Consider the following 119,777-nt stretch of genomic DNA (forward strand, 5'->3'; position numbering starts at 1 on the left):
GTTGAAATGTCTCATGTAACACCCTATTATACTACAAATATTGGCGTTGGGAATATTCATGTAATACCCAAATAATACCCCGGATATTGGTGTTGAAACGTGTCATGTAACTCCCTATAATATCCCAAATATTGGCTTTGGTAATATTCATATAATACCCAGTAATACCCCGGATATTGGCTTTGAAACGTGTCATGTAACTCCCTATAATACTCCAAACATTGGCGTTGGTGATATTCATGTAATACCCCATAAGACCCCAAATGTTGGTGTTGGGAATATTCATATAATACCAAATAATACCCAAAATATTGGCGTTGAAACGTGTCATGTAACTCCCTATAATGCCCCAGATATTGGCGTTGGTTATATTCATGTAATAATCAATAATACCCAAAATATTGGCGTTGGTTATATTCATGTAATACTCAATAATACCCAAAATATTGGCGTTGAAACGTGTCATATAATACCATATAATACCCCAAATATTGGCGTTGAAACGTGTCATGTAACTCCCTATAATACCCCAGATATTGGCGTTGGAAATATTCATGTAATACTCAATAATACCCAAAATATTGGCGTTGAAATGTGCCATGTAACTCCCTATAATACTCCAAATATTGGCGTTGGTTATATTCATGTAATACTCAATAATACCCAAAATATTGGCGTTGAAACGTGTCATGTAACTCCCTATAATACCCCAGATATTGGCGTTGGTGATATTCATGTAATACTCAATAATACCCAAAATATTGGCGTTGAAACGTGTCATGTAACTCCCTACCATACTCCAAATATTGGCGTTAGTAATATTCATGTAATACCCAATAATACCCCAGATATTGGCGTTGGAATTATTCATATAATACCAAATAATACCCCAAATAATGTTGTTGGAATTATTCATGTTATACCCAATAATATCCCAAATATTGGCGTTGGAATTATTCCTGTAATACCCAGTTATACCCCAGATATTGGCGTTGGAACGTTTCATGTAACTCCCTATGATACCTCAAATATTGGCGTTGGAAATAATCATGTAATACCCCAAAATACCCCAAATATTGGCGTTGAAACGTTTTACGTAACTCCCTATAATACCCCAAATATTGGCGTTGGAACATTTCATGTAATACCCTATAATATCCTCAAATATATTGATGAAACTTGTCATGTAATACCTCATATGGTGGTGTTGACACGCTTCGTGTAATACCCAAAGAAATCATTTTGTGGTTGCTTTATTAACTAGTTTTTGTGTTTATTACAAATTTAAAAAAAGAACTATACGATTTCAATTACTCTTAATAATTGCTTCTCAGCTAAACTGTTCTTAAACAACGTGATCAATACTCCGAAAACTGATTAGTGCTTGTGTGCGACGAGAGTGAAGTCTTGCTTCCTCCACAAGATAATCAATACAATTTCGTAAACGTACCCATAGGCAGTTTAGCGTTGATAACGTTCTGTCTTTGGACCAATGCTTAAAAGTACGGACTGAAAGTCTCACCGATCTTGGCTCCATGACTATGTGGCATTTACTCGCGGAAAAGTATGAAAAAAAGACAAAAAATATTTAAAATAAACTAACGGGCAAAAGAAATGCCACAAACAATTGTCTGGTCTAAAACAGAACAGACGCAAAATTTAGTAACAGTTGATGTTTTATTATAAAAAGACAATTATTCACAAACGGTATTTGAAAACGATAAGATGAAACAACATGTACTTTATGTTCTGCAGACACGTTAAGCATACTGGGTGCACTGTCTTGTATTCGATCACACCCGCAGAATCGACGTCGATGGCTCATGGCTCTGTATCGGATGTGACCCCTCCAGCAACGGTGCAGGCCCTAACACGACGTCGAACTGAGTACACGAGTCTCCTGACATCCTGAGTAGGGATTCTACGTCATTCTTCCTGCAGGGCAATTGCCAAGGCATCCCTCACCAATGGCGGCTGTTGACGTTTCCGAATTCTGCGTCCAAGTTGGTCCCAGGGTTGCTCTATGGGCGACAGGTCCGGTGATCTGGCTGGCCACTGTAATACGGTCACGTTGTTGGCGTTCAAAAAGTCACTAGTGACTCGAGGTGTGTGAGAGGTAGCGTTGTCCTGCAGCGTCCGTTGGTGTCGTTGCAGAAAAGGCAGTACCACAGGCCACATCAATCAACCTCATCAATGTAACAACGTACTGTGAGATTTCCGTCGATGATGAACAGATCGTATTGTGGTCTCCGCAGATGCCACCCTAGACCATGACACTACGACCTCCATAAGGCTCCACTTCTTGGACGCAACAACGTGCCGTCCGTTCACCACGTCGTCGGTAGATTCGAACCCGCCCATCAGACTTGAAGAGGTGGCACCTACTCTCGTCGCTGAAGAGTACACTTCGCCAATTTCTCTGCTGCCACTGATGTACAGTCCTGGCCCATCTCAAAGGCGACTAACGGGGTCGGGTGGTCAGGTTCGATGACTTGGTTGATGCATGTCATCGATCCCGATTGCGTTCATCGATGCTCATGATATCAATCACTGGATTGTCTGGTCCAGACTCGATTATTTACAGACCGCCGTCATATAGCTGGAATATTGGTTTGTGGAGTTGGTTAGTTCGAATTATCCCGACAAAAAACAACAAAAAACGACCGAAAATTCGACACCTCAGGGGTGAAATGAATTTACAGGAATTTACAGGGACCGGACAACCTGTTCGACAAAACCGAGAAGTCGACACATCCGATATCGACACAACGGTGCCCATCTCATCTCTAACAGTGAATAGAACTTAATCTCCTAAAAAAAAAATCATGTTGGCCTGAAGATAAATTATTGGCCTCGTGGTGATTTTATTAACCTTAGTGTTATATAATCACGCACGATGATGTGATATTTAAGGCTAATCCTAATCCTGGAATGCAGTAATTCATCGTTGATTAGCATTACGGTAGAGAGACACTCTTTGTCACGCATGTTCAAAACAGCATCAGGAGGTAAGATATTTTTGGAAATGTTCCATAAATCTTCACCGTTCCATCGATCTGTCTGTCTTGTGTTATAGGGCAATCATTACCGACTTATTTCAAGAGTGAAACGATAATTTATGTGAAACAGGATAACATCTACACTTTGCAGATTACGAAAATGATGAGAATTTCTCTGAGGTATGTGTGATTTATTCCCGCTTTTCACGTACCGTAATAATTCACGTGACTGTCACCCCTCTTGCATCGTTCGGCTACATATATTTGTGGTAGATCAGTGGTGTAAGGAGACGCATCTCATAATTCTAAGTGACGTCCCTTAGCCGTGCCAGGATCCGCTGGTCGTGGTTTGAATCCATCATTCGCGCCAATTATGACCCTTAGAGAGCACCATAGTCATTCCCTTGGGTTGCACTAAGTGTGTAACGTCAAAGACCTACATTATTTTTGGCTTTTTCACACATGAAGCTGCAGGTCGTGTTCATTCAGCATCATACTGTTCTCCAATGTCAACTAATGTTTAAGTTGGAAAGCATTACAAACAACAGGGGGCACGGGTGGCCCAGTCGTCTAAGGCGCTGCGATTCTCTGTGCAGAGTTGCGTCCATTGGGGACGTCAGAAACCTATGATTGTGGGTTCGAATCCCGGTTCGCCCCGGTTATGTTTCTAGGTTTGTCAGCACCATTACCGTGCTCGTGGGTTTCACCGAAGTGGTAAACGTCTGAGACCTGCATCACTTCGGGCTTTCCTTACACATTAAGGTGACACGCCGTGATATAACTGGAATACTGTTAAAAGCGGCGTTAAACCCAACTCACTTATACAAACAACAACTGGTGACCATAGTGATGGCATAAGTCCTGCTATGAAATCATGCAGGAAGCGGAGGTACTGTCAGCCCCATGATTACTGGTGGCCTATAGCCTAGTTGTAATTCATATGTAATCTATTACATATTGAAATGTTCTTATTTTTTATCTGTTTTGCTTTATTCTAAAACTTTGATATACCTGTCTGCTTGACTTTGTCCACATATATTTCATGATGAATACCTTGTTCTCATCGTTGTATGGCTTCAATATTGCCGATGCGATGTTCCATTTAAACTCACTCACTCACTCTTACGGTGTTCGTTGTGTTACAAATATGGTTTTGCAAAACATCTACGTATTATCAAATGTCCAACCAAATTAAGTCATAACATTAATGTCATATCAATTAAATAGGCATTAAACCACAACCACGCACTCACTCTAAGGTGTTGTCCGATTTCAATATGGGGATGGGGATGGGGGCTGGATGTTGGGGGTTCCATTTGGTTTCTTAGGGTCTTGATGTTCTTGGGGGCTGGATATTCTACATCGGTAGGTCAGGACATGCTTTCCCTTTTCGTGAACACCTGGTGTCAATCCAGATTTTCAGTGATCAATTCATATAATTTTCAATACTGTTTTGCCTCCCACGTTCAGTGGAATCTCTTTCGGTGGATAATCGAGACTGGTTATTCTCTGGCGTTGATGTTTAAATTTGGTAACATTTTGAAAAATATAATGTGTTCCCAAAATGCTGAAAAAAACAAACATCTATCGTTCACAGGATATTATGGATGTTCTGAAAAAGGCATAAATAGTTTATTCCCTGAAGCGATAACGGAAAAAAATATGTTTATACGTCATGAGTGACAATATTTGTTTCGTTGGCATACTACTACCGGGTACCCATTCGTTGCTGGATGAACATAGGCAAAGTTTCCAAGCCAAAGGAGACACCACATGTTCCATAATTTGATTTCATGTGAACCATTTTTTACGAATAAATGTCTCCTCGTGTGATATTAATTTTCCATCTATAAACACGCTGAAAAACAGTTTTTACTGAATATTAATATGAATAATGAATACATATTGTGTAAATGATAATACCGTCTGTTACAAATTTAGATTAAAAAGAATTAATAAAGGGATTATTAAGTTATTAGATTGCAACAGCTATGTAGGTTATGGTGGGAGCAGCTTGTGGTAGCCGATGCAGAATACGTGTTGAACAACGTTTAGGTTATATCACGGCGTGTCAGCTTGAGCCGTGATGTAGGTCTTAGACGTTTATCACTTTGGTGAAACCCACGAACAGGGGCATGGTGCTGACAAACCTAGAAACATAATCGAGGCGAACCGGGATTCGAACCCACGATCATTGGTTATGGCGTGACCAAGGGACGCAACTCTGCATAGCGAATCGCGGCGCGTTAGACGACTGGGCCACCCGTGCCCCCCCCCCCCCCCCCCCCCCCCCCCCCCCCCCCAGATGAAGAAATACTATTAGATAATATAACGTTCTGTTGTGCTTTCTTTTTCGTCATGTATTTTGTACATTATGTAAGATAATTTTCAAAAATATTATTCTCCATTCGATTCATGCCAAGATTAATATCTGATTGCAAACACACACAAAAAAAGTATGTAATTTTGTAAATATACTAAACCTTAGAACTTTAAACGAGAGAATATTAAAATAATTTGTTCTTATATTTGCCGTCCTGTCTGGTCCCATTGCCTTACCACAATTAAGATAATTTTAACGAAATATAACTTTTGCCAAATTACATTTATAGACACGAACCCCTATATCGCGTTATTCACCTCACCTCCGAATAATGCCCAGTCTAAAGTGTAAATACGTATACATGCATGCCAAGACCTATACAACCAACGCCTCCCAAATTAAGCATTTGATCACTGTGATCAAGGTTTCAAATGGGTGGATATGACATATGCTCACCTTTTCGCGAATACCTGGTGTCATCACTATTCGATAGTAATTCATAAGCACATGCACATGTTGTAGTCGGAAAAAGTACAATGAATTTTGATTTTAGCATAGATTTCTTATGAATATGGAACGGGTTTTGTTGCTTTTGTTTTCAGTAAATGGCCATCATAGAAATGTACATTGGGTTATATTTCAATCAGCGTTCGATGTTTTCTCTCTCTCTCTCTCTCTCTCTCTCTCTCTCTCTCTCTCTCTCTCTCTCTCTCTCTCCCTCTCTCTCTCTCTCTCTCTCTCTCTCTCTCTCTAAGACAGGTTGCATGCAAGTGGCTGTTGTCTCGGTGCCCTCACGAAGTTTCTGTTGATAATTGAATCAATTTATGTTGTGAGAGCTTTTATGCTCAATTCAGAAGTAGTTTTGCGTCAACGTATACGTAATACAGTAAACTACGGTTATAACGAACTTAAATTCAATACTAATTTTAGTTCGTTATAACCGTTGTTCGTTTTAAGCATATATACAGCATAACTGCAGCAAATAGTCGGGACCAAAAAAGTAAGTTCGTTATATCCGTTAGTTCGTTATAAGCGTGTTCGTTATAGGGTAATTTACTGTACTTGAATCATAGTGGAATCGTGACCTACACCATTATAATTACCACTGATATATTTGACTCAAAGACACAATCAGCGAATCCTGGTTCGGCTAATTTAAGGAACGCAACTCTACACACTGAATAGGGCCGCCACAAAACCAAGATTCGCCCTTGTTATAGTGTACGTAGGTTTCATCAAAGCCGTGAAAGAACTAGATGTGCACCGCATTTTGCGTTCTTCCGACATTAATCTGGCAATGCTTGACACGCCTAGACCCAGGAGGTCATTCTATCGAGGTCTGTACATTTTGAGACATGGGTATTGTCCAGTGTGTGTATGTTTGTTGTTTAACGCCACACTCAGCAATATTCCATCTATAGAAGGCCCGTGAAGATCCGGGGTGGAATAGGTCTTCAGCAACCCATGCTTGCCGTAACAGGTGACTAACGGTGGTCAGGTTCGCTGACTTGGTAGATGCATGTCATCGATCCCAATTGCGTGGGTCGATGTTCATGATATCAATCACTGGATTGTCTGGTCCAGACTCGATTATTTACAGACCGCCGTCATATAGCTGGAATATTGCTGAGTGCGGCGTTAAACACCGGGCAAACAAACAAAATAAACACCAGATCATGCATGTTATGCAATATTCTCCTTTAATTCCACAAACCTATTTCAACATCCTCCCATGCTGTCCTCCCATACCGCTGAAAAGAGTGCGGCGTTAAACAACAAACCAACCAACCAACCATCTATATAACGACGGCTTTTAAAGGATCAACTCTGGACTAGACAATCCAGTGATTGATATTGTGAGCAACGATCTACATCGTCGGGGTACGATGAAACGCCTAATCAACAAGCCTGCCCACCAGAAGATCTGATAAGCTGCCTCTCATGACCAGCATAGGTTAGAATAAGGGCTCAATTAGAAACAGAGGGTGGGATGTAGGGTTGGGAACTGACCCATCCACCCTATACCCATCCACCCCAGACAGCAAACACATACACCAGCACCCGACCCCCACCACCCTCCGCTCTTATCTGTGATCCGGTCACTGCCCTAATTTATTACTTGCCCGTGAAGAGATCACCCGTTTAATAAACATACAGCTTTATTACACATTGTGTAATACCAAAACGCGTGCTTATGTACTCTCGGAACACGTTTCACGAACAAATATTGAAAGCTCTCAACATCCCTTGGCGTATTCAACAACATTGTGTGTGGAGATGATAGTTCACTCGGAGGAGCTTATGCACACTCGATGACCCCAGCAACCTTGTTGCTAGGCTGACGTCACATGGCATTGTTTCGCCGATGGATCTTGCAACAAAATTCAACAAATTACGTCATCGGGTATTGTGACGTCATTGTAAACTTTGAGCTGCAAGGCCCCGTTCCACAAGGTGATCGTACTCTAGCGCAACGAGAGTCTTTAGTCTAAGTTAAATTATGTGAGTTGTGATAGCCTAAGCACTACGATCATTTTGTGGGACGAACGCCTGAATTCTAAAGGTGGACCATTGTATGATATTAAATTCATTCGTTTCAATTTTTGACGTGTTTGAAGTATTATTCTGTTAAACTCAATTGGATTATGCCATGGATCGTGTAGGTGTCAGCCTATTTACACTCAACAGTATAATTCTAAAAACATTATAAATGACAAGTAATAAATAAAATACTAAACTCGCTCTCGTGTAAAACCAATTTTATGAAACTCGTGAATAGTTGTGGTATCTGACTCGCTTTCGCTCGTCAGATACCAGAACTATTCACTCGTTTCATAAAATTGGTATTACACGGGAGCTCGTTTAGTATTCTATATATAGCCAAAATACGGCCAAAACGGAAACCCATTTCTGGTGTCCCCCGCCGTGATATTGGAATATTACTAAAAGCGGCGTAAAAGCATACTCACTCACTCCAAACGGTGTTTAACTCGCTCACTTCCCTGAACAACGCAGTATCATTACTTCTACATTAAACTAACCGCCGAGTCAGGAAACCCCTGAAATAAGAGTCTCCTTTTAACCTTTCTACGGAGACATAAAAGGGATGTGAATGAGAGAGTCGTGAAGAACCTGTAATATTGTATAGTCTACTGCAGCGATATGACAAGCTCTCCTCGTAATGACGAGCGATAGGTATCAATTTGTATCGTCAGGCAACTTTCTCCAACTTTGTCAAAATTAATCGAACTTTATGATCACAGGAAGGATTAGATTACGGTGGCATTGTGTTGCCATGGTTACAGATGAACGTGACCATGATCAGGATGGTATTTTTCCCGAGGGGTGAATCCAGAACATAGCAGTTTACCTTATTGATGAAATTGTGACCGTTGTGAATGTATCATATTGACAGTATAAAATGGTTATCGTGTATACACTTGTCAGTTTGTTAACATTTGAGGTACAATTTTCACATAAAAAACGAATAGGATTTTTAAAATATGCAAGTTAGGATTTATATTTTAGAAGATACTTGTATTTACTTGTCAACTAACATGTACATTTCATCGGATGTCCCGACAAGGGATATATTTTCATAAGTAACTGATTATGATTGTATACTCCCTAGGGAGCTGAGAATGAAATCGAGTGCACACTGTTCCATTGACCGGTGTAATAGTGGTGTAGCGCTTTGAGTATGCCCCTGCGTGGTATGGAAATATAGAGCAAAATAAATGGCTTTCTTCATCTTCTCCTCCTTCTTCTTCCTCTCTCTCTCCTTCTTGGTCTTCTTCTTTGTCAGTTTCTTCTTCGTCGTCGTCTCCTCCTTCGTCTTCTTCTTTGTATTCTCCTCCTTCGTCTGCTTCTCCTTCTTCTTCATCTTCTTCTTTGTCTCCCTTTTCTTCTTCGTCTTCTTCTTCCTCTCTTCTTCGTCATTTTCTTCTTCTCCTTCTCCTTCGTCGTCTTCTTCTTTTTCGTTTCTTCTTCGTCTTCTTCTTTGTCTTCCTTTTCTTCTTCGTCGTCTTCCTCCTCTCTTCTTCGTCGTTGTCTTCTTCTTCTCCTTCGTCTTCTTCTTCTTCTTCGTCGTCGTTTTCTTCTCCTTCTTTTTCGCTCCCTTTAAGCCGACACGACGTAGAATAATACTTTCTAAGAATGATCCTAGGTGTCGGACAGGATGATAGACGAACTATATTTTGGCATGCCGAAGTGTAAACAAACACAAATAGTATATTTCCGTTGGTGTTTTAGTCAGGTGCGAGTGCGACATCAAAGTAAGCTTGCGCAGAGTCAACCGGATCCAGCTTCAAACTGCAGACAGTTTTAAAGTTCTATTTGGGGCGGTCAGGTAGATAGAAGTTTATTTTCTGTTTTGTAGGCAATCTGCCCATGTACACCGTTGATACAACAATATCCTACATATATGGCAATTAGGCGGTAGATGACACTATATACTTACTATCAAGTGCATATTTACATTTCAGCGCTTCTTTAACGAACTTAGCACATTTGTTAAGGATAAACACATCATTAGAAGTCAGTATTTTATTAAATGTACAAATATTTGATGAAATATACCACTTTGGTATGTACTTATTTCTCAGCAATACATATGCCTCGCAATCAAATATGAAATGGAGTTTATCTTCAATGCTAATAGTATTACACATCCTACAAATTCGGTTTACATCTTCTTTACATCTGATATTGCAACGCAACGGCAGTTCATGCAATCTCAACAAACATATATATCTTCTTAGTTCCCTAACATTGATGTTTGTAACATAGTATTCAACAGTCAGCAATGATTTAATATTCTTATAATGTGCAAGTCGTTTTGAATCATTGATAATACTAAAAATGTTTTGTTTTCCACAATCTACTAATCTCTGTCTGAACATCGACAGAAAATATGGAATATCTCCAATATCTTGACTAACCCATGCATATCCAAACCCATACGTTTATAACAACAATCTTACACAGGATGCACATGTCTTCCTTCCTGCTGAATCTAACTTCTTAATATGTAGGTATCATTGTCTGGGATAACGAATATCTGACATACTTAACAGGTTAGGTGAGGTGAGGTGAAATTGGGTTTAACGTCGCGTCCAAGATTATTGCACTTATGTAGCGACGTGCATGCACGTGTGTGTGTGTGTCTGGCTGCTTGTACTAGACCGGACTGATGCCGATTTATAGTGCTAGCCCACATGCCGTAGTTTAACATGAACACCCCACTCAGACACAGTATACTGACTCCGAGCCGACCAGTACTTGCTTTAACCCCTTAATGACGAGCGCCAGACAGGGTAACAACAAGTACCATCTTTTAACGTCTTTTGGTATGACGCGGCCGGGGATCGAACCCCGGACCCTCCGCTCTCCGGGCGGACGCTCTACTACTAGACCACGGAGGCGGTCTACATTCTTAACAATTTACACCAGTACTTTACACATGTTTGGTGGTAATCTGTATAAAGTCCATGTCTACCGCAGTCGGCTAAAGCTGCACTACTCGGCACATGTTTACCAACACCCAATACATATTTACAAAAATTATTATGAAATCTTTCAATAACAGCTCTTTCATGGAAGCCCCACACCTCCACCCCATATAACAAATTAGGTTTTATTTTACAATCAAACAACTTAAATAACATATTTACAGGAATATTTGGGTATTTATGCTGTAATTGCTTAATAACAAATAGATCTTTACTGGCTTTTGAAACAAGAGTATTTGTACGCACTGTCCATGACCACCTGGTAGAAAACATAATACCTAAATAATTATAATAAGTTGCTGTCTTTAGTAGATCGCCATCAAAATAGTTATTACCACTTTTCATAATGTCGTAAATAACCACAGTGCACCATTTCGAAAAACTTATATTTCTGTCTTATCCATATTTATCTGTAAGCCCCATGATTTACAATATTTACATAAAATGTCAATCTTTCTTTGCAAACAAATAACACTGTCATCAAAAATACATAAATCATCAGCATACAATAATAACAGTAGTTCCAAATATTCTGCACCTATAAATATACCTCTCACATCTGCATCTTCCATCATGGATTGAAATTCTGAAATAAACATTGCAAATAAAAACGGGCTGATATCACAACCTTGTCTGACTCCACTTAAAGTCAGGTAGCCTAGTGATTAAAGCGTTCGAAGACCCGGGTTCGATTCCGACATGGGTACAATATATGAAGCCCATTTTCTGGTGTTCCCCGCCGTTATATTCCTGGAATATTGCTAACAGCGGCGTAAAACCTGGTCACTCACTCACTAAAGTTCTATTTTGCCGTTTGTCTATCATCCGATTCATAACCGCCCTGAACGACGTGAAAGCCCACTCACTGACTCACTGACTCACGCTCTCACTCACTGACTCACTCTTTCACTCACTCACTCACTCACTCACTCACTCACTCACTCACTCACTCACTCACTCACTCACTCAACCGACGCGTGGCTGAGGTTTGTTTACGGGTGTATCTCAGCACGATACACAATACAATTGTAGTGAATAGATTTGATTAAAGATGCCAATCCATTATTGATGTCAGCAATGGCTGAAATCGATGCAGTGATCTGTCAGGGTTATTGATACAGACTAACGATATATTCACAATACATCAATTATCAATGTCCACCATTCGTTAGTACACCTCATAAAGCATCGCTCACAAAGGCACGCTTCAAGCGCGCGGCGAGCGGATGCTTCAAGAACTTACACACTGTGACAGGGTATGGATAGGCTTCAGGTGTTCGTTTTCAAGTACAACGAAACTCAAATTGAAATAAATGACAGGCTGTTTAAATATATATCGAAATGTTTTGAAAGCGTTTTCCGTGCTCGTGTTTTATGTATTTGCTGCTTCACGTATTTATGGAGATGACGATATACATGCTATTTGATGATGAGAAACAATAATAGAATGAAAGAAGGTGTGGAAGAAGTGAAACTCGCCATCTGTATCCCATACCTTACCAACATATACACTTCTCCGTCCGCTACCTCTCCCTATTCCTCTGCTACCCCTCACCGTCCACTACCGCTCTCCATTCCTTATACTATTCCTTCTTCGTCTCAACCCTGTCTCCATTCCCAGCCCCTCCCTGTCGACTCTCTGTCACATCCCTCTCCGTCTCCTGTAGCTACCCCTCATCGTCCACTACCTGTCACATCCCTCACCGTCCACTACCTGTCACATCCCTCACCGTCCACTACCTGTCACATCCCCCACCGTCCACTACCTGTCACATCCCTCTCCGTCTCCTGTAGCTACCCCTCACCGTCCACTACCTGTCACATCCCTCACCGTCCACTACCTGTCACATCCCCCACCGTCCACTACCTGTCACATCCCTCTCCGTCTTCTGTAGCTACCCCTCTCCGTCCACTACCTGTCACATCCCTCACCGTCCACTACCTGTCACATCCCCAACCGTCCACTACCTGTCACATCCCTCTCCGTCTCCTGTAGCTACCCCTCACCGTCCACTACCTGTCGCATCCCTCTCCGTCCCTTGTAGCTATCCCTCTCCGTCCACTACCTGTCACATCCCTCTCCGTCCACTACCTGTCACATCCCTCTCCGTCCACTACCTGTCACACCCCTCTCCGTCTCCTGTAGCTACCGCTCTCCGTCCACAACCTGTCACATCCCTCTCCGTCTCCTGTAGCTACCCCTCTCCGTCCACTACCTGTCACATCCCTCTCCGTCTCCTGTAGCTACCCCTCTCCGTCCACAACCTGTCACATCCCTCTCCGTCTCCTGTAGCTACCCCTCACCGTCCACTACCTGTCACATCCCTCTCCGTCCACTACCTGTCACATCCCTCTCCGTCCACTACCTGTCACACCCCTCTCCGTCTCCTGTAGCTACCCCTCTCCGTCCACAACCTGTCACATCCCTCTCCGTCTCCTGTAGCTACCCCTCTCCGTCCACTACCTGTCACATCCCTCTCCGTCCACTACCTGTCACATCGCACTCCGTCTCCTGTAGCTACCCCTCCCTGTCCACTACCTGTCATATCCCTCTCCGTCCACTACCTGTCACACCCCTCTCCGTCCACTACCTGTCACATCGCACTCCGTCTCCTGTAGCTACCCCTCCCTGTCCACTTCCTGTCATATCCCTCTCCGTCCACTACCTGTCACATCCCTCTCCGTCTCCTGTAGCTACTCCTCCCTGTCCACTACCTGTCATATCCCTCTCCGTCCACTACCTGTCACATCCATCTCCGTCTCCTTTAGCTACCCCTCTCCGTCCACTACCTGTCACACCCCTCCCCGTCTCCTGTAGCTACCCCTCTCCGTCCACTACCTGTCACATCGCACTCCGTCTCCTGTAGCTACCCCTCCCTGTCCACTTCCTGTCATATCCCTCTCCGTCCACTACCTGTCACATCCCTCTCCATCTCCTGTAGCTACCCCTAACCGTCCACTACCTGTCACATCCCTCACCGTCCACTACCTGTCACATCCCCCACCGTCCACTACCTGTCACATCCCTCTCCGTCTCCTGTAGCTACCCCTCTCCGTCCACTACCTGTCACATCCCTCACCGTCCACTACCTGTCACATCCCCAACCGTCCACTACCTGTCACATCCCTCTCCGTCTCCTGTAGCTACCCCTCACCGTCCACTACCTGTCGCATCCCTCTCCGTCCCTTGTAGCTATCCCTCTCCGTCCACTACCTGTCACATCCCTCTCCGTCCACTACCTGTCACACCCCTCTCCGTCTCCTGTAGCTACCCCTCTCCGTCCACAACCTGTCACATCCCTCTCCGTCTCCTGTAGCTACCCCTCTCCGTCCACTACCTGTCACATCCCTCTCCGTCTCCTGTAGCTACCCCTCTCCGTCCACAACCTGTCACATCCCTCTCCGTCTCCTGTAGCTACCCCTCACCGTCCACTACCTGTCACATCCCTCTCCGTCCACTACCTGTCACATCCCTCTCCGTCCACTACCTGTCACACCCCTCTCCGTCTCCTGTAGCTACCCCTCTCCGTCCACAACCTGTCACATCCCTCTCCGTCTCCTGTAGCTACCCCTCTCCGTCCACTACCTGTCACATCCCTCTCCGTCCACTACCTGTCACATCGCACTCCGTCTCCTGTAGCTACCCCTCCCTGTCCACTACCTGTCATATCCCTCTCCGTCCACTACCTGTCACACCCCTCTCCGTCCACTACCTGTCACATCGCACTCCGTCTCCTGTAGCTACCCCTCCCTGTCCACTTCCTGTCATATCCCTCTCCGTCCACTACCTGTCACATCCCTCTCCGTCTCCTGTAGCTACTCCTCCCTGTCCACTACCTGTCATATCCCTCTCCGTCCACTACCTGTCACATCCATCTCCGTCTCCTTTAGCTACCCCTCTCCGTCCACTACCTGTCACACCCCTCCCCGTCTCCTGTAGCTACCCCTCTCCGTCCACTACCTGTTACATCCCTCTCCGTTCCCCAACTCTCCTCATACCATACTCTTACTATCCTCCTCCGCCCCTACTTCTCCCAGTCCTCTACCCCTCCCAGTCCCAGGCCCCCCACTTTCCCCATCCGTCGCGTATCCCCCACTTCCTCTCTCTCTCTCTCCCTACCATTACCTCTCCCCTACCCCTCACTACATCTCCCCGTCCCCTACCTCTCCCTACCCTTCTCCGTCCCCTAAATCTTTCGTCCCCTACCCCTCACTATCTTTTCCCGTCCCTACCCCTCACTATCTCTCCCCGTCCCCTACCCTTCACTATCTCTCCCCGTCCCCTACCCCTCACTACCTCTCCCCGTCCCCTACCCCTCATTACCTCTACCCGTCCCCTACCCCTCACTATCTCTCCCCTTCCCCTACCCCTCACTATCTCTCCCCGTCCCCTACCCCTCACTACCTCTCCCCGTCCCCTACGCCTCACTACCTCTCCCCGTCCCTTACCCATTACTACCTCTCCCCGTCCCCTACCCCTCACAACCTCTCCCCGTCCCCTTACTCTCCCCGTCCCCTACCCCTCAATACCTATCCCCTTCCCTACCCCTCACTACTTCTAGCCGTCCTCTTCCCCTCACTATCTCTACCCGTCCCCTACCCTTCAATACCTCTCCCCGTCCCTTACCCCTCACTATCTCTCCCCGTCCCCTACCCCTCAATACCTCTCCCCGTCCCCTACCCCTCACTACCTCTCCCCGTCCCTTACCCCTTACTATCTCTCCCCGTCCCCTACCATTCAATACCTATCCCCTTCCCTACCCCTCACTACCTCTAGCCGTCCTCTTCTCCTCACTACCTCTCCCCGTCCCCTACCCTTCAATACCTATCCCCTTCCCTACCCCTCACTACCTCTAGCCGTCCTCTTCATCTCACTACCTCTACCCGTCACCTACTCGGGGAGAGGTAGTGAGGGGTAGGAGGAAGGGAAATGTAGTGAGGGGTAGGGGACGGGGAAAGGTAGTGAGGGGTAGGGGACGGGGTGAGGTAGTGAGGGGAAAAGGATGGGTAGAGGTAGTGAGGGGAAGAGGACGGGTAGAGATAGTGAAGGGTAGGGAACGGGGAGAGGTAGTGAGAGGTAGGGGACGGGGAGAGGTAGTGAGGGGAAGGGGACGGGTAGAGGTAGTGAGGGGTATGGGACGGGGAGAGGTAGTGAGGGGTAGGGGACGGGTAGGGATATAGAGGGGTAGGGGATGGGGAGAGTTAGGGGACGGGGAGAGGTAGTGTCCTCTCCCCGTCCTATACCCCTCAATACCTCTCCCCGTCCCCTACCCCGCACTACATCTCCCCGTCCCCTAACTCTCCCCGTCCCCTACCCCTCTATATCTCTACCCGTCCCCTACCCCTCACTACCTCTCCCCGTCCCCTACCCCTCTATATCTCTACCCGTCCTCTTCCCCTCATTACCTCTCCCCGCCCCTACGTACAAAGATTTCAATATGTTCAGAAGTTCAGAAGCAGCAAGTTGAAGAGAGAGGGGCGAACAGTATCAAAGCGACGCCGACATATCCCCGTCCCCTACACCTCACTATCTCTCCCCGTCCCCTACCCCTCACTACCTCTCCCCGTCCCCTACCCCTCACTACCTCTACCCGTCCTCTTCCCCTCACTACCTCTACCCGTCCCCTACCCCTCACTACCTCTCCCCGTCCCCTACCCCTCACTACCTCTCCCCATCCCCTACCCTCACTACCTCTACCCGTCCTCTTCCCCTCACTAGTCTACCCTTCTCCATCTCAACCTCTACCCGTCCCCTACCTCTCCCCGTCCCCTACCCCTCACCGTCCCCTACCTGAAACTACCTCTCCCCGCCCTCTTCCCCTCACTACCTATCCCCTTCCCTACCCCTCAATACCTCTACCCGTCCCCTACCTGAAACTACCTATCCCCTTCCCTACCCCTCAATACCTCTACCCGTCCTCTTCCCCTCACTAGTCTACCCTTCTCCATCGCAACCCCTCCCCGTCCCCTACGTACAAAGATTTCAATATGTTCAGAAGTTCTGAAGCAGCAAGTTGCAGAGAGAGGGGCGAACGGTATCAAAGCGACGCCGACATATCCAAGTAACGCAAAGATCTACAGGACTTTAATGCTTGTTTTGGCTCGACTATAACACAGTATTGATTTACACCCTCAATGTCACAGGGTCTAGCATGGATTAATCCCAACATCAGAATCTATGCTGTAACATGGAAGCCCATAACATCCAAAGGATGACCGGGATCGATCCGTGGTGTGTTGAAAGCGCCGTGTTCTGTACCATATCCGTTACCTCATGCGAGACTCTCAGCCCCCGAGATGAGGCATTCGCCATCGTTCAATATCGATTTCCCTCCTCCGCGTCTGCGCAGGACTAGCTTCCGGCACTATGACCTGCCAAACGATAGCGGCTAAAGGAATGTTTATATTGAGATAAGTCGCCTGCGCTTCGGATTCAACCATCAATGGATCAGTCGTCCTCGGTGCTGTCGGTCGCCACCGTGCAGTTCCATCACCGAACACGTTGACGCTTGTAACACGAAAATTACGCATTACCATGGTAACGTACTAGTGTTCTGTGAGTATGGAATCGGACGCTTCCGAGGGAGTCAATATCCCAAGCATGATGCATCCAAGTAATTGAACAACTCTGGATATACAATGTGTTTCGACAGCATCGTCCGATCTCAATTAACTGAGGCGGCCAACCGACTTGCTTCATCGTCAGCTGCATGTGGATGCGAGACTGTGTTTACAATCGGTTCAGCCAGATATCATCGCTCATATTAACTGGACCTCTATAACCAACTGCTCAGTGATTCTATCAGGCCTGGTGCAGCATCCTTCGTGTGATTGACCAGTAAGTACTTCCCTTTGAGTTCTACCACGTGGTTTTCTATTGTCCATCACAGCATCATACTTTGTTAAGTGTTAACACACGTAACCTCTTTGACCTCTGTAAAAGTGCAAAACGATTATCTGGAATGTTTTGATAATTATGTGTGATGTGATCAATACACTTTTGATAAATATATCACTGCAGGAAGCGTGTTGAGTCTCACACGATTATCAATGTTTACAAAACTTGCCGTTGACGTTTTGATCGCATTATTGTTTAAAGATGTGTATATTTAGTATATATGCATACATATGATATACATTTGCTTTGTAAAATGACACAGACGATGCGAAGTTTTTTTAATATAATAACAAAAGCTGTTTCAATATCTTTAACCGATGTACATAATGCCATATACTAGTACCCGTGAATATCCGCTGTAGAATAGGTCTTCAGCAACCCATGCTTGTCGTAACAGGTGACTAACGGTGGTCAGGTTCGCTGACTTGGTTGATGCATGTCATCGTATCCCAATTGCGTGGATCGATGCTCATGATGTCAATTACTGGATTGTCTGGTCCAGACTCGATTATTTACAGATTTCCATCAAATACATGTAGCTTGAACATTGCTGATTGCGGCGTTAAACAACGAACAAACAAACAAAAGTTTGTGTTGAAATACAACAAATCTGAGTTGAGTTGAACGTGTACATGTAATCGATGCATTATACACAACACAACCATTAAATTCTAAAATCAACAATAATTAACGACTTACAGCTGACAAATATATGTTTATATTATTTCTGATAATACAATGAGTTTGGGGGTTACTGCATATTTTATGATTAATTGAAATTTGATTTCACAAATAAATCAATATACTGTTTTCCTAATAGATATTGCATTACAATCCCTACAGCGTAAAATGACCAGCAACGTGATGGTGTTTTTGTCAATGTTTGTAGTCATCTGTTTTTCGTTTTGGGGCTGATTTCGCAGAGTGAGTGTGTATGGTTTTAAGCCGCTTTTAGCAATATTCCATCAATATCACGGCGGGGGACACCAGAAATGGGCTTCACACATTGTACCCATGTCGGGATTCGAACCCGGGTCTTCGGCGTGACGAGCGAATGCTTTAGCCACTAGGCTACCTGATTGCCCCCCTGCCTTCGCAGAAACTGCTTTGATGATAATTGGTGGTATGGAACCACAATCGATTTTGCATCAGGCTGGTGATAATTAGGATTATCTGCCAGCGGGAGTTATGAAATATTCATCACTCCACACTCCACATGCTGCCTGTGAAACTAGATCCTGACAGACTTGACCAGCGTTGTGCATTAAATGAACTCCCAACGGTTGGAGAGCTAACTCACAAAGTGCATCACTGTGGAAAAAGACTGAAAGCTACATATAGTTACAATAACAATAATTTATGACTTTAATTAATTTTATCCTTCTCTTTTGAATGGAAAGCAATAAATAATGGTTTTAACTTTTTCTTGCTTAATGAACATAACATTTCATTGGAATGTTATGATTTGAAACCTGTTTTCATACTTCATCAGCGATATGACTTACCGATATGCTTTACCCTGTGTCCTATACTTTACTCTATATCCTTTACTTACTATATATCCTATATTTTTATCATATATCCTATACTTTACTCTATATCCTATATATTTATTATATATCCTATATTTTTGTGATATATCCTATACCTTACGCTATATTCTATACGTGTACTCTATATCCTCTCATTTGCTAAAACTCCTATACTTGCTCTATATCCTATACTTTGCTATATATCCTATACGTGCTCTATATCCTATACTTGCTCTATATCCTATACTTGCTCTATATCCTATACTTTGCTCTATATCCTATACTTGCTCTATATCCTATACTTGCTCTATATCCTATACTTTACTCTAGATTCTATTTGTTTATTAGATATATCCAATACTTTACTCTTTATCCTACACTTTGCTCTATATCCTATACTTTTCTCTATATCCTATACTTTGCTGTATATCCTATACTTTACTCTGTATCCTACACTTTGCTGTATATCCAATAATTTGCTAAATATCCTTTACTTTGCTTTTTTCCTATACTTCGCTCTATATCCTATAATTTGCTCTATGTCCTTTACTTTGCCCTATATTCCATAATTTTTTTAGTTATATCCTATACTGTACTCTGTATCCTATGCATTGCTCTATATCCAATAATGTGATTTATATCCTATACTTTGCTCTATATCATATACTTTGCTATATATCCTCTAATTTGCTAAAAATCCTTTACTTTCCTCTATATCTTATACTTTTCTCTATATCCTATACTTTGCTCAATATCCTATACTTTGCTCTATATTCTATACTTTATTCTATATCATATAAGTTCATTCTAGATCTGAATATACTTTAACTCTATATCCAATATGTATATGCCCCGTACTTTACTCTATATCGTATACTTTACTCTATATCGTATACTTTACTCTATATGTAGCAGGGCGTGGAGTCATCCCACAGATGACATCCTTACCTTGTCAGCACCCAACTTGGGGCCAACGTAGCGGCCATAAAATTTCCGAATCCCGTTATGGCATTCGCACCACGTACTAACTGATCCGCCACGTCCACCTGACGGAAGAAGCTTATCCCGTCAGCACACGTACAAGGTAAGGGTGCCATTTGTGGGATGACTCCGCGCCGAGCACCATATACTCTACACCTTTTTCTCTATATCCTATACTTTCACTCTAATCTTATACTTGTACTCTATATCAATGTAGATCCTATACGTTGCTCTATATCTTATAATTTTACCCTATAATTGGAGGGGGCACGGGTGGCCCAGTCGTCTAAGGCGCCGCGATCCGCTGTGCAGAGTTGCGTCCCTTGGGCACGCCAGAAACCTATGATTGTGGGTTCGAATCCCGGTTCGACCCGATTATGTTTCTAGGTTTGTCAGCACTATACCTGTGCTCGTGGGTTTCACCGAAGTGGTAAACGTCTGAGACATGCATCACTTCGGGCTTTCCTCCCACATTAAGCTGACACGCCGTGATATAACTGGAATACTGTTAAAAGCGCTACTCACTCACTATAATTGGACGCGAGAATTTTAGATCATACTTTTTATCTGAAATAAAATATTGAAAGGATATTTAAGTATACTCAAAATGCTTTACCACCGAGGGCCGGCTTAAGGAAGTTCACAAAAGTAAAACAATTAGTTGCCGTTAACGAGATCGTATGTCCGAAGACATTCCCAGCATCCACGCTCGGCCCAAAGTCCGATTAAGATAAAGGTGTAGGTATCAAACTTTGTTACCTGATGGTATTTGTAAAAATGGGAGGTTGGATAGACTTATATGTAAGATACCGTGGAGACCGCCTCCGTGGTATAGTGAATACTTGTTGTTACCCAGCCTGGCTATCGACATGAAGGGGATTAAACTCGGCTCGGAGTCAGTATACTGTGTCTGAGTGTCAGCCATCCGTGTTAAACTGCGGCATGGTATGCCAGTAGGCTAAATCCGGACGAGTAGAAGCAGACACACACACATACACACGCACGCACGCACGCACGCACGCACGTTCGCGCGCGTCGTTAAAGAAGTGAAAAACTCTTGAACAGGACGTTGAACCTCACTTCGCCTGAGATACCGTGGAGGTGCCGGGGCAGAATGGGTCCCTGGTAAGCAATCATTCGTGTAAAAGTCGTGCTTCTTTACAGACCGGGGGGCACGGGTGGCCCAGTCGTCTAAGGCGCCGCGATCCGCTGTGCAGAGTTGCGTCCCTTGGGCACGCCAGAAACCTATGATTGTGGGTTCGAATCCCGGTTCGCCCCAATTATGTTTCTAGGTTTGTCAGCACCATACCCGTGCTCGTGGGTTTCACCGAAGTGGTAAACGTCTGAGACCTGCATCACTTCGGGCTTTCTCCACATTAAGCTGACACGCCGCGATATAACTGGAATAATGTTTAAACCTGTTAAACCCAACTCACTCACTTTACAGACCGTGATAGTGTTGGCATATTGGTGACTCCGGTGTAAAACACTTCCCCACTCAAACACATCAGTAAGAATGAGAAGGGTTGTTGTCCTCCATAGAGACGTTCAACGTCACTCTCGCGGCCTCATAACGTCACGGCGTCACAGTGTCACAACCAAGCATTCAGATTTCCCAACTCACGAGTATCGTTATATAAGTCAGTGGCTTCTCGCCAGTGCTCTAATTAGACTGGTGTATTTGTCCACAGAACGCATCAAATCAATATTGCCTCAAACGAAATGGTGCATGCTCTGAGATGTGTGAAAATTCAATTAAAGTAACGCCATCATTTTTCACATATTCCCGACGAGTGAGTGAGTGGGTATGATTTTACGCCGCTTTTAGCAATATTCCAGCAATATCACGGCGGGGGACACCAGAAATGGACTATTCCCGACGAACGTTCCAGTGATATGCTATATTATTTTTTCCATTATTGTGAGTGAATGTTGTTAAACGCCGCTGTCAGATATACCTCATATCACAAACCGAACCAATGGTAGTCAGCATATCAGTAGCCTTCCACACCATCCGGACGATGACACACGATCAGTCATGTCCAACATTATACATGTATAACCATTTTAGCGATGATCTTACGACAATCAGGTGGTCCAGGTGGTACAGGCGTCTAACGCGCCGCAATCACCTATAGAGTTGCGTCCCTTAGATGTACCAGAAACCTATGATCGTGGGTTCGAACCCCAGATTCTTCCTGATTATGTTTCTAGGTTGTCAGCACCCTACTGGTGCTCGTGGTTTGCATCAAAGTGGCAAACGTCTGAGACCTGCATCACTTCGGGTTTTCCTCCCACATCAAGCTGACACGCCGTGATACAACTTAAATGTTGTTCGAGATCTATTCGGCAGTTACCACAAGCTGTTTTCATATTAACGTATATCGCTAATGCAATCAAACGATTTAATAGTTCCTTTATTATGTTTTAAAATAATATTCTGCTGCAGACGGTATAAGCATTACACAATATAGACTTATCATTCACATGGTTCAATAAAAGCTCCAAACGGCGTTGAGCCCAAATCACTCACTCAGTCGATAAAAGCTTATATCTAAAAGTTCCATACGAATAACAAATGCTTGTTTGATTTCACACACATACATGCGAAGCCACGACATGTAAAATAGCTAATAACCCTCTTAGTACAACATGGTAAAATAGCTAATAACCCTCTTAGTACAACATAGTTAAATAGCTAATAACCCTCAAAGTACAACATAGTAAAATAGCTAATAACCCTCAAAGTACAACATAGTAAAATAGCTAATAACCCTCAAGGTACAACATAGTAAAATAGCTAATAACCCTCAAAGTACAACATAGTAAAATAGCTAATAACCCTCAAGGTACAACATAGTAAAATAGCTAATAACCCTCAAAGTACAACATAGTAAAATAGCTAATAACCCTCAAGGTACAACATAGTAAAATAGCTAATAACCCTCAAAGTACAACATGGTAAAATAGCTATTAACCCTCTTAGAACAACATAGAAACATACCTAATAACCCTTAAAGTACAACATGGTAAAATAGCTAATAACCCTCTAAGTACATGTAAAATAGCTGACAACCCTCAAAGCACGACATATATAATAGGTAATAACCCTCAAAGCACGACATGTAAAATAGCTAATAAGCCTCAAAGCACGACATATAAAATAGCTACTAATCCCGGAAGCACGACATGCACTGGCACAAGACCAGTCGCTACGCAAGACTCCACCTTAGCCCATGACAAACATGTTAGTTTTTTATTCTCCGGGTTCGTTATATTCCTTGTCAGCCGCCGTTAAGACCAAGAGTAATTAGCAATTTATTCGTCCAGCTTTTTATACCAAAAAGCATTAAGAAGAGGACTATGTGAAACAGAGAACGTAAAATATGTTTGCTTTGTGCCATGATTGACAAATGAACTATTCATTTTCCGTGTTCACCCAATACAATGTTGTTGGAATGTTGCTAGAACCACAAATACCCACTGATTCACTTACTAATATTTTTAGTTTGTTAATTCAAAAATCAAAAAATATTTTCAAATAACATATATAGAATGACAAAAACGATAGGCACATCAATTAAACGTCACAAATATGTACACCGTGGGGCTTTCCGGATTAGAATAGGTCCCCAACAACCTATGCTTGTCTAACTCGGAGAATTTACGGGTCGGGTTGACTACGTGTCATCGAATCCCGACTGCTTGGGGCGTGCCCTTTTCGCGAACACCTGGTGTCATCACTGATTTGCATATTCCTTCCATCACCTTTTTGTACCTTTTAAGCCCAAAGGAATCTGCTTCGGTAGATAATCGATACTTTTTATTCTGGCATTGATGTTTTATGCTTATAGTATCAATCACTTGATTGTCTGGTCCAGACTCGTATACGTTGAGGGGGCCGTCATATAGCTGGAATATTGCTAAGCGGCGTATAACAAAAAATATAAGATAGCTACGCGATAAATAGCAAAGAACAACTAAGAACGAAGGGTGGTTTATTTCACGATAAAACATTGTTCTATCATGATGTCATTTCTTGAGATTCGAACATGGGCTCGAAAACTTGATGACGTCGTAAATTGGACAACTTTTTTTGAGAGGGAAGTGTCTATTGAGTTGTTCCTCCATAGATGTATCAGGGCAACGCAGATAAACGCAAATGGCGAACGATCGCATCCAAAAGCGGGAGAGACATGACGATCGGTATTGGGAAAAAAGATACAAGTAATTATAATCGACGTGAAAATTGCGAGAATATGAGAGAAAGATCAAATTTAACCTCCATGTTCATAAAATTAGATTGTCCGACATTGCCGAGGTCGGATTATATTCAGGGAGTCATCATTATTAAAATACGGGTAACTATTTTTAAAGCTTGTAAATTGTATTAAGATCCTTAAGGGGGTTGTACTTAATATTGATATCTCACATAAGATATAAACGACTGGTGGTCGTTGTTTATCGAACAATAAAACACCGCAGGGAGAATAAACCACTCGGAGCTGCGCCCCTCTTGGTTAGTTTTTAAATAATGGAGCACACATATGTTTAGGCATTCAGGACTTGTTACGTTGTGAGGAGATTGCATCTTTATCTTCATCATCGTCACTACGACTCTTTATCAGCAGCCGTGCTCCTAGCTTTGTCACTCCGACCAATTAACTCCCCATAACTCACGGGGACAATGGCAATTATGGATGCATATGTGTCTAAACAGCATTCCATATAATTATAAGTAATATAATAAGGGTAATTACTGTCCCACTGCTTTGATGATAATTTCGAAATACCGTATTTGTTAGTGTGGAAGTCAAACGAGAGCAGAATGATCGGTGCTGATACTTGTCTATCCATATGAATATACCACGGTCTGTCTGTTTTAACGTCGCGACCAAGATTATTGCACTTACATAGCGACGTGTGTGTGTGTGTGTGTGTGTGTGTGTGTGTGTGTGTGTGTGTGTGTGTGTGTGTGCTTGTACTAGTCCGGACTAATGCCGATTCATAGTGCTAGCTTACTGAGATACCATGCCGTAGTTTAACTTGCATACCCCACTCAGACACAGTATACTGACTCCGAGCCGACCAGTCCTTGTTTTAGCCCCTTTATGCCGAGCGCCAGACAGGGTAACAGCAAGTACCATCGTTTAACGTCTTTTGGTATGACGCGGCCGGGTATCGAACCCCGGACCTTCCGCTCTCCGGGCAGACGCTCTACCACCAAACCACGGAGGCGGTCAGATCGGGATGAAGACTGGATGATGGATGCATGGATGGATGATGGATGGTAATAATGAAAGTGATATTAAAGAGTAACATTATGGCAGTAGACTTAAATGGATCGGGTTAACAGGATATGTTACTTGTTCTGATTGCGCGTCATAGTACCCCGATGACATTAAACGGTGCTCATTATATCACTCTCTTGTTTGTCTGGCCTAGATTCGGTCAATTGCATGCCGCCGTGATATAGCGTGGATATTGTTGACTGGCAATAAACGTCGATGACCCTTTCTCTCCTCACGCCTGACAAAAAAGCAAAACGGAGTGAGGTTTGGAGACCCAAAATAAACAAAAATAAACAGAGGGGCAAATGAAACATTACTTCTCTGTTGATTTTATGATATGTATGATTCTTAATTAAGTTAGCGAAATTGTATAAAAATTAGACTGTACTTGCGCCTAGTCATCATTGTTAGAATACTCAATTTAAGGCACTGTTCTTATCATGAATATATGTCTTTATCCTTATATGGCAACATCAGATGTTCATATGACAGTCATCTTAACCGCCAGCACTCAAGGAATACTTGTACATGGTTTTATTTTCTAAAATATAATTTGATTTTAACTTTTATGAATGAAAACATCGCATTATACACAACTGCGGATGGGTATTTTAGACATCTTATCTTTGAAAATCAATAGATTTTCTTTTTTTCCACAAATTTACAGCATTTCAAACATAGCAGGGGTCATGTGGTTCCAAATTCATTTTTTACCCCAGTCTTCACTGAACCAATTTATTTTTTACACAAAAAATATCCAGCCTCAGATTACTTTTTACGAACTGTTGCAGGAATGAGTGATGGTTAAATAGACATAATAAAATTTAACAACACTTCTTTCGATTTTCAATTACACAAAAAAACCACGGCATACTTTCATTTGCCCCCATGTTTATAATACATGCTCATATTTATATATATTTAGCTTTCACAGGTTGCTGCTGAAACACTTCTCGGATGGTGTAGCGAGAATTGTTTGCTTTCGTATGTAACACGGGACTCGTTATAGCCGTATCATGTCAGACGTAAGTAGATGTGCACACGACCCCCAAAGCTGCAATTTATAGAGGCATTTAGTTTCAATTTATTATATTATAAGTGCTTTGTTTTTAAAAATATAAAACATATATGACTTCAGGGCGTCATCGAGGAGATAAAATGCCTGACGGTGCCTGCCTGCCACATTTATTATATTTATCACCCAACGGCACACGCATAGATAACAGATTGATCCCAAGACGGAATAATTTGAGGGTTCGTAAATATCTTATGAACACAAGCATATATCAAGCTCGTATTACGAAAATTTTGTTGCTGGGCAACGCCGAAGCTGAAGAATGTTACCCATGACGTCATTGGGAAAATACGTTGGCGAACTAACGTCACAGTATTCTTGTCAGTTTGACGTCACTCTGCACACGTATCTTTCTCTGTTTCTTTGTGTGACCAAATATCTATAAGAAATAGAACATCACGTCTATTTCATATGAAGTTTACAGCATGCTTCTTATAAATCCAATGTTATCAAAATGATATTAAATGTCATCCGTCTTCAAATCAGTAATTGGCGTTCTGATAGAGACTTTTGTCGACCTACCGACGGATATCGTTTCACCATATGGTGTAATATTGAAATCCATCCTACGTGCCCCATGTTGTGTTATGGACTGGCGGGTAGATGATGGCTAAAGGAGGTGTAAACTAGTACGGGATCACTAGATGTGACCAAAATAACTCACTGAAAATAACACGTGGAGTATGGCATATATTCATTGTGTTCGTCGTTGCTTCCAAAACCCGGATACAACTCCCATCGCAGGTACAAGTGTTTAAAGTTTGTATTGGTAAATTAATGTAATGGTAGATGAATGTATTGGTAGATGAACGTATTGGTAGATGAATGTATTGGTAGATAAACGTGTTTGTAGATGAACGTATTGGTAGATGAATGTATTTGTAGATGAACGTATTGGTAGATAAATGGCATATATTCATTGTGTTCGTCGTTGCTTCCAAAACCCGGATACAACTCCCATTGCAGGTACAAGTGTTTAAAGTTTGTATTGGTAAATTACTGTAATGGTAGATGAATGTATTGGTAGATGAACGTATTGGTAGATGAATGTATTGGTAGATGAACGTATTGGTAGATGAATGTATTGGTAGATGAACGTATTGGTAGATGAATGTATTGGTAGATGAATGTATTGGTAGATAAACGTATTGGTAGATGAATGTTTTTGTAGTTGAATGTATTGGTAGGTGAATGTATTGGCAGATGAATGTATTGGTAGGTGAATGTATTGGTAGGTGAATGGTAGATGAACGTATTGGTAGATGAACGTATTGGTAGGTGAATGTATTGGTAGATAAACATATTGGTAGATGAATGTATTTGTAGTTGAATGTATTGGTAGGTGAATGTATTGGCAGATGAATGTATTCGTAGATGGATGTATTGATAGATGAATGTATTGGAATTGGTACTTTAATATGGCTGGAGTACAAGTGACGTGAAGCCATATGAACTTACTTACTGATTGCAAACAGAGCCTCAGTGTAGCCCAGTTGACAAAGCGTTTAATCGTCACGCTGAAGGCACTGGTTCGATTCCAATAAAGTGCAATGTGCAAAGCCAATTTCTGGTGTCCTCCGCCTTGATATTTATGGAATATTGCTATAAAACTATACTCATTCACTCATTGGAAGCACGGACCCGTGAAGATCCGGGGTAGAATATGTCTTCAGCAACCCTTGCTTGCCGTAAAAGGTGACTATGCGTGTTGTAAGAGGCGACTAACGGGATCGGGTGGTCGGGCTCGCTGAGTTGGTTGATGCAAGTATCGTATCCCAATTGCGTGGATCGATGCTCATGATGTCAATCACTGGGTTGTCTGGTCCAGACAAGATTATTTACAGACTGCTGTCATATAACTGGAATATTGCTGAGTGCGGCGTTAAACAACAAACAAATATTGGAAGCAGGGATAAAGCTCTTTAGAAACAGAAGTGCATTTGAGATCAAAACCTCACGTTTAAATGTGTTTGGTAGTCATGCTATTTTTTTAATCACTATTAATATCAAATTGAGTAAGTCATATTGTTGCAAAACATATACCTTCGTACTCACGGTTACCTAATAGACCATTCGTGACCAACTCGTGCAGGTTACGGAAAGGGGCGAGTGGTGACGAATGCTAATAGACATCCCGATCAGAATGGGTCAGGTATGCTCTTGTATAGCTATACTTTTCGTCCAGCGATACTGAGGGGGTCTCAGATCACCGCGTCTGATGGGGAAGCTGACGTGTGGTCCCTCTTCCATCCTTCAAGGAGACATTTGCAAAGTGCATTAGATGTCGGGATTCAACGAGGTCAGAACAACTGTTGTGAACAAAGGCGAGTCGTAGACGTGCCAATGTCATTATCGTTGTACGTTGCCGCCTAGCTATGTGGCTGACTAGCTTGGTGAGTTTTCTTGAGCTTGCTGCCTTGTTGTGTGCTGTTAAGTTTTACGTAACTAGTCCATTTATATAATACTAATGATAATAATAGCGATAATAAAAAAAAGTAAAACTAACAACAATAATAGTAGTAATAATAATAATAAAAATAATAATAATAATAATAATAATAATAATAAAAAATAAAAATAATAAAAAATAATAATAATAATAAAAATAAAAATAATAATAATAATAATAACCGTTATAAAAATAATAGGCGACTTACAAAGTGAAAGACTCCACATGAATAGGGGAATGTTCAAAGCGAATGGCACATTTTCATTAGCCCCGTCGACGGATCACAGCGCTATCCAATTCCATTCTCAACTCCTTCGGGAATATACAACGTCGATGTTTGTTATTAATATGATTATTTCGTTAGACATAGCCCTAAAATTGAAATATGATCCCTTAGATTGAAACTGGAGTAAACCATCTCTGGAAGTATATTCATCAGCATATTCCAAGGCGGTGTGTATAGGGAATATGAACATGCTCTGTTGAAGGAAGGTTCCGTTGTGCATTTTCAGGGGTGTTATTGTAAGTGTAGGAAATACTTTTGAACCTTGGGCTTACAATATTTCTTCAAGGTATAGTTATCATTATAATAAAATCGGCAAAATTCATTTCTATAAACATAATAAATCTTTACAAAAAGCAGAGTCCTTTTTACGATTCTAACTTTATCAAAATCATGTAGTTATGAATCACTTTCAAATAGTAAAGAAACCAGGTGTTCGCGAAAGGTGAGCATATCCTGCTCCACCGCTTGCAGCTGTCACAAACACATGCAAAGACAAGTCAATTGTTCATTTGAAAAAAGGCGGGAACAAATAGGACATTCAAATCAAAATCGGCAATTGCTTCGGATATCATTTTTGTCACTGTTGCGTCGGGGGCGGTGGGGTAGCCTAGTGGTTAAAGCATTCGCTCGTCACGCCGAAGACCCGGGTTCGATTCCCGAGATGGATACAATGTGTGAAGCCCATTTCTGGTGTCCACCGCCGTGATATTGCTGGAATATTGCTAAAAGCGGCGTAAAACCATACTCACTCACTCACTGTTGTGTCAAATTTGGGAATGTCCACTACGTATCTCTAGTGAAACGTTTTGGAAGTTTTACTGAGGCCTTGGATGTCGTAACCTTCATGAATCAACTTCTGAACTAAAGTCGTATGACTCTCTTTGAAATCCTGGTAGAAAGAGCATGCTCGGATGAACATCAAAAGTTGTGAAACGTAAACACCAAAGGATGGAGCTGCAAGAATATTTCTCGACTTGAAGGGGAAATGGCTATTCGAAAGTCATCCCTCTTGTCATTACAGTCTTGTGGAGAGAGTTTTCTCACTCTGAATCTTTATGCATGTGTGTCTAAATATGAAACAGATGAGGCTGTCAAACAATTCCCCTAAGGCCTAGTGGTTATGGATTCTGCCTTAATTTTAATGCTTTCTTTATGACAAATGCATTTTCCGTTTGAAACTCTCACCCAATATCATACTCTTTTCACAATTAAAATATGTGTGTGTTTAGATGATATTTAAAAACAGGTCCAGATCTAAAATACTTGCCAGACTACAAAATGGATTTCTTCAGAAGCAACAGCGGTTATCGAAACCACTTTGTCTTCGTACAGAGCGCATCATATTTCCGGTTTATGAACCATCGATATTTTCCTTTTCGCGATTGATTTCTGTTTGCGTCTTAAAATGGATATGAAAGTGTCATAAAATGAATGTCACACAGTTTACTTTGAGTAGTTTGGAAGAAAGATCTATCATGAAACCTCGACAGGGGCTATTTGATATTATGCACTCTGCCCTTGTCATGGATTCTCTTTTTTGTTTATTCGCAGTATCTCATGGCAAATGGGAACTATTTATGTTAATCCATTAAGAGAGAAGCTTAAGTCCTCTGAGATTATGCCTTAAAGTTCTTAAAGGGGAGGTTGCAGCTTCATTGTGTTGTTATGGTGTATCTGCCGGAAAATAAAGGTATACATTGAATTTGACCAAAAGAATGTCAAACGTTACTCGGCTGAAAACGGTCGCCAAAACAATACCAAAACAAAACTTACTGAAGAAAACAGAATAAGTTGAACCAACTCACAAGCGCGGTGCACAGAAGTTTGCCAAACATGTTTGGTTTGTTGCAGGTAGAGCCGATGTTTGCATTGTGTGCACGTGCAGGGCATGAAGATGAAACTGACTACCCTCCTGTGCACACACATGTTGCTCATAAGACTATCAATATGTCGGTGTGACAAGTCCATACCAGAATTCTTAGCTGAGACGCGCACATATCCACATCATGTGTGTGTGTGTGTGTGTGTGTGTGTGTGTGTGTGTGTGTGTGTGTGTGTGTGTGTGTGTGTGTGTGTGTGTGTGTGTGTGTGTGTGTGTGTGTCCCCGTACTTGTCCGGACTGATGCTGGTTGTTTGGTACTAGCCACTGCGATGCATTGTATCAGTTTAACATGAATACCCCACTCAGGTAATATACACTCCGAGAAAGAATTGCATTTTGTATAATTGACGCTATTCCCGTTTTCTTCAGAGACTCAGTAGAAAAACCCAAAACATAAATTGTATATTTTATATTTTGAAGTAAAACCGAACCTCGCAATGTCATAATACTTTATTACGAAACATTGCTCTGTCCAACGATACCTTAAGTATGTGTATCAAACTTATCTCTGAGCCTCGCTTAATTCAAACAGACCACAGCTCGAGGTATGATGAATGTTCTGTATAAGCTAACAGGTCCACTTTGTTACCAATTACACACACACAGATGTGTGAAGGTGTACATGTATGTTTTTGTATCATAATCGCGTCAAGATCCCGTTAGAATTGGTATTCATCAACCCATGCTTGTAAGAGGCAATTAAATCCATCGGGTGGTCAGACTCGGTGACTTGGTTGATGCATGTCATCGTATTGTGTGAATCGTTGACAATCACAGAATTATCTGGTCCAAACGTGATTATTTACAGACTGCCGTCATCTTGCTGGAACAATGCCGAGTGCGGCGTTAAACAACAAACAAACCAACATTACATTATAATTTAATTATCCAGTGGTTGAATAAAGTAAGTTGGTAAGAGTGGGAACATGTCTTTTATCCGTATTAACAGATTCCGATATATTGAAATGAAATCTACAGATAAGAGGAAAAAATGCTTATACAATACTAATTAATTTATACAACCACATTTAGAATTGCAATATATACTCTGCAAAAAAGGAAACGCAAATCTAGTAATGATTTGAAATGGCATATTTCGAAATGCAGAGTTGAAACTATCGCAAATAAAACGCTTTGATCACAGAACTGAATCATGGCATATGACAGGAACATAGAATGTATCGGATATATTGAATAGTCGGTTTTACCAAAATTAATTCCAATCCCAATGAGTTGTTATTAAGGTTAATATTCGGTTCTTTGATTGTCATTGTTCTTTGATTGTCACTGTTCTTTGGTTGACATTGTTTTTTGACATTGTTCTTTGATTTTTTTCTTTGATTGGCATTGTTCTTTGATTGACTTTGTACTTTGATTGGCATTGTTCTTTGATTGGTATTATTCTTTGATTGACATTGTTCTTTGATTGGCATTGTACTTTAATTGGCATTATTCTTTGATTGACTTTGTACTTTCATTGGCATTGTTCTTTGATTGACATTGTTCTTTGATTGGCATTGTACTTTCATTGGCATTGTTTTTTGAAAATCAGCATTTGTTCTTTGACTGGTGTTGTTCTTTGATAGACATTATTCTTTGATATTTTCTTTAAAAGGCATTGTTCTTTGATTGACTTTGTTCTTTGATTGGCATTGTTCTTTGAAAGACATTTTACTTTGATCTGTATTGTTTCTTGTTTGACTTTGTTCTTTGATTGGCATTGTTCTTTGATTGGCATTATTCCTTGATTGGTATGGTTACTGGGTGTGTTACTTGTACAGGGCATCATCGAAGCATAGCATGCGTGTTTTCCAGTGTCATAAATTCTGGTTACAGCAGAACACCACTTAATACTAGCATAATCTTTTAATACCATCTTATGATGAAGGACTGGGATCACAACCACACATCATATATAATACCCCCTGCTGAGCCTAATGCGTAGGGATATTACTTAGACAGGCTTGCGGTCGTGCTTAAACTGTCTCCCGTTCGTTGATACGCTCAGCTGTCTCTGATAGAAGCGTTCCAACAAATTGGTTGGTATGCGCCGACCCTATACAACGACATAACTCGGCCATTAATATGACATAATAGAAGAATTAGCGGCTCGTGTCGATGTTTCAAGCCAGGAGCGTGTTCAGGGAGCACTTCTCCCAATCTGTTGTATGCTGGACAGAGACTTCGGGAAGCGGAACGATAAAACGGGAATCAATAATGGCGGCTGATGTTTTAAGTTAGACCGGCTTTGGCAGAATAGTTTATTCTGCTCTCGGCAGCGCTGGTCTGTCAAAAGCATACCCAGAAATGCTTCCAGTGGGACAGCTACTTGGTTTTCCGTTCATTTTACGACGTCGGATTTTTCTGCACTGGATCCCGGCATTAATTATGTATTGTCGCTACCTTTTAACTCTTGGATTTAAACATTTCTCTTTTTAAAGTCGCCAGTATTTTGGGATGAGCAATTTGCATTTTCGAGACACGTATCTAAATAAATCAACTGTTTTGCTTGCGTTTTAGGAAATCAGTTTTTGTATGTGTCAGTCCAGCAACGGAGGCATTCCTTTTGTTTACCAATTATGACGAGAGGGCGTGGTTTGATTAATGTGGAGGCTCTTCATGATAGAATTGTTTTGTGCACTTTTGCACACATTTGTTTGTCTGGTGATCCTCTTGTGGGGCATGTCGGGGCTCATGGTGACAACAAGGCTTTCCACGGTTTTCTAGGGCGAGCCAAGGATGTGGGACATACTCTCGGTGTCGGTGTTGATTTTGTTGATGGTTCTGTACTGCTGGACGGTACATTAATGAGTGTCGACCGGGCGAGGTGCCATGTGAGATCGGCCCGGACTCAGTTTTTCAGGGACAGGCATTCTGAACGACCACTGCATCGAGTTTATGTGCAGTGTGTTGAGAAGATCGGCGGTCCTACAGAGTCCTTCGCTTGGATGAAGTCGTCTGGCCTGGGGAGGGAAACGGAGGGCTTCCTGTTTGCTGCTCGGGGCCGGCCGCTTCCGACTCGAGGCCGTCGGTGTGTGATTTTGCATCAAAATGTGAATATATGAGGTGTAGATTGTGTCATGAATTGGATGAGACTGTCCGACACATTGTGAGTGGATGCCCAGCTTTGGCACAGACACAGTGTCTTGAGCGACATGGTGGGGTGGCCCATTCGCTGTCTGGGCTGCGTGTAGAGGGGGCAAGGGCCCTGAGCTGACGATGAGCCTAACCAGCCTGACTGTGCCAGGATCACTCAAACCCTCTTTGCTGCATTTTTTTATTTTAATCTGTAAATAATAATAATAATAATAACAACAACAATAATAATAATTCATAATTCATTATTATTAATAATCATAATTTTCTTTCCAGATGATATTATCCACTATGTATAATCGTTGAAGATAAGGTTCCGAATTTGAAATGACCCCTATGCCTTTCATCTCATGACGAGACTATTTATATGCTAATATTTCTCTTTGTGGGTTGTTCACTGCGAGTTGTATGATAAGCAGGATCTATTTATACACATATGTTTCTCCATGGTTAGTTAACGCGGCAGTGCCACGGTGGGGAAATACAGACGCTGTGGGGAGTCTTGTGTTTCCTATGTCAATTATAACAACAAACAATCACGTTGTTATTATCTGTATATATTTTTTTAAAGAATCTATATTTGTCACATTTAAATTGGTCATAAGAGAAAATATAGAATAACAAAAAAGGCATCGAGTCTGACCTAAGAGTAAAACAATTGTTCTGACCACATATCATTATATATAAGTGAATATGTGGTCGAATCCCACCTGAAAATCTGGATGTTATGAATTACTGAATTGTTTACTACTGAATCATGCATTAGCCACTGAATGACGACGTAAACTACAGATTCGCGACGTCACCCACTAACTCATGACGTCAACCACTGATTTATGACGTTACCCACTGAACTATTGCGTTACCCACTGAACTATGGCGTTAACTACTAAATCACAAGGTCAACTACTGAATCATGATGTTAACTACTGAATCACGACGTTCCCCGCTGAATCATGACGTAAACGTCAGCATCGTGACGTCACCCACTTAATCACAACGTCAACTACTGATTTATGACGTTACCCACTGAATCATGGCATTAACTACTGAATCATGATGTTAACTACTGAATAACGACGTTACCCACTGAATCATGACATAGACTACAGCATCGTGACACTACCCACTGAATCACGACGTTTACCATTGAATCATTACAATACCACTGAATCATGACGTTACCCACTGAATCACGACGTTAACCATTGAATCATTACAATACCACTGAATCACGACGTTACACACTCAATCACGGCATTACACACTGAATTATTACAATTACACGCTGCATCAACTTTATTGATAATAATTCACGACTGGTTACATTGTCCAATACATTTGTAGCACGATCCCTTCAGTAAACAATTCCGAGGCTGAAAACTCTTGTAATAGAAGACAGCGGATACGGACTGTGTGTTCGGCGTGTCGTGTTTCAACAGCGGGTACTTCAAGCTACAACACAACGTCGTTAACATGGCCGTGGAAATGGAATAGTGCCAACACAGGAGAACAATAGCAACGCAGGGACACCTCGTTAACGCCTCGAAAATATACAGGGTATCTCACCAGGACGATTATGATAGCAAATACATCAACACGAGACGAAGTTGGAAAACACCATGGCTTTCCGAGAATAACTTCTACTTTCGTCGAAGAGTATTGATATATCTGAAGACTCGTGGATTAGAATGTATTCATCAACCAATACCATAATGAAACGATAATGACACAAAACAATGTTTTAAAGAAGATGAGGGTGGGTGAGTGAGTGAGTGAGCTTTCACGTCGTGGGCTTTCACGTCGTTCAGGGCGATTATGAATCGGATGATAGACAAACGGCAAAATAGAACTTTAGTGAGTGAGTGAGTTGGGTTTAACGCCGCTATGAACAGTATTCCAGTTATATCATGGCGTGTCAGCTTGATGTGGGAGGAAAGCCCGAAGTGATGCAGGTCTTATATACCACCGTTTATATACCACTTTGGTGAAACGCACGAGCACGGGGGTTAAGGTTAAGTATGTTTCATGTTAATGAGTTAAAGTTAACGATGCTTAACTGTGCTTAAGTAATGTCCTTCAGAGTTAGATTGTGTTTGTTAATCCGTCTCCCCGTTATGGTAGTTTGTGGGCATATGGTCTTTCCTCACAGAGGTGTTAAAGTAAAGAAACGACATTCGTCAGACGACAATCACTTTGACAAATTAGCCCTCTGGTTTTAGTAAAGCCTCGTTCAACAAAGTCATCGCAGCGCTAATACTGTCAAAAATCACCAAGTGACGACAGTTGCAGCTACGACCGTTCAGCGACACAAGGTTGTGGTCTTGCATCTGGGTCAAGGTCACCAGTCAGAACATTATTGTTTTAAAAGTCCCTAAATTATGACACCGTATAGTTACGACGAACGATCGAAACTTATGACTTACGATAGTCGTTGCTAAGATCATTTTGTGACACGGGTCTGCTGTGTTGCCTCCGAGTCAATTTGAAATCGTTCAGTCAGAATATTATGGTTATGAAAAACCTGCGTGTACGACATTGTATAGATACGACAATCGCGAATCATCGAAAAATATTACTTACGATAGTCGTAGCTAAGACTGCTTTGTGACACGGGACTGTGTTCTTCCATATGAGTCAAGGCCTATAGTCAGAACATGAAAGTTATGAAAAACACAAAGAACGTCAGCTTTAAACCAAATTCCTGGCTTTGAGGAATGCCCAGAAGTAATCGTCACAGACATCTTAGTCTTGTACAATCCCCCCAGCGGTTCCAAGACCCAGGAACCCTGCGTGTACGATATCGTAGTGTAACGATAATCGCGAATAATCAAAATACATGTACGATAGTCGTAGATAAGATTATTTTGTGACATAAGACTCTGTTCTTGCATATGAGTCAAAACCTCTAGTCATTACATGAAGGTTATGAAAAACGCAAAGAACGTCAGCTTTAAACCAAATTCCTGGCTTTGAGGAATCCCCAAAAGTAATCGTCACAGACATCTTAGTCTTGTACAATCCCCCCAGCGGTTCCAAGACCCAGGAATAGTTGCCTAAATATTCTCTATATCCCACGTGTGTTCGTGTCTGAAAGCCTTATCTGCTACTTCAAACACCGAGTGGTCTTCGCACGCTTAAACCCATCTATCTATCTGTATGTCCGCGTATATGCGTCACACGGTGCTATTAATGGTCCCTTGAGAACAGCCGCGACGGATGATTTACCGACCAGCTCACCAAGTCGGAACAGTTGCACTGACAAAAGTCAACAAATCATTTGTTGGAAACAATTAAAACAATGTTTATGGTGGTGGAGCGTGGAGCATAAAACAGCAGTCTTAAAATAGTTTAACATAATGGGCAGAAGTCTACAACGTCTAATATTGTCACATCGCTTGTTTTGAATTATGGTTAAGTCGAAATGTTAACGTTGAATTCGAGTTAATGCGGCTTCAGCGTCCTTACTTTCATTTTTGTCTTGGTCGTGTAGGGGCTGTGGGGTAGCCTATGGTTAAAACGTTAGTTCATCAACCCCGGGTTCGATTCCCTACATGGGTACAAAGTGTGAAACCTATTGCTAGTGAAATATTTCTGGAATATTGCTCAAGGTGGCGTAAAAAAACATACCAACTCACTCAGTCTTGGTCGTTGATGCGAAAGAAGATCATCACTGTTGTCTATATTTTTATAACGTCACTCTCAGCAATATTCGAGTTGTATGGCAGGGGTCTTAAATAATCCACACTGAACCAGATTATCCAGTGATTGATACTATGAGCAACTTTCTACGTCTTCGGGTACAGTAAACTATGGTTAATACGAACTCGAAGGGACGACTAACTTTAGTTTGTTCTCTAACCGTAGTTCGTTATAAGCATATATACAGCATAACTATAGCAAATAGTCGGGACAAAAAAATCAGTTCGTTATATCCGTCAGTTCGTTATAAGCGTGTTCGTTATAAACGTACTTTACTGTACGATGATACACACTCAAGTAAGGCACCGATCCTAAACACCCTATTCATTAAGTCGCCTGTTAAGAACAGCATTCATTGCTGGGGACCTATTTTAACCAGAAATCCCCTCGGGGTTACGCCTATATGTATCAAATTCATAAGGGGCGGTCGTGTAGCCTAGTGGTTAAAGCGTTGGCTCGTCACGCCGAAGACCCGGGTTCGATTCCCGACATGGGTACAATGTGGGAAGCCCATTTCTTGTGTCCCCCGCCGTGATATTGCTGGAATATTGCTAAAAGCGGCGTAAAACCATATTCACTCACACACTATCAAATTCATACAGTAGACCCTGATTAATGAGGACCCCGATACGACCGACGGGGTAATATTATCAGGAATGTCGTCATGTGTACAAAAGAGCTAACTCCAACCTACCCGTGATTTGTTAATCCAAACATTTCTTAATCCTGAAATTGTATCCGGAAAGTAACCACCGGGTAACCAACATTCACTGTGTCAGTATAAGAATTGGTGACACAATCTGGGTGGTAACCAGTCGACGTCGAAATTCATTACCTGGAATACGGTACGCGACACTAATGGTTATCTCGAAAGCTGACCAACAGTGCCTGTTCTAGTATGGCTCACAGTACCTGAACGATGCTATTTTACTTCCGCCTAGCCCTTATATCAATCTCCTTACAAAATCCCAGATTCCTCACCCGGAATATGAATTGGCCGGTTTCTTACTGTAGATGTAGCCCTAAATGAAGCAAGTCTAGATTTTCCACAGGTTCTCTCCCATCTCATTGGGGCTCCTTTCCACTTTGAATGTAGTTACTTATTTCTATCAAAAATATATATTTTCAGAGACTAAGCGTTAGTCTAAGTCTATTCACCTGTGCTTTTTAAATACATTTTTAATCTCTTGTCTCGTTACCTTAAATTCTCATTGCTTTTTCCCGTTAGACTAAAAAATCTCAATGTTTTATCTCAAAAGTCCCCATTAAATATAAAAAATCATCTCTTCGTTTTATCAAAATGCCTTCTTGAATGTTTTAACTAATTTCCACTTATCGTAAGATGTTGACTACTAATCTCATGTTGAGCTTGTTGCCCTATAAGCAGTCTAGGGGGCGGTCGGGTAGCCTAGTGGTTAAAGCGTTCGCTCGTCACGCCGAAGACCCGGGTTCGATTCCCGACATGGGTACAATGTGTGAAGCCCATTTCTGGTGTCCCCCGCCGTGATATTGCTGGAATATTGCTAAAAGCGGCGTAAAACCATACTCACTCACTCACTATAAGCAGTCTAGCCAGGGGCGATATGTTGTCATGAATTTATTATAGAATATCATGTAGCAAGGGAAACTACGGATCTCATTTGATTGCGACCGCCTCCGTGGTCTAGTGGTAGAGCGTCTGCCCGGAGAGCGGAAGGTCCGGGGTTCGATCCCCGGCCGCGTCATACCAAAAGACGTTAAAAGATTGTACTTATTGTTACCCTGTCTGTCGTTCGGCATTATGGTGCTAAAACAAGGACTGGTCGGCTGGGAGTCAGTATACTGTGTCTGAGTGGGGTATTCATGTTCAACTGCGGCATGGTATCTCAGTGGGCTAGCACTATAAATCGGCATCAGTCCGGACTAGTACAAGCAGCCACAAACACACACACGTACATGCACGTCTCTATATAAGTGCAATAATCTTGGACGCGACGTTAAACCCAATTTCACCTCACCTCACCTCATTTGATTGTATCAAATATTTGATTTTCAATTGGAAGTATCTTAGGTTAGCGATAGTATATCCAAAACTGTACTGGCGCTTAGTCAAAACTCAGGGGATACTTCTGCGCAGTTTTATTCATTTTTTTACAAATATATTTAATTAAAATATTTAAAAACTACACAAGAATCGCAAAATGCAAACTGATGATTGGTATCTTAAACATCATATCTTTGGAGATAAACTAGTTAGACTTGTTTCGCTCAAATTTAGGGGCGGTCGGGTAGCCTAGTGGTTAAAGCGTTCGCTCGTCACGCCGAAGACCCGGTTCAATTGCCGACGTGGGTACAATGTGTAAAGCCCATTTCTGGTGTCCCCCGCCGTGACAATGCTGGAATATTGCTAAAAGCGGCGTAAAACCATACTCACTCACTCTTTCAATGTGCCATTACATAAAAAAACCCACCAATGTTCCAGCAATATCAAAGCGAATGACGTCAAAAAATGACTTTTCGCATTTTCCCCGCATGAAGAATCGAACCCGGATTTCGGCGTGACGAATGCCTTATAACCATTCGGCTATCGCACCATCTGCCGATTATATGATGTGTATGACGCATATCCACACGCAGAAGATTAATAATCGAATATATGAAAAGTATTGCAGGTTTTTTCCGCTGACGTCAAACGCAACGCCAGGATTCTGTGCAAGGAAAAAAAGCTCGAGTTAAGACATTTATCAGTGATAGCAATGGAAAATAAGACAGCAGATCTTGTCAATGAGACACTGCGGTTGCATAAAGATTGGCAATTTCCTGTACTAGTTCCTACACAAATAACAATAATAGCCTATAAAAGCGCAAGAGTCGTGAGTCCAACTCAATCAGCATCAGGTGTTATGAAATCACAATCAGAAGCAATCGATAACCTCTTGGTGTATCCTCATTATTGATATCGATCTCTGGGTAACGCCGTTAGGAGGGATGGTAACCATCCTGTAAGTCCCCAGTGCCGTGAGAAGTTGGGCATCGGGGCCTTGGGGGCGCAATCCCTCTGATGCATCACGTCCTGCACGTGCTAGGAGGCAATTTACTGGTGACAAATGCTTATGACGAATTTATATCCTTCAAAGACCGTTCTGATGGCAAAAAGGGGTTTCTTAGAAAAAATCGAAGCCTCAAGTGTCTTCAGTACGTGTGATCTTATAACTGAATATTGACTTTTGATCGTGAGCCATATCTCAGTCGCTGATGGGGGGAGATATGGTGGGGGGAGCTTCTCTCTGGATATTGTACATCTGGGAATCCTGAAGTTGGTGTCTGGTTTGACTGCATCGTGTCCTATGGGAATACTGCTACCGGCGTGTTACGAAGGTCGATGGTGATGACTTGTGCTTGAACATTATATGGCTGATAAATGAAATACAATATTTTGCGTGGCAAACTAATTATATTTGTCGGTTTATATTTCTAACTATCCCATTCACTTATGATGGACAAAATTAGATGTTTGTGATTATATTTTAGACTTGTGTTGATGAATGTAACGTCCTGAACTTTTCCCGCTATGCTTTAGTGAAAGGGAAAAAGTGATCTATTTATATGATTTTTAAATAATTATTAAATTACAAATGATTGATTTTTGGTTTTTTATTTTAGAAGTTTTGTATGTGTTTATAGTTAAAGGTAAAACTAACAAATACTATGAAACAGTTCAACTTTTGATTTTAGCTGAAAATGCTGAAAATGCTGAAAATGCTGAAAATGCAAAACTGTTTTTTATTTTGATTAACTGAAGAAAACTTGCACTGTCGTTCTGAACAAAGTCCACGCAAACGGATCCCAGTGGAGGCGCGACCGAAGTTTGGTGTGGCCGCGATCACGTCGCGATCACGATTCGTACTTGTCGCGTTGTCGTCGCGGACAGGTCGCGATAGGGCCCGGACCAAATCAAGATCTTGAGAATTTTTCATTTAAACAGGAGGGTATGTTAGCACTCTTGTTAATCTATAACACCAAGGGAGTGGGTATTGGTTAAAACTGTTTATTAAATATTTCCACTGTGAACATTTCAATACGTTCAAATGTGGCACCCGTATGGGGAATCGAACCTGGTTGTCGGCATGGCGTTCACCACTGGGCTACAAGCTGTTGACGGGAACTGAGTACAACGACTCTGCTACCGATTTCAAAGTTTAATATAAACCTGATGACTCTACTATGACGCTGTTAGTGACTTGCATCCAACTTGAAAAGATAGGCTCCATGGATATTATGGTGACAGATTTCTGCCATTTCCAAATATCGTACTGCTATAGCGTTAATTGACAGGTCGATAGTATGCGGGTACAATGGGATACCATGATTTGATGACAAGGCACGAGACGATTATACGATTATTTGATGCGATTATATGATACGATAATATGATGCAATTATACGATCCGATTATGAGATGCGATCATTCGATTTAGTTATAAGAAGCGATCATGCGATACGATTATAAGATGCGATCATACGATGCAGTTATAAGATGCGATCATGCGATATGATTATAAGAGCGATCATACGATGTAGTTATGAGATGCGATCATGCGATACGATTATGAGATGCGATCAAACGATGTTGTTATAAGATGTGATTATACTATACGATTATGAGATGCGATCATACGATGCAGTTATAAGATACGATCATGCGATACGATTATAAGATGCGATCATACGATTCCATTATATGTTGCGATTATATGACACGATTATATATCGATTATACAGTACGATTTTACGATGCGAATTTTATTATGCGATAATAAGATACATTTACATGATAAAATGAAACAATACCATTATGCTATACTCCCCTTCGTTCTAGCCATCTTCTTATAGCACAATTATGTTGCCAAAACAGGTCACACAAAACACAAAATGAATAACAATCGGAAATGGATTAAATAATACATGGAATGCTTCAAGCAATATATGCCCGTGATAACGTTGTGCATCCCTTATGTATGCCAAAATTATAATCCGGGGTTCGAATCCCAGATTCGCTTTCTTACTGTTTTTAGGTTTGTCGGCACGGCCCGTGATCGTAGGTATCACCAAGGTGGGAACGTAAAGAGCTTCATTACTTCGGGCTTTCTTCCCACATCAAGTGTACACGCTCGAGTTAGTTACAGCACGTCTGTACGTGTTGAGTAAAACCCCGTTTATGCGGACGAAAACGTCCCAGATCACCTCGGGCTTTCCTCCCACATCAAACTTGCACGCCATAGGTAATTTTCGGCACGACTGTACGTGTAAAGTAAAACCCCGTTTATGCGGAAGAAAACGTTCCAGATCACCTCGGGCTTTCCTCCCACATCAAACTTGCACGCCCTAGGTAATTACAGCACGACTGTACGTGTAGAGTAAAACCCCGTTAATCCGGACGAAAACGTTCAAAATCACCTCGGGCTTTCCTCCCACATCAAGCTTGCACGCTCCAGGTAAATAGTGAGTGAGTGAGTGAGTATGGTTTTACGCCGCTTTTAGCAATATTCCAGCAGTATCACGGCGGGGGATACCAGAAATGGGCTTTACACATTGTACCCATGTCGGGAATCGAACCCGGGTCTTCGGCGTGACGAGCCAACGCTTGAACCACTAGGCTACCCGACCGCCCCTCCAGGTAAATAGAACAAGATGGTCTGTAAAACCCCGTTAATCCGGACGAAACCGTTCCTTAAATCCAGTGGTTAAAGCGTTCGCTCGTCAAGCCGAAGACCCAGGTTCGATTCCTGACATGGGTACAATGTGTGAAGCCCATTCCTGGTGTCCCCCGCCGTGATATTACTGGAATATTGCTAAAAGCGGCGTAAAACCATACTCACTCACTCACTGTGTGTAATAAGAAAGATCAATTATTGAACAACCTTTTCATTGTTGTTTTACTCTTTTTTTTAAATAATTCAAACTTAAAAGATGAAACTTTTAATGCTCCTGACCTTAAAAGGTTTCTCAGTCTCCTCCAGCGAACATACACCTGATGTTTTTCAAACCACGAATTCATTGTTCTGATGGTGCAGGATAACGTGATTAGCTGGGCACCTGGAAGAGGCATTTTCCCCGGCCTACTTACGTCACAGGCTGCCCGAGCCCCACTGGGCGATTGTCCAACACTTCAACAGTCGGCTGCATCCAAATAGATCAAAGTGCCAGCAAGGCTAAATAAACACGAACACTTGGATGTGCACGATGACGCAAGCATAATTTGACCTTTGGCGTTCCTCGCCACCAGGGGTGGAATAATTACACTTTTTCCACGTCCGTGTTGTGCCTTTGAGGTTTAATGTCAAAGCATACTTCTCTTCTCATGTGGTTATTATTCTTAAAATATATCTAACGTCAACGCTAGAGAGTGACCAATTATCACCCAAAACAGATTCCATCGGTCGCAAAAGGCAAAATAACGATGAAAATTATATAAATGGATTATTGAAAATCAGTGATAACATCAGGTGTTTGCGAAAAGGGTCAGCATGTCCTGCTCTATCGGTTTGCTTCTAAATGTTAAAAATGCTTGATACTTGATAAAACTTAGTAAAGATAAGAATTTATGGATGAACAACTTCTTTATTACAATTGTAATAAAGAACTTGTTGTCCTTACTCATTACTCCAACTGAGGGCACGGGTGGCCCAGTCGTCTTAAGCGCCGCGATTCGCTGTGCAGAGTTGCGGCCCTTGGGCACGCCAGAAACCTGTGATTGTGGGTTCGAATCCCGGTTCGCCCCGATTATGTTTCTAGATTTGTCAGCACCATGCCCGTGCTCGTGGGTTTCACCGAAGTGGTAAACGTCTGAGACCTGCATCATTTCGGACTTTCCTCCCACATTAAGCTGACACGCCGCGATATAACTGGAATAACCCAACTCACTCACTATTACTCCACCTTCTAAATGCCTATCAAAGACGTTACTTGATAAACATTTCTGTCTACGTCTTAGCTTTTCAAATTGATGGATGTGTTCTTAATTTTAATATCATAGATTTTGAATAAATTGTTTAGATACATTCGGTTTTTTACAGATGCAACTTGTTTTGATAGACATAATCCTCATAATGTCATGTTGGTTACCATCGACTGTATACAGTCTTGTTTGCTGACATGTGAATCTGCAAAAACTTATCGTCACATCGCCAGTTTCTATGTCTTTTGGTACGATATTTGATTGTAACTTTAAACCATGTTATCACCATATCCGTGCTCGTGGGATCACAGGGGACTTTCCTCCGACACCAAGCTGATGCTCTGTGATACACATGATATACTGCTCATGCTCACTCACTCACTCACTCACTCACTCACTCACTCACTCACTCACTCACTCATTTATCCACCCACCCACCCACCCACTCACTCACTCACTCACTCACTCACTCACTCACTCACTCACCCACCAACTCACTCACTCACCCACTCACTCACCCACTCACTCACCCACTCACTCACTCACCCACTAACTCACCCGTTATGCCCCCATGGGTCAACTGAACTAGGGGTACCAATTAAAATACCTGACACTAAAAAAATACACACGTGCAATCGAGTTGCTCCTCATCAATTGCTGAATCAAAGTTAAGAGGCAACGCTCGATGGAACAACGATTTACCGCCGGCTTCAAATGTCGTTACACGTCTTTTCAATTGGAGCGTTCTTTGAAAACTGTCCTACGTTTTTGTTGATAATATTCTAAGTGTATTGCTATGCACATTCGCTAAGAAGGCAAACAGAGTCACCATGTTGGAATTCAGGCTACTTTAGGTTGGTTTACATTAGCCCTATAGCATCCACTTAGTTATTCCAGCCCTGCCAATCAACGATATGGTTTTCTCGAGGTGTGGGGGGCACGGGTGGCCCAGTCGTCTAAGGCGCTGCGATTCGCTGTGCAGAGTTACGTCCCTTGGGCACGCCAGAAACCTATGATTGTGGGTTCGAATCCCGATTCGCCCCGATTATGTTTCTAGGTTTGTCAGCACCATACCCGTGCTCTTGGGTTTCACCGAAGTGGTAAATGTCTTCACTTCGGGCTTTCCTCCCACATTAAGCTGACACACTGTGATATAACTGGAATACTGTTAAAAGCGGCGTTAAACCCAACTCACTCACTCACTCTCGAGGTGTGATCAATTCAAGGTGAAGTTTCAGACAAGCTAAGAATCTGAGTTGGAAAGGCAATCTACACGAAAAGTTACCATTCCTAGTTCCACTGTATGTTATTGAACACCAGGTGTCCAACGGTACAATGTACAGATATAAAGTAGCATCCCATAGATACCAGGATCCGCTGATCGTTGGTTCGAATCTTTGACCCTATTGTCCTTGGTTCATCATTATGTTGATGCAGATTTCACCAAAGTCGAAAACATTTATGTTCTGCGTTACCGTGGGCCTTGTGCTCCATTTACGTGAAGGTCATGTTTTAACATCATTAAGTTGTTTCTGGTAACCCACTCACTAACTCTTTGACCTCACGACCTGGTGCTAGATGAACCATGTTTGTTTGTCATATTAGTCATATTAGAGAAATTGGACGTCTTCAGGTTTGATCACGATAATCATTGATTGTCATTAAAAATACATGATCCGGAATCATCGTTAACATCCGTGGTAAAACTAAATTATCCAGATTCAGTTAGCAGAATAATTGAATTATATACGCATGACCATAGACAATCAGCCGGCTCGTGTTACTGCAGGATACGAAATTCTCCTACCCAAGGAGCCAGACCGCAAATTCACGTTTCTCTTTTCTCAACTTCTGGAAGCATCATCATCTGATGAGGACAAGAATGAAAGCGTCATCTTCTCAAAGCAGCATCTCAACGATGGATAATGCTGACTAGGAATGCTGATGAAGTCATACAACTATTCTTCTGGTTCTATGCCTGGCAGTCATTGAATGTTTTGCTCTTTCGACGTTCATTAGCTCTCTAATGGGATCATTTATACGTTTCAAGTTTAATAAAAGCAGGATTATTGCCCACTAGGCCATGTCTGTAATGTCGACCATTTTGTTGATTTCATGGCCAAGCCGAAGACAGCTTCCTATGAGATAGCCATGCAGTGAAAGCCTCATTAGTGCGTGTGTTGGGTTTGGGAGATCTATTAATCTCATTTGTCCTCCATTCGGAAAATGTAGGCGTCTTTAACTCTCCTGACCAACACTATGACCCTAAGAGCAATGACAACGCCCAGTGAATCTTATTACTTCATTCAAACCAGTGGCTCGGTTAATGAGAATTTAATTACCATTCATTACTGAAGGTTGCATCCTGCAAGAAGACGTCACTCCGCATCACAGCAATGCCAGACCATTGTTATTTCTCTGAGGAATTGAGTTGTGGCTAAAAACGGCCAAGGCTATTATCTATTGGCGTCAAGTGTGACGCATATGTTCCGCGAAAGATTTCACTGGTATAGTTTGTTCTTTTTGTCACAGTGACGTTCTTTTAGCACACGTGAAGATGGATTAAAAAATCGAAAAAGAGCATCTTAAAATTTAGTTACGACTTACTCTAGTATGTGGCCGTACTCAAATTTATTCTTTTAAATTATCGATGTAACCAATGGTCTGGAGATGGTTCTTTTCTATAGCATGGAGTGCTCGTAGTGCTAATTTTGGTAAAGTGGATTCTTAGCGGAAGCTATGGGTGGAAATGGTTGTCTGTACCTCATGCTTGTCGGATTGGATTTTGCCATAATTGGCTCAATTCTGTCCTTTCAATCAACGATTTTATATCTAGTTGTCCCAGAGGTGATAACGAAGTCTAGGGTGACGCCCTTATTAGCTAATGGACATCATCTGTGGTTCTTGTTGCTAGAATTAGACTTCAACGTTCGTTCTTATTGAAGTGGATGACAATAATTTGTCCTCAATGCTTTCGGCCGTGGTATTTGGTACTTAGAGTTGGTATTTATCGTTTATGCATATGCTAAGCACTCGCTTCTACTGTTTCATCCTCTTGGATAACTAGACACAAGTAATGTCCTCCGTGCTTCAGGCTTGTGGCATTGGGTACCTACAGTAGATTTTAATGTCATGCTTGTACCAATGTACTTCTTGTAAGACGTGGTCATCACTGTTTGCTAATGGTATTGTATATCATCTAGAATTCTGCTTAATTATCTTCTTGATTAATTTTATCTGGACTGCAGTGCTTCAGATTAAGCTATCGGATACCTAGAATTGGTTCTCAATACTTCATCCTTCACGGACCGCCTCCGTGGTCTAGTGGTAGAGCGTCCGCCCGGAGAGCGGAAGGTCCGGGGTTCGATCCCCGACCGCGTCATACCAAAAGACGTTAAAAGATGGTACTTGTTGTTGCCCTGTCTGGCGCTCGGCATTAAGGGGCTAAAACAAGGACTCGTCGGCTCGGAGTCAGTAAACTGTTTCTGAGTGGGGTATTCATGTTAAAACTGCGGCATGGTATCTCAGTTAGCTAGCACTATAAATCGGCATCAGTCCGGACTAGTACAAGCAGACACACACAGACACACACACAGACACACACACAGACACACACACACACACACACACACACACACACACACACACACACACATACATGCACGTCGCTATATAAGTGCAATAATCTTGGGCGCGACGTTAAACCCCATTTCAGCTCACCTCATCCTTCTCGCTTCAGTTATCAAGTACCAATTAATGGTACAGGTTAATAGAATTTGCCTCAATCCTTCATGCTTATGACAGTGAAGACACTCAAGTTGAGGCGGTATCACGAATCCTTGGGTGTTCATATCACTGACCACAGGTTTGATTCCTCTCCTGTTATTTCACATCGTATCACCTTTTTTGGATTGTCTGCCAAGTATAGCCATATACTATCCAGGAATATACTAAGTCAAGGAGGTATCACGTTTCCTCAATGCAACGTGTCTTCGTGGTGTTTAAACTTCAGTAGAACGTGCAGGACAAAGTTTTCATTGTTTGAGTTGCTTAATGTTGGAGGAAAGCCTAAAGTAATGCATGGCTCAGACGTTTACCACTTCGGTGAAACCCACGAGCACGGGTATGGTGCTGGCCAACCTAGAAACATAATCGGGGTGAACCGGGATTCGAACCCACAATCACAGGTTTCTGGCGTGCCCAAGGGACGCAACTCTGCACAGCGAATCGCGGCGCCTTCGACGACTGGGCCACCGTGCCCCCTTTCATTGTTTGAATTACCTCGCAGCGTAACATATATCTTATGTATTATGTATTATTGTTGTCATTAGTATTATAAAGACGTGTCTGTATTCATATCTATATAAATAACGTGTTTATATGTAATTTGTAAACTGCCGGGCAAAGAGAGTATACACTTGAAAATTGGATTTGACTAAAAATTACAAACGTTATCAGAAGCTTACAGGACCGAAACACGGCAAACTGTAGGTCCAAACAACAAGGTCCAAATGGAGCCCAAGACAATGCCTTCAGCTGGGGCAATCTAGACTTGCCAAATCATTCTCGACTTTCTTCTTCGATAGGCATTTACCATGATGCCCGTATTAAATACATCACCATCGAATAACCATTTCTAGTTTGTTTCTTTTGTAGCCGCCATCAAACTTGAATGTAAAGTTTCTTTTGCCTGGCTGGTTTGTTTGTTGTTTTACGCCGCACTCAGCAATATTCCAGCTATATGACGGCGGTCTGTAAAATATCGAGTCTGGACAATCCAGTGATTAATATCATGAGCATCGATCCACGCAATTGGGATCGATGACATTCATCAACCAAGTCAGCGAGCCTGACCACCCGATCCCGTTAGTCGGCTCTTACGCTTTTGCCTGGTAGTTATGTTAATAGTTAATATGTTGCGTGGTCCTGAATGGGATGAATGTTTAAAACCGGGGACCATTCACTTCTTCTTCCGACGAGGAACAGAATAAGCCGAAAGGACCCGAATAGAATTAATCCTTGTAAAAAAGAAAGGGTATTGGCCTTAAGTTCTTCAATGATTAACGGAAAAAGCCGAGCGGGCCCGAATGGGACGAATCTTCATAAAAAAACGAAAATCAATCTCAACTGTCTGTTAAGTGTGCTAGCGGAATCGTTCAGGACGCCGCCGATTTGTCCTACAGATGCTCGTTAAGACACATATATAATCAAAAGTTCTTCACCAATCAAGATTCTTATCAAAGCAGAACAGATATTTCATTCAAACGAGACAAGTTTTGAATCAATTTTGTTACATTTACTTAGATCCAGCCGGGGTTGTTAATCAAAGTTCGGTGATGAAAGAGCGGTTCAAACTTAGCCTGAAACTATTAATAAAGTCAAAACGATGTATGTGTCATATGAATTCACCGTCGGCAGCCAGAAGGTATCAAACCGTTTCATTTACTCATCAGTGTGGGATGCTAAACGCTATAAAGATCTCCGTACGATCATATGACCTCGCAGTACATTTCGGACAAGAAGCCGTGTCTGGTTGCGTTTATTTTCAGGCCTACGCAGACAGACTTGGCTCAATAACACAAACACAGTTCGTTTACCGCTATTGCGGATGGTACACAACTCGCCAGAGCTGGGAGATAGGGAGGGGGCGTGCAGAAAATAACCACTGGTTTTGGGTCCACCTACAAAAACTATCAGGAAACACATTGACATCAGTCAACAGTGAGTCAGCCATAATCATTACTGCTCCTGCGTTAGGACGCTTGACGGTCTCTGTTTGTTTTCTTTTCATTTTCTGGAAAAATGTATACTAGACGACTGGAGCCACTTTCTTGGTGAGCTTTGGTTCAGACGAATTGATGAGCGGACGAAGGCTATCATTTAGTCCCAGAGATATAGTTATCTTATTTAAAAGAATATTTCTACATGTACAGAATGAAAAGTAAAGTCCAAATGGAGCCCAAGACAATGCCTTCAGCTGGGGCAATCTAGACTTGCCAAATCATTCTCCACTTGAGTTGGAGTCATATTTAAATATATTATCTAGGGTCCAGTCCGGACTAATGCCGATTTTATAGTGTTAGTTCACTGAGATACCATGAAAGAGAGCACAGAAGTATGATACAAAGTCAGCTGTTCGTGAAGGTCGGGTAGCCTAGTGGTTAAAGCGTTCGCTCGTCACGCCGAAGACCCGGGTTCGATTCCCGACATGGGTACAATGTGTGAAGCCCATCTCTGGTGTCCCCCGCCGTGATATTGCTGGAATATTGCTAAACGCGGCGTAAAACCATACTCACTCACTGTTCGTGAAGATGCAAACATGACGTCAGTCGCCGAAAACAGTAAATACCACGATTGCGGGTTTGACGTTAAGCCAGTGTCTAACCATTTGCAGGTTCTGAAAATGACATGACCTACCGGGTATCAGTTGTGTTGCTGATCGAACTGAGGTGAGGTGAAATGGGGTTTAACGTCGCGTCCAAGATTATTGCACTTATATAGCGATGTGCATGCACGTGTATGTATGTGTGTGGCTGCTTGTACTAGTCCGGACTGATGCCGATTTGTAGTGCTAGCTCACTGAGATACCATGCCGCAGTTTAACATGAATACCCCACTCAGACACAGTATACTGACTCCGAGCCGACCCACCCCTTAATGCCGAGCTAGGCAGGGTAACTTCGTTACAAGTTTTTTAGTATGACGCGGCCGAAGATCGAACCACGAACCTTCCGGTCTCCGGGCGGACGCTCTACCTATAGACCACGGAGGCGGTCACTTTAATATGTGTGTTGTTTTTAAACAATACGTACAACATCTACGTCATGAAGTTATTTCATTAAGTTCCATTTTAGGTTAAACTTTAATTCACTTGTCTTTTTCAATGAATAAATTTTGTTAACTTAATTTACCGATTTAGTTTTTATACATGCTAAATACGGTTTTGGTTAGATATTTTCATTCCCGAGGTCACAAATATCTACGTAACCCGTTCTTACGACCAGCAATAGAAATCGAGAACTTCCTTCTAAAATCAAAGTTAGGTCTACCTATCTATTTCGTTTGTATGAAAAACAAGTCATGTCAATGACACAGTCATATTTCAAGATTTTATATATTTTTTACACTGCCTTTTGCATCATATTTTGGTAGAACTTTATTTCCGCGAACGACTAGTGTCATCACTGATCTATGATCCATTGATATAAAGTTCACCCCTATTTTGCCTTTACGTCACTCAGCAAGTGAGTGAGTGAGTTTGGTTTAACGCCGCTTTTAACAGTATTCCAGTTACATCGCGGCGTGTCAGCTTAATATGGAAGGAAAGCCCGAAGTGATGCAGGTCTCAGACGTTTACCATAATTGGGGCGAACCGGGATTCGAACCCACAATCATAGATTTCTGGTGTGCCCAAGGGACGCAACTCTGCACAGCGAATCGCGGCGCCTTCGACGACTGGGCCCTTACGCCCGGTGGAATCAATGCGGATGCGGGTTCTCCCTCATCTTGTTGCCGATATCGTGCTTCACAGAGGGAAAACTTGCTGTGGGCAACTTTTAAATGTCTTGCCACTGATGCGTGTTTTTCATCAGCTTCAAGTCTACCAACAACGTTATTTCTCGTAATATTCGTATTAATAAATAATTTGTAAAAACGCAATGTGTCATGAACATGCCCAGGAAAACCGTAAAGAATTCGCACTAGCACGTGAACGCTGCTTTTCAGTTTCTCAAGAAAAGAAATAATTCAGATGCTGTAAAAGGTCATCGATGTTAACTCTATAAAAGACAATAAACTGTTTTGTGACACGCTATCAGTAGAAAAAAACAACATGTAGACCTTGTTTTAATGTAGCAATGAAGCATGGAATACTTTCCATCCAAGATTTGTTTTTCTAAAATATTGATATCACCTTTGTCTTTCCTTGTTTTGTATTATGCAGAGATACAATTTTAAAATTTATCGAAATCTAAAGGTCATAATGTTTTCATCATTATCATCATCATATTCATCATCATCATCATCATATTCATCATCATTAGCTTCACCAATACCATCATCATCATCACCATCATCATCATCATCATCATCATCATCATCATCATCATCATCATTATCTTTGAGGGCGTAAGGGAATATAACATAAATTGCCAATGCAAGAGAAGGGCCAGTCTAGATTATCCGCCAACACAGATTAGAATTTGGCGTTAAGGCCAAAAAAACTTTGGAAATTATATGAATGGACCCATCGGTTAAAGGCACTAATTTATCACAATGTGTGAAGTCCATTAGTGCAATTGGTGTATCCTTCTTCGATATTGCCAAACGCGGCGTATAATCCTACTCCTTCAACGTACAATGTATGGCGTATAAAGGAAGATCAACTGCACTACATTTTAAGCCTTAAAATAAAACCAATTGACGTCTTAATCTGTCATACATGTAACTAGAAGAAGGCGATAAATTATTACAAACAAACTTACCCCGCGTTTACAACTGAGAATTTATCGTCGTTTGAACCTTTCTGCCCAGGAAGCTCCCACCGTCAGTGATAACCTCACAAACTTAAAGAAACAAGATTTTATCCCACATCAAAGTGTTGGAGAGCTCCATAAATCCGATCCATTTACACCGAATTTAAAAAGTGATAACACTAAAACCTTTCTATGCAAGTTGGCCGATGTTCCTTACATGGGATGTTGAGTGATCATCATTACCGGATGTAAAAAAATACTTTAAAAAAATTCACGTCTTTTTAAAAAAACTTAAAGTCATTCCTCACATACTTTTGAGTTTGTGTTTTGTACTGTCTGAAGGTTTTTTATTTAACAATAATGCGAAATATTCATAATAATCACTAACAGTCGGACACGTCAAATCATATAAGTTAACCGTTCGGTTTCCTGGCGCTCTCCAAGTTGACATCACCTTGTTAATAAAGCCGTGCTGTGATTCAGAACCACTGTCTATGCCTGGCCGTTCGCTAAAGAACGTAATGCGAGTATCAGCCACAATAATAAGCTGTCAGACAGATAGTACATGCGGAACTGACAAGGTCATAGTTGAGACATATCTGAGAAGCTAAATAATTTGAAGAGATTAGGAGGTCATTATCTAGCTCGAAGTGAATGCTTCGCTTTATCAACAGTTCCTCCGATGGCTCTATCCTGCCCCTATTACGCGAGTCGGAACAGAGCGTATGTCTAGACCGAATATAATAGATTTTCTATTATGATCTCCTCAGGAGAAGGGAATTTGTATATTGCATCCATAATGCAATGCGACTGGTTATTTTATCTGCAGAAGCATCATGCGACTTTATCTGTAGATATTGTTTATGAATTATTGCAAGTATCGATGTATCGATCTGTGGTTTTAAAGGGGAGACACGTACTTGCGTTACTTTTCCGTGGCGAAAGCGGTTTGAATCCCACGCACTCTCTCATTCAGCCGCATATTGGTGGAATCTCAGTGTGAGTGAGTGAGTTGGGTTTAACGCCGCTTTGAACAGTACTCCAGTTATATCACGGCAGGTCTCAGACGCTTACCACTTCGGTGAAACCCACGAGTACGGGTATGGTGCTGACAAACCTAGAAACATAATCGGGGCGAACCGGGATTCGAACCCACAATCATAGGTTTCTGGCGTGCCCAAGGAACGCAACTCTGCACAGCGAATCGCGGCGCCTTAGATATTTGGGTCACCCGTGCCTCCTGGAATCTTAGAGCAGACACGCAACTAAATAAAATTATTTAAAAAAAATGAAAATTTTAAAGGACATTAAATTAAATTAAATATAAATTAAATTATACAAATTGTTGCGGTCGCTACCGGTAGAGCAGGACATGCTCATTGCTCCCCCGTTTCGCGAACACCTGTGCCAAATTGCACAAAGCGATCTTAGCGCTAAGATGATCGTAACTCCAATACTTTAGCATTGGCTTACAATAGTCTTAGCGCTAAGATCGCTTTGTACAAGTGGGCCCTGGTGTCATCACTAACTTTCAATGATCCGTTCATATATTTTTTACTACATTTTTTTGTCTTTTACGCCCTATGGAATCTGTTTGGGAAAATAATCTAGACTGATACTTCTCTGGCGTTGAGGTTTTGTATTTATTGCGTATAGATAACAATAACCTTTAGGCTAATCATATTTAAAAACTTAAACGATAAATATTGACGAATATGTATGGTAAGAACTGGAACTAATATTCAAGATAAGCTCTATTTATAGTCTTTTCATTACATATTGAATTAATTTATTTCAAATATTTATGTTTTTCAATCCTGCGAAGAGACCCGGGTGTGATTTGATTTTTAAATCAATAATGGTTTTTACTATCTTGGGAAACATTATACTAATTTCAGGGCTGGGCATGTTTCTTCCAGGAAAAAGATCTGCCATAAATGTGCTTGTGATATATATCAGTATCTGAAGAACATGTAGCACATATGGTGTCTAAATGGGCAAGTTATTTTTTTCGAAATGTGCCTCTTTTCACCCAGAAGAGGGTGGTGCCCGAATAAGATCGTAATGTGACTGTTTTCCTTCTAGAGCCTAACAGGTATCTTGGGTTGTATTCTCCCCAGGGCGGTGAGACGTAAAATCAAGTGCAGACTGATCTTTGATCGGGGTAATTATAAAATTAATTATTATTAAAAAGAAACTTTAATATATTTTATCTCAGGATGATCCTTTTTCACGAACAGCCAATGAAAATAAAAACTCAAACAAAAAAAAGCAACAGCTCCTTTAATGATATATAAGCGTTCCCCAAAGTAATCGTCCAGAATGCAGAGTTTCCGGTATAATGGGGTTTATCTGTTTATCGGGGTTTACACATTCCGGACATCTACTGGTAGGAACTTTTTTTTCGGTATTCAAAGATCATAACTCTATACGCCGAAGACCCGGGTTCGATTCCCGACATGGGTACAATGTGTGAAGCCCATTTCTGGTGTCCCCCGCCATGATATTGCTGGAATATTGCTAAAAGCGGCGTAAAACCATACTCACTAACTCACTCATAACTTCGTTATTCAGGACAGTTGTTAATCCAGACGATTTCACGGACAACGGATGAACTGTTCATGTATTTTCCTATAACTTTAGTTTGTCATGTCAACATCACACGGCTCCGGTGCAGGGTCACCGCCAGTGTCTGTGTTGAACTTTTAGCAAACGGGTGGTGTCATTTGATGTTGTGTAACGCCCATTGCTCGTCAGTTTTACACTGGCTCTGTAAATACTCACAGTAGCTTGTAGACATAGCGTTAAGCTTGGCCTGATCCAAATGGGTCGTGACCACGCATGGTTAACATATATATGATCCACGGGGCAGGCGTCAGGAACGCCCATACCCTGACGTCACAACGGGGAGGTTTGTAGGAAGGGAGGATAGGATGGATAGATTTGTTTGTTGTTTTACGCCGCAGTCGGTCTGTAAAGTAATCGAGTCTGGACCAGACAATCCAGTGATTGACATCATGAGCATCGACCCACACAATTGGGATACGATTACATGCATCGAGCCTCCCTATCCCGTTAGTCGCCTTTTACGGCAAGCATGGGTTGCTGAAGACCTATTCTACCCCGGATCTTCACGGGTCGAGTGAGTGAGGGAGTGAGGTTTTACGCCGCTTTAGGCAATGTTCCAGCAATAACACGGCGGGGGACACCAGAAATTGGTTTCACACGAGACATTAAACACAGTGAATCTCATTTCCTACATCGATTAGTACATCAGGAATATTTCGAGTTAACAATGGTTCGAGACAAACGGATTACCGATATTGGACTTTGTTCGTACAATAGCGCTGCGTTGCTTTAAACGACGTATCGATTTCATAAGTTCGTGTTAACGCCTGTTCATCGTACCTTCGGGGTGGTCGGGTAGCCTAGTGGTTAAAGCGTTGGCTCGTCACTCCGAAAACACGGGTTCGATTCCCGACATGGGTACAATGTGTGAAGCCCATTTCTTGTGTCCCGCGCCGTGATATTGCTGGAATATTGCTAATTGCGACGTAAAACCATACTCACTCACTCACTCATTGTACCTTCAAATACCTTCTTATTATTATTCATGGGGTCCGTTCCACAAAGCTGTCGTTGTCGTAAGGTACTCGTAGCTCCCATACTTTAACATACACCTGCGACTGTCGTTGCGCTACGGCCGCTTTATGGAACCGGACCCTGGTGTTGAGAGTGAGTGAGTGAGTGAGTATGGTTTTACGCCGCTTTTAGCAATATTCCAGCAATATCACGGCGGGGGACACCAGAAATGGGCTTCACACATTGTACCCATCGATGTCTTCGGCGTGACGAGCGAACGCTTTAACCACTAGGCTACCCGACCGCAAACAAACAAACAAACAAACAAACAAAGCATAACCTGTTTTTTGGAATGAATTTGTTATTTACGTATTTAAGCAGTAAGCATCAGAATAAAGAAAATCAGGAATATAATCGTATAGTCGGCATCACGTGTAAAGGCTTGAAGCAATGAGTGAGTGAGTGAGTGAGTGATTGAATGGGTGAGTGGGTGTGTGGGTGGGTGGGTGAGTGAGTGAGTGAGTGAGTGAGTGAGTGAGAGCATGTCCTGGTATTTTGTCAAATACGTTCCCCTTTACATACGTTCCGTTACTTCTTGCAATCAGCATATATCGACTGTTGTGTAGTAGAAACGTGAGTTTTAATTCTTCTCTCCTCATACCAAAACGTAAAATTCCGGTCATATCACAGCTATACTTGGTTCATTCGAGACAAAACCAACGTCTTTAAATAGTTCTTCGAAAAAAAACCAGTTGTTCAAAGTGAAAGAAATAAGTCGTCACATCATGATAGATAATATGTCACATATTTAACAATATTTTTTACGGTCTTTTCAAATATTACAACGGTATAAGATCTAACGCGGACTGCTATTTTGTAAACTCGCATCCATATATGACATACGGATATCATCATGGTCTCCGCTGTAATGAAAACGGTCAAATTTCTGATTTAGCTCGACGTCTTATTCGTTATTCGTTTCTACAAATTAAATTCCACTATTTTTAGTCTTAATGGCACATTTGAAAGTAGGGCTCAGGCGTGTTGATTAGAAATATTCATGCGCTTAGCGGCAGGATAAAGTTTGAGACGCAATTAGTTCCACGTTTGGCTGAAGGAAACGTATCAGTGTCAGCTGACCATATCTCGTGACGTCGCCAGATGAAAAAAGAAAAATGGATTATTTAGAGACAATTTACTTCAACATAACAACATCAAGAACGTTAGTATCGTTCCGCTTTGGATATTTAGACTTCTTTACATTGTCACAGTTTTAGATTTAATCCTGTGCTATATACGGAGATGCATAATTTATACATCATAACGCATATAGAAAAGTATGTATACCCATCATTGACGTCTTCAAAAGACAGTGAGCACGTTTATACATATGTGCTATATATACACACCAAGATTCACCCTGCAGTGCAGACATACGGCAAACATCAGAAACTGTCGCACTGTCTTTTTCAAATTAACTTCAGCGTCCGATGTTTACTCCGGACTTAAATAAACAGGGACACGATCAATGCACTTCGACCCAATAAACAAACAACCTCATTGAAAAACTAGGAAGTGTTTAGCACGTGACTCACTAAGATATTGGTGTTTCAGATACCTGTTACCTGGACACACACCTGGAGTCGGGGGATGCTGAGCTTAACCTGCGGGTAAGTAAATCATAATACTACAAGATGATGACTAGAATGATAAAGACTTAAAATTTACAAGTCACTTTCAAATTCGCTTTTACTAAAAAAAACATATATATATATACGTTATCATTTTCGTGGACTCGTTACTTGGATTCGTGGTGTGGACTAACGCTGTTTGTTTTACAGTCTTACAACAAGTTTTCCCTGTAAACAATGCGTTATAGATTAACCGCTTGGGCTTGCTGGGGTTTGTGAGTTGTGATGGAACATATCGACTTTTGTTATTTGTCCCGTCTGGTTTGTATACATATTTACATCAAATACGTTGGTAACGTTCCTTGTCGCTCACACTCCCACGCGTTGCTTGCGAACACCCGGTGTCATCACTATTTAGCGGTGATCCATTCCTAGGTTTCACCGCTATTTTGACTTTACGCGCGATGGCATCTGTCGGATAACACCAGGTGTCATGACTATTTAGCGGAGATCCATTCCTAAGTTTCACCGCTATTTTGCCTTTACGCGCGATGGCATCTGTCGGATAACACCAGGTTTCATGACTATTTAGCGGAGATCCATTCCTAAGTTTCACCGCTATTTTGCCTTTACGCCCGATGGCATCTGTCGGATAACGCTGGTCATCCTGGTGTTGACGTTTTAGATATAGGTTGCGTCAGGAAGAATCTGTGATGCGCCGATATGAGCAGCATTGCAATATTGGTCTTCATACACTGCGCCTGTGAAGGATTCGACCTCAGTGTTGTGAAGCAACCACGCTAACCTACATACTGTACAATGAGAATATGTCCTGTCTTTAGTTAGGCACTGTCCTTATCATGAAGGTATGTCCTTATCATGCAGGTATACCCTTATCATGAAGGTATATCCTTATCATGAAGGTATGTCCTTATCATGAAGGTATGTCGTTATCATAAAGGTTTCTCCTTATCATGAAGGTATGTCCTTATCATGAAGGTATGTCCTTATCATAAAGGTTTCTCCTTATCATAAAGGTTTCTCCTTATCATGAAGGTGTGTCCTTATCATGAAGGTATGTCCTTATCATAAGGCTTCTCCTTATCATGAAGGTGTGTCCTTATCATGAAGGTATGTCCTTATCATCGAGGTATGTCCTTATCATAAAGCTTTCTCCTTATCATGAAGATGTGTCCTTATCATGAAGGTAGGTCCTTATCACAAAGGTTTCTCCTTATCATGAAGGTGTGTCCTTATCATGAAGGTATGTCCTTATCATGAAGGAATGTCCTTATCATAAGGTATGTCTTTATCATAAAGGTTTCTCCTTACCATGAAGGTATGTCCTTATCATGAAGGTATGTCCTTATTATGAAGGTATGTCCTTATCATGAAAGTGTGTCCTTACCATGAAGGTATGTCCTTATCATGATGGTATGTCCTTATTATGAAGGTATGTCCTTATCATGAAAGTGTGTCCTTATTATGAAGGTATGTCCTTATCATGCAGGTATGTCCTTATCATGAAGGTATGTCCTTATCATGAAGGTAAGTCCTTATCATTAAGGTATGTCCTTATCACAAAGGTTTCTCCTTATCATGAAGGTATGTCCTTATCATGAAGGTATGTCCTTAGCATAAAGGTTTCTCCTTATCATAAAGGTATGTCCTTATCATTAAGGTATGTCCTTATCATGAAGGTATGTCCTTATGTTTATATGGCAACATCAGATGTTCATATGACACCCCTACCGTCAGCACAGCATGGAATACTTGTACATGGTTCTATTTTTTATATTGTAATTTGATTGAAAGGTTTTGAGGTTTTTTTAAAAATCGCATAATACAGAACTGCGGATGGGTATCTTAGACATCCTAGTTTTGAAAATAAATAAATATGTTGTTTTTATGGCACAATTTTATTTTTCAAACATGGTCGGTGTCATGTGGTTGCAAATTCACTTGTTACCCCTGTATTCAATGAACCAATGCATTTTCACACAAAAATTATCCAGCAATGGATTACTTTTTAAAACTGTTGCAGGAATGAGTAATGGTAAAACAAACATAATCCAATTTAACAACAGTTCTTTCAATTTTCAATTCCATAAACAACAATCAAGGCATACCTTAGTATACTGAGTTTGTGAATATGAATATGATTAAACTACTAGCTACTTATGCAAGAAAAAAGTACATCTTTATCCAGTTGTATCTCTGCTGATAGCTTTACAAGGAATCGATCTTCCTCATGTGTGAGACAAAGCTATTGTCTCCAAGGCGATGGGCAGATCACACTGAAAGCCGCCTCGGCTTGTCTTACTTGTCCATATATCGCTAAAGTATGTAATTTAGCTGAAGACTTCATCCAAAGCAGTCCAGAATATATTTATTGTTGGACGGATGAAAACACTCCAGACCGTGTCATTATTCAAACTATTGCTATTTTGAGAAGCCACCTGATCAATCGAGTATCGCCTACCGCCCAGTGACGCACAGGAATCTATATAAAGATGCAGTGTGGAGGTATACATACGATAGCTTTTTTTTACTGAAAACTATTATTCTTGAACAAGACGTTCTATTCAGAAGATTGCTTTCCTTTTAACATTTACAAATATGTATCCTGATTCATTTCAATTCATGGTTTTAAGTAATCCAGTTATGTCCATACACGCTCAACTGTGCTCTTCAGCTGCTATATAATGATATGGTGTTATTATCATTCTAGAGTTGTTGAGGGAGCACGGGTGGCCCAGTCGTCTAAGGCGCCGCGATTCGCTGTGCAGAGTTGCGTCCCTTGGGTACGCCAGAAACCTATGATTGTGGGTTCGAATCCCGGTTCACCCCGATAATGTTTCTAGGTTTGTCAGCACCATACCCGTGCTCGTGGGTTTCACCGAAGTGGTAAACGTCTGAGACCTGCATCACTTCGGGCTCCCCCCCCCCCCCCCCCCCCCACACACACACACACATTAAGCTGACACACCGTGATATAACTGGAAGACTGTTAAAAGCGGCGTTAAACCCAACTCACTCACTCACTCGCTCACTTTAGTGTTGTTGGTTCCTGTTCAGTTTCCGCTCCTCCGATCCAATATTCATTCATTCATTCTTTCATTCATTCATGCATGCATTCATTCATTCATTTATGGTGCCCTTACTGTTGTTTTTATTAAACTTGGCTGAAATTTTCACTGAGGAAATTTACAAAACGCTAAAATATTTTAATCAATTATTTTATGCCAGACTGACTAAAGGTTATTAAGAAATTCAAAGAGAATTAAAAACATCACAATAGACTTATTATGCTGGGATTAAAATAACATTCATTAACTTATCATTTTCAGTCACTGGGGGAAGTAGAGCATAAAAATGTTTGGAATTCGTTATCATAATATTATAAATGGAAAAATAATTATAAAATGACTGAAATAGTTTGGCGTTTTGTAAATTGCCAAAGTGAAAGTTTTCGTCATTTAACACAGTGACTGTCATATACAGCATGCGAGTCACAGGCAAGTCAATGGTGTACTTATATCACATCAATTACAATTGACAGTTCACACCGCTTTTGAACAAAAGTTGACTATTGAGGTGAGGTGAAATGGGGTTTAGCGTCGCGTTCAAGATTATTACACTTATATAGCGACGCTGTGTGTGTGCGTGTGGCTACTTGTACTAGTCCGGACTGGTGTAGGGATTATAGTGCTAGCCCACTGAGATACCATGCCACAGTTTAACATGGATACCCCACTCAGGCACAGTATACTGACTCCGAGCTGAGCCTTGTCCCCTTAATGCCGAGCGCCAGGCAGGGAAACAACAAGTATGGCGTCTTCGGGTATGACGCGGCCGGGCATCGAACCACAGACCCTCTGCTCTCCGGGTCGAGTTGACTTGTGACGTAAATGGCTACAGGATGTTGGGAATGTAGAGATTCAGCTGGCGTTACCGTGGTTATGCATAAGTCTTCATACCAAGTTTAATAACATTACATCGTACAAAACTGGCATTTAAATGTATGGAGAATCGAGAGATGTCCGTCCGCTCATCCTTCAGTCTGTCTGCCCATCTATCAGTGAATCTGTCAGCCATTCTGACTTTCATTCTGTCTTTTTATGTCCGTCTTGTCTGCCCATGGGCCTTTCCGGACCAGCGCCCACCCGTTCGTCCGTCCGCCCACAACATGTAAATGTTCCTCTCCAGAGATTTATCTTGCACTTGAACACAATAAGGAAATATCTGGAATAATGTAAAATCCAACAAAAAAATGTCTTCTTCATTTTTCAGTGGATCAAACTTGAAACCTTCGTATCTTTAGCTTAGTGAGTGAACAACTCGACTGCAGAGGCGTTGACAAACCACAGTGCGTTGAAGAATCTCTTGTCTTCAAGTACATGTCCTCTGGCAAGCTATATTGTACACCTGTTTCCTAAAGTTCACGGGAAGAGTTTGAAACAAAAGTGTGGATCATATTTTATGTTGTTTCAGAGTTTTCGTTCGGTTTATATGTTTAATAAATGACTTCCCTTCGGGTTTTAATGGAATTTGAATAAGAATGAGGTTTTAAATCTGACAAAATCCCTCGGACACGTTATGTCGCACTGTTTAATCCCGTAACGCTTTCGTGAACCAGTGTGTGTTATGGCCTACAAAACGACCCCCAGATTCTGATAGGTCTCGAGGCGCTCTGGTCTCAATGTCACAAGCGTACCTTTGATCGCCATCTCTGCTGACAGGTGGAGTGGTCTTCAACACAATAAAACTCCTGCTTCATCTTCGAATATCAAGATCTTTGGTTTTAAAAGTGACAAGGAGAGATCACATCACTTACATCTTGGCTCGTCAAATGAACCACTGACGTTATGTAGTAACAGTTATATCTATCATTTCGACATTTCAGTGCTGGGAAGGTGTCCATAATTATAGAGCTCTAATGCTTTCCCCTGGCCGTGCCAGGCTCCGCTTCTCGTGGGTTCGAATCCCAGATTCCCACCGATTATGACTATTGGTCTATCAGCACCATTACCGGGCAGGTTGGTTTTGCCATAGTAATAAACGTCTAGGACTTGCGTTAAACAACAAACACACAAACAAACAAACAAACAAACAAACAAATCACTTTAGGCTTTCCTCCCAGGTTGAGCTGTTATAACTATATACTGTTCAAAGCGCCCTCGACCCAACTCACTAACTCACATTATATTTTCAGTTTAAACAATATAAAGCTTTGCAAATTGTACCCTCTTTAGGATTCGAACCATCAAACCTAAATCAAACAGTCATAATATATATTAATATCATTATACACATGTCCTTTGATGCCGTTAGCACAATCACAAATCGATTTTCTCAGAAGTGCCTTAGCCAATGTATTTATAATTTAAATTTATAATTATCAATATTATATTTGATTGTCAAAATAAATTCTTATTCAGGGAAAAAATACAACTATATAAAAATAAATGTATAAATATATAAATATATAAAAACAATGGTTCTCTACCTTTACTATAAACGCAAATATATACATGTTTTACTTCAAAACTGCCGTTAACACATACTACGAATGTTGTAAGTCTTACACCCCAACTTAAACCTACACTAATCGGAAGGTGGGGTAGCCTAATGGTAAAAGCACGATTCCCCACATGGGCACAATGTGTGAAACCCATTTCTAGCGTCTCCCGCCGCGACATTGCTCGTATGGTGCTAAAAGCAGCGTAAAACCATACTCACTCACTTACAATAAGAACACTTTATGCAGGTGGGCCCGGCTAGGTTTGACAGGAAGAGGCCCTGTTCGGGTTAAATGGATGTCGACCTGTTAATTTCCTTTACACGTTCGTTCAATAAGCCTGAATTGACGTACTCGATCGTTATAGTGTCGATAGAGAAATTCTCACCTGATATGAATGAATGAGGGTTAAATGCAATTAGTTGCGCCTCGCAGTGACCGACCGGACCTTTATTTAGCTAGAGAGATGAACTTCCCGCCATTTGTAAACACTTCTCGCCATTTAGTGGATATTTGCTTCCCCATGACGGCTAGCGCTGATCAGTGACCGGGCGGATAATTCCGCCTCCCGCATCTATAACATTAAACAATCATCAAATTCAGTCCGGTTATGTCGAAGGGCCAAAAAGGACTTTGAAACGATATATATGTAAAGGCGGAAGCGTAACATGATTTGGTGAAGATGGGAATTGAGTTCGCTTCCATTAATAGAGCTCGAGACAAAAAGAGAGATTTGACACCATTGTGGAGCAACAGGGAGACCCCATTTTGCTTACATTGGGAATCGTTGCCGGGTCAGCGGCTTGACGGGCTTTAGCCAGTAGGCTGCCTCGGCGCAAGACGGCTTTCCAATTATAGTTTTATACAGACATAAAGTGATATATTCACATATGCAAATGAAGATGATGCAAAATTAATATTTATCAGATCATTTCATTTCGATTACGTTAATAGAGAGTGAATAGGGTTTTGCGCCGCATTTGGCAAAATCTCAGGTGGTGGACACCAGAAATGGGCTTCTTACATTGTACCCATGGATTAATCGAACCCGGGCTCCGGCGTGATAATCGAACGCTTTGACCACAAAGGCTACCCACCTCCCAAATAGTATTCTTTAATGATTTGAATCAGGCATGTCGGGACTGCCAGTTTTCCTTGTAAGTCTTATACTCCTTTGCCCTACTCATATTGATTTACATTCAGCCTTGGAACCAACAATGTTTACAGGTCTTTACAGTGTTGTGCTACCCCTAGTGTACAGTACATACACCATGTGCACTCAAAAGAACCCACTTGTCCGCTGGTAGATGACCAGATGGTGGAAATAGGAATATGTACATACACCCGAACACAAGTGTCAAAACTTGTGGTGTCACCCTGTGCAAGTGACTTAGTTGCAATGTGCCTCTGTTCACCGAGGTACCCGATATATGAATAGGTACCCGATGTGTGAGGTGGATGTAAAAACCCTCTAGCGCCCGTAGGCAGCTTGGGTTGTATACCCCCCAGGGAGCTGAAAATGATAACTGGAATGCAAACGGATCCACTGGTCGGGGAACAAAGTTACCGCATTTGAGCAGATATTAGTATCTGGATGCGTGCTGTATAGTATACAGCCTCAGACGTATCCAGGCCAACAAACCTGATCTTGTCCTTTTTGATAAATCCAATGATATCATTTATATCATTGAATTTTCTGTCCCCTTTTGACACTAATGTGATTGACAAGATTGAGGAAAATCATGGCAAATATGCGGACCTCGCCTTCGAAATGTCACGCTTGCATCCAAAGTACCAAGGTGTCCGACTCCCCATTGTTCTCGTTGCCTTAGGTTTGGTACCTCCCAATCTGTTGACTGACATTGGAAGAGTACCCGGGTTTGCTACCAGGAATACAGCCCCTCTGACAATCTGGGTAATGCAGAAGGCTGCAGTGTTGGGGAGTCTTCACACTTTCCGAAAAGTTCAGGATGGGTTTGACTAGGCAGCGCTTCCTGGGAGAAGTCCCATTCGCTGTCTGGGCTGCGTGTAGAGGGGTCAAGAGCCCTGAGATGATGATAAGCCTAACCAGTCGGGCTGTGCTAGGATCACCCAAACCCTCTTTGCTGCATTTTTTATTTTAATCTTTAATTTTTTTTTCTAAAAACGAGCCAAGGATGTGGGACATAATCTCAAAGTCGGTGTTGATTTTGTTGATGGTTCTGTACTGCTAGACGGTACAGAAATGAATATCAACCAAGCGAAGTGCCATATCAAGTCGCCCCAGACTCAGTTTTTCAAGGAAAGGCTATCTGAACGACCACTGCATCGAATTTATGCGCAGTGTGTTGAGAAGATCAGCAATCCTGCAGAGTCCTTCGCTTGGATGAAGTCGTCTGGCTTGAAAAGTGAAACAGAAGGCTTTCTGTTTGCTGCTCAGGACCAGTCACTTCCCACTCGAAACGGTCAATGTGTGATTTTGCATCAAAATGTAAATATGAAATAATGTAGATTATGTAATGAATTTAAGGAGACTGTCCAACACAGTGTGAGTGGATGCCCAGCTTTGGCACAAACACAGTATCTTAAACGACATGATGGTGTAGCTCGATCATTTTATTACCGTCTTCGCCATGCTTGTGGCTTTGACACAGAGGTCCATCCATGGTACGACCCAGAATATGTAGAGGGCGTCATGGAAAATGATAAATACAAAATTCTTTGGAATAGGCCCGTATACAGCCTCAGACGTATCCAGGCCAACAAACCTGATCTTGTCCGTTTTGATTAATCCAATGAAATAATTTATATCATTGAATTTCCTGTCCCCTGTGACACTAATGTGTCAGGAAAAACATGGCAAAAATGCGGACCTCACTTTCGAAATGTCACGCTCGCATCCCAAATACAAAGTTGTCCGAATCCCCATTGTTCTCGGTGTCTTAGGTTTGGTACCTCCCAATCTACCCGGGTTTGCTACCAGGAATACAGCCCTTCTGACAATCTGGGTAATGCAGAAGGCTGCACTGTCGGGGAGTCTTCACATTCTCCGAAAACTTCTGGGTGGGTTTGACTAGGCAGCGCTTCCTGGGAGATGTCCCATTCATAATCTGTAAATCATAATAATAATAATAATAATAACAACAACAACGACGACGACGACGACGACGACAACAACAACAACAACAACAACAATAATAATAATGCATATTACATATTGGTGTACAATGTGTGAATATCGTTTCCGCAGTGGTGTTGATTGAATATCGCATTTGAATATGACATCTATACTCGCATATCCACATAGTTGTGTCAACCACAAGCCGATAAAGTTGACTCCTTTGTCAAATATATCCATCGTCAAAGAAAAAAGGTTCAGAAGAAAACCGAACCAAGACCCACACACATCAGGAGTCTCGCCGCGTTGTCATACAATGTCGGACGCGGACGCTTGGGTGGTATTCCGCAGAGCGCAACACCACCAGCGCTGTGGAAGGGTATGTATAGCCGCTCCTGTATACAAACCTTCTGCTTACTGTTTCACAGGGGCGATGGAGGCGGACAAGCGTGCATCCATCACTGCGGTTATGAAGGTATTCATTTCTTTCGCATCTTTGAGTTAACAAATTAAAATATCATCACGTGTCCACCAGGGATTCAGATGTACCTCACTCCTGCCTCATCCCATGTGATAATATTTGTATTATATTATAATTGATGAGAGTGATGATTATATTCATCTTTGATTTGACGTAATGACAATGCGTGTCCGTCATAGCGGGGAGAGTAGGACCTCTGTGGAGACCTTTTTCATGCGGTTTACTACATGGATGATGATGATGATGGTGATGATGATGATGATGATGATGATGATGTTGATAGTAATGATATTACTATGATGAACATGATGCTGATGCTGACTTTGATGCCGATTATGGAGTGGTTTAGACTTTGCTGCTTGTATTGACAAATTGTAATATTTAAGTTGCGGAGTAGGTGAGTAGTTACAGCGTTGGCTGGTCACTTGAAACCTGGGTTCGATTCCCCACATGGGTAAATATTTGAATTTCTTAATGTCCCTTGCCGTGATATTTTTTCGATATGGCTCAAACAGCTTTGAACCAAACTAACACACAATTAATAATGCGCTCAATATACAATACTGTTATGAATAAAATTCCCTCTATTAGCCGCAGTGACCGACGTGTTTACATTAGCTGTTGAGTTAAAACATGTATTCACAAATGGATTTTTTTCTTCGTGTATGTACAAAATCTATACTTTTTGTCAACTAATACACGATATTTAAATATTTCTCTTGTTTTCACACTTTACCCGAATGTATGTGATGGCAGAAGCGCTGACAACAGCTGTGCCCAGCTTATAAGTGAACACGTCCAGCTGTTTACATCTAGCGCGAGTGGTAGCTGTTCACGTTCGTCATATTATGTTTTTACATATTAAACAACAAACATCTAACTTGAAACGGTGCATATATGCTTAATCATGACATTTTTATTTTGTAATTAATCCAAATTTTCATGTTTCGTAAACTGTATTGTGCTTCAGTTGGGCTTAAGATAGGCCTTGTAAAAATGTTTGTTTACTCATTTAAAAAAAATGATCTTCCATTGTTTTCCAAATTTCTTATTCCTTGTTACAATGAACGCATGTAATGGTTGAATTTCCATTCGAGGTTTAATGTATGATTAATAGAATGCGGAAGGAAAAACCTATCTTTTATAAATGGGTTTCTTTTAGTCCAAGAACGCATAACCACAACTTCAAGAGACCAAAGATGTTTTTGTGCATGTGACTGTTGAAGGATTGACCTTTTTCTGAAACAAACCACTGAGGAGTTTGGTTTGAAATTCTTTTTAAATCGTCAGAATTTGCTATTTGTCCTGATAAATGAGTATACTAAAATGTAAGGTAATGTTGTTTTACGTCGCAAACATCACTACTACTATCACTGAATGGTAAAATGACTCGTGAAGATCGGGTAATGGGTCTTCAGCAACCAACGCTTATCGTAAGAGGCGACCAACGGGATCGCTAACTTGCTTGATGCGTGTCATCTTATCCCATTTGCGTACATCGATGCTCATGATGTCAATCACTGGATTGTCTTGTCCAGAATCGATTATTCACAGACCGCCGTCATATAGCTGGAATATTGCTGAGTGTGGCGTTAAACAACAAACAAACAATAACCGCGGATATTCTAATAGTTCTAGAACCAGAGCATCCCGGTCATACATACTTTCTGTCAACGACCCCAGAGGGTATTCAGCGTTAGCAATGATCCCGAGCAGCCTACGCTTGAAACGCTAGTGGTCAGCCTCCGTGATGTGACTGTGTTAACGTACACCGACGACGAAGGACGTTGTTCATGATATCAATCCCTGGTTGTCCAGTCCGGACTCGATGATTTACAAATATAGTTAGCTGACACACTTAGGGGTGTAGATGCTGTCGTTAATCCAGGTCGGTGCGAGTAGCCCAGTGGTTAAAGCGTTCGCTCAACATGCCGAAGTCCGGGTTCGATTCCCCACAGTGGTACAGTGGGTACAGTGTGTGAAGCCCATTACTGGTGTCCACCGCCGTGATATTGCTGGAATATTGATAAGAGCGGCGTAAAACCCAGCTCACTGTCAATGATCAAGTCATTATCTGAAAAAACCCATTGGTTACTGGAATGAGCAACGATCCTCATGATCGAGTACGATGCCAGCTAGGTCACGCATTGTAACATACTATCTCCTTTCTAAGGCTCTTTCAACAAGCCTGGGTACCGGGAATCCTCACATGGACCCGTTTTACAAAGTAACTTTAGTGCTACGATGGTCTTAGCTTCCACGCCTGCTCTAGCACGGACATAGGACAGTATGGCTATGAAGGACTTATCTTCCATGCCTACTCTAGCACAGACATAGGACAGTATGGCTACGACGGTCGTAACTTCCATGCCTACTCTAGCCTCTAGCACAGACATACGACAGTGTGGAAATAGCGGTCGTAACTTCCATGCCTACTCTAGCACAGACATGCGACAGTGTGGCTACGACGGTCTTAACTTCCACGCCTGCTCTAGCACAGACATGCGACAGTGTGGAAACAGCGGTCGTAACTTCCATGCCTACTCTAACACGGACATTCGACAGTGTGGAAACAGCGGTCGTTACTCCCATGTCTACTCTTGCCTCTAGCACGGACATACGACAGTGTGGAAACGGCGGTCGTGGCTCCCGTGCCTAATCTAGCCTCTAGCACAGACATGTGACAGTGTGGCTGCGACGGTCTTAACTTTCATGGCTACTCTAGCACGGACACACGACAATGTGGCTACGGCGGTCTTAACTTCCATGCCTATTCTAGCACAGACATTGGACAGTGTGGCTACGACGGTCTTAACTTTCATGCCTACTCTAGCACAGACTTACGACAGCGTGGCTACGACGGTCTTAACTTCCATGGCTACTCTAGCACAGACATACGACAGCGTGGCTACGACGGTCTTAACTTCCGTGGCTACTTTAGCACAGACGTACGACGGTGTGGCTACGGCGGTCTTAACTCCCATACTCTAACACAGACGTACGAGAGTCGTAACTCCCATACTCTAACACAGACGTACGAGAGTCGTAACTCCCATACTTTAATACAGATTTACGACAGTAGTGGTACAACGCTTTGATGAACGGACACTTCGTCGATTTGATCTCATTGCTAAGGGCGAGTTTGTGTCATAACTAATGACACTGTGCGCCAACTCCTTGCTGAGCAAGCCTGTATGTGCATTTCTGACACAGGCACCTGTGACACGAATCTACATGTGAGTTTGAATATTTATTTATGTACAACTCGTGACGCTGCATACCACATCTCATGCTGTCGAATACAATTACTGTTTCGCATTCGTTTCCACTCGTGTCATCCCGTGAGAAACCGAACGTTACGGAACAGGGCGGAATTAGGCGAATTGTGACGAACGGATGGATTGAGTTACATTTGGTACCTAACGTCATATGCCCCCTTCCATAACACTTAGTATAGTATACTGGAAGAGTTTATTTAAGGTAAGTGATTATAAGATACTGTAACAATATTTCATTTAAACGTGTGTGTGGCGGGGGGGGGGGGGGGGTGTGTGTATCCTCGATTTTCTGTAAAAGTTCTGCTATGTGACGGCGATCTATGAATACTAGTAATCGAGTCGTGACCACACAATCCAGTGATTGATATCATGAGCATCGATCTACGCACTACTAGATGGACTACGGACATCTAGATGTTGTTACTCTCCCTGAACAGCGCACGCGGTTCATCGTTATACAACAAAACACGATAACTTTGATGCGAAGCATCGACACGGCGGTACAATATTGTCATGTCTTTATCAAAATGGCAACAACAAAAAATTTACAAAAAAATAATTTTCCCATTTTTTTTATTCAACTCAGTCATGTTTAAAACAATATAAACAATATTGGTTTCAATTCATTCCCTGTTTTTCATCTTACACCATGTTTTTGACTACTGTGCGATCACATCACTTAAATTCTGAATTTGATAAACACGGGTTTTCTAAATTAAATGAGAGCAGTGGCCTATTCACGCCACATGGTCTCAGCTGTCGCCGGACCCGTGAAGTTCCGGGGTAGAATAGGTCTTCAGCAACCCATGCTTGCCGTAAAAGGCGACTGTGCTTGTCGTAAGAGGCGACTAACGGGATCGGGTAGTCAGGCTCGCTCGCTCGTCGATTCATGTCATCGTATCACGTTTGCGAGGATCGATGCTCATGATGTCAATCACTGGATTGTCTGGTCCAGACTCGTTTGTTTACAGACCGCCGTCACATAGCTTGAATATTGCTGAGTGCGGCGTTAAACAACAAACAAACAACAGCTGTCGCCGAGCAAACCGTTGTGATGAACCGGCACATAGGCACTGTCTCTCCCAGAGTGAGTGAGTTGGGTTTAACGCCGCTTTTAGCAGTATTCCAGTTATATCACGGCGTGTCAGCTTAATGTGGGAGGAAAGCCCCAAGTGATGCAGGTCTCAGACGTTTACCACTTCGGTGAAACCCACGAGCACGGGTATGGTGCTGACAAACCTAGAAACATAATAGGGGCGAACCGGTCTGTCCAAGAATTGCGGTAAACTTGCTAATAATTGTCAAGCATTTCAGGGTTTGAAGAACTTACAACATATCAGGAATGTTATGATAAAGTAGATAAAATATCACATGCTCTAAATATATGTTTTAAAAAGAAACAGAAATGCATATACTGTCTTTTCAATTACCATAAGTACCATAGACTGGGTTAACAGGCAAATACAGCTGTGTTTGAACGATTTGAATGATATTTGCTGTGAGTGCACACTTGCCTGTGACCCGCCCCCCTTTAAATACACTTGAAAGTAAGTTTACGGAATCCTGTGGAGTCTGTTACATGAATAAATGGTTGTCAAGCACAGGCATTGCAGATCGTGCAAACAATCTTTTTTATTCGAAGTCTCTTGGTGACGTCTCATTCAAGACAACTCATTTTAAATAAAAATATTTTGCATTGTTGGTGGTGATCAATTGCATGGTTTGTTGTCGTTGTTTGGTTGTTTAACGTCACACTCAGCAGTATAATAGCGGTCTGTAAATAATCGGATCTGGACCAAACAAAACAGTGATTGATATAATGAGCAACGATCAATATTTACAGGCTAATTCTAACTCAAAATTCATAACTCCTTCAAGCCAAGAGAGACTGTAATGAAAATCTGATTATTGGAACAGTGAGTGAGTGAGTATGGTTTTACGCCGCCTTCCAGCAATATCACGGCGGGGGACACCAGAAATGGGCTTCACACATTGTACCCATGTCCGGAATTGAAACCACTAGGCTACCCGATCGCCTCCCCCACCCCCATGATGTCAATCACTGGATTGTCTGGCCGAGACTCGTTATTTACCGACAGTCGTCATGTAGTTGGAATATTGTTGAGTGTCGCGTTAAGCAACAAACAAACAAACAAGAGTGATGTGTGTGAGTCAATACCTTGTTTTGGACGACATGACTACGTGTACAGTGACAGCACACAATATTCGATAGCTTAAAAAAGGTATTTGTCAGGGTAATGCATACATTATTTTCACGACTGAGTGACTTTAATCTTCGGACCAGCTAGGGAATTGTTGCAATAATTTAATAATCCAGCTATTTCATTTCAGGCAACATTGAGTTTCTTCGCCGAAATCGAAATAATTCAAGCTGCTGAACAGAAGTTCAAATGAAGCAGTTTCGTAGAGGCAATACGGATATTGCTTCTAACCTGAAACTTTTCGTTTCCACTTTTATCATTAATCTTACTTCTCTTTTAGAATTTATTGACCAAATACTTTAAATTTCAAATACATCAACCTTGTTTATCCGGATTTCAACGGAAACCTGTCGGAGTCATACTACATCTTCTGGACTGCTTCGTTTGTTCGGACGTAGGGATGTATTAGCACTGTGCACTGTACTATGTAACCTCGTTATACTGAGATTCTTCCAGTAAATACTGGATTGTTCACCTTACCTTTCATGTACTGGTATGATCGGTGTCTGAAGATGTAGAAGATGAGCTGATTTGAGAACATGTAGAGAACCAAAGAGGTACAAACAGAACAGCAACCAGTCACTCATTTGAAGTTCGGTCTGTTTTCAGAATAATAAAACACAGTGGTTGTTGATTTGATAGTTAGTTTTGCATTAGATGGCTACGCACCTTTGTATTTAACCTTTTAACTTATTACGTTGCGAGCAGTGAAGCATATACAGTAAACTACGGTTATAACGAACACGCTTATAACGAACTGACGGATATAACGAACTTAGTTTTTTGGTCCCGACTATTTGCTGTAGTTCTGCTGTATATATGCTTATAACGAACTACGGTTATAACGAACTAAAATTAGTGGTCCCTTTGAGTTCGTCATAACCGTAGTTTACTGTATGTTAATGTATCATGAATGCAGATTTCACTTTGATATCATAGAAGCTGTATTCTGGACAGCATGAAGTATTTACATAGTTTACTTAATTACTTGGATTCAGAAGGTAGCGTCCGGGGACGCAACTTAGTTATTGGGAGTGAGTGATTATGCTTTTACGCCGCTTTTAGCAATATTCCAGCAATATCAGGGCGGGGGACACCAGAAGTGGGCTCAACTCACTTCACATATGTGGTGAATTGAACCCGGGTCTTCGGCGTGGCGAACACTTTAACCTCTAGGCTACATCCCCTATCCTGTAGTTATGGATACGGTACAAACATTGGAGCTGATGTGACTTTAGAAATGCTGTTCCTGTCCTTATATGAATACATACACGTATATACAAGATTGGAGACATATGTGAACCTTTTTGACTGTTTGACAAGACGACTGACTCCATATTTGATACCCTTTTGACTGTATGACAAGAGGACTGACTCCATATTTGATACCCTTTTGACTGTATGACAAGAGGACTGATTCCATATTTGATACCTTTCTGATTGTATGACAAGAGGACTGACTCCATATTTGATACCTTTTTGACTGTATGACAAGAGGACTGACTCCATAATTGATACCCTTTTGACTGTATGACAAGAGGACTGACTCCATATTTGATACCTTTTTGACTGTATGACAAGAAGACTGACTCCATATTTGATACCTTTCTGATTGTATGACAAAAGGACTGACTCCATATTTGATACCTTTTTGACTGTATGACAAGACGACTGACTCCATATTTGATACCTTTTTGACTGTATGACAAGAGGACTGACTCCATATTTGATACCTTTTTGACTGTATGACAAGACGACTGACTCCATATTTGATACCTTTTTGACTGTATGACAAGAGGACTGACTCCATATTTGATACCTTTTTGACTGTATGACAAGAGGACTGACTCCATAATTGATACCCTTTTGACTTTATGACAAGAGGACTGATTCCATATTTGATACCTTTCTGATTGTATGACAAGAGGACTGACTCCATATTTGATACCTTTTTGACTGTATGACAAGAGGACTGACTCCATAATTGATACCCTTTTGACTGTATGACAAGAGGACTGACTCCATATTTGATACCCTTTTGACTGTATGACAAGAAGACTGACTCCATATTTGATACCTTTCTGATTGTATGACAAGAGGACTGACTCCATATTTGATACCTTTTTGACTGTATGACAAGACGACTGACTCCATATTTGATACCTTTTTGACTGTATGACAAGAGGACTGACTCCATATTTGATACCTTTTTGACTGTATGACAAGAGGACTGACTCCATAATTGATACCCTTTTGACTGTATGACAAGAGGACTGACTCCATATTTGATACCTTTTTGACTGTATGACAAGAGGACTGACTCCATATTTGATACCTTTTTGACTGTATGACAAGAGGACTGACTCCATATTTGATACCTTTTTGACTTTATGACAAGAGGACTGACTTCAACTTTCCCTTTATGTCGGGCATGCCTTTTCGACGAAGATTTCAAGGAATGTCATGGGACTTTTTCTCAAACGTTAGGGTTACAACATGTAAGGCCTTCGTAAAGCCTCAGAATGTTTTACGAATCAGTGATGTCCGATGCAATTCCCTGTGTTTCCCCGTGTTTTCTCAGGTTAACAATTGACTGCCCTTGCATGTGTTTGTGATGGGTGCCACCGGTGTGGCAGGTTAGCGACGTGCATGCACGTTTGTGTGTTTGTGTGTCTGCTTGTACTAGTCCGGACTAATGCCGATTTATAGTGCTAGCTCACTGAGATACCATGCCGGGATTTTTACCCCACTCAGACACAGTATACTGACTCCGAGCCGACCAGTCCTTGTTTTAGCCCCTCAAAGCCGAGCTCCAGGAAGGTGCCATCTTTTAACGTCTTATGGTGTGATGCGGCCGGGGATCGTGCCAACGACCTTCCGCTCTCCGGGCAGACGCTCTATTCACTAGACCACGGATGCGGTCGCAATTACTCCAAACCTTTTAAAATTTGTTTCCTGAGAATCCCTGTGAACTGGTGTCACTAAGACACGATCAACCTTCTGCACTGAAGCGTAAGCAGACATCGACATCATTAATCCGTCCCGGCAAAATTTGTATCGACAAAAGACACTCCGTTCGTCTCGAACTATGATAAACTCGATTTTTGCGGTCTCAGTGTAACAAGGTTACATCGTACAGTACTATCCATCCCTACATCCGAATAAACGAGGCAGTCCAAAAGATGTAGTATGACTCTCCGACAGGTTCCGTGCTCACGAAATCCGGATAAACAAGGTCGATGTATTTGAAGTTTAAAGGATTGGGTCAATAAGTTCTAAAAGAGAAGGAAGATTAATGATAAAAGTTGAAACGAATAATCTCATGGCGTATATTCGTATTATTTCTACTAAACTGTTTCATTTGAACATTTTCTCAACAGCTTGAATTATTTCCATTGATTAAATGTTGCATCGACAACGGGCCGACTGATATATATGATTAAACGAAGATAAACGAGAACGAAGAGAGGATTATGTCCATGCTAATACTACAAAAAGTCGGATCATTCAAATCGATACGTGATTTAACACACAGTAATAACACATTGGAAGCGCTGGAAAAGAGATGCTTGCGCGAGCTGAAACAAAGGGATTATTTAAGATTGTCATACTTGCAGTTATTAAGGATCATATTTAATGTTATATTAACAGTTATAGCTTTCGTGGGAAACACGAACATGAAAAATAAATCTGGCTATTGTTATTTTTTTCATTTCATTTAATTAAACTTTCAGCAAAAACGAATATTAATATATGTAATATGAAAACTTTGTTAGAATGTTTTTTTAAAGTGTTCTCGCATTTGAAAATATTGATATTTTCCCAGCACGTATAGAAGTCTATATATCAAAGGTTAAAAAAAGGCTTTTACTCTTCAGTTTTAAAAAATACGTACGGCCGGTTTGAGATGTAGTCGCTATTTTAAACCAACCAATCAAGCCACGGCATGGAGAGGGATACCAGTGACTGCTCTGACCAATGAGCGTTCAGATTACATCGGCATTATTTCTCGTGCAGCATGTGTCACAGAACTTGACTGAGTGAGTGAGTGAGTGAGTGAGTATGGTGCCACGCCGCTTTTAACAATATTGTACCAATATCACGAGGACACCGGAAAAGGGCTTCACGCATTGTACCCATGTAGGGAATCGAACGCGGTCTTCGTCATGACGATCCAACACTTTAACCTCAAGGCTGCCCCTTCACTCCTGGAAACACTAAACAAGAAAATGTTTCGAGGTATTTATGTAGCGGTCAGACTCGCCTTGATGAGGTTAGTAAACATGATCCTGCAGACATATTGCCTTCTCATGAGCTGCCATTACTCGCAGATTCAGATCCCATCTATGACATTTGAAAGATTCAGAATCTTGGAGGAAAGTCCATGAAGGCTATTGAATGTCTCGATGGTAGAAACGGAATCACATCAGATATTTCTGGCCTGAAAGCTCGTCATAGACTTTGTTACAAGGATAATGATGTCTTACATTGACTAAGAGCCGTGTTTGATAATTCAGTCCAGGACATAACGAATAGCAGTCAAGCTTATGGCCGAAAACACGAATTAATCTGTCATAGAGTTGTCTCCCCTTGTATGTTCGGCGGCATGTGAAAAAAAATACTTATGGAAACAGTGAGTGAGTTGGGTTTAACGCCGCTTTTAACAGTATTCCAGTTATATCGCGGCGTGTCAGCTTAATGTGGGAGGAAAGCCCGAAGTGATGCAGGTCTCAGACGTTTACCACTTCGGTGAAACCCACGAGCACGGGTATGGTAGTGACAAACCTAGATACATAATCGGGGCGAACCGGGATTCAAACCCACAATCATAGGTTTCTGGCGTGCCCAAGGGACGCAACTCTGTATAGCGAATCGTGGCGCCTTAGACGACAGGGCCACCCGTGCCCCCATTAGGTACCTTTATCGCAAAAGATCTGGGTTTATTGGCCCTACGATTTTGTGGTCTATTTTACACTATTGCAGACGCAGGTACTCCCGTTCCGCAAAACGCTCTCAGCGTTGCGACTGTCGTATTTCAGTGCTAAAGTATTAGAGCTAAGACCGTCTTAGCGCAAAGAGCGTTTTATGGAACTAGGCCCTGTCCAATTGACTTCAAATGCCATCACTATATATTGTACAAGACCATGTTTACAAAACTATATCTGTAGAGCCATGAGTGATGCCACTACCATTTTCCAACATGGAGTAGTCATTGCACTGAAGCCTCATTATAATTCGATTTATGGGCGGTATTCGCACCGGGAGCTCGCCATGAAAAGGGTACCTGGTGCATGCGTCTCTGAAAATTAAAAAATGTCAAATGTCCTCTGGGAAATTGGAAAGCTGCTCTGTATTCTGGTAATGGTTTTTGACGTCAAAATAATTATTCGTGTTGGCAAACAGTCGTTAGCGTCAGTACAACAATGGTAAAAAATCAGTCAAAATTAGTTTATTTGTGTGTAGGCCTTTGGCCCATAGACAAGAAATGCAATGCCAATAGTACAATGTGAAACACATTACATGGATTTTACGACGTCATGTCTTTATGTATGCATAATATACATAATATTGTAGACGTTCTAATAACTATTGCTGAGTTGTACACAATAAACTTTTGAATTTATAAATAGTTGGACATTTCCAATACAATTCTGGCAAATAAACTTTTCGTAGTTCAATATAGTGTTTACAGATCAATACGAAATGATATTCATCTTCAACAGACATATTGCAAACAGGACACATTCGTGAACATGATTCAACCGATTGCCATCTTCCCTCGTTCTGTCGTAAAGGTAAAACGTTACATCTTAATTTAGTAAAAACACTGCGTACATGTAAAATATTGTAAACACTCAAATATCTGTCAGGTTCAAACAGTGTTTTTATATTCTTTATACATCACATATCGGGTACTATTGTTGAGTGTTGACATCCAGTGTTGACATCTAAAAGACACGTTTTAAATACCCCAATGAAAGCTATATTGTCCCCAACAGACTGGTTTAACCATACAAAACCAAAACCATACCCAAAATGTTACGAACAGATGCTACCCAAGTTTTATAACCCATGTTGTCGAAATACATCAACATGTTATATACTTTTCTTGGGATACGCCCTTCGTGCATTCTGGTTAATTTTAACCAATACTTTATAATACGGACCTGCGCATTGACATTAAGCGGGTAGCGACAACATTCGCCGTAGACAATGGCATTTGGCGTTTATTGAAGAGGTGAGGTGAAATGGGGTTTAACGTCGCGTCAAAGATTATTGCAATTGCATAGCGACGTGCATGTACGTGTGTGTGTTTGTGTGGCTGCTTGTACTAGTCCGGACTGATGCCGATTTATAGTGCTAGCTCACTGAGGTACCATGCCGCAGTTTAACACGAATATCCCACTCAGACAGTATACTGAATCCGAGCCGACCAGTCCTTGTTTTAGCCCCTTAATGCCGAGCGTCAGACAGAGTAACAGCAAGTACCATCTATTAACGTCTTTTGGTATGACGCGGCCGGGGATCGAACCCCGGACCTTCCGCTCTCCGGGCGGACGCTCTACCACTAGACCACGGAGGCGGTCAGTTAACAGAAGACCTTACAGGAGAGTAAATGGCTTTTAGGGCTGATAACATTTTTCCATCCAGGCCATTACATTGCTAACAGTACCATAGTTTATTTCATTTGACATAGTCGAAGGCTTTCTTAAAGTCTATAAATGAAACATATATTTTTTTCTCTTTTTAATCAAAAACTTTTTTATAATAGAGTGTAAAGTAAAAATATGATCGGTGGTGGAATACCCAGATCGGAAACCTGCCTGCGACTCTGGTATTTTGTCCTTTTGTTCTGCCCAAGCGGAAAGTCTGACAGTAAGAACACCCGTATATATCTTGTTTATAACACTTGATAATGAAATGCGACTGTAGTTGTCTGGAATCTTCTTATCTCCCTTCTTGTGTAGCGGTACGATAATAGACTGGGTCCAAACTGAAGGAAATATACCAGAGTTGTAGATCTTATTAAAAAGGGAAATAAAAACTTGTATAAAACTGTCTGATGTACTTTTTAACATTTCAATCAAAGTCTCATCTGTAACCGCAGATTTGCTATTTTTTGTATATGATGAAGAGCCTTTTCTATTTCTTCCTCTGTGATAGGCGATTCTAGGATAATATAATCAATTTCTTTTAAAGGCGGGTCTTCAGTATTAATCTGATTGTCCTTGAGGTTTAAACTGTCGGACTGAAACATTTCACTGAAATACGTAAAGCACATATTCTGACTGATAGTGTTAAAATGACGGGGCACTGTGGATATACTCCTACAACAGTGGTAAGTTAAGGTGAGGTGAAATGGAGTTAAACGTCATTTTAAAGTTTATTGCACTTATATAGCGATGTGCATGCACGTGTGTGTGTGTGTGTGTGTGTGTGTGTGTGTGTGTGTGTGTGTGTGTGTGTGTACTAGTCCGGACTAATGCCGATTTATGGTGCTAGCCCACTGAGATACCATGTCGCAGTTTAACATGAATACCCCACTCAGATACAATATACTGACACGGAGCCGACAAGTCCTTGTTTAATGCCCATAATGCCAAGCGCCAGGCAGGGTAACAACAGGTACCATCTTTTAACGTGTTTTGGTATGACGCGGCCGGGAATCGAACCCCAGACCTTCTTCTCTCCGGGTGGGCGCTCTACCACTAGGCCACGGAGGCGGCCCTGGTATCCTGGCTTAAGTCCGGACTAACATTAGCAGTCTCTCTCTCTCACACGCACACGCACACGAACAGGCACACACACGCACGCATGCACGCACGCACGCACGTACGCACACACTCGTAAACGCGTCTTTTGGTGTGACACGGCCAGGGATCGAACCCGTCCCTTTCCGCTCCCCGGGCAGACACCCTTCAACTGGAATGCGCTGGCAGTCAATGGCTAGTTGAACAATAGCGACGAAAGAATAACTGTATCAGCGATAGAATGATAAGTGTCAGTAAACCAATGGTTCGTGACAATACAGCTATGGATAATGTCGATAAAACAATGGTTCTTGTAAATAAAACAATGGTAAATGTCGGAAAAAGTAACGTTCGTATCAATAAAACAATAGCTTCCTGTCGGTAAACAATGGCAATTGTCGGAAAAATTTACGTTCATGTAAAAAAAAACATAGCTTGGTGTCGGAATAGAATGATAAGTGTAAACTCGCAATAGTTCCAGTCAGTAATTGCAGCTTAAACAATAGATATTGTCAGAAGAAGTGAAGCTAAAAATGGTTAATGTCAGTTGAAAATGGAAAACCACAGTGGCCAAGACGACGGAGCATAGTTAATGTCGGATTTCATTCTTCCGAATCAGGTCATCCTACCCGTTGCATAATTTCAGAAAATTAATACGTTTTATTGCTCCCTTTCATCCTGAAACCGTGGTATCGACTTTTTCCTTGTCCTGACGAGCTAACACTTCCTGGTAGACATCTCGCATTCCAAGTGTTAATTAAATCCTGCTATAAATGCTCAGAGTGTCTGTCATTGCATTTTTTATAACCAAATGTATAAGCTTAGGGCGTTTCTAAATCAGAAATATAGAGTAGGGTCGAACTTTTTTAATGCGCCGGGTAAAGTTGGATGTAAATAATGACGTTCCAAGTTTTTTTGTACCTTTTTTGCGAACATCAGATGTCATCACTAACTTTCAGTGATCCATTGATGTAATTTTCAGTTTTTGCTGTTACCCCCAGCGGACTTCTGTCGATAATCGAGACTGGCTGTCCTCTGGCCTTGGTGTTTTATATTGCAGGAGACCAGTATCGTTTAATGAGAGTAGATTTTGAAATATTTTGTTGTGCGACAGGTGACAGCTCTGTCGTACATTACAAGATCCCTTTGTAGAAAGGGGCGGTCGGTTAAAGCGTTCGCTCGTCACGCCGAAGACCCGGGTTCGAATCCCGACATGGGTACAATGTGTGAAGCCCATTTCTGGTGTCCCCCGCCGTGATATTGCTGGAATATTGCTAAAAGCGGCGTAAAACCATACTCACTCACTCACTCACCCTTTGTAGAAAACATGACTTGTTGGGAGTGTCATGACAAGGATGCTTTACCCGACCTTCTGAGCTTAAGCATGAACACCAAATTGTGTGAGCTGACATGTATGTGTCTGTATTATAGAATATGACTGTAATAGTAAATTACACAACAACATCCGTTAACCCCATAAATATGTATGACCGGTGAAGATCCGGGTTAAAATAGGTCTTCGGCAACCCATGCTTGCCATAAGAGGTGACTATGCTTGTCGTAAGAGGCGACTAACGGGATCGGGTGGTCAGGCTCGCTGACTTGGTTGATGCATGTGATCGTACCCCATTTAATCGATGCTCATGATATTAATCTCTTGATTGTCTGGTCCAGACTCGAATATTTACAGACCGCCGTCTTATAACTGGAATGTTTCTGAGTGTGCCGGTAAACAACAAACAAACATAAATATGTAAGAATAGCAATTTACTGGTTTTAAGTAGCTGTCGATATAAGAAACCCATTTTCTGTAAAATTAGTTTATGTGAATCGAAGTGAACTTATAGCTCAGTCTCTCAAGCATTTGCGAGCGTTTGAACTTTCGAGCCTGTTTTCATCGTCGCATTAAAACTAGTTCTTGCTATTTTCAGAGAGCAATCACTTGATATCCAAAACAACAGTTTGTCTCTAGAATAAGTGACTTTTTACAATTTACTGACGGGATCATATCGGTGTGTCAGCATAGCCAAGCAGCTTGTAGTATTTTACAGGCTGATCGCTAATGACCCACCTGATCGCGAAATGGCCGGCGGCGACTGCGGCAGCGACTTGATATCGCAGACAGCGACTTTGAGTCCTCACAGCCAATCAGATCCTTGTATACTTAACCACAGTGATTTGACATAATCACCACTGCTCGTCCCGAGTTGGAAAGCTTAAATGGTAGTACTTACAAGAGCACACTCTCTCTCTCTCCGCCCCCCCCCCCCCCATCCTCCCGGTTGGGGCTGGTTTTTTTCTCCTCAACTACCGTTTCATCACTTATCCTGGTCTGCAGAGGCAGTACGACAGCATGGACGGTAATAGTATTTGACTGGGCCAATCTCCTTTGTTCTCTTTAACCCATCGCAGAAAAATGGTGCTTTCAAATCCGGTTTAACGCGGGGTATTTTTACTTTGGAGTTTTGTTGGTATTAAATTGCCCGCGTTAATGGATTTTTAAACCGACGTTGTAGGATTCGGCTCAATTAAGTTTTCAGTTTCATGCCTCAAGACGTTTCTTTTGCCAATCAATGTTGCGCTTTTCAAGGAAGCAAGTCGTTTCTGTCCTTCGAAAGCAATTGATTCTGAAAGATAAATTCTGAAAGAATTAAGCAATTATTGAAGGGAAACTATTTTAAACGCGGTGATGTCAAAAACTGCCATTCCATTGCACACAGCACTTCAATCTTCTGTTGACCTTTTCCGAGAAGTTTAAAACAAATAAATTGTGTTTACTTTAAGTGCACTGAGGTATTCCGGATTTCTGATATACTGGTACATATTCTCGTGGTAATCACGAACAGCGTGTATTTCATGCTGAATGCTGGGATATCTTTCTGCGTGAAGATCCGGGGTAGAATGGGTCTTCAGCAACCAATGCTTGCCTTATAAGGCGACTATGCTTGTCGTAAAAGGCGACTAACAAGATCGGGTGTCAGGCTAGCTGATGTATGTCATCGATCCCATTTGCGTGGATCGATGCTCCGGTTTTCAATCACTGGATTGTCTGGTCCAGACTCGATTATTTACAGACCGCCGTCATACAGCTTGAGTATTGCTGAGTGCGGCGTTAAACAACAAACAAATAAACAAACAAACAGTGACTTGCTCATACAAATTCGTATGGAAATGACCAGTAAATGACCAGTTAACTTCGTATCGACGTCATCACCGATCCAAAACCCGCATGCAGACCATCCTTCCAGACTTGTAACTTTGAGCATGACCTTTGTAATATGAGGAACGCATAAATATTGTAATTCACCTGGTGTAAATTGACGATAATTTGACTCTTTCTGTGTGGTTCTGTGGTATCAACACCGATAAGCAGGTAAATGTTGTGTTTAAAATTAGAACAGATAAGTTGTTAGCATTAACATTAGCACAGATGGCCTTTTCAAAGAAAAGAATTAATATTGTATATCTTGAAGCACAAACTTGAAAATGTCTTTTCTCCAACATAATTCCCACCGAACTGTTATCCGTATTCAAAAATAAAAAATAGTGTAATTATCTCAAATGATTCATAAGTGGAAAAGTACATGACTGATGATGATTGTTTGTTTGTTTATTTGTTTATTGTTATGTGACGCCGCACTCAGCAATAGTCCAGCTACATGGCGGTGGTCTGTAAGTAATCGAGTCTGGACCAGACAATCCAGTGATAGATATCATGAGCATCGATCCACACAGTTGGGATACGATGACATGCATCAACCAAGTCAGTGAGCCTGACCATCCGATCCCGTTAGTCGCCTCTTACGACAAGCAGAGTCGCCTTTTATAGCAAGCATGGGTTGCTGAAGACCTATTCTATCCTGGATCTTCACTGGATTTTGGGGTAATCTTTGAGACATGGATTTGTGTGTAAAATTGCTGGACCAAGCAACTAATCTCTCTTTGTACGGATTTTAAAACAATTAATGTATCCACCAGCAACTTACAGTGGTATAGCCGAAACCCTTGACTTCATGAAACAATCAATATGTCGACCAGAAGCTTGTGTCGAGGAGTCGAAAATCTGCTAAATCCTAGCATTGAGAACACATAATTTTCAGTTTGTTTTTCAAATTACTTTCCTTGGTGATAAGTTGACAAAAGGGTTGGAGAAACCCCATGGATTGCGCTCATTGCGACAGACACTGGTTGCAGCAAGCTCCCCGATAGAGGTCACAGCCAGAAGGACACGCAAATACTACAAATATGTTTACAAGTTCATCTTGGTTAGGGCCGATGCACGTGCATGGTTTAAGGTAGACATTTGTTTAGAATCGTGGTATGTGTATAGTGTGTGTCACTGTTGATGGAGAAATGATGGAACAACGATAGAACTAAGGTCACTAGTTATGAGGTCACAAGATGTTATCACCGTAGAGTGCCACACTATGTTAATTTTAGAGCGTTCACTAGTGATATTTTTCTCTGTGTTGGTTGGGTAGCCTAGTGGTTGAGGCATGGACTCGTCTCACCGATTCCCGCCTTGAGCCCTCTGTGTGAAACCTATTCCTGAAGGCCTACAGTAAACCACGTTTATAACGAACACGCTTATAACGAACTGACGGATATAACGAATTTACTTTATTGTCCCGACAATTTGTGGTAGTTATGCTGTATATATGCCTATAACGAACTACGGTTATTACGAACTAAAATTAGTGGTCCATTTGAGTTCGTTATAACCGTAGTTTACTGTACTTCACTCACTCACTCATTGTTTTGTTTTCTTGCGAAATTTGTGACGTGTTTGATTTTTGTACTTATTCACTGGAGAAAGTGTGAAAAAAATTGAGGAAATCGATGGACATTTTTTTGAGTGGCACAAAGAGTGTGTAAAAGAATCGTGTAATTTGGATTGAAAGAACTCTTCAATATTGTCTCAGCTTCTATGGCTCAATCTAGAACCATCTGAATATAACCTTTTGCGAAGCTGCCTGTGCCGATGTTGGTATGTACAATGAGTGAGTGAGTGAGGGATGGAGGTTGACACTTCAACCATTAGGCTACTCCACCTTCCCTGTAAGAAAAAAAAGCTACAGTAAACCACGGTTATAACGAACACGCATATAACGAACTGGCTGATATAACGAACTTATTTTTTAGTCCCGGCCATTTGTTGTATATATGCTGTATATATGCTTATAAAGAACTACGGTTATAACGAACTAAAATATGGGGTTCATTTGAGTTCGTTATAACCGTAGTTTACTGTAGTCTGAATTTTGATGGCTGAAGCCACAGACATTTTCAAAAGTCAGATCATGTTAACAGGGGAGACAACTAGTATCGTATTTCTTATTCTAATTGTTTGAGTGGCTAGTTCTACCGATAGAACAGGACATGCCTACACTTTTCGTGAGCACCTTGTGTCATCAATGATTTTCATTAATCCATTCACATAATTTTCAACACTATTTCACGCCCGATGGAATCTGTTTCCGCAGATAACCGAGACCGTTCTATGGTGTTATCGTACTGTATTTACACATTCCAAGACCCAGATCAAATAGTTCTAGTGGGCTCAGAGCTAAAAGAATTTATTTTTTTAAATTATCAGGGCATGGCATAATTCATTGATTCTTTTTAACACGTTGAAGTGCTTGGTCTTCCATTATGCCGATATCGACTATGTCAAGGCCAGAAGAGTGACTGTAATTCTATACAATCAGCTACAAGCCATTATGACCACTAGGGGGTGTTTTCTACCAAAGACGAACCGGGTCACCACAGTTTAATCTCAGCCGCCCAGTCGACATTAGTGAGTTATGGAACCCGATTGTGGAAATAAACTTAATATCAGCGGCGAGTGTTTCGAAAGTTGTCGTCATTTCGTCCCCACTGCGGTTGATGGAACCACTTTAGTCGTTACTTGGGGTCATAAAAATCAGAAATCAAATTACTTCATCACAAGTCCGTGTTATTCGACGTGTCGGACTTTATAACGACAACCGTCCTTCGTTCTGGGTCTAAAATCGAATGTCGTAAAGTACGAGTCGAATCCGATTACGACAAAGCAGGGAGATTGCCAAAAGCTTGAATCTGCCGAGGGATCCAATCTGAAGAATCTGGTATTCTTATTTCCCATCTCATTGGATGACTTTGGCACCGAATGTTTACAAATGCAGAACTTTCATTTGGAGTCAAAAGAAACATTGGAATATAGGGCTTTAGTCTGTTATTTCCCCCCAAGGGCCATTTATGAAGCATGCATATGAATTGCTAAATATTCTTTTTTCACTGACATTTACTTTACTCCTAGATTACGTCACTGTGGTGGAGTGTTTAAAGCGTTAAAGGTTAGTGGTTTGATACCCTGGTCTCGTCATGCAAAAAGACGTTAAAGGATGGTACTTGTTGTTGCCCTGCCTTGGCATTAAATGGGATAATGCCAGGACTGTTTATACTGTGTCTGAATAGGATATGCATGTTATACTGCGGCATGGTATCTTAGTGAGGTAAGGTGAGGTGAAATAGGGTTTAACGTCGCGTCCAAGATTATTGCGACGTGTATGTATGTGTTTGCATTAGTCCGGACTAATGCCAACTTTATAGTGATAGCCACTGATATCCAAGCCGCTGTTAAACATTGATACCCAGATCAGACACAGTATACTGACTCCGAGCCGACCAGTCCTTGTTTTGTCCCATTAATACCGAGCGCCAGACAGGGTAACAACAAGTACCATATTTTAACGTATTTTGGCCGGGACGGGAATCGAACCCACGACCTTCCGCTCTCATGGCAGACGCTCTACCACTAGACCAAGTGGTCCTGGTATCTCAGTGGGCTTGCTCTATCAAACAGGCTTAAGTCCGGACTAGTACAAGGAGTCACACACACACACACACACACACACACACACACACACACACACACACACACACACACACACACACACACACACACACACACACACACGACCCGTAAAGACCTGGGTCACAATAAGTCTTCAGCAACCCATGCTTGCCATAAAAGGCGACAATGCTTGTCGTAAGAGGCGACTCTCGGGATCGATTGGTCAGGCTTGCTGACTTGGTTGATGCATGTCATCGTATCCCATTTGCGTAGATCGATGCTCATGATGTCAATCTCTGGATTGTCTGGTCGAGATTCGATTATTTACAAACAGCCGTCTTATAGCTGGAATACCCCTGAACGCGACGTTAGAACCAATTTCACCTTACATCACCTTTCTCATAATATCAATCACTGGATTGTCTGGTCTATATTTGATTATTTACAGGCTGCCGTCACCTGGCTGGACTATTGCTGGGTGCGGCGTTACACACAGAACTAAATCAAACTTTGCAGTCGATACCCATTTAATCATATTGAGTGTCGAATTCGGACTCACATTTCAGCAGTTAATCACTCGTCTTTGTTCAACACTGACACAAGGGATTTAAGTTAGTTTCAATGGCTTCTTTCTGTTAATAATCGAAACAACTATTCGTGAACCTTGAAAGCATGCGATATGATATGTTGACGAACACATTAAGAGCATATCGGTGACAATTGGAACAGTCTCATGGGCGTGTCATGTTGTGAAGCTTTTAAAATCTCGGAGTAGAGGTATGGGGTTTCAGATTGGAGGTCATTGAGAGTCAATTCATTAGTTACACCGTCATTAAATGAAAGGATGGTATTATATCATGGGTATCGGCTGACAATAGCCGTCGAGTGTGTTTGGATCGGCTCGACATTTGTATCAAAAGTGCCTTTAATTAATATATGTGAAGCCCTTTTCCCTCTACATTCTCAACATAGTCTCTATCAGAAGTGTGCTCGGTCCGACTTGGCCCGGGCTGTCAAAATCAGGGACCTTTTTCGCAAAACTAAAATTCAGTTCAATCCTTGTCTATGCAATCGTATTTCTATGGATCTATAATACACAGTCTGTTACTCAGGTTTATTTCGCTTATTGACTTTCTACATAGGTGAACAGGGACATTTATTTTACATGCAAACAACATGTTATTCAGGAAAATATAATTACATGATAGTGGTTTGTGAACACACAAATAATTATTTATTCAAACACCTCTTCCTTTAAAAAAACATATATATTAACACACACAAATGGTTTGTACAAACAATAGTTGATTTTATGCTTCCAAACAAACCGGACCGCCTCCGTGGTCTAGTGGTAGAGCGTCCGCCCGGAGAGCGTTAAAAGATGGTACTTGTTGTTACCCTGTCTGGCGCTCGGCATTAAGGGGTTAAAGCAAGGACTGGTCGGCTCGGAGTCAGTATACTGTGTCTGAGTAGAGTATTCATGTTAAACTGCGGCATGGTATCTCAGTGAGCTAGCACTATAAATCGGCATCAGTCCGGTCTAGTACAAGCAGCCACACACACACACACACGTGCATGTACGTCGCTATATAAGTGCAATAATCTTGGACGCGACGTTAAACCCAATTTCACCTCACCTCCAAACAAACCACACGCAAGCTATTGTTGAATTTTAAAATATAGCCAAGGTAAATGTATCCACAATCATATTTAATCACAAATATCGTTCTGTTCTATATAAATGTAACAAGTGAACTAACCATTTCAGTGGATCTCAACATGGACAAAACTGTTCAACGAGTGAATGTTTATTTAATGAAGTAAAAACGTAGATTCTTTCATTTTGGTAAATACATGTAGCTGTACATCTTATAGATGTTCCAAGAGAAAATAATATTATATCTACCTATATACCACTTTATAGTGTCTCGGATCGCGGTATGTAAAGAAAACTTGGTGCTCAAAGTGAAGCCCTTTTCCCTCTACATCTGTGTGTTTAAAGTTGATTTTGACAGCCCGGGCCAAGTCGGACACACTACAAGCCAAACACTTTTGATAGAGACTATGTTGAGAATGTAGAGGGGAAAGGGCTTTACTTTGAGCACCTTGTTTTCTTTATATACGATGTACTGTGACATTATAAAGTGGTTTATAGGTAGATAAAGTACTAAGCTACAGATGTAAACACATTTGATGATACATCTGTGTGTTTAAAGTTGATTTTGACAGCCCAGGCCAAGTCGGACCCAACACAAGCCAAACACTTCTGATAAGAGACTATGTTTAGAATGTAGAGGGAAAAGGGCTTCACTTTGAGCACCTTGTTTTCTTTAAATACCGCGATCTGAGACACTATAAAGAGATATTTAGGTAGATATAATACTAATCGATAGATGTGAACCCATTTCATGTTACATCTGTGAGGTTTAAGTTGATTTTGATAGCTCGGGCCAAGTCGGACCCAACACTTCTGACAGAGATTTTCTTACGAAAATACAGTAAAGTGTTTGACTTTAACGGTTCAGTTTTCTTTAAATACGATGTACTGAGACGCTATAAAGTGGTATATAGGTAGATATTATACTCGTTTATAGATGTGAATACATTTGAATATACATCTGGGAGGTTTAAGTTGATTTTGATAGCCTGGGCCAGGTCGGACCCAAAACTTCTGACAGAGATTTTCTTAAGAAAATACAGTAAAAGTGTTTGACTTTAACGGTTCAGTTTTCTTCGAATGCGGTACACTACGGCATTATAAAGTGGTATATAGGTAGAAATAACACTCATCTATAGATGTAAATACATTTGATGATACATATGTGTGTTTAAAGTTGATTTTGATAGCCTGGGCCAAGTCGGACCCAACACTTCTGACAGAGATTTTCTTAAGAAAATACAGTAAAAGTGTTTGACTTTAACGGCTCAGTTTTCTTTAAATGCGGTACACTATGGCATTATAAAGTGGTATATAGGTAGAAATAACACTCATCTATAGATGTAAATATATTTGATGATACATATGTGTGTTTAAAGTTGATTTTGACAGCCCGGGCCAAGTCGGACCGAGCACAAGCCAAACACTTCTGATAGAGACTATGTTTAGAATGTAGAGGGAAAAGGGCTTCACTTTGAGCACCTTGTTTTCTTTAAATACCGCGATCTGAGACACTATAAAGAGATATTTAGGTAGATATAATACTATTCGATAGATGTGAACCCATTTCATGTTACATCTGTGAGGTTTAAGTTGATTTTGATAGCTCGGGCCAAGTCGGACCCAACACTTCTGACAGAGATTTTCTTACGAAAATACAGTAAAGTGTTTGACTTTAACGGTTCAGTTTTCTTTAAATACGATGTACTGAGACGTTATAAAGTGGTATATAGGTAGATATTATACTCGTTTATAGATGTGAATACATTTGAATATACATCTGGGAGGTTTAAGTTGATTTTGATAGCCTGGGCCAGGTCGGACCCAACACTTCTGACAGAGATTTTCTTAAGAAAATACAGTAAAAGTGTTTGACTTTAACGGTTCAGTTTTCTTTGAATGCGGTACACTACGGCATTATAAAGTGGTATATAGGTAGAAATAACACTCATCTATAGATGTAAATACATTTGATGATACATATGTGTGTTTAAAGTTGATTTTGATAGCCTGGGCCAGGTCGGACCCAACACTTCTGACAGAGATTTCCTTAAGAAAATACAGTAAAAGTGTTTGACTTTAACGGCCCAGTTTTCTTTAAATGCGGTACACTATGGCATTATAAAGTGGTATATAGGTAGAAATAACACTCATCTATAGATGTAAATACATTTGATGATACATATGTGTGTTTAAAGTTGATTTTGACAGCCCGGGCCAAGTCGGACCGAGCACAAGCCAAACACTTCTGATAGAGACTATGTTTAGAATGTAGAGGGAAAAGGGCTTCACTTTGAGCACCTTGTTTTCTTTAAATACCGCGATCTGAGACACTATAAAGAAATATTTAGGTAGATATAATACTAATCGATAGATGTGAACCCATTTCATGTTACATCTGTGAGGTTTAAGTTGATTTTGATAGCTCGGGCCAAGTCGGACCCAACACTTCTGACAGAGATTTTCTTACGAAAATACAGTAAAGTGTTTGACTTTAACGGTTCAGTTTTCTTTAAATACGATGTAATGAGACGCTATAAAGTGGTATATAGGTAGATATTATACTCGTTTATAGATGTGAATACATTTGAATATACATCTAGGAGGTTTAAGTTGATTTTGATAGCCTGGGCCAGGTCGGACCCAACACTTCTGACAGAGATTTTCTTAAGGAAATACAGTAAAAGTGTTTGACTTTAACGGCTCAGTTTTCTTTAAATGCGGTACACCATGGCATTATAAAGTGGTATATAGGTAGAAATAACACTGATCGATAGATGTGAATCCATTTCATGCTACATCTGTGAGGTTTTAGTTGATTTTGACAGCCCGGGCCAAGTCGGACCCAACACTTGTGAGACTGTTGAGAGTGTGGGGAGAAGAGGTCTACTTTAACCAACGTGTCTGCTTTATACACGATGAACAGTGACATTATTAAGTGGTATTTATATAGATATAGTACTATCCTATGAATTTAAACGCTATGCCGACAGATGGAAATTTGGATCGCGATAGCTAGAAGTATTTGATACGTTTCAAATCTTATTTCGTTTAACGATTGCTCTTTTACATGTTACCTAGATCAGCGACGCTTACACACAGCTCCACTTTCTGGTTTTCAAGCGATTTACTCCGAAAGACCTAATTATGTTGCACGTTTTTGGTTGGTGATTATTCAGTAATGTCATGTGTGTATGTTGCATCAATAATATGTAGGTATGATCGATACATTAGAGACAGTGACTAGACTACATGTACGTAATCCGTATCAATCAAAGGTGTAAAATAACTGAAAATCATATCTGTCGGAGACCTACCAAATTTACAAAGTTGTATTATTACTATATTTATTACAATGCAAATACTTTAGTAATACATTTTTCAGAGGAGAGGGCATACACACATGTATATTGCTTCCGTGTGTGAATGCAGGTTATACTTGGCAACTCAGTTCTCAGTTTCATACCGGTCGTATATCTGAATTTGTGTATGGAACCATGCGTACAACATGACAATTACCTGCTAGTCGTCAGTCTACAACACACATAACACGGTCAAACAATTTTGGGCACCGCATTTGCAAGTTATTTAGTACAATAATGTTTTATTAAAATCTATTTCAATTTGTTTTCACCATTTTCCCTATTCCATTCCATGCATGTTTATGTTGCTACATCTTATTGCTCATGTTCCCAAGTATTATAAAACACTTTAATGTTTCTCCTTCCTAATCTAACGTTAAAACATTTCAGGTCATTACCATCATCTAATACCCAAGAGATGATACCAAGACATATTTAATTCGGTTTTCTGGTATATGCGGTCTTGCAATTGATTTTATTAGTCTTTAAATCTTATGTCTAGTACATATTATCACAAACAGGGCTGTTAGCTGATATAAGGAAGGTAACATCCAGTTGATTCCCAGTTGACGTATTTACTTCTTCTTTTTTTATCAAATATGAGGACTGTATACGACATACGTTAGTCTCTTAACGACGTTTCTACAATTAATATTTTGAATAAGCCATTAATATGCCAGTTGTGACAGGCCTAGGGATGATGGTATGGTAGCTGTAGCAGACAGATTGACAGTCGTTGTTACGTGCGTCACTAGGTAATTAGTACGGATTGACCTTGTTTATTGTTTCTATACTTTGAGGATTTCTGTGGCCAGTGGCGGACGTAATTCAAACACCTTCCGCACTGACACCGCATCAAATATATTTGTGTACCGATTACATAACTCTAATGGACAGGGTGGGGTGGTAGTTCACCGGACGACACTGTGTATATTGGGCGGCTCCTTTGATATCTCCTCCAAACATACTTTTATTGAATGACCCATTAAACGATGATACACATTTCGTTGAATATAATTGAAAAGCTGTTGGGGATGTTGTCGATGTGTTCCAATCTGTTCTACCTTGGGTTTTACGTGTACAATATCCATCACAGTAAAATACGTTTATAACGAACACGCTTATAACGAACTGACGGATATTACGAACTTAATTTTTGGTCTCGACCATTTGCTGTATAGATGTTGTATGTATGCTTATAACGAACTACGGTTATAACGAACTAAAATTAGTGGTCCATTTGAGTTCGTTATAACCGTAGTTTAATTTACAAGCATTCTGTGATACCTGGGTATTCCCAGAACAATCACCAGAGAGAGAGAGAGAGAGAGAGAGAGAGAGAGAGAGAGAGAGAGAGAGAGAGAGAGAGAGAGAGAGACAGACAGACAGACAGACAGAGAGAGAGGGAGAGAGATGTCGAGTTATCTGATGTACAGGTAGAACATGTCGAGTTATCTGATGTACAGGTAGAACATGTCGAGTTATCTGATTTACAGGTAGAACATGTCGAGTTATCTGATGTACAGGTAGAACATGTCGAGTTATCTGATGTACAGGTAGAACATGTCGAGTTATCTGATGTACAGGTAGAACATGTCGAGTTATCTGATGTACAGGTAGAACAGGTCAAGTTGTCTGATGTACAGGAAGAACATGTCGAGTTATCTGCTGTACAGGTAGAACATGTCGAGTTATCTGCTGTACAGGTAGAACATGTCGAGTTATCTGATGTACAGGTGGAACATGTCGAGTTGTCTGATGTACAGGAAGAACATGTCGAGTTGTCTGATGTACAGGAAGAACATGTCGAGTTGTCTGATGTACAGGAAGAACATGTCGAGTTGTCTGATGTACAGGAAGAACATGTCGAGTTGTCTGATGTACAGGTAGAACATGTCGAGTTATCTGATGTACAGGAAGAACATGTCGAGTTGTCTGATGTACAGGTAGAACAGGTCGCGTTGTCTGAATAGAGAATAGAGAATAGAGAATAGAGAATAGAGGAACTGAGCCTTTAGCCATATATCTGAGAAGGACATCCGTTTCTGACAGTGGCTGTAGCTCACACGCAAGGTCAGATTCGCCCCGATGGCATTCGTCACCTCTCGTCCATTTCCGTAACCTGCTTGGCTCGGAATGACACGAATGGTCACGACCGCCATCACAAGACTGAAATACATTCGTGACCAAGCCGAATAGCGACTCGTGCCCCTCTAATGGCCATTTTTGCGACTGGGTTCCGTCTTAGCGCAAACGGGCATACCTAAAACAATTGTCAACTCAATGCATAATGTTTCACACATATTTACACATATATTATATATATTTCAGATGCAATTTAAAGCACACCGGGACGTGCGGAATTATACAGTATGATTGAACATATATAACTGTGTCTTTGGTATATTTTTAGGTGCAAGACATATGTAAAATCAAAAATTATTTCTGGGGGTTTATTTGACAAGGAACTCGAAATCATACGTTCATTCTGATTGGTTTGTCGTATTTTCGCACATAACATTCATCGATAGGGGGACGCGTCTTCTTGCAGGTTACGGAAAGGGGCGAGTGGTGACGGATGGACTGAAATATTGTTTCAGCGACGTCATTCGTCACCACTCGCCCCTTTCCGTAATCTGCAAGGAGACTCGATTTTAAGGACACACGAAAACATTGAAACCCCGGGATGGACGTTCTGGGGGGAAAAAGAGTCCGGGTTAACTGTTCATAGATACGGTGTCCGTATTAACGGGGTCCAGATTAAATAGGTTTTGCTGTAGCTCCCTGGCGTATAATCTGGCCATGTATGGAATATATATTTTGCAATAATCTTAATAACCTATTTCAAATATTCATGAGCAATGTTTAGGATTCTATTTTGCATAATGAATAATGCAAGGTATCACGTGATCTTCATTAAAATTTCATTCTGGATCCGATAACGCACCAGATGAGATTTTTGTTGAAATGAAAAACAATAATGCCCTTTTGGCCCTACCTACTTTTCCCCGTGTCACAACGGACGCCACTTTATCATAGTCACATAAATTATTGATCTTTATAATTTGCCAGTAGGGTGACAAAAATAACCCAAGTGTGAAATAACATTACTCTTGGTTCATTAAAACCAGTTTACGTTTGCCAATCCGGATTACGTTTTCATTCATGAATTTCCGTTCGTACTTTACAACACATCGAAACCGGTTCTCGGTTTCCGTTTGCTCTCGGAAGTAGCAAATGTGACTAAACTACGATCAAAACCGAATGTCACTCGTGACCCGTCAATTAGTAGGATAGTGGAGACAGAAGAGCAGGCTGGGAGACATTTTCTGTGTCGATTATCCTCGGGGTTGATTTCTCATACGTCCTCATGTGCCCTGAACCTGTATATAAGACGACTAATCTGGAACTGGTTGCTGTCCCCCTGGGTAGATCCAAACCAGTTCGTGTATCAGTTTTTCTTTATGCAAAATACACATGGGCGTTTCACTGTCGGATGTAGGGTCCGTGTGTTTGTGTATTCAAACTGGAAGTGCTTTGTGCGTACAGGTTGTGGTTTCGAGTATGTGTGATAAGTATGTGAGTATATATATTTCATATTTATTCTGGAGTAAGTTCTTCTTATTATGTAAGTATATATATTTCATATTTATTCGGGAGTACGTGGTTATTATTATGTTAGTATATATATTTCATATTTGTTCTGGAATAAATGCTTAGTATTATGTTAGTATATATATTTCATATTTATTCTGGAGTAAGTTCTTATTATTATGTAAGTATATATATTTCATATTTATTCGGGAGTACGTGGTTATTATTATGTTAGTATATATATTTCATATTTATTCTGGAATAAATGCTTAGTATTATGTTAGTATATATATTTCATATTTATTCTGGAGTAAGTGGTTATTATTATGTTAGTATATATATATTTCATATTTATTCTGGAGTACGTGGTTATTATTATGTTAGTATATATATTTCATATTTGTTCTGGAATAAATGCTTAGTATTACGTTAGTATATATATTTCATTTTTATTCTGGAGTAAGTGGTTATTATTATGTTAGTATATATATATTTCATATTTATTCTGGAGTGAGTGGTAATATTTATGTTAGTATATATATATATATATATATATATATATATATATATATATATATATATATATTTCATATTTATTCTGGAGTGAGTGGTAATATTTATGTTAGTATATATATATATATATTTCATATTTATTCTGGAGTGAGTGGTAATATTTATGTTAGTATATATATATATATATTTCATATTTATTATGGAGTGAATGGTAATTATTATATCAACATATATATTCTGAAGTGTTTAAAGTGGCTGGGTTGTTTAAAGGGTTCGATTCCGACGTCGGTGCCACGTGAAGTTCCCTTCCGGGTACCCCCTGCTCGACATTGTTTGAATATTGCAAAAAGAGGCGTAAAAAGCTCATTCATAATTTTATTACAATAAATGTCATAGTCACATGATGAGATTTTGCGTGGATAATAATTTGTATTACAAATTGGTAATGAAACCATCATATTGGTAATAAGGCTAGAAATTGATACTATAAATATCTGGACATCCAACTAAAATAGGATAAATACAGAAAGCAAATATCAAAACATAATACTGTTGAATGTATTCAGCAGACTTCCTCGTGATTTATTATCTAAAGAGGATGTTAAAATACGTGTAGGAGGAAAACTTGTCGCTCGATAAGTTTCACCGGCCAACAATGACGACCAAATAATGAAATTCACCCTGCAAAACATTGTTTAAATTGAAAAAAATAAACTTAACATGTTGCATAACGGTGCATCACTCTAAGCCTGTTTTGATAGATGATATGATGCCAACCCGCATTTATACTACAGTAAAATACGTTTATAACGAACATGCTTATAACGAACTGACGGATATTACGAACTTAATTTTTGGTCCCGGCCATTTGCTGTATAGATGTTGTATATATGCTTATAACGAACTACGGTTATAACGAACTAAAATTAGTGGTCCATTTGAGTTCGTTATAACCGTAGTTTACTGTATTCTAAACATAAAAAGTAATTTAATTGCAAAAACTCCCTTTCCATGCGTGTCAGGATCAACCTGCGTTCTGAGATGACGTGATTAGCTATACCGAGTTGTGTCCCCAAGGTACCAGATATGCTGGTCTGGGGTTCGAATCCTGAATTCGCCCAGCTATGATCAGCTGTCTGGCACCAGATCAATGCTCGTTATTTTTATTAATTACATATACTACCTGCATCACCTTTCCTCACAGACTCGTTTTTTGGAATAAGCAGCAATTGGAATGAGAGGTTGATGACTACCTTTAAGCTGCTGTTTAAATCGGCGTTACGCTCACCAACTCCTTCCAATTTAATCTGCAGAGTTGCGTCCCTTGGGCATGCCAGAAACCTATGAGTGTGGGTTCGAATCCCGGTTCGCCCCGATTATGTTTCTAGGTTTGTCAGCACCATACCCGTGCATCGTGGGTTTCACCGAAGTGGTAAACGTCTGAGACCTGCATCACTTCGGGCTTTCCTCCCACATTAAGCTGACACGCCGTGATATAACTGGAATACTGTTAAAAGCGGCGTTAAACCATAACTCACTCACTCACTCACTCCAATATAATCCGTATTGGTTGTGTGAGGTGAGGAGAGGTGAGGTGAGGTGAGGTGAGGTGAGGTGAGGTGAGGTGAGGTGAGGTAAAAATGGGGTTTTACGTCCAAGATTATTGCACTTATATAGCGACGTGCATGCGCGCGCGCGTGCGTGTATGTGGCTGCTTGTACTAGTCAGGACAAATGGCGATTGTATAGTGCTAGCCCACTGAATTACCATGCCACAGTTTAACATGAATACCCCACTCAGACACAGTATACTAACTCCGAGCCGACCAGTCCTTGTTTTAGTCCCTTAATGCCGAGCGCCAGACAGGGTAAGAACAAGTACCATCTTTTGACGTCTTTGGGCATGACCCGACCGGGAATCGAACCCACGACCTTTCGCTCTCCGGGCGGACGCTCTACCACTAGGCCACGGAGGCGGTCGGTGTGTCATGTACATAATGGATCATTTATGCGATATGTCACCTTAATATTGCATCTCCTCAAACGTTAAGCGTGAACGGTACTGATGTCGGTTCCTTATCCACGAGTTCCTTCTTCATGTAAAGAGAAAAATCCTTGTTCCCCTTTAAAGGACCAAAATGAGCTTGTGAATATTTCACAAATGTACAATAATAGCATCTCCGCACTCAGCGTAATTGTCGTTTCGCATATAATATATTGGCATCTGAATCGACCAGTGTTTACTAAAAATTTCATGGAGTTGCCGTGGTGAAGAATCACGGCATGTATTTTTTGCATTGTTCAATTTACATATTCGTCTGTGTCAGATCTTCTCTGCCCAGTTTTCGTATGTGCGATCATTCTAATTATTGGGGACCGCCTCCGTGGTCTATTGGTAGAGCGTCTGCCCGGAGAGCGGAAGGTCCGGGGTTCGATCCCCGGCCGCGTCATACCAAAAGACGTTAAAAGATGGTACTTGTTGTTACCCTGTCTGCGCTCGGCATTAAGGGGCTAAATCAAGGACTGGTCGGCTCGGAGTCAGTATTCTGTGTCTGAGTGGGGTATTCATGTTAAACTGCGGCATGGTATCTCAGTGAGCTAGCACTATAAATCAGCATCAGTCCGGACTAGTACAAGAAGCCACACACACACACACACACACACGTACATGCACGTCGCTATATAAGTGCAATAATCTTGGACGCGACGTTAAGCCCAATTTCACCTCACCTCACCTCACACCTCAGATAATGCGACTGAAAACCTATTACCGCTCTGCTGCCACGTTACAATATTCAGGTGCAAGGAGGTCTCTAGCCGAACCAAATAACGTGGGAAAGCTTTCCCTTGCAAACATTAAAATGGTTTTGAGTTACAAAAAGTAGATCAAATACATTGGAAAGGGCATAGCGATGCTTCAGCCCTCAGTGAGATCAATATTGTAGTGGTTGTCTTTGGGTTGGGATGTGTCGGTTGTTAAACTGGTGTAGTGTATGTAGGGGTATGGATTAGTACGGGCATCACTGAATGGTGACGAGCTGACAGCCGGTTGGATTATCTAACAGGTGTGTGAGATTAAATATGTAAATACTGGTGGATTGGATTAGTTTTGCGTTAATATTTACGGATGAGATCATTTTAAGTGAATATATGTGGCTAACATCAGCTTTGTCAATACATGTAGTGAATTGTCTATGTGAATGAAGGTGGGTGAGTTATCTATGTAAATACAGGTGGGTGAGTTATCTATGTAAATACAGGTGGGTGAGTTACCAATGTAAATACAGGTGGGTGAGTTATCTATGTAAATACAGGTGGGTGAGTTACCAATGTAAATACAGGTGGGTGAGTTATCTGTGTAAATACAGTGCGGTGAGTTATCTATGTAAATACAGGTGGGTGAGTTATTTATGTAAATACAGGTGGGTGAGTTATCTGTGTAAATACAGTGCGGTGAGTTATCTATGTAAATACAGGTGGGTGAGTTATCTATGTAAATACAGGTGGGTGAGTTATTTATGTAAATACAGGTGGGTGAGTTATCTGTGTAAATACAGGTGGGTGAGTTATCTATGTAAATACAGGTGGGTGAGTTATCTATGTAAATACAGGTGGGTGAGTTATCTATGTAAATACAGGTGGGTGAGTTATCTATGTAAATACAGGTGGGTGAGTTACCTATGTAAATACAGGTGGGTGAGTTATCTATGTAAATACAGGTGGGTGAGTTATCTATGTAAATACAGGTGGGTGAGTTATCTATGTAAATACAGGTGGGTGATGCTTTGGTTTTGAACCCCTCTCTATATACCTTGCCTGTGCGAGTGAGGGATTGGAGTTTGACTTTTAACACTATTTTAGCAATTTCCAAAAGGCCAACGTTGTATATATTGCAACATTCCACGCCTCAACCCATTTAGGATAAAAGTGGCATGCGCACTGTTCCATAAATAATTGGAAACTCCCACATGAAATTTAATTTTATAAATGAGAATGATCTTTTGTCACCTTTAAAAGCCGAAATCAATAGCGAGCCAATATTTCATTCATTCGTGACAGTATTTACCACCAAAATAAGCCTACGAGCATGTCCCCTGTAGTGTTCCATAGTGGAGTGATTCCTACACACCGGACACCAAGGGTCTTAATCGGGTTGATATTACCATCTTGGAAATATTACAGAACGGATAGGTTTTATCAAGTCTTTGATAGGCATTTAGAAGTTTCATGTCTTATTATGATTGCTGTTCCATGACATAAGTCCTTTACCATATACGTGTGTATATTTAAGAATCATTGGGACTGATCACTTGATTGTCTGGTTTGTTTACGTGTCGCTGTCGCATGACAGGAGCTCGTAATAAACACTGACTTTTATATGCAAATTGTGTGTATGTGCGTGCGTGCGTGCGTGCGTGCGTGCGTGTGTGATTAGTGTGTGTGTGTGTTAGTGTGTGTTAGTGTGTGTGTGTGTGTGTGCGTGCGTGCGTGCGTGCGTGTGTTTGGCGACTACTACCGAAAGGGTAGGACATGTTTACCCTCACGTTCACATTTTTACAAGTGGATAAATGTGGGACCCTTGGCTTTTAAAGATGCAGAAAATATATTATCTTCGCATATCATCTATAACCAGATAAGGGGCGGTCGGGTAGCCTAGTGGTTAAAGCGTTCGCTCGTCACGCCGAAGACCCGGGTTCGATTCCCGACATGGGTACAATGTGTGAAACCCATTTCTGGTGTCCCCCGCCGTGATATTGCTGGAATATTAATAAAAGCGGCGAAAAACCATACTCACTCACTATAACCAGATAACATAGCGGATAACAGGGATTACATGTGGGATAACAACGGCGGTCTGTAAATAATCGAGTATGGACAGGACAATCCAGTGATTAATATCATGAGCATCGATCCACGCAAAGTGGGATCGATGACATGCATCAACCAAGTCAGCGAGCCTGACCACGCGATCCCGTTAGTCGCCTCTTACGACAAGCAAAGTCGCCTTTTACGGCAAGCATGGGTTGCTGAAGACCTATACTACTCCGGATCTTCACGGAACTGATAACATATGGGATAAGAGATAACATGTAGGATAACAAATAACATATGGATAAACAGAAATGACATATGGGATAACAGAGACAACTTATTGCGATATACGTACAATTTCATTATCTTAAGCAATCTCTCGTTAAAATGGAAGGCATGTGACTCGCAATTAGTTATTCAATTCGTTGACTTTTTCGTCATAAATAAACATTGCCGTGTAGATGCTGACATTTGCGTCTACCTGAAGAATTCGGCGTGGAATGTTTATCACGACGATTATTTACTTTGAAATAACGTTATTTTGATAGTTGTTTGAGTACAGGTTAGCGTGTCTATAAACAGCCACCTCTTCACACAGCCTTTCGCCCATGGAGACTGCCGGGTGTCTCCTTGGCTCTATAGAATAAATTAAAAAAAGGAGTCCAACTCAAGTCTAGAATTATTTGGAAAGTCCAGATTGCTCCAGGAATTAAGGATTGTTCTGGGCTCCATTTGGAGTTTATTTATTTTGTATTTTGTGGATATATATTTTTTTAATAAAAGAACTTTATTTCTGGGAGTAAATGTCAGCCTACGAAATGTCGGGTTTTCTGCACCACGGTACAGAGATGGTGGTGACACAACAAATGAAAAAGTACACTGGTTGTGTCGAACTTCTTTTGTTTCGAAGCTATGCGTACGTTTCCTACCTAGAACTAAACATATATATTGAAACCAATATGAGTGAAATCGTCCCGTATAATTTTCTGCTTTTACTTTAGTGAGTGTGTGGCTATTGTTTTACTGCGCTTTTAGCAATATTCAAGCAATATCACGGCGGGGGACACCAGAAATGGGCTTCACACCTTGTAACTATCTGGGGAAGCGAACCCGTGTCTTCGGCATGACGAGCTAACGCTTTAACCACGAGGCTACCCCACCGCCCCGTACTGCTTTAGTATAACTATTGACTCTTCGATGGGGTGTCCGGACGAGATGAGTATGTACTGAAATTAAATCGATAAATGTCGCTAAAACACTAGCACTCAGGCAAAAAATCAAATTCTAGACGTCCAAGGACCTTTCCTAGCCCGTTTTCAGTCAATCCTGAGAAATCCTCACCAATTCCACGCGTCGTCGAGTACTATGCCGTACACCCGATACAACTTAGTGTCCTGTTCTGAAAAGCAATAGCTGGGAGCTGTGGGCCTATTGTAACCCAGGTACCAAGTATTCTTATTCCAAGTCAGAATACAGTAAAGTACGGTTATAACGAACTCAAGGGGACTACTAATTTTAGTTCGTTATAACCGTAGTTCGTTATAAGCATATGTACAGCATATCTACAGCAAATAGTCGGGACCAAAAAGTAAGTTCGTTATATCCGTCAGTTTGTTAAAGGCGTGTTCGTTATAACCGTATTTTACTGTACTTTAATTGTTGCGACTTCAATCCAACTTGGGACTCGGGTGGCCCAGGCGCCGCAATTCGCTGTGCAGAGTTGCTTCCCTTGAGCACGCCAGAAACCCGTAAGTGTTGGTTCGAATGCTGGTTCGTCATCATCAGCACCACGTGTAAACGTCTGAGACCTTGATAACTACGGTGTTTCCTCCTACACTAGAGATGTATTGGCGAAATCAAAACACGCATATTTTCTGTGAAAAAAGGAGACGCGCAATTTAACTCTTAACCACAGCATCAAGCATGCCCATGAAACATTTAGGGCTGGGACGGGTTCAAATTTACTACCCGGGTACCCACCACCTTATTACCCGACCCTACCCGGGTACCCGCTGTAGATATTTAGAGATAGGTACAAACTGTCCGATTTGGAAAAGTTTGACCTCAGCCCTGGCAAAATGTATTTAGACACACGTGGAAAACGATCTGGTCATGCATACACTGAAGTTTACTGCATGAAGCTTCATCTTTATTCAAACATATGAAAGTCAGAAGGAGTGGGTGCATTGTCAGAAAGAAATGGGAACATTAGTGACATATAGTGTAACCATAGAGTTTTTGTCAATAAAGAATATATCACTAGACTAACCACGGGTCCGGGTAGTCCTGTGGGTACCCGGGTCCTACTCAGGTCCCATCCGACCCGAGTACCCGAGTACCTGTCCCAGCCTTACAAACATTTTGTTAATTTTTAAACCTGAACAAATTATCTTTTTCCACTTTTGGTCAATTAAATCCTCGCCTCATCCTGTGGTGAATATTTCCTGGTTTAAACTTAAAAATGAGTTTAAAATAATAAGACGAAAGATCACTCAGACAGAATTGTGAACAAATAATTGACGCAGATAGCAATGATATGAGGAAGTGGTAACTGAATCCACTTTGAATCTTTCAGTGAGTTCAACTTGACTTTTAAGTATCAGTACAAGGAGGGAGTGAGTGAGTATGGTTTTACGCCGCTTTTAGCAATATTCCAGCAATATCACGGCGGGGGACACCAGAAATGGGCTTCACACCTTGTAACTATCTGGGGAAGCGAACCCGGGTCTTCGGCGTGATGATAGAACGTTTTAACCACTAGGCAACCCGACCGCCCTTCAATACAAGGAAGCATATGCATTGGTTGATTGTCAGATGCAAACGCAGACATGTATGACACTATGAATCAGTATGGTAATGGAGAGATATGTGACTGTGAACTAGGAAGTGAGATCGGTCACATGCATCCGCGTCTAGTATCCCGTTCTTGTTGGCATTAATTTCAGTGACAGAATTAGATAACATGATAACCCTTTGTTTACTTTCAGATTAGTCGGTGAAGAAATGAGAGGCCAACTGTGTTGAGAGTTACCTCCCTTCGACGAAAGGTTGTGTGAACGCCATGTTGGATGACATAGGGTGAGAGCGAGGCTGCGCGTGACCCCGGTGAAGAACCTGCCGTCCCCGATGACGCTCCCGAGAGAATGTTTCCTCGGTTATCCACTGTGTTTAGGTATGCTACCCTTCTAGTCCTCGTCCTCATCTCCGCCATCATGATCTTCCAACTCGGGACAAACAGTGACGTCACTTCCGAAGAGATTATACTTCCTGTGGAGGTCTATGACGTCGAACCTATTCGTCGGGAAGACATCATGACGTCACTTCCCAAGCACACTGCCCGGGCCACCACGGCAATAGAAAGCGACAACCCAAACGACCATCAGCATAAATCTGCGAATCCTCATTCGTTCGAATATCGCATCAATCCAGTGACGCAGTGCGCAGGACAGGAGGTGTTCCTTGTGACGTACGTTCACTCAGCTCCCGCCAATTTCAAAAAGAGGCAGACGATACGGGAAACGTGGGGACACCACGTGTTTCTCAAGCGTCATAATGTCAGAGTTGTATTCATAATGGGGACCGTTCCTGAGGCCCACGTGATGAACATGGTGGACATGGAGGCCAACAGGTACGGAGACATCGTGCAAGAGAAATTTGTTGACAGCTACCGGAACCTTACCCACAAAGCCATCGCAGGCATAAAGTGGGTCTCATCCTACTGTTCCAATGCTAAGTTTGTTCTCAAAACTGATGACGACATTCTTGTCAATTTCCACACATTTCTAGACTTTCTAAATTCCACTGTACAAAAGACCTACGGGACTAAAAGGTTGATTGTGTGTAATCAGTGGATTCGCATGAAAGTCATGAGGGACAAGAGGTCCAAGTGGTACATTCCGAAAGAGGATTTCCCGGATGATTACTTTCCGCCATATTGTTCCGGTTCTGCGTACTTGATGAGCGCAGACGTTGTGGGCGGAATGTACAGGGCGTCAATGACAACCCCGTTTTTCTGGGTAGATGATTATTACATTACGGGTATGTTGATTCAGAGGCTGAACCTCACGCATCGGCGGTACAACCAAGCGTATATTCTGAATCCTGGAGTTGTTGTGGACAAGTTTAACAACGATAAAGAAAACAGTCTTGTGTTTTTCCACGTTCACAAACTGAGAACGATGTACCAGATCTGGCAGAATATGACGATGAAACACATAGAGAAATTATCATTAGTTGACTCTGTTGCAAAGCCGTTCAGGCCGTCCTCCGCGCGATCTGTGTGAAGGAGGGTTTCCCACCACATAGCCAATAGACCTTAACCATTCGGGACCGACCATTTGATAACCAGGGATGGGGACCTGTAATTTAAAAAAAAAGATGTTCCTGAAAAAAATTACGAAAATATTTTTATGTTACCTAATGTTTTAATAACAAAAGAAATCGCTGGTTAGTTCTGAAAAAAAATGTCCAAATACTGAGCAGTGACCGATAAAATAGGCTAGCTTTTCTAAAAACAATTCCACCACCCTTTCTCACCCCATTTATGAAATGGTCTGTCCTGTGTATACGGCGTGTTTGTTTCTTAGACACATTTGTACATAAAAGGTATGCTGCATACCTAGGTAAACCATAGTCCCTGCTTACTAAGGCAAATGATAGGTGCTGCATGTTACGGAGAAGTGTATGTTCCAAAAGCTTACGGTTCTGAAAATGACCTACTCGTGTGCTTAATGGTTGCGCGTTGTGTCCTGCATCGGAAGCATGTAAGGGCCATAAAGGGCTTTTTTGTACAGGTCATCATCTTCCAAATTCCAAGGCTAAATGAATTAACGTGAGATCACGTACAGGCTGTTATGTTCTGATAATGATCTTGCAAACGACGAATCTTGTTAGCGTTTCAAGGGTCAATTTACGGTAGCCTGTAGGGACCATTATGAGTTTTAGTTCTATTTTTATATTACAAGTTGCAAAGCTAAAGAAATTCAGTTTGGCTCTTGGGGCTCTGGGTGTTTATGTTCTCACTATGAGCTGCCAAACGGCGAGGCTAAATATTTTTGTTTTGTTAAATGTATTGACCAACATGGTGTTTGATTCATGCGATGATAGTGGAAAAGAGAGCTGATAAAGAGAAGCGTGATGTTACGGATACATGTAGGGACCAACTCGCGATTTTTATAACAGTATCACTGGTAGTAGGTCGAGTCATGTTATGGAAGCCTGTAGAAATTTCATTCATTGGTTTTGAAAGAGATATTGAAAGTGAATTGTATTGACCGATTGAATTAACAAGTTTTGACCAATATATGTCTGGTCCTGACGCACATGTGACCCTGATAAAAGCAAGTTTAAGTGGTAACAGACCATAATACAGAAACCTGACAGGGCCAAAAATGTCTTTTTGCAGTATGAATAAATTTATTTATTTAAATAAATGTAATTTTTATCTTCCCAGTACTTAAAGGCCAACCATTTGATATACATGCGTTCCTTTTTATTTTTTATTTTTCAAACATAAGTTATTTTGAAAAACAGCATATCGACAAAGATTTTACTAAAAAAAACAAGTTCGTTGGACAAGATGGACGTCCGGCATAAGTTTTTTGCTGGTTTTTTTTGTCCGTCGTCTTAAAAAAATATGGATTCAAGAAGTGTCTCAGAATATATTCTGTCTCAAAAAACTCTCTGTCCCTCCTCGTCCCCCTCCTACCCCTTGATATTAAATGGTCGGTCCCTGTGCATTTATACACGTTATAGGACGTACATGTTCCCACCACTGAAGTCATGTTATTATGTAATGCAAATGATATCTCATATCTGTTATTTTTTTAATGTGAATTACATTCCGTTTGACATTCCATCGACTGATCCTGAAGATAATACTCCTGTCTCCATCTTACCTGTGAGAGTGTTCTCACTACTAACAACAGAATCATGAAATGTCGCGATGATTAATTAATGAAGAAAGCTGCATGTGTGCTAATACTTATACGGTAAAAAAAAAGCCATTCCGCCGATAATGAATATTACTTAAAATAATGACAACAATTGCAAAGTGCGTGTTTCAAGAAATATCCATTTTGCTAACGACAAACATCTTCATTGAGTTTTGATCACTGGGTTACAATCGGCCTAGAATCGGCACAGACACGGGGCAAAGAATACTAAAAGTCAAATGCATGCAGCGTGACCATTAGTGGAGGTTAAACTGACAGAAAGCTTTACCTTATGTTACAGCACAATGGAATGAATGTTTAAGGTGTAAAAGACTAAATTATAAAATATAACCAATATCTTAACCAATAATATATTCATTTTGTATAATGTAAGTATCAAATGTACTTAAATTATTTAATGGCAACAAGTTCATACAACCTTAAGCTTACTACTAACTTATCTTAATTAAACATATTAATAAATAATTGAGCTTCCCACAATTGTTATTATCAACTGTTTGAATCTTGAAAAAAAATATTATGATCATGATATCATATGATTATTATAAAAAGGACTGTAAGCGAATAACGGTATATATTATAGTCCTTTTTTTAAAGACAATGTTTGGAGGTGTCACGCAAAAAGCCTTTTCACGTATTAATGCTATGCCCGTATAAAACAATCCACTTTTGTCTCTTGTATAGGTTTATTTTTATCATTATTATAATGAACGGGTGTCAAGTTACTGCATTCCAAAATATTTTCTCCAGTTGGTTATATGTTTGTTTCGTTGTTCAGGAACCCCGTTTATCCAGATTTGTCAATGAAACCGAACTGTCCATATTAATGAGGTACAAGTGTGATACTGATATCGTGGTTGTACGTTCAACGTTCGTTACAACTCACGAATTTCGTTCTTTTTATATGTTCTCTCTTTGCTGATAAGAAATTAAATGGTCGAAAAATATCTGTTTGCAAGTCACATTAAATGGTGTTTGTTTTAGGAAAAAAACGTCCCTCGTCATTAGAGGCAGTGAATACGTATTTATTGATTTATTTTGAACATGGTTGTAATAGCAGTAGTACTATATCCAGCCAATCAAATTCCTGACGTCTAGCTTCACAGAATTAGCTCGGTGCAGACACCTGTAGCGATGCCTTACATTAGCTGTCATTGGAACGATGTCCTGAGCTTGTAACAGGAAACGGCTGCAAAATTTACGACGCCTTTGCGCAGACAGGTGTATAATTTTGTCAGCTTTTCAATCACAAAATGTCTCGAATTTTACTGCTTTAAAAGACAGCCATACTTGAAAAAAATCTGTAAGCTGTAATTTTTATTTGTCAGGTGATATTCCTTAATGCACGCATTTGGCTGGTTATTTAGCAAGGTACGCTATATTATCGCGGTAGTTAATTTATAATGGATGGTAATGGCGAATGTTTACCGACACATTAACTATGTCAAACGCAAAATGTTTCTTGTTCTTTATTCAACTTTTATGTCACATCGATTAGGATTGATCGATGCTGATTTTCTTTCCGAGTTCGGGCAATCTCATTAAAATCAGACCTTAGTTCTCGCTACCGCTAAGCTTTGTTTAGCGGTAGCGAGAACTAAGGTCTGATTTTAATGAGATTGCGAGTTCGGGAAACAAAGCACCTGTCTTTGGCGACTCAAGGGCGGGCAACTCTATATTATCGCGGTGTCACTATTTTGTGTGTGATACGTGTGGATTATGTGGTTTACATCACTTCCTGTTTTTGATTATGCATAATCAGTATTCATACGACCTAGGTCAAAACACAACGTTCAAACAAGTGGATTCTTTTCTAACCAATTTTGAATGGATGTAGGGGTAATTCCACTTCGAAAACGTTCCCGAAACTAACATAAAAAAGTTAACGTGTATACTTACGAGTAGCCATCCGTGACATAACGCAGCGAGTCCTGTATTCGATCATGCGATGAAATATTGTGCTAATTTTGCATATAAAGTAAACAGTCGACAGTTGATGTAGATTACAAGATTTACCGATACCGCGACAATATAGAGTCATACCTTACGTGAATAATGGGTTCAAGGCTGAGGCTGTGCATTATCGGTGGTATGCGATGGAACATTGAGTTTTATTTACATCGTACGTTTGAACCTGTCGAAAGAGGCATTTGTGTTGTATTTTATGGGCGCATCACGCTCCCGCGGCACAATCGTGCCCATTCGTGACCAACTCGTGTTATTCCGGGACAAGCCGGATAGCGATCTTCTTCCAGGTTGCGGAAAGGGGCGAGTGGTGACGAATGAATCGTGCCTTCTCGCACACCTCACGGAAAACCACGACAGCGCTAGGACATGAGGATCTAGCTCGGGTTGTTTTTCACGAGTTCAATTTCGAAAGAGATTTAAGTTAACGTAAATAAACCGAACAAAAAACTACAGATGGGTCACTCTGCAAGAGACTGGATAATACGACCATGTCTGATTCGGAGCATGCCATGGTGGCCTCATCAGGGACTTTATACTATATGCAGTTTTATATGTAGCTAACGCCATTGTGAAACTGCGCCAAAGCTCAGATAAAAAGAGATATTTCAGCAGTTTGATATAGAGAACGGTGATTCATCGCGTTGAAATGTGGAATATTTTTCCGAATCTGTTAACTTGCCTCCGTAACGTGAATAAAAACTTTGGGGTAAACCTTTTTAACGAGCATTTTTTTAGATTTCACCCTTTTTTCATTTTTTTTCACTCAATCGACATAACTTTAAATGGTCGCTTAACAACGCGTTTCAAATTTGATTTGTATTTATTATATATCCCCGACAGTATGGTTTTGTTAAAATATGTAAACTATAAATTGCAAAAAGAAAGCCTTACTAAAACAACAACTTCTGGGGTTTAGCGGTGCAGTCCCTCATATTCTTTTAGTTTCAATTGAAAGGAGTAAATCGTTTGTAGAGACCTTTTTTAACCGATACCTGTTGTCATAATAGACTTACATCGGCGAGAGTTATAGGGTTATATGTATTTTCAAAATGATATAAGGTCACACGTTTCTGCAGCTGTTTTCTCCGACAGAGGTTTTAGGTTTTGAAACAAACGCAGATTGCGATTCCTTGTGTACCTCATTGATATTATAAACAGTGTAACCTCGTTAATCCGGACACCGTTAATCTGGAAACCACGAATCTCTGGTTATCGTGTTTGGAACGCCCCTATGCACACATTTACCCCTGAAGTTTATTTGTAGATCTGGTTGAATTCACCGGTATCGGTATTGTCCGTATCAAAAAGGTTTCACTGTATTATGTTTTGTTGAAATGTAAAACAATATATGTCGTTTTTACTGTGATAATGCATTCCAAAAAATATATCTGCTACTTACGTCAGAGGAATCTGAAGTTCTGATTAAAATAATATATTAAGATTGTATGGCTTTTCCATTTTAAAGACATTTCTCAGAGTCTGAACTTTGATAGTGATGGCGACTCTGCATTCATCTCTCTCTCTCTCTCTCTCTCTCTCTCTCTCTCTCTCCATATATTTATGGAGTGATATTTACGCAGTGATATCACGATCTCAGGATGAATTTTTGATTTGTGACGTCACCGCACACCAAATGTATTTATATATAGAGAGGGTAGTTTGATAGATAGTGATGAGTCTTTATTTCCTTATTGTATTCAGAACTTCATATGCCTATACTGACATATCCACTGACATATCCGGAGAAGAGAGGAAAACACATCCTCTTCCTGTCCTCGTTACACCCAGATAAGCTTGATGTAACGGCACGTGTCTGTCTCTCATTGTGTGTTATAGTCCTTGACATGTTTATGTGAAAGTACCGGTTGAAATTCGTCGAGAGGATTCGTGAGATTATCCCTGTAGTGTTACTAGCGTGTTTACTCCCAGTTATGCTACATCCGGCGCCTATCGGTACTACAAAGTTGTGCTTCCGGGTTTCAGTGCTGTCTTCACTCAACCAGTTGATCTGTCTGTCATTATTGTCTGTCTCGTCATGAGGGCAATCAACACGTTTGTTAATAAAAGTCTGTGGGAGAGCTTTTTATTCCGGTGTTGTGTTGTTTTTTGTCACAGTTAATAGTGTTTCAGCATAGAGTTTCGAAAAGGCAAACCAATGATTGATAGCATGAGGAATGCTTCACGCTGCTAGGGCACGCCAACGCCATCGGTAGATGTGAGATAGGAGATTCAGAACCTGTAGAAATCTAGACTTACTTCATTTTGGCCTATAGCATCACAGTAAGGGCTGGGCAGAAGGGAAAATAATATCTTTCAGGGACTGTGAGACGGACTAATCTGAGACCTGCATCACTTCGGGCTTTCCTCCCACATTAGAGCAGCTCGTAGCCTTGCTTCAATACTGCATTAAAGGGAAAGTCCATGACACTTAGGTCAATCCTAGGCAAGGGAGTTAACTGACTCGATCGTAGCGCCACCAGTGACTATTACGAGTTACGTCCCTTCTATGTCCCTCCTACTGACCGATCAAATTCAACCTCTCATATCACATGCATTTGCTTCAAACAAAATTGCGGTGCCCAGTCAAAACGATCTCAATGATAATCATGATTTTTATTGTAATGAAATGGGTCTTACCTCGTAAAAGGCATCTAACCAGTTGAGCACCTTGGTAAAAAATAAGAAAACGTGGACAAATATCTGTCGACTCCAAGTTGACGGAACACATCCTCTGCAAATTCTTCAATCGTCCGAAAACTGCACTGTTAACGAACCGGAAGTCGATTTCGTCAATTGATTTCGATTGGATTATGCACAGACTCGTTAGTCCAGCCAAACTGTAACTCCATAATACCAGCCTAGTTCGGCAAGGGTGAAAACTGGACTTATATAGCCAGTTAACTCCCTTGTTTCAGGAAGATGATCCAGGTTAGAGGACAGAAAAGAGGCTCGGTTTGTCATAGAGTCAGTTCGTTATGATTTTGTCATTTTGTGAAAACGAAAGACGTATACGTCTTTGGTGAAACCGTGTCTTGATTGTTACCCCTCTCGACTCCCGACTGCTCAAACAACATCATCGAGATCACGCAGACACACAGAGAGAGGTAAGTGAGTGTTGTTTTACACCAGTCTTCATAATTACAGTCAGGGTGTAGTTTTGTCTGTTTGTTTGTTGTTTAACGCTACATTCAGCAATATTCTGGTGATATGAAGGCGGTCTGTAAATAATCGACTCTGGACCAGACAATCCAGAGAATGATCGTATCCAATTCATGTGTTCGATGCTCATGATATCAATCACTGGATTGTCTGGTCCAGACTCGATTATTTACAGACCACCGTCATATAGCTGGGATATTGCAACAACAGTTAATAATATTAGAGTAACGATCCACGCCTTCGGGGTACGATGAACCGCAATCAAACAAATCGCCTAGCTTCATTACCCGATCCCGGGGGCACGGGTGGCCCAGTCGTCTAAGGCGGCGCGATTCGATGTGCAGAGTTGGCGCCCTTGGGCACGCAAGAGACCTATGGTTGTGGGTTCGAATCACGGTTCGCCCCGATTATGTTTCTAGGTTTGTCAGCACCATACCCGTGCTCGTGGGTTTCACCGAAGTGGTAAACGTCTGAGACCTGCATCACTTCAGGCTTTCCTCCCACATTAATCTGACACGCCTTGATATTACTGGAACACTGTTAAAAGCGGCGTTTAACCCAACTCACTCACTCACTCACTCATTACCCGATCTATTCCATGCGCCTCTTACGGTTACAGCATCGGTTACGGCGGATCTATTCCAACCCAGAATCACAACATGCCGACGCCGCCAGTGCAGCTGGTGAGTGAAGGAGCGAACGGATATGGTTTTTAATCCACTTTCAGCCATATTCCAGCAAAATCATGGGGGGGGGGGGGGGGGGGGGGCATCAGAGGTGGGCTTCACGCATTGTACCCATGTGGAGAATAGAACCCCGTGATGAAAGAACGCTTTAACCACAAGGCTACCCCACCGCCCCTGCAGCTAATCGAAGGGGAATCCTACATACGGGTGATTACAGCACAAGCGTCGACCACACATCATTTTTTTGGAACAGTATATTTTCACTGTGTGGTTTCACACAGTGAAAATATACTGTTCCAAAAAGTAGGGGATCATGAAATAAAAATGTTAATACCAAGCATTAAAACAAACATAAGTGTTAACGACAAATATTATATGCAAGAACGGTTTTGTGAGTAAAACTTAACACCATAACACAGCCGACAGTTTGCACGAGACGCATGCAGCTTCGCCTCACACGTGCGTTGGGTGTCATTCCTGATTTTGACACTTTCAAGGAAGATCCATTCATCTCTGGAGACTATCATTTCTGTCAATGTTATTGATTCTGTTTATCATACAGTTGATGTTTACTTTCATTCATTGTTTGTGTATGAACTAGCGATGCGGCGTCTGCATCGCACGGAGCGTCTACGGCTTATTGGCATGTTGGAAACTGGCAGAACAGAACTTATTCCCTCAAGGCTAGTACCCGGGGTAGAATAGGTCTTCAGCAACCCATGCTTGCCGTAAAAGGCGACTATGCATTACCCGACCTTCTGAGCTTAAGCATGAACACCAATATGTGTCTGTATTATAGATATGACTGTAACAGTAAATCACACAACACTATCCGTTAACCCCATAAATATGTATGACCCGTGAAGATCCGGGTGCGAATAGGTCTTCAGAAAGCCATGCTTGCCTTAAGAGGTGACTATGCTTGTCGTAAGAGGCGACTAACGGGATCGGGTGGTCAGGCTCGCTGACTTGGTTGATGCATGTCATCGTATCCCAGTTACGTAGATCGATGCTTATGACATCAATCACTGAATTGTCTGGTCAAGACCCGATTATTTACAGACCGCCGTCTTATAGCTGGAATATTGCTGAGTGCGGTACAGTCGCCTTTTGCGGCAATCATGGGCTGCTGAAGACGCATTCTAAACCGGATCCTCACGGGTGTTCCTCGAAGTGACTTTCTTATGAAGATCAAGTGAACATTTTTAAGTTTTCCAAGGCAGAAATCAGCGTTCAGTTGCCAATAGGGCAAATGTTTCACAGTCTGCTATTAGCAGATAATGGGACAGGTGCCAACAAAACCTAAATGCTGACATCGATTCCGTTCAGGGCGTCCCAGGTCAACGACAAAAGTGCAGGGTCGATTGATCCGAAACTAGGCTCTATACGAAATCGAGCTCAAATGCGAATCAAATTGCTGCAAACTTTCATCAGGCTACTGGAGTACGAGTTACGGGTCTGATGATTAGGAATCGTCTACAAGCAAGGTCATCCCAATGCCCCTTACAACTCGTCTTATTGTCAACAGACGTCAACAACGTCGACACTGGGGTAATCGTCACTGGTCACGTATGTTTTCAGATGTGTCCCGGTTGACTTTGCGCTTCCCCTCGATAGGCGGAATCGTGTCTGGTGACGTCGAAATTAACGCCAAGCCAATGAGACCTCATGACAGATTTGGCGGTGGTGGTTATGATGTGGGGTGGCATCTGTATGACAGATCGAACCCCACCCCATATTGTGAAAGGAAGGGTAACCGGACAGTACTATCGGGACCATATACTGACACCCTTTGTTGTCCCGTTCGCAAGGCGTGGGGGTCGACGTTTTGTCTTTCAAGACATCATAGAATGCCATGGCCAGCAATGAGCCTTGACCTTTCTCCCATTGAAAACGTCTTGGACATGATAGGGAGGCGTGTGCGTCAACGTCATAGGACGCCGACAATATTGGCTGAACTTGGCCAGGGAGCGGGACAGACACCCTCAAATCACCTTTGGGGGACTCATACACATTAGGCCTCGTCGAGTAAACGAATGTTGAACAAATCGTGGCGGTATTACGCACTATTGCTCCAAAAACGTCAACTTTGAAATTTCCCATCTTGCCCAAGTCGTCCTTCAAGATCAGTGGCTGTCATAACATCTACTGTCATATTTCACTAACGGGTGTAATTTGTTCCAAATTCGTCATTATAATCATACACTTTTACCAGCAACTAATATATCTTTCGATGTTGAACATTAAAAGCTATTTCCGAATATCCCCTTGCTATTTTTGAAGAGAATAATCAGGCAAGGGAGTTAACTGACTGAAAAGGTCCAGTTTCCACGTGGAAACTGAACTTTTACAGTCAGTTATCTCCCTTGCCTTGGGAGGATGCGATAATCTGCTGAAACAGATTCCTCCGGGCATAAAAGGTAAAATCATACAAATGAAAAACCCACATCCAAATTGTTCCGTCCTAACGACAAGAATTAAACACAACAGCCGTGTCTGTCCAGGAATGTCCACGGCATACACCCGAAAGTAGACTCACTGTAACACATCTGGCCACTGACCTGCCCCCTGTTGACATGATAAAATACACGTTAGATGGCAGTTGACTCTATTGTATATCAGAATGACTCGCCATGTTACACGACATGGCCTATCACCATTATAACATCTATCTGACGTCTAAAATCCACAAGTTATTGCGTAGTTACGACTCCACCAAAGGCATTTTTCTCCTTGCGAGACGACACATCCTAATAAAATGATATGTTATGGTAGTGATTAAGCAAGCACAACCAATTTGATCCAAGTATGTGAAGTCAGACGTGCTTGACACCGCCATAAAGAATTCTTTCCGAACGTGAGGAACCCCAGGCTGTTCGGTACCAACTGGCCTATCTCCTATTTCGCGATCATCCCAATTCGACATTGAAACCGACATCAATATGTCTTTCAAACCCCAATTGTTATAATTCCCTAATTGTCATTAAATCTTCGATCCGTGAAGATCCGTGGTAGAATAGGTCTTCAGCAACCCATGCTTGCCGTAAAAAGGCGACTAACGGGATCGGGTGGTCAGACTCGCTGACTTGGTTGATGCATGTCATCGATCCCAATTGCTTGGATCAATCCTCATGATGTCAATCACTGGATTATCTGGTCGAGATTATTTACAGACCGCCGTAATATAGCTTGAATATTGCTGAGTGCTAGGGGCAATAAGTATACATATTTCAATAAACATATTTCATATTCAAGCTCACAGCTAACCAATAGCTCCATTATGTTCACCAATCCCACAAATAATGGTCATGAATCGCGTAAACAGACCGAACACGCTGGTGAAAGACGAACTCACTTTCTTATCCAGTCCATATACAAAACATGTGTACGTGCGTCCTTTAAGCATAAACACCATCTACTCGTGTGGAGCTAGTCAACACACCATTGTCCGAGATTAAATGACCTCAGTGTGAGTACACTGTATATGGCTGTCGGACAAATCACCTAAGAGATACCAACTGAATAGACGCTGAATGGTCCTATAGACGTTAAATATTTGTAAAGGACATATATGTTGTACTATTGAATGCTCTGTCACATGTGTGTGGTTTCTACAATTATTTAGTTTGATGGTCGACGTAAATTTATCAGATTCAGATTCTTTATTTCTCTTTTAGCCACCATCGTTGGTAAATGAGAAAATGTATAACATAGGATATATAAAATATGAACAGTGAATCAATGAATCAAGGTGACAGGGAGTATACATTTATTTATAACCATGGATATACACGATTAGTATTCTGTATATATGACTTTTAAGTTTCTTAATTTCCTTGATTGAATCTTCATTGATGGAAGTTGACGGACGTCCAGACTAAGGGTCATCATCAAGGCTTGTTCTCCCAGCCTTAAACATAGCTGCCCAACGGTGGAATAGCTAGGGCACTTATCCCCATACACTTGTTACATGCAGTCATGAATTTCTTGAAGTAAAAAATGCTCGGTACTCGTCCTTTTCCATTTCTGTGACCATTTGGACAACTATCACGTTCAACTGGCTGTCACTAATATACAAACGGCCTCAACACACCAAATACACTTGCAGTGAAGTACTCAAACAATGTACTACACTGACTAGTTCACTTTGTATGGCCCATAGTTGAAAGTTAGTCAGGCTTAGAACCTTTTTGACAAGCCCTGGTATCAGCCATTTCTAACTATTTGTCTCTAAAGGGGACCCATGTGATATGGTGGTACCGCATCTAAGTATATGAAAGAAACTGTGTGTTCAAGATATCTTTGCATTTAATAACCATTCACGAATAGTTCGTGTATACAAAATATAGTCTTAAAATATTGATACATTAAATTCCTTAACATAGTGACATCATACCCCATAGGGAGCATTTGTAGAAGCAAAACATAGGCATAAACAGCCCAGAATACCAATCCCTTTTCAATGTGAGTTTTGTAATTGTTGTGATTTCAAATGACTTAAATAACCGTAACCGCCTATTACCCACTGTCAACAACACCTAAAACTAACATGTGAACCTTCTGTGTGGATTTAAGAAGCAGAATAATCGAATTTTACGCTGGAGAGATTCGTCTGATGTTTGAAAGGGACGTCACCAATGACACCTTACCCCCCTATCCCCCAGAGGGGGTCAGTGTTCGTCTCACGGGTCACCAGTGGGAGTCGACAGGGTGCCGTTTAAGCACACTTTGACCCTCTCTCTTTCATCAGTGAGACAGAAAGTTATACACCATCAACATTTTACGACCTCCATTGTCGTTGTGTGTGATTATGTGTTGAAGTGGGTACAGTTTGCCATGGTCGTCAATTCATTTGACGGTTATACATCCTAGGTTGTGAAAATGCGAATACATTTGTTATAGGGACTACGCTTTTATTCTGAAAAGAAGTTCATGTCATGGGAATAAAATATAAATATTATTGTTGTTGCTAAGCGTTGATTTTCGCATCACACCAGTTACACGCTTTAGCTTATCTAGTGTCATTTTAAATAAGCTTCAGGTGTATCGATGATCTGATATCGTTCAATGGGGTGAAATAGCCAATCCTCTTCCACTGAGTCACCCACCTGAACTAGAAATGAAAGAGACGAGTGAAAGCGATTCATATTTAGGTTTATGTATACAGGAATGACAAACACATCTCCACAAGAGGGATGACAATTTTCCAATAATCAACTTTGAAATCACTAAAAAGAAGTCGACATCAGCCAATTAGAAAGCAGCTTTCTCGAGCTTTACGGCACTCGTTTCAACCATGCGACTTCCATTTCAGAATACGCTTGAAAAATATGTTGACACAGTTCTCGATTAAAATTTTGAAAACTGAACAAACGAACATTCCAGAATGTCTAATGTTGAGATTGTATGGCAGTGCTTTCCACGTACTGTGCAACGCCTCCTCCGATCAAATGTGTATCTCACGGAAGCGGGAGGTAGACGAAAATTTTGACGGAATTAGTCGTACGGGCCGTAACTGTCGTTCGGAATACCACGTGTTAACGTTTTCGAGGTTGCATGATCAGAAAACTCATTCCGACTGTCACTTTCACGATCTGGTAAGCGACGCTCTGATTGGTCGGATTAAAGGTCTTTCTGACGTGACCCGTAATGGGATGTCCTCAGATCTTTGTTTAGCGATAGCGAGAACTAAGATCTGATTATAATCAGATTGTTGCTTGTGGTAAACTTCAAGGACCTGTATCACTTCGGGTTTTCTCCCAATGCCATGCTGCCATGCCTAAGGGACGCCACTCTGAAATGCAAATTGCGGCCCCTTAGACGGCCATCTTGGTCACCCCAAGTTAGATATAGAATCAAATAATGCAGTTCATTAAGAGGTAAATCTGACCATATTACATAAGAAATCAGAGGTCACGTGTTCCATTCAATACGAAGTGACTGAGTATGGTTTTACGCCGCTTTTTGCAATATTCCAGCAATATCACGGCGAGAGACACCAGAAATGCCCTTCACACATTGAAACCATGTGGGGAATCGAACTCGGGCCTTCGACGTAACAAGCGAACGCTTCAACCACTAGGCTACCCCTACATACCCTAGTGGGTATTTCGCATTCTACATCACTTAGTTTTGTGTTTATTTCGAAGGATATCGAAAAGATCTAAAGTTAAAGGATATAACACTGATCAATTTCTAATGTTTTATAATCCACATCGTCATAATTATTATCAATTCTCC

The 119,777-nt window shown here is 41.3% G+C and overlaps 2 protein-coding genes across 4 annotated transcripts; one reads left to right on the forward strand and one right to left on the reverse strand.

Moving 5' to 3' along the window:
• Positions 1–8,932: 8,932 nt before the first annotated feature.
• LOC124116978 (protein MNN4-like) lies at positions 8,933–11,404 on the reverse strand. The gene is made up of 2 exons (XM_048401811.1): positions 11,383–11,404; positions 8,933–9,483 (listed from the first exon to the last, which is right to left on the reverse strand). Exons 1-2 carry the CDS (start codon positions 11,402–11,404, stop codon positions 8,933–8,935), a joined length of 573 nt encoding a protein of 190 aa, XP_048257768.1.
• Positions 11,405–17,193: 5,789 nt separating this feature from the next.
• LOC124116997 (beta-1,3-galactosyltransferase 5-like) lies at positions 17,194–111,778 on the forward strand. 3 transcript variants are annotated; one of them, XM_046478661.2, is made up of 3 exons: positions 17,194–17,670; positions 58,632–58,687; positions 104,758–111,778. In XM_046478661.2, exon 3 carries the CDS (start codon positions 104,914–104,916, stop codon positions 106,051–106,053), a length of 1,140 nt encoding a protein of 379 aa, XP_046334617.1. In that variant the 5' UTR covers positions 17,194–17,670; positions 58,632–58,687; positions 104,758–104,913; the 3' UTR covers positions 106,054–111,778. The 3 variants fall into 3 exon arrangements, with proteins under 3 accessions (XP_046334617.1, XP_046334618.1, XP_046334616.1); XM_046478662.2 differs by lacking the exons at positions 17,194–17,670; positions 58,632–58,687 and adding an exon at positions 67,692–67,741; XM_046478660.2 differs by lacking the exons at positions 17,194–17,670; positions 58,632–58,687 and adding an exon at positions 96,138–96,431.
• The last annotated feature ends 7,999 nt before the right edge of the window (positions 111,779–119,777 follow it).

Source organism: Haliotis rufescens, unplaced genomic scaffold (genome assembly GCF_023055435.1).
Source record: "Haliotis rufescens isolate VD_foot unplaced genomic scaffold, xgHalRufe1.0.p SCAF_23, whole genome shotgun sequence".
NCBI classification, from domain to species: domain Eukaryota; kingdom Metazoa; phylum Mollusca; class Gastropoda; order Lepetellida; family Haliotidae; genus Haliotis; species Haliotis rufescens.

Excerpts from the sequence above, each read along its gene's own strand:
- LOC124116978 (XM_048401811.1), bottom strand. The coding sequence starts at position 11,404 with ATGGAAGATGCAGATGTGAGAG. Across the intron at positions 9,484-11,382 it reads GGAAGATGCAGATGTGAGAG|GATCATTCTTAGAAAGTATT; the intron begins GTATATTTATAG and ends TCCGACACCTAG.
- LOC124116997 (XM_046478661.2), top strand. The coding sequence starts at position 104,914 with ATGTTTCCTCGGTTATCCACTGTGTTTAGGTATGCTACCCTTCTAGTC.